The 144179-nt window shown below is 42.2% G+C and overlaps 3 protein-coding genes and 1 pseudogene across 13 annotated transcripts; 2 read left to right on the top strand and 2 right to left on the bottom strand.

Moving 5' to 3' along the window:
• Positions 1-2164: 2164 nt before the first annotated feature.
• Positions 2165-48518, bottom strand: SQOR (sulfide quinone oxidoreductase). Of its 2 annotated transcripts, none has more exons than XM_036300444.1 (10): positions 48382-48518; positions 29505-29751; positions 27024-27194; positions 23244-23297; positions 20617-20811; positions 18404-18613; positions 11648-11831; positions 4326-4393; positions 3871-4049; positions 2165-2466 (listed from the first exon to the last, which is right to left on the bottom strand). In XM_036300444.1, the coding sequence occupies exons 2-10, from the start codon at positions 29742-29744 to the stop codon at positions 2409-2411; spliced, it is 1359 nt and encodes a 452-aa protein (XP_036156337.1). In that variant the 5' UTR covers positions 29745-29751; positions 48382-48518; the 3' UTR covers positions 2165-2408. The 2 variants fall into 2 exon arrangements, with proteins under 2 accessions (XP_036156337.1, XP_036156327.1); XM_036300434.1 differs by lacking the exon at positions 48382-48518 and adding an exon at positions 43023-43155.
• Positions 48519-58870: 10352 nt separating this feature from the next.
• Positions 58871-71039, bottom strand: BLOC1S6 (biogenesis of lysosomal organelles complex 1 subunit 6). Its single transcript, XM_036300459.1, has 5 exons — positions 70870-71039; positions 66077-66218; positions 61627-61714; positions 59635-59721; positions 58871-59218 (listed from the first exon to the last, which is right to left on the bottom strand). Exons 1-5 carry the CDS (start codon positions 70949-70951, stop codon positions 59099-59101), a joined length of 519 nt encoding a protein of 172 aa, XP_036156352.1. The 5' UTR covers positions 70952-71039; the 3' UTR covers positions 58871-59098.
• On the top strand, positions 70985-75611 carry LOC118675962 (annotated as a pseudogene).
• Positions 75612-102377: 26766 nt separating this feature from the next.
• Positions 102378-132336, top strand: SLC30A4 (solute carrier family 30 member 4). Of its 10 annotated transcripts, XM_036300360.1 has the most exons (7): positions 102387-103206; positions 109799-109945; positions 121722-121875; positions 123303-123504; positions 124387-124492; positions 125685-125819; positions 126665-132336. In XM_036300360.1, exons 1-7 carry the CDS (start codon positions 102816-102818, stop codon positions 126817-126819), a joined length of 1290 nt encoding a protein of 429 aa, XP_036156253.1. In that variant the 5' UTR covers positions 102387-102815; the 3' UTR covers positions 126820-132336. The 10 variants fall into 10 exon arrangements, 8 of the variants coding, with proteins under 8 accessions (XP_036156279.1, XP_036156294.1, XP_036156285.1 ...); XR_004966200.1 differs by lacking the exon at positions 124387-124492 and having other exon boundaries at positions 102384-103206; positions 126665-126796; XM_036300366.1 differs by lacking the exon at positions 109799-109945 and having other exon boundaries at positions 102386-103206.
• The last annotated feature ends 11843 nt before the right edge of the window (positions 132337-144179 follow it).

Here is a 144179-nt window from a genome sequence, read left to right as displayed (position 1 = left end):
CATGGTTAAGGGGTAAGATTTTAAAAGCCAAGATTTTTCTCATCTTCCCCAGCTCAGAGGAATGAAAGCTGGAGATCAATGCACTAGCCAATAGTGGTCACTGCTCCCTCCAGCTTGGGATGAACCCAAAAGCAATTCCCAGATGGCTGGAGATTTATTCAGACACATGGTCAGGAGGCTCCAGTTCACTCTGCAAGGGATTTCCAAGTGACCCAACCTAGAGCTCAGCCACTCCCAGAATCACAGCCCATCCCTTGAAATGCAGAAGCTGGCCTTGCCAGAACTGTTGTCCATAGCCAGGAGAGCTGCTGGCTGGTGATTCCTGGGATCTCTGGTCACTGGAGGCAACTGGTCCCAGCACTCCTAGCGAGCAGCCCGCCAGAAGCTCTGTAAAGGCACGGGGTTTCTTGGCCTAGATTCAGAGGACAGGGCAGAGCAGTCACAGCCCCACATGAAAGCACACAAGGCAACAAGCCCCTGGTTTGCAGCGCTGCTCTCCCACTTGGACTGGGTGGGGGTGGGAGGGGTGAGTGCGATCACTAGAGTGATCATATAATCCATTGTCCAAATGGGGCATTTTGGAGCATGAAAGGACATGCTATTAATAGCTATGCCAGGCCCTAACTGGTTTGGCTTAATGGATAGAACGTCGGGCTGCAGACTGAAGTGTCCCAGGTTCGATTCCCGTCAAGGGCATGTACCTTGGTTGCGGGCACATCCCTAGAAGGGGGTGTGCAGGAGGCAGCTGATCGATGTTTCTCTCTCATCGATGTTTGTAACTCTCTATCCCTCTCCCTTCGTCTCTGTAAAAAATCAATAAAAATATATTTTTAAAAAATAGCTATGCCAGGATAACATGTTAAACAGGAAAACCCCAGACAAACGAAGATGTGTGGTGACCCCAGAAAACATCTTCCACTCCTGGAGCCAGGGTGGGGGTCTGCGGCTGGAGTGGTGGCCTGTTCTTTTCCAGAACATGTGCCCCAAAGAAAGTCTACTTTCCAAATGGAACCAGGGCCTCGTTCAGCAAGCTCCCGGGCATCCCAGGAAAAGAAGAGGAACCACAGAAATGTGGGCAGGGCCCTTCTCTGTCTGGGTCACCACTGCACCTCCTGGGCCAAGAGTAGTGCTTGGCAGGTTGCAGGTGCTCAGTAAATATCTGAATGAATGAATGAATGAATGAATGCACAGTTTCTAAAGTCACCTGAACCCCAGGAAGCCAGAGAGACTTGGCCATCTTAGGAAATATACAAGGGTTTGAACTCTAAATTGCTGTAAAAATCTAGCACTGCATAGACTGCTATGCATTTCCCTTTGGCAGAGTTTATAAATATGCAATGCACAAGGCTTTCAAATACCAGATGAACCAGATAAGCTTCTACAAATAAACTCATTAGGAACAATTTTTTTTTAAGCCACTGCTGAACTAAACTGGAACTATCTCCTGCCATATTTCTCATGGGAACTTATTCCAAAATTTCAAGGCCCAAATTGGGACTGAATGAAGCAAATGCTTACCACACACATCAGAATTCCTCTAGCCCCCTCCTCACTGAGTGTGAGTTTTCTGGGAAGCCGGTGCCATGGCAGAATTACATTTGCAAGAGACTTCATGGGGCGAAGTGTCTGCGAGGCTAACGGAGGAGGCAGGGAGGGTTCTCACACCGTGAATCAGCTGGGACGCCTGGGAAAAGTGGAGGGACCGGGAGCATCGCAGACCTGATACAGCTCTAAGAAAGTTTCAGCCAAGTTGATGGGGAATCCTGGAGCCAAAGTTGCCCAGTAGAGAAGCCCCGCATCCTACAGCACTGGTATCCCACCATATCCGTGGGGGGGGGGGGGGGGGGGGGGAGCGTGGCCTCAACACAAACACGGTGGTGCCCAGAGGGGCGGTGGTGGCCGGGCGCTGGGCCCACCCCCTGTGCTCCCGCAGCCCGTGCTCAGGGCGGTCACACACACTGTTTAAACCTTCTCCCTGGAATGACCCTGGTTTCCTGTGAATCCAAACGGGCTCGGGTGAAATTACACGAGCTCTCCGCTCAATACTCAGAGTCCATGGCAGAAAAGCTATTCCACCACCACCATCTTTTCCTCCCAAGCGCTATGATTTTTCATTCCACTAATCCAGATTTAAAAAATTTTTCGTAGAATCTCAATGACAAGCTTTTAGTTAAAAAATAGAAGTCTATTCCTTTATTTTAATATTTCCAAGGAACCAAGCTCATCCCAAGCAGCCTGGACAGTGGCTGTTGAGAGGGACTTGAAAGGGAGGCCTTGAGTCCCCGTCACCCAGCATCCAGCACTAAACTCTACAGGGTTAGGTCTGGAGCTCTTCATGCTGCTCTTGGCCAGTCCGACTGTGACTTTGGTCCAGAAGACGCCCAGAGATAGCAAGGGTTGAGCCATCCTTAACTCATACCCAGGTGAAACAACTTCCGCAGGAAGGCTGGTCCTCCCCAGTAACCCCTGAAAGAAACCACATGGAAAAGATATTTGCATCAGAAAAGATGGGAGTGACCTCGGTCAGCAGGATGTTGAAAGGAAAGTCACACAGCTCACAGACATGCTTATCAGCACATAAAGCAAGATTTGTCTTGTGAGGTAGAAAGATCCTGTGACTAGGAGGGGACATGCTTCAAGTTCTGGTTTCGATACTGACTTGCTATGTGAGCCTGGACATGCTCACTCAGTTCAGCAAACTTGCATGCAATCTCTACTACAGGCAAACTGCAATCCTCTCTACTTTCATTTGCTTATAAATAAAGCATAGGTCCAGGTTTCTCAACCTCAGCCCTACTGACACTATGAAATAGCTATTTCTTCGTTGTGGAGACTGTCCTGTGCATTGTAGGATGTTTAGCAGCATCCCTGGCCTCTGCTCACGAGAAGCCAATAGCATCCCCTCCAGCTGTGACAATCAAATATGTCTCCAGATATTGCCAAATGTCCCCTGAGGGGCAAAATCACCCTGGTTGAAAACCACTAGTATAAAAAGAAGAAAGAAAACCACTAGTATAGATACCCTGACTTACCTATCTCATAGTGGTTTTACAAGTCAAATGAGATTCATTGTTTGGAACTAAGAAGAAGAATTACTCAATGTTCTTACTCTATTTATTCACTCCTATGCCTACTATGTGGCTGTCTTTTAATGCATTACCTCAGTAATCCCCATCCTCTGAGGTTACTTTCACTTGCAGATAAAAAAGTTAAACACAGACCAGCAATGGGTGGGGGGTTGTTGGGGGGGATAAGAGATCAACCCAAGGGCTTGTACGCATGCATACAAGCACAACCCATGGACACAGACAGTAGGGGTGTGCGGGCATGTGCTGGGGGGTGGGAACAGCTGGGCAGAGGTCAATGGGGGGAAAGGACACATATGTAATACTTTAAACAATAAAGAATTTTTTAAAAAAGTTAAACACAGAGAGTTTAAAGAACCTGCCCTAAGGCGCACAGCTAGTACGTGACCAACACAAAAACTACTTGACATGTGAAAGCGATTTACCAGGATTTGTTATTGTGAATCCAGCAGTGAGAAAAAGCCAGAGCATGAAAGAGAGAAGACCTGGCTGCTGCCAGTACTGAAGAGAAGAGGCTCTGAGCCCTGTGGGTGGCGGATGCACTACTCCCTTTCCCACCCAGGGCAGCCTCTCTCCCATCAAGTGCGGCTGAGGATCCAGCACCCTTCGCAGGCTGCCATCACCAGGCCATGAGAAACGGCACAGTAAGGGGGATCCCACTGGCTGGTCCTGGGCTCTGGGTCACGCTCTCTCCTGAAGCTGGAAGGCTTCCTTAAAACCATCACCCGGCGCAAGTGGGTGCGCTAGACTAAAATACGTGCCTCTCCCCCAGCAATGCACTTACTTTAGCATCATATTCCAGTACAGGAAGGGCATCATGTCGGCCTTCATGAGGTACATGGAAAGTCTCTGTTTGCTCTGGTCAAAGGGGAAGGTCTCCATTGGCTGCAAGTTGTAGTCAAACTCCGCAAGAATCACGCGGTTGTAGCTCGTCACCAGTGGACATGACGTGTAGCCATCATACTAAAATTGTACATGAAACTGAGTTGGAAAGTGGCTTTTTTATGATGCTATATAGATACTTCAGAATTTATTCTTTACTCTGAGCAGTTGCAAATTTTTTTCTTTTTCTTTTTTTGTACCGTGAGAAATGGAGACTATATAACAAAAAGTAGTCCTAAAGGCAACAATTGCAATGGCTATATTAGAGAAACTAATTAAGAGAGTGGCGACATTGTAGGAAAACATTGTTTTCACACAGAATGGAAGATGATAATTGAGACTCTGACTCTTACAAACCTTCTTCATTGGTGCTTCATTCTTCATGACGAGAGACATTGTTCTGTCAAGGATTCCTGACTGGGCAGCTGTAAGAGAAATGGAAAAGTCAGAAAAATATAAGCGTCTAGGTTTTTCACAAAACCTAATTTGCAGATAACTTTAACGTGAACCAGTTCAGAAGGCTCCATTCCCCATCCTTCTAAATTTTAACTAGAGCACGATTCTTACTTTTGGAAGTTCTGGATACCAGAAGGGGCTCTTCAGTTCATCAAAGGCCCACATAAGTGCCTCCACTAGTTTGACACTGACAAGCCAGCTCTCTCTAACAGGAGGACTGGCAATTTCAAACAAAAGGACTATAAGGGAGACAACACCCCAACCCCAACCCCCTCCTCCTAGGGTCGAGTGGGTGTCGCTTGATCTGTATGCCCCGTATCCCCCTAGTTATCTGGGAGGTCCCTGCGTCCCAACCTAGATTAATAGCCTAAGTATATCAATTAGGCAAAACAGTCCTCTGTACTGGACTGCCCTGAGGTTGGACCAGATTAGATAGAAGATGATAGATAGATAGATAGATAGATAGATAGATAGATAGATAGATAGATAATAGATAGATAGACATTTTTGTTTTATGGTGGCAAGAATGGGAGACTGCCTTTTTTATTATGAAAATTTTCCAACTCTGTCATTCTTGTTTCATCTATCCCATCACATGTGTCACTTTTCTTCCTGGAGCATTTTTAGAGCAAACATCATAGCAACTCACCCATAAATATTTCTGTGAATATCTTTGATAGATGAGGAGGTGTTTTGTTTTTTTTAACACAAACACAATAACATGCTTACACCCAAATTTCTAGCAATAATTCCTTAATATTATCTAATCCCAGAATAGTGTTCAGTTTTAAATTGGTGGTTGCCAGATGGGAGGGAGGTTGGGGGCTGGGCAAAAAAGGGATTAAGGAGCACAAAATGGCCCTAGCTGGTTTGGCTCAGTGGACAGGGTGTCAGCCTGTGGATCAAAGGATCCCAGGTTCTATTCTGGTCAAGGGCATGTACCTTAGTTGCAGGCTACTCACCAGCCTGGGCCCTGGTCGGGGCTTGTGCAGGAGGCAACCAATCGATGTGTTTCTCTCGCATCCATGTTTCTCTCTCTCTTTCCCTCTCTCTTCCACTCTCTCTAAAAATTAATGGAAAAATATCATCAGTTGAGGATTAACAAACAAAATATGCCAGTTATAAAAGTAGTCACAGGAATGTACACCATAGGGAATACAGTCAATAATATTGTAATGACTTTATAAGGTGTCAGATGGGGTGATCACTTCATAAGGTATATAAATGTATAATCACTATGTTTTACACCTGAAACTAACATAATATTGTATCTCAACTATAATTGAAAAATATATTTTTAAAAAAACTGCCCTTTTAAAAATACAAGCAGTTTGTGTCTCTAGAGATGGGAGACTGGATTGACTTTTGAGGAAAGATGGGTTACCTATCTATTGTAAAATGCTCATTAAAGTGATTATTCTGCAATTCCCAAAATCAGGGGTCAGCAAATTTTTCTGTAAAGCAAAATTTTTGACCTTGTGGGCCAAGAGGCAAAACCAAAGCTATTATATAACAAGAGAAAACAAAAATTTTTAACAAAATTCAAAATGTAAAAGAAGTATAATAATAACTTTTTGTTATTAATGAGAAGAATGGAATTCTTCTTTTCTTAAGAATAAGAAAGATTCAGTGCTCCCTATCATCAAATTGATTATAAATGTTCATCTGTAGAAAACATCTTAGCCAACTGTATGAAAACAAGCAGCAAGCTGCATTTGGCCAGCAGGCTGTAGTTTGCTGATGCCCAAAAGAGCAATGAATATTTTACTGGGATGAGAGGACCCAAAATATAAGAAATAAGTAACTCTGCTTTAAAAATACTATCTATAATAATAAAAGCATAATATGCTAATTAGACCGGACAGCGAAACGACCTTCCTGACGAAGCCGGGGCTGTGAGCGCCGAGGCCAGCCGCCGCAGCTGCAAGGGCCAAGCCCCTTGCATGAATTTCATGCATTGAGCCTCTAGTTCAGTGGTTCTCAACCTTCCTAATGCCGCGACCCTTTAATACAGTTCCTCATGTTGTGGTGACCCCCAACCATAAAATTATTTTCGTTGCTACTTCATAACTGTAATTTTGCTACTGTTATGAATCGTAATGTAAATATCTGATATGCAGGATGTATTTTCATTGTTTGTGACCCACAGGTTGAGAACCACTGCTCTAGTTATATATATAAATATATATAAATACTATTATATACACATATATACATATATATTTATATATAGATAGATACTAGTGTGTGTGTGTATATATGTGTGTATATATATACACACATATATACACACACACACTGAGTGGCCAGATTATTATGACCGGCCAGATTATTATGACCACCCCATCAGTACTTCGTTGGGCCACCTTTTGCCTTCAATACTGCGGCAATTCTTCTTGGCATTGACCCCACGAGATGATGAAAGGTGATGCGAGGAATCTGACACCATGCACTGTCCAGTTCTGTGAGATTTGATGGTTGTGGAACCAGCTGCCCGATGGCTCTTTTAACTTCATCCCACAAATGCTCAATTGGATTGAGATCTGGTGATTGTGGGGGCCACCTAAGCAAGGTAAAGTCTCCCTCATGTTCTTGAAACCAATCCTGCACAATATGAGCACCGTGGCATGGCGCATTGTCTTGTTGGAAGAAGCCATCTCCATTGGGATATGCCATCAACATGATAGGATGAACTTGATCAGCAATGATACTTAGGTATGTTGTGCTATTCAGACGTTTATAATGATCTGGCCCTCTAGCAACTTCAGCGGGAAATTATAGCTAATTTGCCTACAAACATCAGGTGGTCATAATAATCTGGCCACTCAGTGTATATAGATATATGTATACTAGAGGCCCGATGCACGAAATTCATGCAAGGCTTCCCCTGGCTGCTGGCACCAGCTTCCCTCCGGCTGCCAGCACCCAGGACCTGGGCTTCCCTCCAGCTGCCGGCAGCTGACCCCACCCCCCACCTGCACCCACCTTGGCCTGGCACTGCTCATGTCCACCGCCACCACCCCCCTTCCCCCTCGATTGATCGCACCACCGACCAGTGGCCTGGGCCTCCCTCTGGGGGGCAATCGTGGGGTGATGGTGGGCACCCCACCACCACCACCAATCGCATCGCACCTGCCTTGGCTGGCCTGGCAGCAGTGTGTATCATAGTGTGGTCATCCGGACAGTCATTCTGCTGTTCAGCTCTTTGGTCAATTTGCATATTATGCTTTTATTATAGATATATACCAGCTATCTTTGTTGTGGGCAAGGTAACATCTCTCAAGATCACATTTCCCTTTTGGAAAACTTTGTTCCTCTTTGAGGGCCATGAAGAGTTTAGAAAGACTATGGCCCGCGGGCCGGATCCGTTTGAAATGAATAAAGCTATTGAAAAAAAAGACCGTACCCTTTTATGTAATGATGTTTACTTTGAATTTATATTAGTTCACACAAACACTCCATCCATGCTTTTGTTCCGGCCCTCCGGTCCAGTTTAAGAACCCACTGTGGCCCTCGAGTCAAAAAGTTTGCCCACCCCTGGTTTAGAATCTGTACTGAGAAAACCCGAAAAGGCCCTGCAGCAGGACATCAAGGCCAACAGAAAAGGAGAGAAGAGGCCAGAGGGTGCCACCACGGAGAGGCTGGGCCCTTGGACTCAGGAAGCAGTCACACTGTCCAGGTTTAAGGTGCATGTGTGTGGAAGTGTATTGAGTTGGGGGGGGGGGGCGCTCCCCTGTATTATAATCCCTTTCTGTTATGCCCAAGCCTTCAGTTAACTTTTGTTAAATGCCACATGCTGGTCTTGGCTGTGCTGTATGTCATTCATGGAGAATCCTGGAGCAGAGAGAAGAGGAAGAGGAGGAGCTTCAGGAAAGCCAGACTCAGTGTAGCAAGACAGGGTCTGACTCGCAATAGTACGATGGCCTGGACGGAGGTAAAACACCTGGCTGGTGGCAGGGAACGCCAGGGACAGATTTGTGGGACAAGTGTAAACATTGCTAAGAATTTATGTATTTTCAACACATAAATTCAGCAGCCTTACATTAAGAGAAATGTAAATTCAGAGGACTTGCTGGGGAAAGTTAAGACTATTGTTAAGTGGACACCAAAGAGAAGAGCAAATAGACTTTCACACAAGTGAAATGACAGAAAGGAGAGCGTTCTCTGCAGCACACTTTAAGAATAATATGGGTTGGAAACAATGCAAATATAAGTTGTGCAAACTTGTTAAATAAACCCGGGAGCAACCCTACAATAGGATACAGATTGTAAAAAAGCATGTAAAAACAACGGATGCCGTCCACGCAAACAGGAACATCTGTAATACTTTTAACAATAAACATAAATAAATAAATACGAGGATGCTTTCTGCATGGTCAGGGGGGATGTAGAGGCTCAGAAAATGGGGTAGGACTGGGAGCAAGACTTCATTTAGAATTTTCATTTACTTGTATTTAATAGTATCTATTTGGAACGCGGAATCAGATATATGTTTTTTTGAAGAAAACCAAAAGTTGGGTAATCTGGATCTCATGTGCAGCACAGGTATTTAACACATCAACTCAGCAGCCTTCCATTAAGAGAAACGTAAATTCAAAGTATGGCCCTGAAGTCTACCTATAAGTCACAAAGACAAAGAACCCAGCACGAAACAAATGAACATCATGGACTCGAGGTAATGCAGTGGGAGGCACACAACCTCCTGTGTGGAGGGTCCTGCAAAATTATTGCCTGAATCTAAATATAAGAAAAAACTAGGCAATTCTAAATTATGACATACTCTATAGATTAACCAGCCTGGACGCTTAAAAAATTCCAATGTCATAAAAGCTAAAAAAAAAAAAAAATGTTAGAGGGTGTGTCTTCGATGAAAGGAAACCAGAGACATGACAATCAGTGTAGTGTGCGGTGCTGGGGAAATCAGGCTCTTCCACGGGATGGAGAGAAAAGCATTCCAAGGACCCATGCCTGGGAGATCATGGTGTGGCAAGATCTATTCAGGAAGGCTGCCCCTGGATTGCCCCTGAGTTCCCAATGTCCCATCTCCAACCATCTGGCCATGAAAAAAGTCCAATCTTGTCTTTATCAAGGTCCTGTCGAAGGCCAGTGTCCAGAGTTTCCATTTCGTATTAAAGCTTAGTCCTTTGCCGAAGCCAATTTGGCTCAGTGGATAGAGCGTCGGCCTGCGGACTGAAAGGTCCCGGGTTCAATTCTGGTCAAGGGCATGTACCTGGGTTGTGGGCACATCCCCAGTAGGAGGTGTGCAGGAGGCAGCTGATCGATGTTTCTCTCTCATCAATGTTTCTAACTCTCTATCTCTCTCCCTTCCTCTCTGTAAAAAATCAATAAAATATATTTTTTAAAAAAAGCTTAGTCCTTTGGAGCCCTGAGAGGTTTGCCTGGGACCCCAGTTAGCTACTAGACTTGTATGGTTACACAAGTACTTAGGAGAGAGGGAGAGAGAGATCTTTGTTCCCCTGGGGTTGAAAGACCAGGAGTTCTTCTAAATAACCAATCAACTTCCCAAGCTTTTTCAAGCTTTTGATGGGTCCATCCCCTGACCAATGCTCCCTTTCCCAGGCCTCTATGGTCAGGCACTTCCCTCTGCGCCATTTTGACTTCTACTGCACATGTGCTTACCTCCTGCCCCCAGTTCTGTAGGGGGGGGGGGGGGGGAGGGGGTACTTAATCCTTGGCCAGGTAATGCTGTGGACCCCTGCAGTGTGTGTGAAGTTGTAGCTTCCTGGGGTAGCAAACAGGCTCAGTGTCCAATTCCCTCTGCTTCCCTTCCTTTTATTAACCTCTGCTAACAGTCCTTGACTGGTTCATAGAAACATTATTAGGAAAACTGGAGAAATTCAAACTGGATTGTATATGAGATGATTTTCTAATACAACGTTCCATTTCTTGGATGTGATGATGGCCTTGGGGAGATAGAGGAGAAAGTCCTTTTTCTTAGGAGATGCAAGTTAAAGTATTTGAGGGTGAAGTATTATAAAGTCAAAAGTCACTTTCTAATAATTCAGCAAAAAAATGTACACAGATAAAGGAAATGCCACATAACATTAGTAGTCAGTTAATACCTGAAAAATATATGGGTACTCATTGTACTTTCAAATTTTTCATAGGTTTGGATTTTTTAAATAAAATGTTGGGTAGAAATGACTATTAATAGTGGAAAAGAGCCCTAGACAGTTTGGCTCCGTGGAGCTCAGCCTGCAGATCGAAGGGTCCCGGGTTCGATTCCGGTCAAGGGCACGGACCTCAGTTGCAGGCTCCTCCCCGGCCCGGACCCTGGTTGAGGCACATGCAAGAGGCAACCAGTCGATGTGTTTCTCTCACATTGATATTTCTCTCTGTCTTTCCCTCTCTCTTCCACTCTCTCTAAAAATCAATGGAAAAATATCTTTGGGTGAGAATTAACAAAACAAAACAAAACAAAAGTGGAAAAGATATGCAGTGGGTTTCCTTGAAAGTCTTCCTTAGGTTGAAGTAGTCAGCGAAAGTAATTCAACAGGAGCTGCAGGTGTACAATTCACACAAAACACTGCCGTTCCCGTCAGCAGGGAGGTCTGTGCTCTACAGCAGCCACAGAGGACAGCTCCTGTCTGCGGAGGACAGAATGTACAAGGCAATTCTCCCCATCGCTGCTAGTGCAGAACACCGGGGTGAAGAGTTTAGTTTTCCAGGCGGAGACCTTAATGGTGTACCAATCAGGTCACGCTCCACTGTGTTTGTCTTAACAGGACAATTTTCTGGTCTGCAAGCATTCATTGACTTGCATGTGTTTTCTGGGGAAACAAACGCCTCCCTAACTTTACGGTGCTTCCGGCAGAAGAAAAATAGCCAACCTGCCTGGTGTCACAGACTGGGAAGGTCAGGGATGAGCGTGTGGCACTAGGAGAAGTAACAGAATTCCCGAGAGCTCGGAAAGTGAGGCCCTCTCTCTAAGGCACTCTGCCCTGAAAACAACCTCTCTGACCTAGAAGAGGCAGAAGGGGTCATGCTACTCTGATACAAAGCCCTCAACACATTCTTTCTTCTTTACACAATACTAAGTTCATCAACATGATTCTGTGTCAGGGAAGTCAAAGTCATTTTTAACCCAGAAAAGTTTCCTCGTTATTCGTGGAATGATATTTGTGCCAAATTATTGTTTCAGTTACGATGGTGCCTTGGGGTGACATCATTTGAAGGGGGAGAAACGCTGCACGTTTTCTTACCTACGGCAGCGGCGGTCTTCGACGTAGGCAGGTTGGTGCAGTCCCCAATCCCAAACACATTTGAGTACTTCTTGTGCTGCAGAGTTTCTTTATCCACATCCACCCAGCCAGCGTCATCAACCACAGGGCTCTTCTTGAGGACATCAGGGGCACTCATTGGTGGTGTAACATGAAGCATTTCGTACTACAAAAAAGGAGAGCAACCAAATTTGTGTTTTTTCCATATATCTACAGCCCCGCAAGCTCTGCCCCCGCCTCCCTCACCCGTACACGGCTCTGGCTGCACCAAGCACTACATAATTGGTGCTTATACTAATCTACACCTTCTCCAGGATCCTACAGGCTCCTTTGGAGTCTGGTGATAAAATAACTAACTGCTCTCTTGGTTGACATTGTCTCCCCATAGAGTCCACATGATTCCTTTGGCCGAAGGCCTGGGAGACTCCAAGATACAGGAGGGAACCTCACTAACGTTCTGAAAGGACCCATTGATGTTTCTCCTGTCACCAACACGAAAACAAAGGGGCTGGCACATTTCAGTTGCTCTCTCCCTGACTGTCATCTACTGACTTGTAAAGTCTGGGACTGCAGAGAGGTACTCCAAGTCCCTGAAACTTGTCAAGGCTGTGTTAGGAGCTGAAAAGTGACTAGCATTCCCAAATATGGGTCAACCCTCAAAATAAAGGAAGCAGTCAAAACACCAATTTAAAATGAAATAAAGGTTGGTAAGAATATTGCCTAGCAACTTGGAGGAAAGAGGGGTCTGACTCCATATTGAGTTTACTGAACAGTGTAGAAGGCAGGGTGGATTCCCCCACTCGCCCCCAAAGACCTCCGTCAAGATTGCCCGTGGCAATGGTACACTGGCCCGTTTTTTGTTTCTTTCTGTACTATTCCTCTACTTTTTGTAGTTCATCCTTTTTATTCTTTTAATTTAATTTTAATAAATTCCATCTAGAAATTCCAAATTGATTCAAATGTTCACAAAACATTTTATTAAGGTGAACACTTTAGCATTTTAAGACAATTCCAACCTTGTGAGAGTCAATAGCCCCTAGTTCCCATAAGGAGGTTCATCAGGACTTGTCAGTCATGGATGACACTAGAAGCCTTGTATTTATTCCCAATTTCAGACAATTACAAGCTTCGTTAACACTAAGGAAGAAGGAGTGCTGCAAAACGCTCAGTGCTGCCCTGCCGGGTAACCTTGGGTGGCTCTTTAGGGACGTGGGTCCCTGAGGCTGGGTCTGTTCATGAATGTGGAGATGGAACACGTCTGTGGGATAATGGAGGGAATGGTCAACAACCATCATCCACCAAATCACTAAGGCCATGTCTGCACTGCCCTGCTTCAGTTAACGACAACCACTTTTTAAAGCTGGTTTAAATCTTATGAATTCCAGATATCTTTCTAGAAGTTCAATATTTTTACATAATCATTGTAAAGGCAAGACTATTTACTTGAACTAATTAATATCCTATACAAAAGAAATACTAAGCGAAATAATAAATATAGACCATCTTCTTACACCATACACAGGAATAAACTCAAAATGGATTAAAGACTTAAATGTTAGACTCAAAATTATAAAAATCCTAGAAGAAAATATAGATAGCAAAATATCAGATATTTCTCGTGGCAATATTTTTTTCTTATATTTCGTCAGACAAGGGAAACAAAGGAAAAAATAAACAACTGGGACTCTATCAAACTAAAAAGTTTTTGCACAGCAAAGGAAACTATCAGCAAATTGAAAATACAACCCACTTAATGAGAGAATATATTCATCCATGATATACCTAATAAGGGGTTAATATCCAAAATTTATAAAAAACTTATACAACTCAACACTAAAAAACAAACAATCCAATTAAAAAATAGGCAATGGACCTGAATAGAGACTTCTCCAAAGGGGACATGCAGATGGCCAATAGCCATATGAAGAGATGCTTAACCTCACTAATCATCAGAGAGATGCAAATTAAAACCACAATGAGATATCACCTCACAGTATCAGAATGGCTACTATCAATAAATTAACAAACAACAAGTGTTTGTTGAGGAAGTAGAGAAAAGGGAACACTCATGCACTGTTGATGAAAATGCAGATTAGTGTAGCCACTGTGAAAAACAGTATGTAGTTACCTCAAGAAATTAAAAATGGAATGCCTTATGACCCAGTAATTCCACTTCTGGGAATATATCCAAAGAAACCCAAAACACTAATTTGAAAGAATATATGCACCTCTATGTTCATTGCAGCATTATTTACAATAGCCAAGACATGGAAGCAATTTAAGTATCCATCAATTGACAAATGGAAAAAGAAGATGTGGTACATATATACAATGGAATATTACTCAGCCAGAAAAAAATGAAACCTTGCCATTTGCCACAACATAGATGGACCGTAAGGGTGTTATGTTAAGTGAAATAAAGCAGGCAGAGAAAGACAAACACCATATAATTTAACTTATATGTGGAACCTAAAAACTGAAATAAACAAACAAAACAGAAAGTCATAGATACAGAGAACTGATGGTTGCTAGACAGGAGGGTAAGGAGAATAGGTGAAAAAGGTGAAGAGATTAAGAGGTACAAACTGGAAGTTATAAAAAGTCATGTGGAGGAAGACAGGGCAGGGTGGGTAGGAAGAGATCAACCAATGAACTTGTATGGATATATGCATAGCCCATGGACACAGACAATGGGGTGGTGAGGGCCTGGGGGAGAAGGGAGGAGGGGAGCAGGCTGGAAGAGGTTAATGAGGGAAAAGAGAGGACCTATATAATACTTTCAACAATATAAATAAAAAGTCATGTGGATATAAAGTGTGGAATAGGGAATATAGTCAATAACCCTGTATAATAAAAGGGTAATATGCAAATTGACTAAACAGCAGAACAACCGGTCGCTATGACACACACTGACCACCAGGGGGCAGACGCCCAGCGCAGGAACTGTCCCCTGTTAGTGCACTGCCACAGGGGGAGCGCCGCTCAACCAGAAGCTGGGCTGACAGCTGGTGAGCCAGCGGCAGTGGCAGGAGCCTCTCCCGCCTCCATGGCAGCACTAAGGATGTCCAACTGATGGCTTAGGCTGTCAGTCAGACATCCCCCAAGGGCTCCTGGACTAGGAAAGGATGCAGGCCAGGCTGAGGGACCCCCGCGCCCCCTGCCCCGAGTGCACAAATGTCGTGCACCAGGCCTCTAGTATTGTGATAACTACCTATGGTGTCAGATGGATACTAGACTTATCAGGGAGACCACTTTGCAAATTATATAAAAGTCTAATCACTAGGATGTACACCTGAAACCAATATAATATTGTATGTCAACTGTAATTGAAGAAAAAATGATTAAGAAAATAATTTTTTTTTACCAAAAAAAGAAAAGAAAAGAGTAGTATTGGGTTTGAGAAGATAATCTGACCTGACATCCTATAATTCAAAAGGGACACAAATATCTTCTTTCTTTACAATCCCTTTAGAAGAACAATAACCATTTATTTATCCAAGTTCCTATCAGTAAGCTCAACTACCCAGAACACAGCTGAGAACCAAAGTGAAAAAGACCAAATAACGAAATTAAGTTCATGTACTCAAGCTCATACACTTTGCTCAAAACAGTATGCTTTGGGCCCTCACTCATGACCCATTCACTTTTACTTTACATAAAACTAAACATTTGGCTCTCTCATTTTCCATCCAGTAAAAAATTGGAAGCAGCAATTAAAAAGAGCTGAAGATAGAGAGACTTCCAAAGTCACAACTCCTTAAGAACTCCGAAAGAAGAAAAATACAAAAAGGACACACACAAAATCAAAGTAGCCTGAGACGCTTCTGTAAGGTGCTAACTAGCCCTGAAACACCCTAGGACCGTGGTCGGCAAACTGCGGCTCACGAGCCACATGCGGCTCACGAGCCACATGCGGTTCTTTGGCCCCTTGAGTGTGGCTCTTCCTAAGCCTTAGGAGTACCCTAATTAAGTTAATAACAATGTACCTACCTACATAGTTTAAGTTTAAAAAATTTGGCTCTCAAAAGAAATTTCAATCATCGTACTGTTGATATTTGGCTCTGTTGACTAATGAGTTTGCCGACCACTGGGCTAGGAGCGTAACTGTATGAATATGAACTACTCATAACTGACCTTGAGCTGAGGCAAATAGATGCTACTCAGCCTGGGAATCCTGTGACACCAGAAAGTAAGAAAGTGCTCAAAAATACGCTGGGGACATGTCACAAGGACATTGGAGCCATCTAAAAGGGCTCCTCAAATCTGGGGCAATTTGTGCACCAAAGTAATTAAAGATAATGATGAATTATAAACATTGGGAGGAAAGTAGGAATTTAGGAGTTCTTACTAATAATGAATTAATAAAGAGAGAAGGTGGGGCTTTTGCTGACAGAATGCCAAGAGCCTATTGCTAAAATTAGAGAAAAAGCTGGAAAATCATCATTTTGCAACCACTGCAGTAGAGATTGGATGAGGCAAAAAATCACCAATGGATGCTAGATCCAGGGGGAAACTTTAATGAGAAATAGGATGTTTACATGGTCTTAAAGTGTCTCCCTACAGACTTATCAGTAGCAAAGGAGAAAAATAATAATTATATAATGGAGAAATTGGTTCATATCTTGACTGGTCTAAATGAACATCATCAGTGAGGGGCAGTTGAACACAGTGTGCTTTCACCCTAGAAGGACACATCACATAAGCAGCATTTCTGTCTAAAACTCATAACCTGGCCCTGGCCAGTGTGTTCAGTGGTTAGAGCGTCAGCCTGAGTACCCAAGGGTCACAGGTTTGAATACCAATCAAAGGCACATACCTGGGTTGCAGTTTACTCCCCACTCCCAGTTGGGGTGTGTGTGTAAGGCAATCAGTCGATGTTCCTCCCTCTCTTCCTCCCTTCCTCCCTTCCTCCCTTCCTCCCTTCTTCCCTCCCACTCTCTCTGAAAAGCAATGGGAAAAAATACCCTCAAGTGATGATTAACAAATAATAATAATAATAATAATAAAGTAAAATAAAAAATCATAGCCTGAAACGAATCACAAGAAAACACAAACAAAACACAAACCAAAAATGAAGAACATTCTATTAAAAAAATTAAAGTGTGGGAAGGGGGCTGTATTATTCCAAAATGCCAGTGTCACAAGAAACATTGAGATTCAAGGAGACTAAAGAGATACCACAATTATATGAAATACCTGACTATAGACTGGATTCTGTCCTAGAGGGGAGAAGTACTATAAATGCTATTGAAAACAAAACTGGAGTACCAATGGTAGATTAAAATACTGTATCCATGCTAAATATGCTAAGTTGATAGCTGTGCTGTGGTTATGTACGAGAATACCCCTATGTCTTAGGGAATTTACAGTGAGTATTTAGGGGCAAAGGGCTATGATGTACAGAACTAACCTTTCAATGCTTCGGGGAGAGGGAGAGAAATGAAATGATAAAACAAATGGGATAAAACTCTCTATTAAGTTCATCTAGGTAAAGACTATATACAGGGTTATATTATTTACACATTTACTATTTTTATCATGGCAACTTTCCCTAAGTTGAGATTATTTCCAAAAAAGAAAGTATTTAAAAATTATGACCTTGTGTCATCAGTAAGATTTTAAATACACTCACGTACAAAAGACAAGATGTATGAAACTTATTTAGAAAGAACTTGACGTAAAAGCTTATAATGTAAAGTTTTGATGTTTAGAAGACTAATCTTTGATTTCCTTCAAAATTCATTTTCATGGAACCTCTTCTTACCTCTAAAAATGCTGAATAAATAAAATACGCCTGTGCACCGTTTTCTCGCTGCTAACAGTTCCTGCCAGAATGACAGAAACAAATGATTCCTCCACGCATGCTTCTCCAGCCGCCTTTTCATTTTGTTTGTTCTCCTCACCCTCCGCTACAAAGGTGCTGCTCTTCCCACTCACAGAAGAAAGTGAGACACAGAGAAGCCAAGGCCATGTACAAAGGCTAGCCTTCCCAAGCAGCGGGTGCCGCCACCAGGCCTTTCAAAGGGCTGTAAGTGCTTCCTTTCATGCGCAGGTGAAAGATGTTTAACAGACAGCCTCTTCAGCGTGAGAGACGTCCCTGTCGTTCTTGAACTAACCACAATCAGGGCTGTTTGTCCCATTCTATAAACTCCATCAATCACCAGATCCTGCATGTAAGGAAGCCCTTCCAGAACGCTCGGCTGTAACTGAAGTTGTGAAATATCTGACTGCTTCAAGTGGCTCAGTGCCAAGAAAAGCAGAGACATAAAACAGGATAAAGCCCTAACTGGTTTGGCTCAGTGGATAGAGCGTTGGCCTGCAGACTGAAAGGTCTCAGGTTCGATTCCGGTCAAAGGCATGTACCTTGGTTGCGGGCACATCCCCAGTAGGAGGTGTGCAGGAGGCAGCTGATCAATGTTTCTCTCTCATTGATGTTTCTAACTCTCTATCCCTCTCCCTTCCTCCCTGTAAAAAATCAATAAAATATATTTTTTTTAAAAAACAGGATAAAAATCTACTTGGTACCAGTAGATAAACCTTCCTCCCTCCCATGAACACAGCCCCCTACCTCTTTCTCTTCCCCACCCATGTTGGTCCACCCTCCTCCATCACCGTCCTAAGATGCTCATTGTAACCAGCCTCCCCCAGTGCACAATGGTGATGGACAGGGAAGTAGGAGCCACAATGACGCCTGCATCCACAACACTGTTCAGCTGACAGCTCAACCTCGCCACTCACAGAAATCACTTGGGTCTCTCCAGGCTTGTCCACGTTCTCAAACACAGCCTCTTGTTTATCGGCTCGGACTTCAATGAGATTTTGCTTGTAGTTCACAGTGAGGTTCCGTTCCTGGATGATCTCCATCAGGGCATCTGCATACTTCTTAACCCCAAAAATCGATCCAAGGGAAGTGTTGAAAATGATATTGGCCTTGGACCGCTTCCCTGTCTGAGGAAAAGGAAAGAATAGAAACAACCAACACCAAAGCATTACTCCAGCCGCCTTTTGTTTTGTTTTTCAACTGAGACAAGAATTAAACCCTTCAGAAGAGGCCTCGCCAGCTTTCTCTACCCCTTTGCCCTGGTGGGGTGAGGTGTGGACCAATCCACTACCTCCGTCTTATTTTCTGTCAGCAACACAGCAACTAAGTGCACACCTGAACCAAAGGGTTGAGGTGGGCACTGTTCAATTGAAGGCCAGAGGTGAGATTTCTTCTAGGAGAAAACAGAGCTGATTGTTTACTCATATGCTCATTTGCTCATTCACTCAGTAATGATGTAATGAGGTCCTAGAGCTGCCCAGTCTGTTCTCGTGCTGAGGGACAGGCGTGAACGACAAGAAGGCATGTCCCCTTGGCTCGCACACCCCAGTGCTGCTCAGGTCTCAGAGAGGCTGGTATTCTCCCCAACACCTAGATCTCAGGAAGGTCTCTCAGACCACCCAAGAGTTGGGAGGTGAGTTAAACAAAGAGAATTTCCAGGAGGAACAGGTAGTCTCTTTTCTTCCAGCTCCTTGTAGGATTTGCTCACCTGGATCTCACTATTTAGAAGAAGCTAGGTGAGTAAGAACCTCAAATTGCCAACCCGGAATTCTCTAACCCAGAAAGGCCTTTCTTACCCACAGAAATGATGACTTAATTCCCCACCCGTGGGATTGGTGCTGGTCTCCATGACTCAGGTGAAGCCTTCCCAGTGCTGGGTTCCCAGCGCGCATTCAACACCTCCTCCGTCCCATCGTCCCCTCCCCTTCTCCTCCCCTGTCCCTTTACAGAACCACAGGCTGCTCTGAACCTGCACCGTCTCGAGTAGGACCACGCTTTAGTAAACCTAGTGTGACAGCCTGCAGAGGGCAGGAGGGCCAGGGCAGCTCCCCCAGCTGCACACCACGTGTTCTTGGGCTGCAGACCCGACACAGAGGGTGTGTGAGCAACGTCTCTAAACAGCATCTTAGTGGAAAGAGACAAATCTTTCCACTGTTTGAAGTTCTACGCGAACATTATTTTTTTTCCCTTTAGAATTGGCATTTTTTCCTATTATACTTCCAAAAATGTATATAAGAGCCAGAAAATATTTATAACCTTAAACTTGAGCTGAGGATATTATTCTGTATAAAAATGATCAATGTGCAACTAATTGTCTAACTATATGAAAATATTTAAGCAGTCTTTAACATACCTCCCCAGGAGACTTTTATACACACCCTAAAAGGTATGTTACAGCCCAGCTGGCGTGGCTCAATGGTTGAGCATTGACATATGAACCAGGAGGTCATGGTTTGATTCCCAGGTTGCGGGCTCAATCCTGTGTGTGGTATGCAGGAAGCAGCCAATCAATAATTCTCTCTCATCATTAATGTTTCTATCTCTCTCCCTTCTCCTCTGAAATCAATAATAATATATTTTTTAAAAAGTATGTTACAAAGACTATTTAATAATCATACAAACTTAGTTTGTATGTACAGTATGATTGTAACCATGTTTTAAAAAACATGCATAAGAGCCCTAGCCGGTTTGGCTCAGTGGATAGAGATCAGCTTGTGGACTGAAGGGTCCCAGGTTCAATTCTGGTCAAGGACACATGCCCAGGTTGCGGGCTCGATCCCCGGTAGGAGACGTGCAGAAGGCAGCCAATCAATGATGCTCTCTCATCATTGATGTTTCTCTCTCTCTCTCCCTCTTCCTTCCTCTCCGAAATCAATAAAAATATATTTTAAAATAAAACAAAAACATGCATAAGAAAAAAATGGAAAGTCATGTCAAATTGATGATACCAGCTGGATTATGATTGTCTTTTTCCTTTTTTCTATTATGAACTTCTAATTATATAATTTTGTACATATGTAACAAGAAATAAGAAAAAGCATCTTGACATGGATAAAATGGAATTCTGGCACTCAGCAAATTAGCACCGTCTACTCCCCCACCCTGTCCTGTCCCTGGGAAGGAAGCATACCTTCCTGAAATAGTCTTCCGATAAGTACATGATCTTCTGCGGGGCCCCAGCACACTTTATGGGAGTGTTTGGAAAGGTAAAGATGGCATTGCCCTCCTTGAAGTCCTGCAGAGCTTTCCACGTCTTCTCTACCGTACCAACTGAATAGTTAGACCCTATTTTGGGTTGGGAAAAACCTTCAGGTAGGCCTTTAATCTGCAACAAAAGACACACACACAAAAAAAAACCCCACATTTTTTTACCATATTATTTTACTTATATGTTGAATCTAAAGAACAAAATAAACAAACAAAGTTAGAACAGACTCATAGATGCAGAGAGCTGACTGGTGGTTGCCCAAGGGGGTGGGGATTGGGGGACTGGGTGAAAGAGTTGAAGTGATTAAGAAGTACAAATTGGTAGTTACAAAGCTGTCATGGGGATGTAAGGCACAGCATAGGGAATATAGTCAATAATATTCTCATAATTATGAATGGTGCCAGGTGGGTATGTAAAGTATATGATTGTTTAACCACTAAGCTGTATGCCTAAAACCAATGAAAACAAAATTGAATGAAAACTGTAAAAATAAATGTTTGACAGAAGTGCAGTTGGCTTGCTTTGCCATTTCTACAGCCTCACAAGCATTTCAGTACAATTATTAGCCCCCAGTCCTCACACACAATGCAGCAGGCAGGTGGGTGTAGCACCCAAGCTGCAGACTGGACTCAGCCCCGAGAAGCCCCTCTGCCTCCCTGGCCTTGAGACCATAATTTGAAAACATCTCTTCCCACCATCGGAGTAAAGACAAGAATCCAGGCATACTTGTGTTTGGAGAGCCAGCTGCCTTACTGGGAAGAGGAAGGGTGACCCTTGGTAAATTAACTAATATCTCTAAGCCACTCAAAGTGTGGTCTCAGGACCAGCAGCACCAGCGCTCCCTGGGAACCTGCCTGAAAATGCACATTCTCAGCCCCCACCCCAGACCTACTGAATCAAGAACTCGTGGGCAAGCCCAGAAATCGGTTTTAACGGGTGATTCGGTGGGCACTGAGGCTTGAAAAGCTTACACTCACGACCTGTAAAGGGGGATAAAAGTAACAGCTCCGTAGGGCTCTTGGCAGGAGTAAGTGAGACCATGTGTGTCAAGTGCTGAGAAAAACTGAACCTCACAAGGTGATGCTCTGTAAGTGGTAGTGTATTCCTGCCAGTGAGATAACCGGGTACTTGTCTAAAATGCTGTAGGTTCACAACATGCAACGAAAATGGCACAGATTGAGGTAAGAGACTCAAGCAGCATTTCTTCCAGCAAGAGAAGGAAACTCTCAAAAACACAGTCATCAAGATGGGCTGGTCCTTCAGAACCTTCCCAGGCTGTTGGCCAGAATATAGGCCACTTCCAGGGTCACTGGACACCAACCCCTCTGGTCTCAAGGAAACAGGATCCTGTGATCTCCTCCATCTCACTCAATGACAAGGGCAACGATTCCTCTGATTACTGATCACAGCTCCTGCTACGGTTCAAGTAGCTGTAATATCAGCAGTTTAAATATTATTTCTTGGTTTGCTGCAAAAAGCTGCTAAGGACTCTCAGCACTGGTCTCTTGAGTCCTCTCAGGCGGCACAGGAGCTCCGGGGGGGGGGGGGGGGGGAAGGGGAGGGGAGGGGTTACCGTGGAGCTGTGCCATCTGTGCTGCATCACCACTTCTGGGGTCTGTGAGAGACAAGGACCTCCCAGAAGGTGTCACTGGCACCTTCTCCACAGTCTGCTCCACAGTTTGTCATTCTGTGAGACTCATGGCCAACCACCATGACCAAACTCATCACAACCTTCACACCGACACATGGCTTCTTCGAACCACCTCAGGACACGCCCCAGGACACTGTCACCACCCCCACCCTGGACACGTCATGGTTTGGGGGGTTTTTACGCAGAAACACACTTCAAAGATGAAGTCTTTCCTGGGCCGACTCAGACGAGGCCCTTGCCTGTGTCGCTCTGCTTTATGTTCTCCAACTATTTACCCAGCGTCCCCAACAAACTTGTGGAAATCACAATAATTACTGACTTCCTCCATGATGTTTTAGGAAACTGAGCGCGAATGTCACCATTGCCAGACAGCATCCAGACCCCTAGCTCATGGAAAAGGGAGAGGGAAGGAACTTCCAGGGTAGAAGTTATATTGCGTTGGTCACTTGGACCAAAAACACCCAGCCGCCACAGGGCAAAACCCAAACCTCTCTCCAGCTCCTGGTCAACTAACTGCTGGCATTCTATCCTTAAAGTCTGCTTAGAAATTCAAAATCTAAATCTTACTTTCAAAGGAAAGTTTAACCTGCAATACCGCCAACTCAGTCCCACACAGAAAGGTAGTTTTCTTGTAAGCGTGGAAAAGGCTGCTCTTTTGCATGAATTCCCATCAGAGCATGGACATGTTGACTTATGATTACAGCTTAGAGCTGGATCAAGTTATCATTAACAGAATCTCGGATAAGACGTTTTTAAAACCATAAAAAGACTGCTGAGAAATAAAACTAGAAGAGGATTTCTTAGTACTTTTTCTTGTCAGATGAATATAAAGACACTCAAGGCAGTGCTTGATCTTGGCAGAAGTAGGCCAGGGAACACAGAAGTCATTTAAACGTACCTTCCCATAGTCCAGCTGGATTCCGAGAGCAATAATGAGATATTTGTAGGAGATCTGCAACACAAAGCAATGCCATTTAGACCAGGACCCAAACAGTGGCAGTCCCAGGACTGACTCAGGCCCCAGGTGAGTGGGGCCATCACAGCATTTCCATTTTTTTTATGTGAATGACTTGGGGCTATGGGTGGTAGGGCAGGGTGTGTGTGTGTTGAGGGGGGAGGGTGGGGACCTGTACAGGCTCCAGTCTGCCATCACGCCCATCATTCTCACACCTTATTGCTTCACAAACATTGCATAACCTGCCTGGCTTCTGAGAGCTGAGCCTCCTATATTTTCACACAGTGGAGAATGACAGCAAAGAGGCCACAACTTTCTGTGCAGGGCCTGTGTTAACACTTTTTCATGTTGGGGAATGACTTTCTAATCTTAAAAATAATCCATTTTCTCTTAATAGGGTTAAGTGTGAATCCCTAGCAAATCTGGCCTGTCATATGGATGGATTGTTATCATAACTGAGAAACTGCTCTTTTGAAGGCCATTGAAAAGGAAGTGATACAGTGTATCTCATATTATTTAATGATCTGTTTGGAACTTAAAAGTCCCCTCCTTAAATATGGGTATTGTGATTATTCATGCTGGGAGCAAAAGTCTCCCTACTTATTATGATAGAAATGTGGGTTGCAAATGGGGAGGAAGAAAAGTTGAAGCAAAAAAAAAAAAAAAAAAAAGTCAGCAAGAAGAATGTAAAGTAAAAGGACTTCCTAGGAAGCTGAAGGTGAGATTGCAATGAAAGTCAGGGGCCCAGAAAGGACATCAGGTGATGAGGGTCTCTCTCCTTTACTAATTAGAGAAGCGCAGCACACGGCCGTGCAGATCACAGTTTAAGAGAGGGGATTCCAAGATGCAGGAGGCTTGACTCACGCTGGGGAGCAACAGGAGCAAGTCACTGAAGAGGTCCTGCCCTGGGACCCAGATCAGCTCCGTGGTCACGACCACAGTGAGGCCTTCCTATGACTCCATCTTAACCCAGTGCCCATGATGCTTTATAGCACCTGTCGAGCTATATAACAGTAATATCCTCCCCACCACATCAAACACTCCTAGAGGATAAAGGTTGTGTCTTACTCTTTATATTCCTAGAACCTAGCATAGTCACCAAGTTAAAGTGAGGAACTCAGTAACGTTTGTTGGATGAATGAATGGATGGGTGGTTGGTTCCAGCTGCATGTGAAAATACAATTTACCAAAGTGGATAATAATATATACATCACCATCCCTGTGATTTGCCTATCCATAGACAGCGGGTACCCTGAAATTCCTTGTTCTGTAGGAAAGTGTATTGGGCCCATTAAATGGCTGGGGGAACTGTGTTGAATCTTCAGGGTATATGAGGTCAGAGGTAGCATGAGGTCCAGGGGAGATGATCTACAGGTAAAACATACGCCCCTTGTCAGCAAGAAAAGCCTTTGGTTTGTGTGTGCCCTGATGTTTCTATTAGAGCACAATATCGATCATTTTTTAGGAGTAATAATAACAGATAAGCTTAAAATTATAAAAAATCAGTAAGGGAGAATAAACCCTAACATACCAAAGAATAAAAAGAAAGCCTCAAGTGTTTGGATAAGTTCAAGTTTCCAGGCCAGGTGACCTAAACCCTAAGGAATTGCAAAAACTCGTAGACAAGACTTTTGAGCAACTACAGAGAACAGTACAGACCTCTCCTGAAGGCTAAATATGGGTAAATGTTCTCATTTTACCCAGGGGGTGGGAAGGTAACTAACAACTTAGCAAACAGGATGTTCATCCAGGTCAACATTCCAGGCTCATCGACTGTAGTTTGGAAAAAGAAGAGCATTGGCCTGGATTCATTTTGCAACCCTGCTTTCACCAGTAACTATACTGGCACATAGTGGATACTCAATAAATATCTCCTTTTCCTTTTTTTCATGTATTCTCTTAAAAATAATAACAGCAACATTTCTTGAACATCCACTTTACGCAACTGACAAAGTATCTCCCATGAGATGCTATACGCAGATTTCAGATATGACTATGGAATACTTTTGCCTTAAAAATCCTGGAATGAAGTCTCACCATCTTGCACCAACTTCTTCCTCAGCCCTAAAACAAGACACTGCAAGTTCCCTAAGGTCTACATCTGAGAGGTCTACCCAGGGCTTAGAAGTGAGAACACCTACCAATGCCTTCCATTCTCCGAGATGAGACAAGATTAAGATCCTTAAATGAGCACAAACTCAACCATAAAGGGCTCTGAGTGTTTCCTATAATGTAAAGGGGTGTGATCAAGGGGGCAGACACTGCTCTACCAGAGGGCTGATGTGGGTTATAAGACACAGCTCTCCTGGCCCCATGAGCCGGCAGCAGATGGCAGGGAAATGAGCCTCAACGCTCAGTCTTGAGAACTGAGAACAACCTTGTGTTTCATTCAGTCCGCCCTCCTGGAGATGCAGGGGAAATAAGGAAGTTCATCAACAGGGGGGAAATAACATAAGAATTTTAACTTAAATAAATGTATATTGTATTAAATAAGATATTAAATATTATTTGTTTATTTTAGGATGGGAGACGCCTGACTTGTGGATCATATGGGGAAAAAAAAGACCCATAGGTTTGAACTGACCCCAAGCCCAGCATGAATCAGCCCATGGCAACTGTCGCTACAAAGGCAAATGCTAAATCAGGCAGCATCTGACTGTGGGAGGGAGTGGGGCCACGCTATTCTGGGCTGTTTTGCAGAGTGGCTTCCTCTTCCGGGAGCCTTTTCATGGAGGGGACAAGTCCGATGATGTCTAAAGTAGAAGAAAGAGGGTCATAAGGGGACTGAAGGCCATGGAAGATGATGAAAAGTGGGGACAAGGGGACAAATCCATCTGAACAGAATACTGACATAGACTATAAGAACCATCTTTGAATAGTTGAAGGGTTTCTCCTCACAAGAGAGAGAAGACATTCTCTCCCACACTACAGAAAGAACAAGGAATAAGGAAGGTATTAAATCCCATAGCACCCTGGGGGCCCAAGAACCATGGGAGCCTGGAGCAGGCAAGGTCAGCATGATGGCTGCACTGCCTGCCATGGTCCTGGGCTCAGCAGCAGATGAGGGGACATGACATTGCAGATGGCTTCTGAGCCTGTGGTCTCACCATCTGCTCTCATCACCATAATAAAATGCAGGGACAGCACTTTCTGAAAAGCTTTGACCCCTGGGTGGTGGGGGGTGGAAGGAGACTTGTAAATGATGCTGATCAATTTTGAGCCTCATGCTCCAGCAGCTGCAATTCTCCTGAGCCCTGGTACAAAGCTCAGTCACACGGGTATTTACTACACTGGCAGAGCACCCCCTAGTGTGACTGGGATGATATTTTCCAACATCTCCTTCCTCTGGGAGGCCAGCTGTCAGGGAGAGAAGCTGGCTGCTCCAAAGGGAAAAGGAGGAAGGTGCCTGCTATTTTAACACGTAGCAGTATTTGTTCAGTAAACATTCAGGTGCGAGACACTGTGCCAAGCAATATGGCAAAAAGTGGGTGTCCACAAATACTTGTCTTAGTTGTTTATTAATTCAACATCCTCAGTCCTTCCATCTGTCCCATCCTCCATTCACCACACACTCTACCCTCTCAAGCAGTATTTACCACACACACACATGCACACACACTTATATATACCACTGTCCCACCAGGAAGCTGACCAGTTTGATAATAGCTGTGCATGTCATACAAGCCTTCAGATGAACAAAACCCAAGGGATCCCAGCGGTTACCTCCTTGCCGGTATCTGTGCGGATGCAGTTCTTGTCTGGGTTCAGCTCAGCCACTCTGTCTTTGATCCACTCCACACCAGATGGAATCACACTCGCTGTGGGGCGGCCAGATGAGGACAGCTGTTTGGCACCAGCACCCACCAGTGTCCAGATTGGCTGGTAGAAATGTCTCTGAGAAACAAAGTTTTGGAGATTCATTTCCATTTGAGGCTGACCAAAGTGTCATAGCTAGAGGCGCCCGAGCTAATACTCCCTCCTGACTCTTGGAGCATCACACAGAAAGTCTCCGGGTTGTCCTCCCCACCACCCCTCCCACTGGTGTCTCCTATTATGTTAAACTCTGAAGAGTCGTCACCTATAAGAATTCTGCCAAGATCATTAATAAAAATAAAAAAAATAAAAAACCATAAACTACCCTGGCTGATGTGGCTCAGTTGGTTGGAACATCATCCGTACACCAAAAGGTTGTGGGTTCAATTCCCAGTCAGGGTACCTAGGTTGTGGGTTCAACCCCGTTGGAGCATGTATGGGAGGCAACTGATTGATGTTTCTCTCACACATCTCTCTCTCTCTTTCTCTCCCCCACCCCACTTTCTGTCTCTCTAAAAAAAAAAAAAATTAATAAAAACATATCCTCAGGTGAGGATTTTTTAAAAAGCCATAACCTATCATTAGTGACCACTGTATTATTTATTGCTGACAGATGACAGTTGATTTGTGTTTAACATGTACATGTTACATATACATGTATAATGTAGACATTATGGATACATTTACTATGTGCACAGATATAAAGAAAAATTAAGTCCAGTAGCATAATATGGTCCCTCAGATGTTTGTGGGGACTGCGGTAAGTCTGCAGCTTACAGCGACTCTGGGGATCCTCAAACTCTATTAACTTCCAACTGTGTTTGCCAAGCCCGCGGAAGGCGCAGACATTGCCTGTCAACCCTATTAGTGCCTCCTCCTTTCTCAGAGGATTTACACCCAAAGCCAGGAGACACCAAATGCTACCGCATAATGCCACGTATACCCAAACACCTTCTCAACATCGCCCAAACACCTCAGACTGGCTGGAGAGAATTGTCAGCAGCCACAGAGAGGTGACAAGAACTGAGGAAGGGCCTTGCAATCTCCCTACAGCCAATAACGGCTGCGATCCCGAGGACAAGGGGCAGAGGACTCCAGCTGCAAGAGCTGAACAGTTCCAAGTCCATCTTGAGCAGATAGAGGAATAAGAACAAGCTCGGATGTTTTATTGACTACAAACAACCATCAGCTCCAGCAATCACTAAACCAGATACAGGAGGGAAAGTGCCAACCACCTGAGCCACTGGCGGCTCCTTCGAGAGACTCCTGTCCTGCACGTCCTCACAGACATGATTCTGGCCTCCTGAACTGTGTCTAGCGCTTCCGTGTCATTACAAAGAGTAGCCCCTGTGCAAGGGTTAGCTACAATAGGCCACCTGACACGGCTCTCAGGCCATTCTCATTTATAATGCTGTCCTGAATGAGTCACTTTAAAAAGGAGAGTAACAGAGAGCACCTCCCAGTCTCCCCTCCCATCACAGCACACCAGGCTGAGAATGCAGGGAGCCTGGGCAGCCTCCCGGGTACTGCGGAGAGGACTTGGAAAGCAGGGTGCCTTTCTCACCCTCCCCTCCCCACCAAACAGGCACCAGATCCATTCTGCTCCCCGCCCCCAAGGACACAGTTCCCAACTGGTACATGCCTGGTTCCTTAGGAAACCTTAGACAAAACACCAGAAATCTCAAAGACTTATCTGTAGCTTTTGGACAATTTTTAAATGTTTTTTCATGAAATAGTGCCTTACACATAAACACTTCCCAACTTCCGTCCTGGTAACACTTCCCAACTTCCCTCCCGGTGTTTACTACCTTTTTCTGACTTATAATCTATTTCTAATTCCTTGCACTTAAATTTCTGAAACCCACTGACACCTTCCCAGAGGCCTCCCTGGGCTATCACTCATCACCTCTCTCCAGACTGGACCACAGACAGGAAAGAGCAATGACCACTGACTTTCCTCTGGACATGATGTTGGAGAGAGAGGGCTTCCAGGGTTGAGATATACTAAAGTCCTGACCCGGGTCCCTAGAAAGTGACCTTATTTGGAAATAGGGTCTTTGCAGATATAATCAAGTTAATACTTATGAGAGAATAAGTATCTATTGTTTTAAGACACTCAATCTGTGGTAATGTGTTAGCACAAGAAACTCATACAGAAGAGAACATAAAAAGCCAAGGGATCTCTTCTCTCTCTCCCTCCCTCCCTCCACCCTCTCCCATCTTTTTGGACTGCCTGATTGTTGTGCCCAGAGGAGAAGCACTAACCCAGGGACATGACATCCCGCGCCTGACAGTCATCCCCACCCCCTATCGCACACACGCACATGCGTGCGCACACACACACACACACACACACACACACACACACGCACCCAGGAGGGGGAGACTTACCTCACTGGGCTCAACGATGGCCACATTCTCTGCACCCACTCTCTTCTTCATACGGGAGGCCATGGTGATCCCACCGCTGCCCCCACCCAGAACCAGCACCTCATGGTAGTTCTTGGCCGCCAGGCTGGTCCCTGTGTGCAGCTGAAGTGGGCTGGCCTGCTGGGCACCAAGTCTGAAGAAGCAGGTAAAGAGCCGGGCATGGGGGCTAGACACCACGGCCACCAGCGGGGTCATCTTCATACTGGATCTGGATAGAAAGGAATAGATGAGGCTATGAGTAAGGAAGGGACCAGTGTGCGACCAAAGCATTTTCCTTCCAGAGGAAGGTAGGCGGGCATCTGGCCAGCTCCAGCGGGTGCCCACCACCTCCCACACAGCTACCTCCCCAGCTGGCTGTGGTCCCAAAGTCTCCTGACAGCACAAGATTGTAACTAACAACTGGCTGAGTTCCCTTTTCTCCCCTTCCTCCTCCTGTCAGGACATCTAGGACTTTGTCCATCCAAAAACTCCAGGGCCTCCTGAGTGCATCCGGCAGTCCCCCGTTCTCCTCTCAGGCACACGCCTCAACGCTTTCTTTGGTTTTTCAGTCCATCAAAAATGGACAAGTCCACAGCTAGACAGACACCTGTACAAGTCCTTGCCATAGGGCCCCTAAGGCCTGCTGAAGCAGAAGTAGTCCAGCAAGAAACCCACCTTCTGCAACTCGGTGTTCACACCAGGGAAATCAGGGACTCGGCCGCACTCAGAGAGCCTTCTGGGTCTGCCTCCCAGAGACACACAATTCAATCAAAACATGGGCAACAGACACGCAGGCAAAGGCCCTCCACACCTTTGGCAATTTCAACCAGTTGATAAGGGAGCCATAAAAAAGATCCCTGCCTGGTATCATAAAGTTATGTTTTATGTAAAGAATCTGCATATGCTACTGACCAGTCAGTCTTTTATTGTATGCAATCAGTAAGCAATCTCCCCTTCATAGTTCCTCCGAGAGATGGGCGTTTCTGCTCTGAGCATTTAGTGCTTTGGCAGTGAGGAAATGAAGGCTTCTCAGACATGGGCCTTGGCTTCCCCCACCCACAGAACTGGCCTGATGTCTTGGACACCACCTACTTGTATAACTGCAATGCTGCTCTGGGTATTACTGTGCCCCAATTCCGCCATCAAGTTCAGTCCTTTGGGTTCAACACTGCCCCAGGAACCCTTTACTCAAATGCAAGGACCCAGCGGGGGGTAACCCTTCTAGCTGCTTAGATCACTAACTTCTTAATGGGACCAATTTCATTATATTGTTTTTTCCCAAAAAACTGAAGAAGGGGACAGCTACATGAGGGGATTAGAAAATGCTGAGAGGGAAAAGGGGCTCTGAAAGGAAGGGGAAAGGCCCTGGCGGAGGGAGAAATGACAGGAAGTGGAAAGGAGGTTGAGTGCTGCCTTTAATTAGGATGAACTTTATTCGGAGGTTTTGGCACTCTGACAACTTCTTCAACAGTTCAGAACTGAAGTGACACAGCGATTTGGGACCCACAGGAAGTGAGGCAGGTTCATACATTGTTGCTGCAAGTTTGAAATCTGTAAGACCCTTCTAGAAAACAACATTTATCATCCTTTGACCCAGTATGTCCATTTCTGGGACTCCAGTCTAAGGAAGTAGCCTCTAATACGAAAGAAGACAAACCTTTACAAAGATGCAGCTCAATGTTCGTTCACAATATAGGGTCAACCCTCAGTTAACTGGTTTGTGGATTGATCTGATTACATCCAGGTCACAGAAAAAACTTCGCACTGGCCAGGGAAAGCGCAGGTCCCAGACCGTTTCTACCAAGGTTAACTTATGACCACTTCCATTTAACATAGGGGGTTGGGGGAGCTAGGGATAGCAGTCTGAATGTCAAAACTTTGGGGAAAGGTTAAGTAAAATACGGTTGCACAAGATGATTATATGAAGACTATATAAGTCCTTCCAAATTATGTTTACAAAGAGCATATAAAATGCTTATGTTATGATCAGTACTGTATACAAACTGGAAATACAATATGAACAATAGGAGCTCAACTATGTAAGAAAAAATGCACTAAAAAAAGCAAAATGTTGCCCTAACTGGTTTGACTCAGTGGAGAGAGCTGCAGACTGAAGGGTTCCAGGTTCGATTCCAGTCAAGGGCATGTACCTTGGTTGCAGGCACATCCCCAGTAGAGGGTGTGCAGGAGGCAGCTGATCGATGTTTCTCTCTCATCGATGTTTCTAACTCTATCTCTCTGCCTTCCTCTCTGTAAAAATATTATTAAAACATATATTTTTTTAAAAAATGTTTTTAAAAAAGCAAAATGTTAACACTGGGTGAGCGGTTTTCTCTGGGTTTTAGGATAATGGGTGATTTTCATTCTTCTGCTTTTTGTATTTTATGAAATTTCTACTATATACATATGTTAATGTTGTAATGATAAGCATTTTTTCCTTTTTTATTAGATTTATTGGGGTGACACTGGTTAATAAGATTATATAAATCTCATGTGTAATTTCTATGATACATCATCTGTATTTTGCACTGTGTGCCAAACACTCAAAATCAGATCTTCTTTTGTCACCATATATTTGGCCCCTTTACCCTTTACTAACCCCCCAACCTCCCTTTCCTCTGGTAACCACCATACAGTTGTCTGTGTCTATGAATTTCAGTTTTATATCCCACATATGAGTGAAATCATATGTTCTTAGCTTTTTCTGGCTGACTTATTTCTCTTAGCATGATATTCTCAAAATAAACTATTTTTATGATAATAACATAAGCCCTTAACTTGTGAGTTGGATACCATTATCATCCTCATTTTACAGATGACAAAACTGAGGCAGGGAGCAACTAAATGACTCCCTCAAGGTCATACAACCCATAAATGGTAGACAATGATTTGAACCCAAGCATTCTGGTGCCAGTCCCTTTCTTAAATCACTACACTTTACTATGTCTGTAATCTTTATCAACAATGATAAAACAGTGCTAATGTGACAATGTTAAATGGAAAAATATATGTGTGTGAGATATATATATATATATATATATACACATACACACACACACACACACACACACACACACACACATACTAGAGGCCCAGTGCACAAAAATTTGTGCACTCGGGGGGTCCCTCAGCCCAGCCTGTGCCCTCTCGCAGTCTGGGACCCCTCAGGGGATGTCCACCGGCTGGCTTAGGCCCACTTCCCGGGGGATTGGGCCTAAGATGGCAGTCAGACATCCCTCTGGGAGCCCAGGAGCCCTTGGGGGATGTCCACTTGCCAGCAGGGAGCAGGCCTAAACTGTAGTCGGACATCCTTAGCGCTGCTGAGGAGGTGGGAGAGGCTCCCGCCACCACCGCTGTGCTGGCAGCTGTCAGCCTGGCTTGTGGCTGAGCAGAGCTCTCCCTGTGGGAGCGCACTGACCACCAGAGGGCAGCTCCTGCATTGAGCGTCTGCCCCCTGGTGGTCAGTGTGTGTCATAGTGACCAGTCATTCCTAGTCATTCTGCTGTTATGGTCAATTTGCATATTACCCTTTTATTATATAGGAAAGAGGCTTGGTGCACGGGTGGGGGCCAGCTGGTTTGCCCTGAAGGGTGTCCCGGATCAGGGTGGCGGTCCCGCTGGGGTGCCTGCCCAGCCTGGGTGAGGGGCTAAGGGCCATTTTCAGGCTGGCCATGCCCCCAGGCAACCCAAGCTCCCAGCCTCTCTCTTTTTTTTTTTTCAGCACTTCCTTGAGCGGAGGCCAGGGCGGGCTGGAAGCAGTATCTGGGATTTATTTATCTTCTATAATTGAAACTTTGTAGCCTTGAGTGGAGCCCAGGTCCGGCCAGGGCAGGTGGGAAGCTTAGCTTCCTCCATCGCCAGGGGCAACCCAAGCCTCCTGCTCGCTCCAGCTCAGTGGCCACCGCCACCTTAGTTGAGTTAATTTGCATACTCGCTCCTGATTGGCTGGTGGGCATGGCTTGTGGGTGTAGCGGAGTGGCAGAGTGATGGTTAATTTGCATCTTTCTCTTTTATTAGTGTAGATATATATATATACTGAGTGGCCAGATTATTATGACCACCTGATGTTTGTAGGCTAATTAGCTATGATTTCGCACTGAAGTTGCTAGAGGGCCAGATCATTATAAATGTCTGAATAGCACAACATACCTAAGTATCATTGCTGATCAAGTTCATCCTATCATGTTGATGGCGTATCCCAATGGAGATGGCTTCTTCCAACAAGACAATGCGCCATGCCATGGTGCTCATATTGTGCAGGAGCGGTTTCAAGAACATGAGGGAGACTTTACCTTGCTTAGGTGGCCCCAGATCTCAATCCAATTGAAATTTGTGGGACAAAGTTAAAAGAGCCATCAGGCAGCTGGTTCCACAACCATCAAATCTCATAGAACTGGACAGTGCTATTCATCAGGCATGGTGTCAGATTCCTCGCATCACCTTTCAACATCTCATGGAGTCAATGCCAAGAAGAATTGCCGCAGTATTGAAGGCAAAAGGTGGCCCAACCTGGCCGGGCATAATAATCTGGCCACTCAGTGCATGTGTGTGTGTGTGTGTGTGTGTGTGTGTGTGTGTGTGTATAATATATATATATTTACATATAATACACACACACACACACACACACACACACACATACTAGAGGCCCAATGCACAAAATTCGTGCATGGGGGGGGGGGGAGTTGTCCCTCAGCCTAGCCTGCACCCTCTCCAATCCAGGGCCCCTCGGGGGATGTCCGACTGCCAGTTTAGACCCAATCCCGCAGAGATCTGGCCTAAACCAGCAGTCGGACATCCCTCTCACAATCCAGGACCGCTGGCTCCTAATTGCTCACCTGCCTGCCTGCCTGATTGCCCCTAACTGCCACTCCTGCCGGCCTGGTCACCCCCAACTGCCTCTCCCATCCTCCCCGCCAGCTTGGTCACCCCCCAACTGCCCTCCTTGGCCTGGTTGCCCCTTACTGCCCCTCCTGCCAGCCTGGTGGCCCCCAACTGCTCCCTGCTCCCCTTTGCCAGCCTGGTCACCCCTAACTGCCCGCCCCCCGCCACTGGCCTGGTCGCCCCTCACTGCCTCCCCCGCCTCCCCCCCCGGCCAGCCTGGTTGCCCCATGCAGCCTGCTGTTCAGTCATTTGACTGTTCCTCACTAACCCCCCTGCCGGCCCGGTCACACAGCTTGCTGTTCAGTCGTCTGTCCAGTTGTTTTGATCGTGACAGCCCTGGCTTTTTATATATTAGAATATATATATTTCCATACTTCCCAGAAAAGAGACACTACTTTTCTATAGTAAGGTGGGGCACGATACTATATCAAAGACTACACACAACCCAGGGCAATAATGCATAATCATAATTATTTAATATCCCACATTGGAAATGTGGTGTAATAAAAATATATATGTACTTTTTTTGGTGTTTGTCCCCGGTCCTGGCACAAACCTCCTAAAACCCTTGGAATTTTCTGAGTGAATAGAGTTGTTAGTCAATAACCAAAAAGAATAATAAGGAGCCCCTTTTGACCATAATTGAGTTTATGCTAATGAGGTGACTCAACGTGAGATCCCTAGATAGCTTCAAGATGTGGGCTGATCACCAGGAAGACCAAACTTGTGATTATAAAGTTGGAACTTTCAGCCCCCTCCCAGCTTCTGTGAGAGAGATAGGCTGGAGATTTAATTCTATGAAAACTCCTGCACAACCAGATTCTGGAAGTTTCCATGTTGGTGAGCACAATGATGTGCAGACAGGGCGGGTGGCATCAAACACCTCTGGAGCTATCTATACCGGCCCAGTCCATGCCCAAAACCTTGCTCTATGCATGTCTTCCATTTGACCATTCCAGAGTTGCATTCTTTATAATAAACTGGTTCATTAGTAAAGTGTTTCCCTGAGTTCCATGTGTCATTCTAGCAACTTAGCCAACCTGAGGGGAGATCCTGGAAACCTCCAGGCAGAAGTGTGGGTTGCCTGGGACCCCATTTGCAGCTGGCATCTATAATGGGGGTAGTCTTGTGGGACTGAGCCCTTAACCTGTGAGGTCTCAGATAATTCTAGACTCTGATCCCGTCTACCCCCACTGACACACTTAGGAGTATCTGGGCCCTTCTTGTCATCCCCTGGGGTAGTCTAGACAGAAAATTGCTGCAGTCTGCCAAGAATGTAGCATGGATCTCTCTGGCCACCTGCTCAGGAACAGTTGCAAAAAATGGGATACCATTATTTTCCAACACCTGTATCATCTCTGGACTAGTGGAAGCAAAGTTAGGTTTGGCTTCCAAAAAATCTGGACTGATATTCCATCTTAGATTTAACTAGCAGAAGGTAAGTTGTGCTTTGTTTTAGCAGTTACCCATGGCCCCTTTCTAGAATCAGTATTTACAAACACAAAGTCCTTCTGACCCGGCTGTATCAACTTCATTAATAACAGCCATCAAGCAGAATGCCTGGGCAATGCAATCAGTATGAGCTAAGCACCTAAGCTGTTTTGACAAGAGAAGGAAACAGACGGAGTCTGAGTAGGAGGTAAAGGACTGGCAGCACTGGGGCAGTGGAAATGCTATGGGCAGGAACACCAAGAGGAGGGAGCAACGTAAGTAAATGAACCAAAGAGATGGCGACTGCCCTCCAGACCTCTCCCCAGCCTTCTCCGCCCTCTCTGGGCCCTGACAGCTGACCTGTAAACAGGGTGGGTATCATCTGGCTTCCCTTGTCCTCTGGTTTCCAGTTAGGTTCAACCAGTGGGAGGCACCAGTAGATTTGAAGATGGAAAAAGAGTAAGATTAGGATATTTATTCCTCAGACCCCTCCCTGCTGAACCTCTAGTAATCACTCCCTCTACTTGCTTCTTCAGGCCTCAAAACAATACAATTCCTTCACCACTCTTGGTTCCCCTGAAACTTGCCCACACTTTTGTAAATAGTTATTTTGTTAAACCTCTCTTAATACCATGTCTGAGAGTGCCAACTGTTTCCCAGAGAGCCTTGCTGATGAGGAGGGAAGGCCCAGAGTAGGTTTGGGCAATGAAGTCCAACCAGATTTGACCGATGTGAGGAGCAGACAAGAAAGAAATATCACAGCCCCATTAGAAAGGGTCATGTTCTGGAACTGAAGCTTTATATTGAAAAATCAAAGTTTCGAAAAGTGACAGAACAGAGGGGCAGCTCTGAGAAAATGAATCTAGTGTGAGGGAGCCAATTAAATTGGAGGAAAGACAAAATTAGTTCTGGGAGTCAGGTAGGAGGCTGGTACAGGGACACAGGTATGAGTGATAAGGGCCTGATTAGGTGCTGGCATTAGAAATACAAATAAAGATTCAGATAAGACAGAGGTGGGAAAAAAAAGAATGATTGGATCAGATATGGGAAGAGGAAAAAAGTCAAAGTTGACATCCAGGCAACTGAAGAGAGAGAAATTATGTGGGCAGAAACAGGAGAGCGAAGGCAAGGACCTGTCTGGGTTAGTTTGGGACAGTTAGGTTTGAGGTTTGGGAAGTGGAATCACCTAGAATGAGGATCACATAACTGTGGTCAACGAGGAAGGCAGATGTCCACTGGGAATCGGAAGAAATCTGGTTTCAGGGCTTAATCTTAGACAATCGTAATCCCAACTAAGGGCCACAAAGTAGCCACCTGCAGGCCCAATGCAGACCAGAGCTGTGTTCTGTCTGGCTCACAGTGTTCTCTTAAATTTTAAATTAGTGCCAACATTAAAAAATTTGGATATCTCACAGAAAAAAATCCAGATTTGGGCACCTCAGACAACAATGGGCCCACATTCTCACATGTAGACACCTGGCCAGAATGAGTAGTCATTGCTCATCTGAACCTGGTGCGAGGATCCTGTTCACCCCACCCCACATGGCCTATGTCATTTATGTAACCTGCTGGGTCCTGGCACCCATTTGAGCATGTGGTCCCTGCTAATGGCAGTGAGAGTCCTTGGAAGTTCTTAACAAAACAGATGTCTTTGGAGACACCCTGGGAAAGTTGAGAGGATGAACTAGAGCAATTCAATTGAGTTCAGCATTTTTGAGTTTTTACTACGTGCCTGGCATTGTGCTAGGTACCCCAGGGCCTGTGATGAATAAGAAGAGTCTATTATGTAACAGTAACAGGAAGGTCTGTTAAGTAGCTGTTTCAGAAATTCAGTCATGAGTAAGGGCTTAGAATAGATAATGAGAACAGAGATGAAGGTGTGAATGCACAACAAATGTTGAAGGAATTTCAGTGACAGATTAGCTACAAGGGATAAAGAGGGAAGAATGTGAACTATGACTTTGTTCCGTTTGATAAATGAAGAGAGGGTGTAAGCAACAGCATTGGATTACTCAAAGTGTAGTAAAGGTTACACAGGCTGCACCCTTCCTCTTGCACGCCTCCTCTTAAGTAATGACAGCGCTACTATCACCTGTGTGTTCAGGAACTGGATTGCTATTTTGTTATCAAATAAAGAAAATGGTCCTGGCCAGTGCTCAGTGGTCAGAGCATCAGCCTGTGGACCAAAGGGTCGCAGGTTTGATTCCCGGTCAAAAGAGCACATATCTGGGTTACAGGTTCAATCCCTGGTCTACCAATCGGGGGGTGTGTGGGAGGCAATCAATCGATGTGTCTCTCTCATGTTGTTTTTCTCTGCCTCCTCACCTATCCTCCCTCCCCTTCATTCTATCTGAAAAATCAATGGAAAACATATCCTTGGGTGAGGATTAAAAGAAAGAAAAGAAGGAAAGAAGAAAGAAAGAAAGAAAGAAAGAAAGAAAGAAAGAAAGAAAGAAAGAAAGAAAGAAAGAAAGAAAGGGAGGGGAGGAGGGAGGGAGGGAGGGAGGGAGAGAGAGAGAGAGAGAGAGAGAGGGAGAGAGAGAGGGAAAGAAAGAAAGAAAGAAAGAAAGAAAGAAAGAAAGAAAGAAAGAAAGAAAGAAAGAAAATGAAGCTTTGGCTGGGTGGCTCAGTAGGTTGAGCATCGTCCTGTACACCAAAATGCTGCAGGTTCGATTCCCAGTCAGGGCTGTTACCTAGGTTGCAGGTTTGATCTCCAGTTGGGGCACATAGGGGAGGCAAAAGATCTCTCTCACATTGACATTTCTCTCTCCCTTCCTCTCTCTGAAATCAACAAACATATCCTCAGATGAGAAAGAAAGAGAGAGGGAGGGAGGGAAGGAACAAAGAGAGAAGCAACCTTCATTTAGTCTTGTAGGGCCAAGTTGGAACTCTACCTCCGAAGCTGTTTAAATACTATTAAGTATTTGTTTAAATATTAAGCTGTGAAGCAAGGCTTTGGTAGTGGACCAGGAGCAAATCATCCAGGGAACAGAAACAATCATAGTTCCCTGATGATTCAGGGTTTTAGTGCCACACTGAGTTTCTTTAGTTCCCTAAGGGAAAAATGTAGGAATTTTCTTTAAAGAGTCACTGATTAAGGGTTACGAATGAGGACTTGGCAATGCAACAGTGGATCCCTTTGCTGCTGAGAAACGTGCTACAAATGTCCCTAACCTATACTCATTTTACAATCAGAAAGCCTTATAATATAGGGAGGCATTGACAATTTCACTAAGCCATACATTTGCTAAGGAGAAAATACAAATTATATTTACAGAAAGAAAATTCTTATATTATGGACCCAGAAGCAGAAAAAAAAATAAGTCAATTGGATTATTTCAACTGAAAGTTAGAAGTTTTGACTGAATTATATGCCCTGTTTTTCTGCTTGCTTTAGCCAGTGGGAGCTTGGCCACTCATGTTCTAGTGTATAAATCAACACAGTTTAGTTCCTTTTCAAATCCATCATTCGTAGTTGGCCTCTAGTCAAGTATACTGGAGGTTTCCTTTCAAGGTCTGCATATGCTTGTGGGTGCACATCCCTAGAGCATACACCACCACACACTGGAGAAGGGGGCCTGACCTGGAATTACTCAAGTCCTGTCACAAAGCAGGGATAAGCTTGGGCCTTGTCTCCTAAATCTGCTCAATGGTCACAATGAGATGCCTCATCAGCCGCCGGAGGGCTGGGTGGGATTCCCACTCAGAGCCTCACACACAAGAATCCTCTAAAGCAGTGGTTCTCAACCTTGGCTGCACATTAGCATCACCGGGGGTAAACAGGACTAGCCAATCAGTCAGGCATATTATTCACACCTGAAATTCAATGTGTGCGGTCTTAACACAATGAGAAAACACTCTCTCATTACAAGTTATACACCTGTTTCGAAAACGATTGAAGAGATGCCAAACTCCTTGAAAGGTTAGGACAGAATGAGGTGAGGGCTAGGTACCAGGTGTGCCAGGTTCCCTACGTGCACGTCTTCCCTTTGTCTAACCGTGATTGGCAAGCTGCGGCTCGCGAGCCACATGCAACTCTTTGGCCCCTTGAGTGTAGCTCTTCCACAAAATGCCACTGTGGGCTCGCATACAGTGCGATTGAAATTTCGTGGCCCATGCGCAGAAGTCAGTTTCCGGCCTGGGCGAATCTATTTTGAAGAAGTAATATTGATATTTGGCTCTGTTGACTAATGAGTTTGCCGACCACTGGAACTAAATGGCACAGTTCCCCATCCCAGTAAAGCTTTGTCTGAAGGTGTGTCAGGAGTCAGGAGACCCAGGATCACACCCCAGGTAGTAGCAGGTAGGGCTGGTCCTTAACCATTCTGGGGCATTTGCACTGGGTGGTTTCAAAGGTCCCTTACTTTTCTAAAATTCTGTGATCCTCTAAATGAGCAGAAAAGGGAAACAGGTTCACAAGCAGGTATTCAAACGGGAATACTTGTTCTACTAACAAACTGCTAGAGCTGTGAAGCATTGCAGCAAGAATGACAAGGGTTTAGAACCAGGCCTGTCCCCTAGGCTCTCTTCATCTTCTTATAAAGACACCAGCCATATTGGATTAGGGCCCCACCCTTATAATCTCATTTAACATTAACTACAGTTTTAGGCCCTATCTCCAAATAGCCACCTTTGGAGGTACTGGATTTCGATGGGACACAATTTAGTCCAGTATTTGCCCTCCAAAAGTTATAGGCATAGTTAGCCCCAGTGTGTTCTAAATGTCCTGCTCTTTACAAAGCTCTCTCCCCATTTTCCTGCCCCAATGTGCACTTTTACAATATAAATCACAGGGATGGCTGGTTGGACCGACTTTCCTTCTTCCTATTACCATCCACATTTGGTTGGATTACACAGACTTTTAAGGCTGGGAATTAAAAAGCAACTAATTGGCTTCAGGCCAAGTCTGGGCTGCTTCTAGCAATTTACCCTCACCTCTCCCATTTGCCAAGTCTTCAGGATCACCGAGGAATTATGCATTACGTGGCAGGGCAGGGCAGGGAAAGTGAAAAGAGAAATGTGCATCTCTGCCCAGAAATGCTTCATCACGTGTCTGTCTCCATTCGCTATACGACACTTCCTGTGTTACAACATCTGGTATTAACAAGCCTGGACACAAGCAAGATGGAGACACTGTTCTGAAAGGACTCCTCGTTTTCATTTTCTCTGGCAGGACACCAGCCACAAACTCTTACACAGACCCGTGAGCCCTGGTTGATGTTTCAGGCACTTCAGCTCCAGATGTGTTGTTTACATATTTGTTCAGCCAGTTAACAATTTTAAAAAGCCCAAATTTTAAAGTTACTCCTCAAACCACCATCTCGTTCCTAGATGAATTTTGTTTTTTCAGATGCATCCACAAGCAACCCTCTCCAATCCACTTAATTCATTCAAAAAATATCTATCAAGTGCATTCCCTGTACCAGGATTGGAAATGTAATGGTGATGGCTATATGCTTGCAGTCCAGTGAAGCAGACAAACAAGTTCTAATAAATGGTATTTATTTCACCCCTCTGTGACAGGTGCAGTGCTGGGCAACTTAAAGGCATGGTACAGCATGATCATCTCCACTGTACAATGAAGAGGCAAAGGCACAAAGAAGTTCAAGAAGCCAAGGTCAGACCCTAGCCGGTTTGGCTCAGTGGATAGAGCGATGGCCTTCGGACTGAAAGGTCCCAGGTTCGATTCCAGTCAAGGGCATGTACCTTGGTTGCAGGCACATCCCCAGTGGCGGGGGAGGGGAGGGGGGGGGAGGGGAGGGGAGGGGAGGGGGGGAGGACGCAGCTGATTGATGTTTCTCTCTCATTGATTTTCTAACTCTCTATCCCTCTCCCTTCCTCTCTGTAAAAAATCAATAAAATATATTTTTTTAAAAAGCCAAGGTCAGACTGCTAGTCAATGGAAGTGTCGAGACCAGAACCCATGTCACCTAACTCCTGGGCAGTGCCCTTTCCCCTGTCAGGGAATCTTTATTTTTCACTAATCTCCAACTGAAAGTTAACACTTCCTTCAATATATACAGTGTCATATATATGTGAACTTTAACATCTGGTAGCTCAATTTTGAAAATGAAATGCCTTTATAATTATTCAAAGTATATATATATATATATATATATATATATATATATATATATATATATATATATATATATATATTTTGGGGGACACCCATCTAGACAACAAACCACAGCAATTATTAGCTGTACCTATGACTGTCTCCAATAGAAATCATAGATATTTTATTTTATTAAAGGTGTTGTCTATATCTTGAAATATTGTTTATGCTCATTACTACTTCAAAATTATGGTAGCTATTACATCCACTGATAGATCTTATTTAATGAATTATTTGTAAAGGCATATATATTACTACACAATAAATTATTATAATATTTGACAAATGTTTTGAAACTGGTTTCCTTTACAACAGTGTGCCTTTTACTTTATACCTTTAAAAGTATTGTTCTGAGAAGGGGTCCTTAGTCTTCCCACACCTGCCAAAGGGGTACATGGCACAAAAATGGGTCAGAACCCTACATGATAGCAATGGGCAGCCCACACCAATCCAGAGGCTCTGCTCACTGTGTCTTTGAGCAAGAAGCTAGGTTGGGATTTTTAGAATTAAACGAGAAACGTAAACTAGAGAGAAAGAACCCGAAATTCCTTTCTGCCTCCTTTCCGCCCACTCAGTTCCGCACGTGCCCTACACGCTCTGCTCTCTGCCAGCCGCAGGGCAGCCGACTGGAGCGCCCACCTGTCCCACGCGCTGCGTCGGTGGCTAAATGTGTCCCGGCTGTGGGCAGGCGGGCTGACGTCAGCCTCTGACCCGGAGGCCGTGCACCCCCCGTGCCCGGCCGGTGCTGAGTGACGCAGTCAACAAGCCGGGGTGCCAGCACTTCCCACACACGCAGGGGGGATCCTGCGGTTTGTACCCGCCCCGAGCAGCTCAACCCTCCGCGCCCCCCAGGCTCCGCAGTCCTAGAAGGAAGCTCAGTCCCAGGACCTGGGTTCCCCACGGGGCAGCAAAGAGCTGCTGGTGTGGGGCGGGGAATACAAGTGTGAGCGAAGCCCCAGCCGCAAGAGCAGAGCTGGGCCTGCAACCAGCCTCGGGGGTGCTTTCTGTCCCGCCGGGCCCCCCGCCCCTGGCCCGGGGCCGGAGATCGGCCGCCGGATGCCTCTTACCCAGCGGCGAGCGGAGCCTCGGGCCACAGTGTACGGTGTTGGCGCAGCAATAGCCGCGGCTCCCAGCCCGGGCTCGTGGCAACGGCTGGGGCCCCGCCCGACCCCGGGGCGGAGGCTGAAGGCGGGGAGAACGAGGCTCCCCCCAGGAAAGGTCCCGCCGCTGCCCCGCCCGGGGCGGCGCCCGGGCACCGAGGCCAAGTGCAGCCGGCACGGGGCTTTGTGAGCGCACAGAGGACGGAGCCGAGACTCCCGGGTCCAGGGGCTCGGGGACCGCCCTCGGGGCAAACTCACCTCCACTCCCCGCACGCCCTGGAGGGCGGCCCGGCACCCCAAGCGCGACAGCGGAGGGCAAGGAGGCCACCTGTTGCTAACCCCCACCCCCACCTCGCCCGCCTGCCGGTGCCCGGGTGCTGCTACCGAGAGGGCAAAGATGGAGGTGGGGCTGTGGTAGAGGCCCTGCTGGTTTGTGTCGGGTCCTCAGGTGCGTCTGGCTTCCCACCTGGTTCCCGCGTCTGCTCAGGGCGACCGCAGTTCCCCTAATTTTACGCTTTGGATGATGGAGGCTCTGCGCAGCCCCGTGGCGCATTTGACTTGGTAAACGCAGGGGTCAGCGGGCTTTCCGCCACCGCCCTCCGCACCGCGTTGCGCCCTACTTTCATGCTGGGCTTGCAAACGCCCTTTCCAGGTGGGTGCAGTGTAAGTGGTTCTCACAATATCAGACCTAACAGCCCCCCCCTTTTTTTCCCCTAAGATATATTTTTACTTATTTTTTTAGAGTGAGGAAGGGAGAGGGATAGAGAGAATAGAAACATCAGGAGAATCATACACTGGCTGCCTCCTGCACGCCCCCTACTGGGGATGGAGCCAGCAACCCGGTCATGTGCCCTGACCAAGAATTGAACCTGACCTCCTGGTTCATAGGCTCACATTCAACCACTGAGCCAAACTGGCCAAGCAGCCCCTTTTAATAATAAATACAGGGTGCCCCACAAGTTTACTGCAACTTCGAATGTTAAAAACTTTCCCCTTGAAAAGCCCCTAAAAGTATTATTTGTTCTTTTACATTTTGTTTTGTGACTTTTGAATAATTACTTTTTTAAAAATTTTGTTACAATCAACGTGTTCTATCTTCAATCAATGGGACGAACTGCATCTATGATAAAAGCACTATGAACACTATAGCTACAAGTGCAGACTGTAGACTTTTATTGGCAACTCAGTTCCACCTGCAGGACTGCTTCTATTACATGATTTTCTGAAATGGGGAACAACTCTGGTAAAGAAGCTCTGAAAAGAAAAGGGAACCCTCCTTCACTGCTGGTGGGAATGTAGGCTGGTACAGCCACTATGGAAAACAGTGTGCAGGCTCCTAAAAAAATTAAGAATAGAGTTACCATACGACCTAGCAACCCCTCTGCTGGGTATCTACTTGAAAAATTTGAAAACATTTATTCACAAAGATATATGGCCAAGACATGGAAACAACCAGAGTGTCCTTCGATAGATGACTGGATAAAGATATGGTACGTTTATACTATTCAACCATAAGAAAAGATGAAACACTGCCATTTGCGATAACATGGATGGATCTTGAGAATATCGTGCTAAGCAAAATAAGTCAGAAAGAAAAAGTCAAGAATCATATGATTTCACTCATATGTGGGATATAAAACTGAAAGCAACAAATGAACCAACAAAATAAGAAGACTCATAGACAAAGACAACAGTATAGTGGTTACCAGAGGAAAAGGGGGTAGGGAATAGAAAAGGATAAAGGGGATCAAATACATGGTGACAGGAGATTTGACTTTGGGTGGTAAACACTGAATGCAATATACAGATGATGCAGCATAGAACTGCACACTCGAAACCTACATAATTTTATTAACCAGTGTCACCATAATAAATTTAAAAGATATTTTAGTAAAATAGCAATATATATATATATATATTAAAAATAACTATGAAAGGAAAAAAAGAAGCTCTGAACAAAATGAATACAATCTTCTTTCAGTTTTTCCAATAGATGAATTCCTAGAAATTTCACCCTATGCATATTTGTAATTATCTCAGCTAGAATCCAATTTATTTTACAAAAATTATATATTTTTTCAGACTTGAATGTTATGGCAAAAGGTGGGGACACCAGGAATCATGCAGGACTCATGACGACTGTTGTATGACACTGTCCACACAGGTCAGAATGTGGCCTGACTCCTACCCTCTAAAGGCCAATAGATTGTTTCAATCATCTTGACAAACAGAAATGCCCCACTTCACATCCCAGGCATACAACCCTCCCCATCCCAGTTAAGAAGCCCTGGTTTACATGGGAAGACTGCAGGCAGCAGAGAATCGGAGGAGACATGCTGCTTGCCGGATGGTTTGAGGTTGGTGGGTGTGGAATCAGATTCAGTTAAGGAAAGTGTCCTGAGCAGATCTTATATGCGGGGGCCTCTACATGTATTCATTCTAATACCTCACCGAAGACCCCTTCTTCTCCCCCCGCAAGGACGGCTACATCAGGCAGGCAGGCAGGCAGGAGGCTGAGAGTTTACTCACTCACTCATGCAGTGTTCTTTCATCTAATCCCACCTGCTACGTACCAAGCAAGCCCTGTGCCTGCTGCCTGGTCATATACTGCTAACAAACTCAGACTTAGTCCCTACCCATGCGGGGCTTGCAAAGTTGCAAACATGTGCTTGGGGAGATGGGAAACTAGGAGAAGCATCATTAAGAGTGGGAAGAGGAAGTGATAGGAGGAGCTGGCGCTAAGAGCAACACACCCCATTTTAACAACATCCTAACGAAGGAAGAGCAAACCACCCGGGCTTTGGAAAGACAGGCGGGCTAGTGAGCAGGAAGGACTGGCAACAGGAGCTGGGCGAGAACGGAATGGAACAGAGAAAGGAACCCTTTGAAGGCAGGAAGGGCAGGCCGGAGGAAGAGCGTGATAAAGAGGCTGTTCTTGTAGGCATGCAACTTTATTTTTTTAAGATTTTTTTAAAATATGTGTTTATTGATTTCGGAGGGGAAGGGAGAGGGCAAGAGAGTTACAAACATCAACGATGAGAAAGAATCACTGATTAGCTGCCTCCTGCACTCCCCCTACTGGGGATGGAGCCCACAACCCGGGCATGTGCTGTTGACAGAATCGAACCCAGGACCCTTCAGTCTGCAGGTCAACAACACTCTATCCATGGAGCCAAACCAGCTAGGGCTTTTAAAACTTTTTTAATATTGATTTTAGAGAGAGAGGAAGGAAAAGGGAGAGAGAGAGAGACACCAATGTGAGAGAGAAACATCAATCAGCTGCCTCCTGGGGATCAAGCCGGGAACTGAATGGGCAACCCTTCAGTACACAGGACAATGCCCAACCAACTGAGCCACACCAGCCAGGGCGGGCACACAACTTTGAATAGTACCCTCTGTTTTGCCGAATCAGCAAGCCCCAACCTCATTCCTTCCCTGCAGTAAATCTTCCCTGGGTGAGTAAGTAGGTAAAGAAGTAGCTCACCCCTCCTTCCCGCTCCCCCCATCCCCGCCCATCAAATCCCTCCCTAGCTCAGAAAGCAGCCCAGCCAAGGTGACACCAGCTTCCACATAGTGTTCATCCTGCCAGACCATGCAGCTGTCTCAGAACCTCAGAAGGGGTGGGCAGAGAGAGTACAGTGATCGTGTATTATGTCAGGTTTCTTCAAGGCAGTCCCCATACCTCCCAAATGTGCCATTTTCCTCACAGCCATCCTACACATCAAATAACAAAAGTTGCGGTCAGGCTATACAGAGCAGCTAGAGTTTCCTCGTTTGTTACATAGAAGATCAAGTGGTTTTTAAGACCAGGAGCAGTTATGTATAGAGAGGTGCATCACAAACTATAAAGACTCTATCTCAATCAGGATTCCTGGTTGCAAGAAATAAACCAGCTCTGGAGAACTTACATAGGAGAGAGATATTAAAGGATCTCAGGGGTTCATAGACTATCATAATGATGGAGTAATGATGGCAGGAAAAGTGGAAAGAACTCAGGACAGCTCTGCAGAATCAAAAAGCAGAAATCACACACCATCTTTTAGTATTCTGGCCTCCCTCAGAATACTCCCATTGCCTTCACAAATGACTCTAGGAGGAGTGACACAAACATAAACGGACCGAGAATCAGGTCCTCGGCGGGAGTGTCCATTGACCAAATCTATGCCAAAGACCAGCATCACAGCTGTCAGAACAGGGAGAGGGCATACTTGGTCCCTCTGACTTCCACCAGGACGCTTGTGATGGGTATTCCCCCCAAATGGGGAAAAGGGTTGAATATTAGGCAGGCAAAACAAAAAGATGTCTACTACAGGCCACATAAATATAAGAACTTACTACATATACTGTTTTTTACATACATAAGCAAGGTAGCACAATAGTGAAATTCCTCAGCCCGAGAGTAACAAAGAGCTCTGCTAAATATAGTATATTAGTATATATATATTAAAGAGTGCTGAAAAGCGAGGGTATGGCAGGCAGACTCTCTATCCAGAGGGGGCTTCTCAGAAGAAGGAAAAATACTGAATCTGGAATCATCTTTTTCAGAAACTTAGTCTCAAACACGGTTTTGGGAAATTCTTTTTGCCTAAATTTCCTCGGCTATAAAAGAGATAAAATTTGTCCTCCTACCTCAAGGATATGCTGGAAGAATAAACACTGTATCTTTTGGGCTATAGTAGCTCAGAGTATATGTGGGACTATGAAGACCAAAGGTTATGTTTGTGTTGTACACCATCTCTCTCAGAGAGAAAGGCCTCAGTTAACTGCATCAGTAAAATGGGTATTTTTGTAAGTGCCTACCTCATAGGATCCTTATGAAAATTAAATGAGTTAACACAGCTAAAGTGATTGGTACTATACCTGGCATCGAATAAGTACTCAGGTAAATGGTAGGTAATAAATGGTAATTACTAAAGTACTGGTAACTACAGTACTATAGTTATTATTGTTATCTAATGTTCAGGCAACTGTTAACCTAGATACTGAAGAGAAAGACCTTCCATACGGACAGGACGAGCAAGAGCGGGCTAGTACGCTACAGGTCCCAGTAAGATGCATGCACTACAGTGGATGGAAAATAAACCCTATGAAAAGTCAGAAACAGGCCATTTCATTTACTATCAAGGACTCTGAAATGTTTCCATCTAGCCAGCTAACTCTACTTTAGCTTTTCCCTGGACTTTTCATTTTGCAATTGGTCAAAGGATTGAGCCTGATGAGGTTAAGTAGGCAGAAAACATCTAGACTTGAGAATCATCTGGCCTATCTGAGACATGTAGAAGAACGGCTGATTTTGTGACTTGTGAGAGCACAGAAACCACCTCACCTCTAGGTACCCAAGATGATGTCCAGGTCGAAGTGGAAGGTTAAGTGGTCAGGAGGCTCATGAGGAAGTATCCAAGCATGTTCTGAGTATCAGTAGACAGTGCCAGGAAGTGAACAGGTCCAAGAGGACCTTCTGATGTGTCCAGTCTTTCTCTGTAGGTATAATGTCTTCTGTTTTTCATGATTCTATAATAAAGTCAGTTCAAGCATATAAAATAAATAAAAATTTCTATTTAGCCCTTTACCTAAAAAGTTTGCTCATCCATTTTGGATGCTAGCATACCCGTCAACAGCTGTCTACCTATTTTGACCCTAGGTGCAAAACTGACACCATTAACCATCATCCACAACTTATTGGTCAAGTCCTGCCCTCTATCATCCCCACAAATGCTAACAAGTTCAATTTGTAAACGCCTCTCCTTCTGTCATCCCTGTCCCTAGTGACGCTGGTGCCCCTCTCACCGGCATGTTTGGATGGCCTGGTGAGTGGCGTGTCCTGTGTGCCCTCATGGCACACATCCTGTGGTGGGCTTTTGGCCCTACGTACTAGTAATAGAGCCTTCCCAGCATGCCCACGTCCCTCAGTCTCTGTATTCCTTCCTGTATTGTCACTGGAGTGAAGAGGAGAAAGAAGGTTGGAGGGAAGCATCCTAAACTGCAGAGCAGAGCTTCCGTGAAGACAATGGGCAGTCCTTGAGCTAAAGTGGCCCATCGGGGAAGTCCCATGTCTCCCAGGAGTGGGCCCCTGGCTAGGAGCAGCGTGTAGAAAGCGTGTCTCAGTGCAAATGCACAGACCTCAGAGCATCCCAGCTGAACCCCTCGTCGGTTCCAGTCCTGTAGTTAGAGGTGTGTGAGACACATTCTCACGGCTATGACTGGAGCCCAGAACAAAGATGAGGGTGGGGTGACCCAGCCTGCTTTAGATCCCAGTCTGCATCTTTAATAACCAGTCTGACCTGCCAGGTGGCACAAGCTGCCTCTCAGGACACCACCACTCCTGGCTGGAAGCGGGTGAGTCAGAATAAGGGGGCTTCAGGGTGGCCTGCAGAGGGGCAAGGTGACTCACGTGGGCCTCGCCTCCTCTCTCCTTGCCATTACACTTTCAATCCAGACAGGAAAGGAGCATCTGCCTCCTTCAGAAGCAACCTCTTCCCTGCTCCCCCATTCGGAGGGTAAACCCATCTGAGGCCCAGGTTATGAGGTAGTTACGGTCAGAAACATCTCATCTGAGATGAGTACACTGCCTGGATGCTGTCAGTGCACCGAGCAGATGGACCGGAGCCATTATGAGTGAAACCAGCAGTCCAGGAGCCAACACTCCTGGAGACCCGTGGGATAGGTGTCTCAGAATGTTGGTGCTGGAAGAGCCTTAGGGATCACCTCCTGCCAGCATGTCTACCCGGAGGGAAACTGAACTGCTTAGAGCCCTCCAGGGAGAACTGAGTAGAAGCCCTCCTGGCTTTTAATCCTACTGTGCATTTCCCCACAAAGCCATACAGGTGTGAGAGAGACAGAGCTGAGTGATAAACTGAAGACCCAAAAATGCAGGCCCAGCATGGCACTATCGAAGGTCGCTCTCTCCAGGTGCTTCCGGTGGTGGTGAAATGTCTCAGAGCAGCCATAATAGGAATGTCCCGGCCATTCTGCAGTTGCTCATTCTCCCAGCAGCTTGGCCTCTCTCCTGTCTACTCCAGCATCAGCATCATGTCAAGGGAAGAATCCCGAGCCGATCTCACTCAGTCCAGCCTCACTGTGGCTTCCTTCTACCAGAGAGGCATGGAACTTCCCTGTCAGTGCAGGAAAGTCAAGAGTTCTGGGCATTCTTCCCATTAGGCTCTCTCCTAACAGGACACTCATGTCTTCTTCCACTTCTGTTCTTCCAATATTATCAGCTTAGAAATGAAGTGGTCTATCCATATAGCTCCCTATCATTGGTATAGTTTTATCAAAATATTCAAAGTAAAGCTCCTGAGGTCTATTTCTATCTCTGTTCCTAGTATCTCCAGCCTAAGAAAATTCTCTAGAAAGGTGGTACTTTGGGTTTTTCCCACAGTAAAATCCTAGCTCCGCCACTTGAACTGTATGATCTGGGAAGTTACTCAGACTTAACATGTCCTCAGCTGTAAATGCACTCACCTGTAAAATGGTGATGAGACTATGGTGTTATGGTGATAACCTCCCACGGCTGCTGTTACAGGATAACCTATTTACAGCAGCTAGCATGAAACAGATGCTCAACACAGCTGGGGTTCTGAATCTTAGGCTTGGGGATGAGCTAGAAGTAGATCTGAGATTAGAAATCCAGCCAGAGATGAAAATACCCTAAGCAATTAGATAAAACAAGGGGGGAAACCCAGCAACCAATGAGAAGAGGTATGTGGTTGACAGGAGGACTGCACCTGGGTGCTGGTCACTGCTATTTCCTCCTTTGAGTTCCTGGATTAGCAGGCATAGAAATGAACTCCTAAGTAGCATCCTTATTATTAATTTAGGTAACGCATATTAAAACACTTTGAGCCTGGCCAGTGTGGCTCAGTGGCTGAGCATCAACCTATGAACCAGGAGGTCATGGTTTGATTCCCAGTCAGGGCACATGCCCTGGTTGGAGGCTGGATCCCCAGTAGGGGGCATGCAGGAGGCAGCCACTCAGTGATTCTCTCTCATCATTGATGTTTCTCTTTCTCTCACCCTCTCCCTTCCTCTCTGAAATCAATAAAAATATATTTTTAAAAATTTTAAATACCTTATTTTAAAAAACTTTGAAAAACAGAACAGCCCTAGCTGGTTTGGCTCAGGGGATAGAGCGTCAGCCTGCAGACCAAAGAGTCCTGCGTTTGATTGGGTAGAGGGCATGTACCTCGATTTCAGGCTCCTTTCCAGCCTGGGCCCTGGTCAGGGCATGTGCAGGAGGCAACCAATCGATGTGTTTCTCTCACATCGATATTTCTCTCTGTCTTTCCCTCTCTCTTCCACTCTCCTCTAAAAAGCAATGGGAAAATATCCTCAAATGAAGATTTTTAAAAAAGAAAAACATAACATGCTAGAGGAGCCTAGAAAACAATAATAATGTTATATGCTTATATTTACAATAAATAGAGATTTGTTAAGGTTATCTCATAAATGGGGGAAGGGAGATGGAAGGGTAGTGTGTCTTCTCACATCTCCTTTATTTATTTTATTGATTTCAGAGAGGAAGAGAGAGGGGAGAGAGACAGAAACATCAATGATGAGAGAGAATCATTGATCGCCTGCTTCCTGCACACCCCACACTAGGGATCAAGCCCACAACCTGGGCATGTGCCCAGACAGGGAATCGAACTGTGACCTTCCGTTCATAGGTCAATGCTCAACCACTGAGCCATGCCGGCCGAGCTGACTGAGTATTCTAATACATATTCCCAAGACAGTAGGTAACTAAGCCAATGAGATTCCCTATAGTCTTCATCTAGGCAGTTTTACTGCCAGGCTAATTTTTCACCAATTAGACCAGGTGTTGGCTTCTCTTGGGCCCGGTGCCCAACCTACACCCTATCAGCTAAGACCTAATGTGGAGGGTCAGGTGAACAAAATCACACAACACCTCGGACCTTTGACCCAGCAAAATCTCTGGCCTGTAACATTTTTCTTAGAACATGGTTGATGGTGATATATTACATGACTGGAGAAGAAAAAATAGGTAAAAATTAAAAACCTCAAGCCCAACTAAAAGACTCAAAAAGTTAGGAAAATGTCATTTGAAACCTATCAAACGTTCCCCATAAATCACTTTCAAACATCTCACTGTTTAAACAAAAGTTCAGACCATACAGAAAATCCTGACTTACCTAAAAACTATATATAGTAGTTGAAAACGCTTAGGCCAAACTACATCAAGCTAATTAAGTCAGTATCAGCGTCTGTAGACCTGGGGGAGCAGAGAGTACCACAAGATGGCAGCATTGTCCCATCTATGCTTTCTCGGGTTGCGTGTTCATCCGTTGCACTTGCTCTAAAACGGCCCAATTCTTTTTTGAAGCTACAGTATTTTTAAGAGGCCTGAATAGCCCCTAGCTCAGGGGTCCTCAAACTACGGCCCGCGGGCCACATGCAAATACAAATATTGTATTTGTTCCCGTTTTGTTTTTTTACTTCAAAATAAGGTATGTGCAGTGTGCATAGGAATTTGTTCATAGTTTTTTTTTAAACTATAGTCCTGGCCCCCTGTTTAAAAAGTTTGAGGACCCCTGCCCTAGCTGAAAGAGAAGGTGTAAATCTTAACAGTAGATGTGGTGTCTATTTTTTTTTTAAGTCCAGTATGCTCATTATCTCTAAGCTCACTTCATTCCCAAGATCCTGGGACTGGCTATCATTATTTTTTTAGTCTATCTGAATATGTAATTAGGCAAGGAAGCAATGGTTTAGATTATCCAAGAATTACAAGCTCCCAAGCCATTTTTTAATTGTAGGAATTTGATCTTTTTATTGTAATATTCCTTATTTATGTAATCTAGTTTTTTTATTTTAACTATTTTTAATATCTGTATATCTCTCCTACTAGATTCAATTTGATCTCAACTGTGATGGTTAATTTTATGTGACAACCTGGCTAGACCATGGTACCTATATATTTGGTCAAATACCACTCTAGACATTTTTTTTAAATGAGACTAACATTTAAACCAGTAGACTTTCAGTAAAGATTACCCTCCATATGAATGGACTTTGACCAATCAAATGAAAGCCTTAAAAGAAAAAGACAAATGAAAGCCTTAAAAGAAAAAGATGGAGGTCCCCTGAGGAAGAGGGAATTCTGCCCCCAGACTGCCTTTGAACTCTTCCCTGGGGATCCAGGCTGTCCTGATGATTTTGGAATTGTCAGCCCCCACAATCATGTGAGCCAACTGCTTGATCAATCTCTCTCTCTCTCTCTCTCTCTCTCTCTCTCTCTCTCTCTCTCACACACACACACACACACACACACACACACACACACACACTGTTAGTTCTGTTTCTCTGGAGAACCTTGATTAATACACCAACAATAGGCTGGGTGGGCACTACTGCATTATGGAACCATAAGATGATTAATAAATACCCTTGATCTTAAATGCTAAGGCAAATGTAATATTAAGTACCATGAGGACACAAGAAAAAAGAACTTTGGGAGGTGGTTTGGAAAACTATAAAGAAGTGACAACTGAGTTGCAAAAAATGAATAGGTGTCCAACAGGCAGACATTACAGGATGACGGGTCCTGAGCAGTGGAAGCCCTGGGAGAAAAAATACACATGCACAAAGGGGCACAGTAAGTACCTCCCCGCCATGTGGATGTGACTCCAAGATACTGTGATATAACATCCAACATTTTTTAAGCTTTTACTATTTTGTTAAGGGCTTTTATATGGATAGCAAAACAGCTCAAAACTCTATGAAGCCAGAAACACTTATCCCCAACTTTACAGTTCAGGAAACTTAAGTACACAGGGTTTAACCAAGTCCAAGGCCCCAAATCAAACAGGAATATAAACCAGCAGTCTGACTTCAGAGTCCACAATCCTAACCACAGTATTACTAAGACTGAATATACTATAAAATTTTAAATTTTATGATCAAAGCAGAGGCCAGGAACCTTCAAGTCTATATACATGTTTTTGTTGCTTAGTATTCCCTGACAAAGTATTCACTATCCTTTATCATCTTTTCCAAAGTCCTAATGAAAGTCAAGCTGACCCAGGAGTGAGCAGCACCCATACATGCTCAGTGATGTTCAGCCCCGTTCTTATCCAGATTTGAGCACTGCAGGCCTCCTGAAGCGCATTAGGAATGTATTAATCAGAATAAAGAGTCAGTAGGGGGGCGATCTTACCCTAAAAACAGATGAATTTCATTAATGTATCATTATTTTACAGGCCTTTAAATCTCCTTTATTCAGGGTACACAGTAGATACATTACTTTCCCTCTACCTGTCTTGGCCCTTCCTTTTCTCTTCCTCGGTTACCACCCCCGTTCCACCCCAAATTTTATCTATCTTCTCTCTGATGGCCCTGCCTTCACATTGTGTTTCTTTGGAAATTTCACTTTTTGTGTTTTTTGGGGGTTTTTTAAATCCTCAACTGAGGATATTTTTCCATTGATTTTTAGAGAGAGTGGAAGAGAGAAAGAAAGACAGAGAGAAATATCAATGTGAGAGAAACACATCGATTGGTTACCTCCTGCACGCGCCCCAACCAGGGTCTGGGCCAGGGAGGAGCCTGCAACTGAGGTATGTGCCCTTAACTGGAATCGAACCCGGGACCCTTCGGTCCGCAAGCCAACAATCTAGCCACTGAGCCAAACTGGCTAGGGCTGCTTTTCCTGTTTTTTAAACTAGTCATTCATAACTGTCTCCCTTGACGACTTCCCTCACTCTCTTAATGGCTTTGAAAATAAACCTAGTCTCACCCTAATGGCCTTATACATGCAAAAAAACTAAAACAGTATGAATAAAAGCTAAGCAATAGAACAAATCTTAAATATCTGAATAATCAGAACAAAAATATTTGAACAAATATACAATAGAGAAACTATCTTATCCAAATGGAAAACCTAGAAACTAAGTAACTTTTTAAAAAATATATTTTCAGCCCTGGCAGGTTTGGCTGATCGGATAGAGCGTTGGCCTGCAGACTGAAGGGTCCCAGGTTCAATTCCAGTCAAGGGCACATGCCCGGGTTGCAGGCTTGATCATCTGTAGGAGGCGTGTAGGAGGTAGATCAATGATTCTCTGTCATCATGGATGTTTCTATCTCTTTCTTCCTCTCCCTTCCTCTCTGAAATCAATAAAAATATATTTTAAAATATATATATTTTTTTTTTTTTCATTGATTTCAGGGAGGAAGAGGAAGGGAGAGATAGAAACATCCATGATGACAGAGAATCATTGATTGGCTGCATCCTGCGTGCCCCACTCTGGGGATTGAGCCCACAACCCAAGCATGTGCCCTGACCAGAAACTGAACCGTGACCTCCTGGTTCATAGGTCGACAACCAACCACTGACCTACACTGGCTGGGTAAATAACTTTTTAAAATGTGTGCACAGTGAGGTTTGAAGATTTAATCACTGAATCCTTGTTTTGGAGGAAATCATATACAGGGTGTCCAAAAAAAATGTATATACAGTTTAATAACTGATAGTTCAATTTTGAAAATGAAATGTATTTTAATAAACACTGCCTTTATAAATATTCAAAGTGCATGTATACATTTTGGGTGGCTATATATATATATATATATATATATGAATCTATCTCCTCCAAAGGTCATCCACAGAAGTCCCTCCAAGGGGTCCAAGAACTCCCAAGTTAAAAATATATATATATAAAACATGACCTAAAATATTCTATTAGTTGGAATTTTCTGTAATTTATAGGCTATAGATCCTTACGAAGCACTTTCTACCAAACTACTAAAAGCAGTAGCTATTATTTTTATTCTCAAATTAAAACTTTATAAAGTTGGGTTATTTCAACTAGAATCTTTACACACTTTCTATCACTTTTCTGAAAAGGACTACATAAGTGGACTAGTCATTCTGTGACACAAATTTCAGAGAACATTAAGAGAAAGGTGACAGGAGAGGAAAGCAAAGGAGTGGAATGGTTGAAATAATGTCCATAAAGGGAAGTATACAGTGCTATGTACACAATAAATAGTGCTTGGTCAATGACTTTGGATAATTCATAGGCCTTTTTAAAATTAAACGTGTAAAAAGTAGTCTTCATTTTACAAGTCAAAATCAGACAAATCATGAGAGTAAGTGATATATTTATAAACTGTATCAACTCAAAAACTCACAAGGGATACAATCCTTGTTACATTCTGCATCTGCACATCTACATGACACCTCCCACATAGTAAATGCACAATCAACCCCTGTCATTTTAGTTCAGGGCATGGGAAATAGTACCACAACAAAGGCAATTATTTTTCAATCCAAGTACCAATTCATTATTTTGTGCAAAAATACAGTATAAGGGTTCTGTCCAAGATTAGTAAGATATGTTTCTATATTACTGAAATACAGCGAAAGTTTTCAATTTTAATTACCAAGGTAATTAAATTTAATTAGTTTAATTACCAAGGGAATTACTTTAGATTTACAATTGACCTACATATAGTGGATGCTATTTTTTTTAAAAAAGTAGCATTTTTAAAAATATATAAGCTTTTATTGATTTTTTTTTTTTAAGAGGAAGGGAGAGAGAGAGAGAAACATCGATCGGCTGCCTCCTGCATGCTCCCTACTGTAGATCAAGACCAAAACCCAGGCATCTACCCTGACCAGAATGGGAACCAGTGACCTCTCTGTGCATGGGACGTGCCAGGGCTAAAAACAGCATTTTAAAAATCTCTAAAGTTAAATAATACAATTCTAAAAGCATATGTGCCCTGCCATTCATTCAATAAACATGATTTATTTTAATACAGGTCACAAACATTCAACTGATTTACCAGAGTTCTTTATTTCCTGCCTGCTATCAATTTCAGTCTTAAACCTGACTTTATAGCAAAAGCAGCAGTTCAGAATTTATTTCATAAGATTAATCCCAAAAGTTACTGGGTGGCTTTTTAAACTATTTCACTCTTCATAAATATAAATCACTAAAATAGTCTAGAACAATATGGAGAGCTCTTTAAAATTTGCAAGGGCCCCACCTCAGAACTTGAGTAAGAATCTTCCTGAATGTTGGGTGTGTTGCTTTTTAAGTTCCCAGGTGATAATAATATGCAGCCTAGTGTGGGAACCTCTGACCTAGACCACTAGACCAGTGGTTCTCCACTTTTAAGATGCATGAATCACTTGAGGAAACTCTTTTTAAAAAGCAACATAAACAAAGAGATGTGCTTCAGCAGGCTAGGAGTGGTGTGCAGGAACCAGCATTTAAATAATCATTGCAGCTGGTCCACAAACCACTCTGAGAAACAATGCACAGCCTTTGTCAGGTTATAAATGAGTACATTCAGCGTGCAGGTGACATTGTACTGCAAGCACTATTGAATCCTGCCCTAGGCAGTTTTAGCCAGTATTTGAGGGCAACATGTAGTCCTTTAAAATAAAATGTATTCTTAAATATAAGGTCAAAGTCAAGTGAACTGTGAGATCATAATTCATTCATTAAAGAAGGAAAAGGCTTTCAAACTATTTAAACCTTTAAACAGACCAGTTTTTTGCACACAACTTAAATCTAATGCCTTTCTCCATCATTAAGTATCCTGATATGTGATCAGAGAAACTGACTCCAGCTTACCAAAAATGTAATGTAGACTATAAAAAAAATATACATTCTAATCACACACCTTTACAGATTCTGTACAGTCTCTATTTACAAAACGGGAGACCAGCTGGACATTAAAGAATACTAAAGCCGTAAATAATAAACTCTCAATTTTAAAAACAATGAAACTTCATATTTCCCTCACATAAGTTTCTACTTATAATATTGGGGGGATGATATCTAGAAAATGCTAATGGTATCATGCTGCCTCTTTTGTGAAGAAGCTATTTTCCACAATTCTTGTCATTATCTACAAAACTAGATAGTTGGTATCTATCAATCTACTTTAAGCATTTTTTTTTTTAAAGTAACCACATGTAGCCCTAACGGGTTTGACTCAGTGGATAGGCCTTCGGACTCAAGGGTCCCAGGTTCGATTCCAGTCAAGGGCATGTACCTTGGTTGCGGGTACATCCCCAGTAGGGAGTGTGCAGGAGGCCGCTGATAGGTGTTTCTAACTCTCTATTCCTCTCCCTTCCTCTCTGTAAAAAATCAATAAAATATATTAAAAAAAAAAAATAACCACATGTAAAGCCACACAGCAAATCAGAAGATAGAACTAGTGATTAGACCTTCCATTTGGAAAGTTGAGCTCACTATCGTATCAGCTTGACAACCATCTCAGTGTGTGGCAACTCTTACTAAGTATAATAAATATTTAAGCATATCTGAGTGTGTGACAGCTCTACCACCACCCCTGCCAAACTTTAGGGGCAGATACAATCTACTCTGAACCAGAAGCTACCTAAGAACTAAGTGGCAACAATGCTAGGAAGCAGATAGAGCCGATGGTTAGTGGAATCCATCTGGCATTGTGCTCCCCTCGCCTATGTCTAAGATGCTATTGTTTACTGTGTATACACTTTTCTATCATGTTCTTCACAAAGATTTATACCATCACCTCTTTTCCAGTAGCATATGTGATTAAACAGCTGGCATTTCTTTGTAACCAAGCAATGAAAAGGCAACTGCCAAAAACCAGCATTGTATTCCAAGAGACAAGCCATTTCATAAAATAAGAAACTGAAACTTAATTCCACAGTTATTAAGAAGCTAAAACACTCATACTCATTTTTAACCACTTAAAATCTATTAAAAAAACAATCAAACCATTTTCCAGTTCATAAATGATTCAAGGCCAAAATAATGAATTTTAAAATTAAGTAAAACAGAAATTAAAAAATTACCCATAAATATCCAACCAAGTGACATTGTCTTTTACTTGGGGGAGGGGGGATGTGAGGGGGGGGGCCACTTAAATGGCTAAAATGAACATATAGAGACAGCACTCCTGAGGAAAGGATTTCAAAACAGGACACAATGGTATAAGGCACTACCTTAACTTCAGTCTGCACTTAAGTCTTCTTAAATGCAAAGCACGTGGGACAGGGAAGGGAAGAACACACAAACACATTCAACTTTTCATGTCCTTTTCGCTGGTTTGGCAGTTAACTGCTTTTCTCTTTCAAATTCCTTCTCTCGTTGCTGCTCCCTTTCCAACTCTTCTTTCTGCCTCTTCTGCTGCAGTTTAAGTGCTCTTTTCTATATCAAAAATTCAAAAAACAAGAGAACAATCAAGGTTTATGGATTATGACCTAGTTTAAAAGTAAAAGTGCTTTCGTTTGAGGTAATCAATACATATTAATAAATTTCATATTTAACATAAATTCATTGTGGGTAATTTAAGTTCTCTTTGGAACAAAAAATAATAATTGTTATTCCGTTAAATGAGAATTGCAGTGGCATATTCAGAGAATAGGAGCCTACAAGCCCGGCTATAAGTAAAAAAGCCCAGAGTGGGGTTCAAATGAATGTTTTAAAATAAAAAAAGAAAACAATGTACCAGGAATTAAGTATATTATTGTATATGGGTATATGAGAAGTCAGAAATGAATACTGAAGAACAGACAATTACACCTCTACTTTTATAAAGAATATAAAAGAACCTGCCAACTCACTTTTAACTTCGATGTCTTTTCGTGAAGCATCAGCATTTCTTTCCTTATATTCACCAACTTGGCATGATAGTGTTTGGCTTCAGTGAACTGAACATGGAAAAGTAAACGAAAAGTCAAATTAGACTGAAATATCAAAAGGTTAAATAAATCAATGTCTGCATTACACTTCATTCTTCCTAAATTGGTCAAATTTTTTAAAGCCTTAATTATTTCCACAATTTGAGTGCAAATTTAAATTTTATTAAGCCATTAGGAGGATTTTGAAAACACTTGATTCAGTTCAGATTGATAAAAAGTTACTGACCATAAAATAGGCATTTATTTTGTATACAGATACATTTTTGCCTTAAAAACATGCAATATAATCCTAAAATTTCGGTAAGACTCCCCAATAATGCTATCAGTTTCATCTGAGAAAAGTAAAACTCTCTACTGCCTTTACAAGAGGGAGACCAAGCCAGGATAAAGGACCATTTAAGTGTCTGCCCATCAGGAAAAGGCAAACTGTGTCGGGAGAGCCCCAGGGGCTTCCGAAGCCAGACCCAGCAGAACCACCTCTGTAAGGACACTTTTCCTCCCACGGAGTCACAGGTGTAGATTTGCCATCTCACCCAAGATGCCAGAAAAGCAAAATAGCACCTCACTCTCAGGCAAGGTAAGAGAGAAAACCAGGTAACAAGATTGAGAGAAGTGTCGGTAGAGATACTAGCAACCTTCATGCAGCTATACGTAAAGTCATAGTCTGGTGAGCTCTAGAGCTTACAGTGTCTGTCTGTCTCTCTCTCTCTCTCTCTCTCTCTCTCTCTCTCTCTCTCTCTCTCTCTCTACCTTCCAGTTTTCAGTTCCTAAATGATAATCAGAACCAAAAAGAGGAAGACTTAGTTTCTGCCCCTTGCCTGCCTCCTTCACAAGATATCAGGAACTACAGGCAGAAAACTTTGTATTTACTACCACAGGCCTCTGCCTAACGCTAGAGGAGATGGACTTCCTTTTTGATTGTTATAAAAGGAAAACATTAATAAGCAATATTTGTCCAGTGAAAAATCCATTTACTGAGGTATGCGTGAAAGTTCATAAAAATCATGCAAAACAAGCTATTTGTAATGTTTATGCCTAAGAGAAAGGTAGTCCTAAGTTCCTTATTTTTGTTAATTCTTGTTTCTTAAAATACTAGTAGAGTATCAGTTCCTTTCATCTAAAAGCTATAGAGCTTCTGATGAATTCAACTACTGTCATTTATACTGAAAGCTTTAAAGGGTCCATAAAGGAACTTCAGGATGTGAGGGCGATCTGGCTGCGACATCTGTCACCCCATTGATCGCCAGGGTTGATTCGGCTGATCTGGCTGGCTAGGCGGGTGTCCCCCTCCTCCCTCACCGATCCATGTGCGTCCCTCCCGAAGCTGCGCGCTCGGTTGAAGAGGACGACCTTCCCCCCCCCCCCCCCCCCCCAGGAGAGGACCGGTCTTCGGTCAAGGGTATACGAGTAGCTGCGCTCCCCTGCTAGAACCTCCAAACAAGCTCTCATAAAGGAACTTCAAAGGGTCCGTTTTAGCGTTAATTTGTCATAACATTATGAAAATGCCATACAATTAAATAAAATATGAATTTTTAAAACCATTTTAATTGATAAAAAGGGATGCACAAATTTTAAAAACCAGGTCATTGATAAAAAGAGGTGCACTTTCCCTAAGGGGAAAAAATAGTATCCCAAAAGTTTCTTATTTTTAGTTCTCTTTTATAGAAATAAAGATCTATTCCAGACTTTGTAAGTTCTATTTCCTATCACAAATTCAACGTTTGAAAGATAACTGTTCAAGACAACAGAAGTTCCATAAAGTAAATCAAAGTTTCCTATTAAAAGACAAATTCTACCCTTTTAAAAAAGTAGATGAAAAGATCCCAAACATACATATGTACAAAGTTGGGAGGACAAGCCTATTTCTAAAACAAGAAAGATGTCATTAAGCTATGTCAAGTAAATCATACTTACCAAAGCATTAATATCCAACATAGAATGACATTCTTTAAATTTTGAAATCTCTTGTTCCAGTGTGTCCAATAATACAACTTGGTTCTGTCTGAAATACACGGCCAAAATAAACATTACAAACTGTAAGTGCTGGTTCATTAAAATGAATCACATTCATCTTGTTTAATGTTGAAGGCAGAAATTAAGTTGGAAATTTATTGATTTTCCAAGGCTTATTAGGTTCAGCATAATCTTTTTCAAAATAATATTCCAAAGCCACATTCTGATAACCAAAAGTATCTTTTATTCTTGCCTCAATTCGATTCTAGTAACTAAAATGACCAAGTCATTTAAAATTATTACTTGTTATTTTTGGCAATTCTCTGTATTCTCCCAAAAAAGTTTTTTATGCTATCTTGCCAAAGAAACTCGATATTTTATTTATATTAAAACTGGAAGAAAACCACAAATAAAATAAGGAGCAGTGACTTTTTAGAGTTGGGGAAAAAAATGCAGGGATATCAAGGGATAATAAGTCTAAAGGGATAAACAGGCAGCAAGGTGAAAAAAAGACTAAGGGTCACAAGATTCCCCTACCAATAATCAGTTGTGTGATCTCAGTTTATTTCTCTGGGTCTAAATTTCTTCATTTATAAAGTGAGGTCAAACCACATAATTTCAAAGGTTACTCATAAAAATTCTGACTCAAAACCTTTTACTGAGAAAGAGAAACCAACTTTACTAATATACTAGTAAAGTGGTTCTCAACCTTGGCTGCACATTGGAATCACCTGGGAATCTTTTTAAAATCCTGATTTCTGGGCCTCATCCTCCAGAAATTCTGTTTCTTTGTTATAGTGTGGGGCCACTATAAAGTCACAGAGGTAGAAGTGAGATGTGGGAGAGGGAGCCACACCCTTAAATAGGGTGGTGACCTTCTGTACCTGGCCTACTGTTCCTACTCTGCTCATGTCTGTCTAACTGCCAACAATATATTTACTAGAAAGGTTAAATTAATAAGTAATAATCTCCCAGAATGAAAGCACCAGGACCAGACAGTTTCACTGGTGACTTCCTACAAACATTTAAGGAGGAAATTATGCCCATTTTCTACAACCTCTTCCAGAACAAAGAAGTAAAAAGAGCATTTCCTATGAGGCCAACATTACCCTAAAATCAAAACCCAGACAAAGGAAAAGAAAATCTACAGACCAATGTATTTCATCAGCATAGATGCAAAAATTCTCAATAAGATATTGGCAATCAAATTTGACAATGTATAAAAAGAATTATACACCAGTCCTGGCCAGTATGGCTCAGTTGGTTGAGCGACCATCCCATGTAGCAAAGGGTTGCTAGTTCTGTTAGGGGCAAAAACAGAATACTGGGCACTAGCTATAGTTATAAGAAATATTAAACATGCTCTGTTTAACCATGATTGCCTTGTTCTTATTAAAAGGACATCCTAACCTGGCTAGGAGTTGTACATGCCTGGGACCTGAGAGTCAACCTTGGAATGTCCATTCTCATTCAAGAACTATTTAATATGGAAAGATTAACAATCTTGTTAGCCAAATGGAGCCCCACCCCAGCCTGCATTGCCTACTTCCCCAGCCCTGTAATCCCTACTTCCCCATGTCACATTTGTCCAACCCAATAAAAGCAGCTGGTTTATGGGGGATTGGAGATCAGATTTTTGTGGCTGACCTGCTGCTCTCCCATACTGCCGGCAGTATTAGAATAAAGGCTCATATGTGATTCAACCCTGTCTCTGCTGAATTGGCTACAGTAGTGACAGGCAGCCCAGACTCATTGGTTGTCCAGTTTTACTTCAATTTTAGGTCAGGGCACATATCCAAGTTGTGGGTTTGATCCCTGGTCAGGGTGTATATGGGAGGCAACCAATCAATGATTCTCTCTCACACTGATGTTTCTTCCTCTCTCTCTAAATCAATAAAAATATATTTTTTAAAAAGTATTATACACCACAACCAAGTACAATTTATTCTAAGTATGCAAAGCTGGTTCAATATTTGAAAAGAAGAAAGCTAAAGAAAAAAATCATATGGTCCTATCAGTTGATGCAGAAAAAGTATTTAAGTCCAACACCAGACATGATTAAAAACACTCTCAACAAACTAGGGAGAGGAACTGCCTCAACTTGTTAAAGAATGTCTAAAAAACCTATAACCAACATCACACTTGTGGTGAGAAACTAGGTGTTTTCCCCCTAAGATCAGGAGCAAAGAAAAGTGTCCATTCTCACTACTAGTCTATGTGACACTGGAAGTCCTAGCTAAGGCAATACAAAAAGGAAAGAAAATAAAAGATACACAGATGAGAAAGAAAGAAATATACAAATTACTAACATAATTAAGAAAGAAATTTTCAAAAAGATATAAACAATGGAGAAATATTCCAAGTACATGGAATAAAAGCCTCAATATTAAGGTCCTGACCAGGTAGCTCAGTTGGAGCACTGTCCCGATGCGCCAAGACTGCAGGATCAATCCCCAGTCAGGGCACACACAAGCACCAACCAATGAATGCATAAATAAGTGGAACAACAAATCAATGTTTGTCTCTCTCTCAAATCAAATTGTTTTTAAAAGTCTCAATATTAAGTATCAATTCCTCCCAACTTGATCTATAGATTCAATGCAATCCAAATTTAAATCCCAGCAAGAAGAAAAAGATGAAGAGGAGGAGGAGGAGGAAGAAAAGAGAAGGAAGATGAGGAAGGGGGAAGAAGCGGAGGAGGAGGAAGAGGGGAAAGAGAAGGAAGAGGAGGAAAAGGAAGAATTAGAAAAGAAATATGAACAATAAAATGGCAATAAATACATATCTATCAACAATTTAATCTAAAAATCAAAATAAATGAACAAGGAAGCTAATGAACAAAATAAACTGATGAATAAAACAGAACCATAGGCATGGAAACATGGAACAGACTGATAAATCTCAGAGGGAAGGGGAGGGGGTAGGGGTGGGAAGAGATTAACCAAAGAACTTATATACATACTAGAGGCCCGGTACACAAAATTCATGCACAGGGGGTGGGTCCCCTGAGCCCAGCCTGCACCCTCTCCAATCTGGGACCCCTAGAAGGACATCCCTCTCACAATCCGGGACCGCTGGCTCCTAACTGCTCACCTGCCTGCCTGCCTGCCTGATCGCCCCTAACTGCCCCCCCACCACCAGTCTGGTCACCCCTAACTGCCCCCCACTGCCAGCCTGATCACCCCACACAGCCACTGTTCAGTCGTTTGGTCATCCCTCACTAACCCCACTGCCGGCCTGGTCACCCCATGCAACCTGCTGTTCAGTTGTGTGGTCGTCCCTCACTAACCACTCCTGCCGGCCTGGTCACCCCATGCAGCCTGCTGTTTGGTCGTTACTTTTACTGTGATGGTGTCCTGGACAATTTGCATATTCCTCTATTATTAGTATAGATATGCATTACCCAAGAATACAGACAATAGGGTGGTGAAGGCCTGGGGTGGGGCAGGAACCAGGTGAAGGGGGACAATGGGGACGTCTGTAATACTTTCAACAATAAATATTTTTTAAGTAAATAAAAAGAATATAAAAAATTAAAAAAAGATACTTTAGGCCCTAGCTGCTTTGGCTCAGTGGACAGAGCATCGGCCTGCAGACTGAAGGGTCCCAGGTTTGATTCAGTCAAGGGCACATGACCGGGTTGCAGGCTCCATTCCCAAGTAGGGGGCATGCAGGAGGCAGACAATCAATGATTCTCTCTCATCATTGATGTTTCTAGCTCTCTCTCTCCCTCTCCCATCCTCTCTGAAATCAATTAAATATATATTCTTTTTAAAAGATACCTAAGGATTTCTGGCAACTCGTGAGCCAGCAATTGAATACAAATGTGACTCTTATGGAAGCAATTTTGTAATTCTACTCAGAAACAGGTATATGCCCATCCTGCAACATTCCCAATAGGCAAGGCTTTCATAAAATACTGGTAAAACACCAAAAGCTAATCAAAGTCTAGATAAAATTTAGGGGTACTTCTTAGGAGCCAAACACCCTAGAACAGTGATGGCGAACCTTTTGAGCTCAGTGTGTCAGCATTTTGGAAAACCCTAACTTAACTCTGGTGCCGTGTCACATATAGAAATTTTTTGATATTTGCAACCATAGTAAAACAAAGACTTATATTTTTGATATTTATTTTATATATTTAAATGCCATTAACAAAGAAAAATCAACCAAAAAAATGAGTTCACGTGTCACCTCTGACACGCGTGTCATAGGTTCGCCATCACTGCCCTAGAAGTATTCATTTCACTTTTTATATTTAGATTACTATGAACTCCTCTACTCCCATCTGTTATCACTAAAGATATAGAAATGCCCAACTGAATAACACGTTACAAAATAATACCCCTGAATACAGTAAATGACTCTACCAGAGGGGAAATGAGTGCACCTCTGGCTTTTGTTAGCTCACGTGAGTTCCTGCAGGGCTTGTTTTGATCTCTGCAGATCTGGCAGGTAGTGAGAAAGCAATCCTTCTGCCAGTTGCTCCACAGCTTTGTCTTCCACAGTCAAGTCCTCTATTAACCCTTCATCTGGAGAAGTGTCACTTAAACCTGTCCCCAAGCAAAAATCACATTTAGGAAGCTTTTAAGTTGACACAGAAATGAGAGAGTAGCAGGTAGGCAGGGAAGGAGGCTGGCGGTGGGGTTCAGCACACATATATGAGGTAGTACAGGTATCCCTTTCTCTTATTTTAACTTTTACCTTCTGAGTGTCCTCTAAAAAAAGGATTATGAACACTCAAAACATGTTTTTAAGCTACTAGTATAATGTAAAATCTAGATTAAAAGAATATTAATATGTGCAAAATTCTGTATGTTTACGTATTTTTCATAACAGAGGATTTATAGTTTTCAATGGATTGTGAAAGGAATCTGAGGCCTAAAAGTGGGAAACAATCACTGAATGAAAGCAAGAAATTCTTCTTTTCTAAAGCAGGCAGAAATTATATATATTTTTAAACTCAATTCCTAAAAAACATTTTTTCATTTTTATGGAAGTGAAAATATGGTTCAACATTTATTTTGTATATAGTTGAGATATTATTTACATGCAAAAGGGGGGCTGTTTTGTCATCTGTTAGGAGGAGAGAAATTTTCTAAGAATTTCTCCTCTCTTGAGATCAACATCTTAATTTACTGTAGAAAATAATGTATAATGTCTTTTGTGTAAATCTAGACGTGATACCTCATACTTTTCCTTTGAACGAAAGGGGTGCAAGCATTGTACCAGGCATTCGAAAATGTCTAAAATGAATACCCATCAATCACTACTACTACCAGGAAAATTACAAGACAATTTCTAAAGTGTTTGATGATTGGTTCGTAAGATTTTAGAATCACTGATTTAGAAGGAGAAAAAAATGAGATGATCACATTATTAAAATTGTACTCTACAAGCATTTTTAAACTAATATTAAACTCTAAAACATCTCTCTTTAATCATAACCTGGTAATAATCAGAAACTTCAAATTAGATCATTATATAGAATACATTTATTATAATACATTGCTTATAACCAATTTCCAAGAATAATTTTTATCACAGACTTAAATTTGGGCAAGATTGAGGAATACAACATGCTCTCATATTCAAAATAAGCTTTTAGAGATCAAAATAAAATAGTATGGTTTTTATTCTGATCCTGAAAAACACATGAACAAAGTTTGGAATTCTCAAAGTTGAAAAGCAATATTCAAACAGGTAAGATCTAATTAAAAACTGAAGTACTCCACAAATGAAATAAAAATATAACGGGGAGCCCTGGCCAGTGTTGTTCAATAGTTAGAGTGTCAGTCCATGCAGTCCGAACACCAAAAGGATCGCAGGTTCGATTCCTGGTCAAGGGCACACATCTGGTTGCAGGTTTGATCTCCACCCTAGTGGGGGGTGCAGGAGGCAACCAATCGATGTGTCTCTCTCACATCAATGTCTGTCTGTCTCTCTCGCTCTCTCTCTTCCCCTCCCTCCCTTCCACTCTCTAAAAATCAATGGCAAAAATACCCTCGAGTGAGGATTTACATACTATATATATGATGGGGAAAGTGGAGCACTTACAGATATTGTCACTGATGTACCATCAAATGGGAAGTGAATAAGTATATATAAGTATATCTGAGAATCAATGTCATTGCTTGAGGCTTGATTTCAATTATAGTGCAAACAAGAGCAACTCTAAGAAAATATAGCCCTGGCCAGGTAGCTCAGTTGGTTAAAGTGTCATCCTGATATGACAACGTTGTGGGTCTGATCCCTATTAAAGGCACATACAAGAATCCACCAATGAACGCATAAATAAGTGGAACAATAAATCAATGTTTCACCCTTTTCTTCCTGTCTCTAAAAATCAATCAGTAGGTAAAAGAAAATATAGAAAATGTAAGTATTATAGATAAACAAAAACACCCAAATAAGGACATTTCAACTTTAAGGAATGATAACTAACACATCTGCCTTACAATATACAGGGTGGGACAAAAGCAAGTTTATAGGTGTGAGTAAATGAAACACAGTTTATTCTTGTATTATTATTTATTAATTATTGTATTATTTTCCATCCGAACAATTGTAAACCTACTTTTGCCCCACCTGTCTATAGTATACATTTTAATTCATAGAGCCTTCTTACCCTGCCCTAATCTTCTAGTTAATTATTGGAAATGTCCAAGTTTTCATGTCTTTACATACATTTAGTTACTAAGTTCGAGGTGTTTTATTGTGGGAAATTAAAGAAAAAGAAAGGGTTCTTATTCTATGCACATAAGAAACATTTGCTGCATGTCTATATCATGTACTAGTTTCTGAATATAACAATAAATTAGGAAAGCCTCCTTCTGTGAAAGGGTTCAAAACAGGGAACCATAGAATGTGAGAAGTGCCATTAGAGAAACAGAAACTCAGAGGGGAATTCAGTTTCACCGAGAAGTCTGGGAACAATTCCTAAAGGGGGTATGGGCATTTGTGCTGAAGCTTGAAGAACGGATGAAATTTTCATTTATTTTCCTTTTTTTAAAATGTTACTTATAAAAATTTAAAACACAAAGATGAAAAGTAAAAATACTCTTTCTCATGCCTTTAGAATCATTCTGGAGTTCTTACACAGCCTTCAAGAAACTGTCTTTGCATACCCATGCAAAAATCCTGTTTTTATCACAAATGAAATATTAGTTGTATTTTTTACAACTATTCTCTTAAATATATATGTTACATATCTTTCTAAATTAACATATACAGATCTACTACATTCTTTTTATGTTAATAGAATTCTAACATAGTTTAACCATCTCCCTATTGTTTTGGACTGAATGTGTGTGTCCCTGCCAAAAATTCATGTTGAAGCCCTAACCTCCATGCAATGGTATTTGGTGATGGGACCTTTCGGAAGTTTAAATGAGGTCATGAAGGTGGGGCCCCCATGATGAGGTTCTTGTCCTTAAAAGAAAAGAGAACCAGAATTCTCTCCCTCGACCATGTGAAGATCAGAAGATGGTCCTCATCAGGAACCTAATCTGCCAGCACCTGGATCTTGGACTTCCCAGCCTCCCTATCTGTGAAGAATGTCTGTCGTTTAAGCCACCCAGCCCATGGTACTTGTTATGGCGGCCCGAGCAAACTAAGACACCTCTGGATGAGTACTTAGGTTATTTTCATTTTTTGCTATTTCAAACGATGTTGCAGTAAGCTTTCTCCCTTGTCTTTCCATATCCTTGTCACTGTTTTTGTAGAATAAATTCTTAGAAATAGACTGTTGGGACCAAAGGTTTATGCATTTTTTAATAGGCATTGCAAAATTGCCTCCTAAGAGATGGTAACAATTTACACTCCTGCCAACTATCTGAGAGCTATTATTTCCAAATGGGTAAGAAGGTATGAAGACAGGATTGAAAGGAATACAATATGGGGGGGGGGGGGGGAAGCAGCATGAGGAAAAGTAGGAATACAGAATTGTTCTGAATAGAGAAGGTAGTTGGAGCATGGGACATAATAGTAGTGAGCTATATGAACCACATGGCCAGTCTAGGAGGACCCTTGAGTTCCAGGCTAATGGGTTTGGCTCTTTATTTTAATAAGTAGGAGCCACTTAAGGCTTCCAAGCAAGGAAATGTCATGCTTGGAGCTTTATCTTGGAGCACTGATGTGAAAGCAGTGGGAGAGAGAGGGTGGAAGAGTAAGAGACTGGGAGCAGAGCCCTTCCGGTGTAGAGGGAGATTGGCATTACAACCTGTAAGGGCGAAAAGACAAAGAGGAATTGGAAAGTGTATAGTAGAACCCCCTAGATTAAACAGAAGTTGGAGGCAAGTGAGAGGAAAGAGCCCAGGGTAATATCAAAGCTTCAAGTGAGAGTGACTTGGCACCATTAATAGGACCAGAGATCTCCTTTTATTTATGGACATGCAGTGAGATTAGTGCAAAAGAACCATGTCGAAGTACCCATCAAGCAGATGAAAAAGCGAGCTGAGAGGGACCCACACTGCACACAGACAGGGAAGTCAAACTTATAGAAGCAACTTGTGAAGGTGGGGAGAGAGGGAGATCACTCAGGAAAAGCATGCCGGAGAAAGGACTGAGCCCTATTTTGGGGTAACCCCTATATTTCTGGAACAAGAGATAAAGGAGAAGGTACATCCCAAATCGTGCAGCCTTTCTCCTTCAGGGCCCCTTATCTGAACCACAGAACACGACACGGCTTTGAGTGACCACTTTCTCAATCCTCCCAAGGACGGCACAGAAATAGTACCATTCTGGATGCACAGCAAGTCAACCCATTACAGTCAGTGGATGCCTTAGGACAGTGGGGCTTAAATCGCTCTGGGAACCGCTGGAGGAATAGGGAAGCAGCAATGTCAACAAGCAAGGCAGAGCTCTGGGTAACTCAGGTTTCTACATTACAAAGCGATCATCTTGACAAGCTCATTCTCAGCCACTAGCGCGTAACAAAGAGCTAACAATGAGCTGGAGTCACAGAAACGCAGAATGACTTCACTATCCACCCCTTCCAACTCCACCCCAAAAACCCCGCTTACCCCTGCGGGTCCCGCGGGTCCCGCCCCCCCCCGCCCCCCCCCCCCATTCCGCAGGGCGCGGGCCAGTGCGGTGCCCACTTCCGCGCCGCAAGGGCCGCAGCCGCCAAAAGCCGCTCCCTCCCGGAGCGACCCGGAGACCCAGGCACTCGGCCCCGCCGCCCGCCCCGCCTGCAGCACCTACCCGGCGTCCGCTCCCCGGCTCCCAGGCCGGCGGGCGGCCCAGGCAGGACCCCGGCCGACAGCGGCGGCTCAGGGACACTCATGTCCCTCCCGCTGGGAACAGGGCAGGGGCGGTAATGCAGACGGACCGATACAGAGAGAGGGACCAAGCGCGTCCCGCACCCAGCCGGACGGATCCAGCGGTCGCCCCCGGAAGTACCGGAAGCGGAAGACGGCGGGCTCCGGGCACGTAACCGGGGTTCCGCCCCCCAGGACGTTCCGCCTCCATCACCCCCCACCCTCGTCGCTCCGGGGACTCCGCTCTGACGTCGCAGGCGGGTCGAGGGCGCGGTGTCAAAAAAAGTCTGCGTCGCGGGCTTGCCGTCCGTGCGACCAATGGGGGCGGGGACGGCGGGGGGGGGGGGGGGGAGGGGGGCGGGGATGGCGAGGGGGCGGGGGGGGGGGGGAATGAGAAGAGGGCTGCTCCCAGGGGCTCGCGGATGGGTTCTGTAGAACTGGGCGGACAGTCGGGCTTGCTTCGCTGAGACCCTGCACAGTTGTTCAATTTTGTGTCTGTTAAGGTAATATCTTAAGTACAAGGACTGCGTGCCTTCCCCGCGATTTGAACCATAGCTTCAGCCTTGCTGATTGGGGCATTGGCCAGGATTCCCGTCTCCCCCTGCGGATTGTAGGTGAATGATTAGCGGTTCTCAACCTGTGGGTCGCGACCCCTTTGGTGGTCGAACGACCCTTTCACAGGGGTCGCCTAAGACCATCCTGCATATCAGATATTTACATTACGATTCATAACAGTAGCAACATTACAGTTATGAAGTAGCAACGAAAATAATTTTATGGTTGGGTCACAACATGGGGAACTGTATTTAAAGGGCCAGAAGGTTGAGAACCACTGATTTAAGGCCTGGGTTGCAGCATCTACTGAACAAATTAAGTCATATGACTAAAAACGGCACTCACTGAGATGGAGAGAGAGAAGGGGACATGCAGGGGGCAGCCAATCAATGATTCACTCTCATCATTGCTGTTTCTATCTCTCCCTCTCCCTTCCTCTCATATATGTAATGTCAAACCTCAGAAACTTGCACCTGCAACCCCACTGCCCTTATCAGCGCATTCACACCCCTTCTTTTGGCCTCCCTCTCAAGGGTAGCTATTCCTTACCTGTAATAAGCAGAATAATGACCTCACCCCAAGATGTCCCCATTCTTAATCCCCAGAACCTGTTACTATGTTAAATTTCACCAAAACGGGTAATTAAGGTTGCTAGTCACTTGATCATACATAAAGTAGGTTATCCTGGATTATTGAGTGGCCCAGTATAATCAATCACAAGGGTCTTCAACACTGGAAATGGGAGGCAGAAGAGGAGAGGCAGAAGGGAGCTACAACTTTGAAAGATAGAGAGTTGCAACATTGGTGGCTTTGAAGAGATGAAGGGGGCCACCTGCCAGGATTGTGGAGATCTCTAGAAGCTGGAAAATACAAGGAAATGGGTTTACCCCTAGAACCTCTAGAACCCTGCTGACACTTTAATTTTATCCCAATGTAACCTGTATTGAACTTCAAACCTACAGAACTATCTATATAATAAAAGCCTAAGCGACTGTTATGGCGGAACGACCAGAACGACTGGTCGCTATGATGCGCACTGACCACCAGGGGGCAGATGCTCAATGCAGGAGCTGCCCCTGGTGGTCAGTGTGCTCCCACAGAGGAAGCACTGCTCAACCAGAAGTTGGGCTCACAGCTGGTGAGTGCCTCCTGCCTCCGCGGCAGCGCTAAGGAGCAGTGAGCTGAGTGGTAAGGAACAGTTAGCAGGCAGGCAGTAAGGAGCAATGGGTACTGGACTGCGAGAGGGGTGTCCACCTGCCAGCTTAGGCCCGATCCCTGGGGGTCTCGGACTGCAAGCGGGCACAGGTTGGGCTGAGGGATCACCCCCCCCCCCCAGTGCATGAATATCGTGCACCAAGCTTCTAGTCCTATGTAATAAAAGTGTAATATGCAAATTGATCAAACGGCAGATGACCATTCGGCAGGGGCCAGGGCCAGTGAGCAGGCAGCACCAGGCCAGCCAAGGCTCGTGCCAGCGGGCAGAGGGAGGGGATGGCAATGGGGGCAGAGGGGTGATGGGGGAAGGAAGAGGGGGACTCCCCAGAGGGAGACCACCGGTGATGGCGGCGGGGGGCAGGGCTAGCCGCTCACCAGCTGGCACCATCCTCTGATCGGCCTCCCCGTGGAGAGCGGGCCTAAACCATCAGTCAGACATCCCCTGAGGGCACCAGGACTGCGAGAGGGCACAGGCCAGGCTGAGGGACCCCTCCAGTGCACAAATTTTCATGTACCGAGCCTCTAGTAAGATAATAAATTTGTATTGCTTTAAGTTTGTAGTAATTTTTTATCATGACAATAGGAAAGTAATGCACTACCCCCTTCAACCATCCTTTGTTCCCTTCAAGCATGGAATGTCTGCAATGCTCTTGCTCATGCTTATGCCTAGGACAGTGATGGCGAACCTTTTGAGCTCAGTGTGTCAGCATTTTGAAAAACCCTAACTTAACTCTGGTGCCGTGTCACATATAGAAATTTTTTGATATTTGCAACCATAGTAAAACAAAGATTTATATTTTTGATATTTATTTTATATATTTAAATGCCATTTAACAAATAAAAATCAACCAAAAAAAATGAGTTCACGTGTCACCTCTGACACGTGTGTCATAGGTTCGCCACCACTGGCCTAGGATGTTCTATCCACTGACCTACTCATCTTTCAAGCCTCAGCCTAAATAATACCTTGAATTTAAAATCATTCACAATTCTACCTCCCATTCAACTTTCAGAAGTTACAGTAATAACCTTTTCTCAATACAAAGCACCCTCCTGCTATTTAGGACTTAATCCATTCTTGTATTAGTCAGTTATTTCCCTTGACTTTATTATATTGCAAACTCCAAACAGAAACTTATTTACAGAAAACCCATAATAGGTTCCCAATAAATATTTTCAATTAATGAGATTTCCTGTTGCTCCAAACATTTGTTGGTGTCAATATTCTGGATTTTGGCCTTCTAATAGGGATGTAGTGGTAACTCATTGTTTCTTTAATCTATATTTCCTAGTGACATATAGAATATCTTTTTATATGCTTATTTGTCATCCATACATCTTCTTTGGTGAAGTGTCTGTTCAGATCCTTTGTCCATTTTTTAATCAAGCTGTTTGTTTTATTCTTGACCTTTAAAGTGTTTTTTGCATATTTTGGATAACAGCCCTTTATCAGGTATGTCTTTTGAAAATATTTTCTTCAAGTCTGTAGCTTGTCTTCTCATTCTCTTGACAGAATTTTTAAAGTGAAAACTTGAAGGGAACCTACAATAGTGTGTGTTAATGGAAAGAGGGAAGGTTCTCTAATCTCCCACAAAGTTTTGACATTTATATGTACGGGCATCTTTCTGAAGGTTGCAGCAGTGGAAATAGCCAAGTATTTGATGTCAAAAGACATGTTTCAATAATAACTAAGACATTTACTAGTTAGGAATGTTTTGGTTACAAGTAAAGAAGTCCAAACCTACTTAAACAAAACAAGGAATTTACTGACTCACTGAACTTGAAAATTCAAGAGTTGATCTGGCCGACTTCAGGCATAGCTATATCTGTTTCCTCAAATAAAATCAGAATGTCTTGCCCTGGCCAGCGTTGCTCAGTGGTTAGAGCACCGGCCCACCACTTTCTCCACCTCTCTCCCTTCTCTCTTCTCTTCTCTTCTCTTCTCTTCTCTTCTCTTCTCTTCTCTTCTCTTCTCTTCTCTCTCTCTCGTGCTCCCCCCACTAGGAATTCCCCTTTATTAGCTTTACTGTAGCAGTTCTCTCTGGAAAATATCTCCAAGGTTTCATGTTCCTTACATCTCTCAAGTGAAGCCAACTCACTCCTAGAATTTATCTCTCTTTAAAAATAAAAACTCACTTTTGCATCTTGGCCACCAACATGCATCCAGACTGAGGAAGACTCAGAAACTTCGGGCCACGTGAGCCATGGCCACGGTCCCATTGACAAGCACAGGAAGCACCCGGAAGGTCACGGTAATGCTGGTGGCCTGCATCATCACAGAATCAACTTCGACAAATATCACCCAGGTTACTTTGGGAAGGTTGGGATGAGACATTACCACTTAAAGAGGAACCAGAGCTTTTGCCCAACTGTCAACCTTGATAAACTGCGGACCTTGGTCAGTGAACAGACACAGGTAAATGCTGCCAAAACAAGACTGGAGCTGCTCCTATCATTGATGTGGTGCAATCAGGCTACTACGAAGTTCTGGGGAAGGGAAGGCTCCCAAAGCAGCCAGACATCGAGAAGGCCAAGTTCTTCAGCAGAAGAGCTGAGGAGAGGATTAAGGGTGTTGGGAGGGCCTGTGTCCTGGTAGCTTGAAGCCACATGGAGGGAAGTTCATAAAATGTCCACAAGTGAAAAATCAATCAATAAAAATAACTCAAAATATTTGGATCACATAGCCACCGGTATACCAGTCTCTGCATCCAGGGGCTGTAGAGAGTTCTCATGAGCCAGAGTGGGTCACATGTTAACACAGGGAGGCAGGGTCTCTTGACTGACAGTCCTGCTAGGAGTTCTATAAAACCACAGGGCAGTTTCTTAAAGGAAAATCAGAGTCCTGTTACCAAAAGGAGGAAGGAAATTGTCCCAACCAAAGCAACAGATGTCAACTGTATCAGTTACGAGATTTTAGTTGAGCCCCTTACTCTCTCTGAGCCGCTGTTTTTTCCATTGGTAAAAAAAGACATAAAACCAGACCCATCACTTGACATAGTTCTTGTGAGAATCAAACACTCGATAGAACATTTGAAGAAGATTTGTAAGCTGTGAGGAACCATTGCAAACAATAACAGTCCCCAAGTCCTTACTATGTACCAGAAGAAACATTATTTCTGTTATTAGTGCCTTGATTTCATGTATTCACCAACCTCACTGATGTTTGAAGGGGTTCAGAACAGGCACTTTGGTATGTGAATTATTTTTGAGCTGAAAGCAATTGAGATGAGGGTTCATGAGAAACTTTTACTTCTCCTTAAAGAATTTAAATGAGATGTGTTGCCCACAATAAGAGTTATCACCAGAAATAGCTTTTTATGACTACTCTATAGGACAGAGCAAACTTCTAATTACCAATCATTAGCTCTTCCTGTCATCCTGAAAATGACTCTTCCTCCCTTCTGAAGACTCCCAGGTGCCTTATTGCACCCTTAGCTTGAAAATGCCTCATTTCCCTTTCGGTCCCTGAACCTCTCATGTATATGGCATCCCCATATGTATACAAGTCATTAAAGTTGGTTATTTTTTTCCTGTTAATCTGTCTCGTGCCAATTATTACAACAGCCAACAGAATCTTAAAAGGTAGAGGAAAGTATATTCCTATCCTACAGTTTTTGTTTTTTATTATTTTTAGAGAGAGAGGAAGGAAGAAGAAAGAGAGAGAAACATTGTTGTGAGAGAGAAACATTGATCGGTTGCCTCTCATATGCACCCAGACGAGGGATCAAACCTGCAACCTGGGCATGTACCTTGGCTGGGAATTGAACCGGTGACCTTTCAGTGCACAGGACAAAACCAATGAACATAGGGGTGTATATATTCTTTTAAATCAGTGTTTCTGGTTTCTTTGGATATATTCCCATAAGTGGAATCTCTGGGTCATAAGACAGTTCCATTTTTAATTTGTAGAGGAAACTCCATACTGCTTCCCACAGTGGCTGCACCAATCTGAATTCCCATCAGCAGTGCACGAGGGTTCCCTTTTCTCCACATCCTTGTCAATACTTGATGTTTGTTAATATATTGATGGTAGCCATTCTGACAAGTATGAGGTGATAATCTCATTGTGGTTTTAATTTGCATGTCTCCCAATGATTAGTGACATTGAGCATCTTTTCATATGTCTATTGGCCATCTGTGTGTTCTTTTTGGAGAAGTATCTATTCAGGTCCTCAGCCCATTTTTAAATTCAATTATTGTGTTTTTTGGTGTCGAGTTGCTTGAAGGATTTTACATTTTAAAATTCTTTTTTTCATATGTTTATGGTGGTTCTAAAAGCCTTAAACCATAACTTCAGGGTTTTTACAAAATTAATTTGTTTACATTACTGTGTAGATATCAAAAAGGGCACCATTATTGCTTTATTCACTTTCTATGTGATGCAGAAAGTGGGATTTATTTGACTAAAAGGCTCAGTGCATGAAATTTGTGCACTGGGGGGGGGGCGTGTCCCTCAGTCCAGCCTGCACCCTCTCACAGTCCGGGAGCCCTCAGGGGATGTCTGACTGATGGCTTAGGCCTGCTCCGTGAAACATCCTTAGTGCTGCTATGGAGGTGGGAGAGGCTCCTGCCACCGCCGCTGTGCTCACCAGCCATGAGCCTGGCTTCTGGCTAAATGGCACTCTCCCTGTGGAAGCACACTGACTACCAGGGGGCAGCTACTGCATTGAGCATCTGCCCCCTGGTGGTCAGTGCATGTCATAGTGACCAGTCATTCCACTGTTCGGTCGATTTGCATATTAGCCTTTTATTATATAGGATATGCAGCATAAATTATTCCAGTCTTCAGCTTCCCTTTTAGGATGAATTTATTTAAACTACTTAGTTATTTTAATGATGTTTCACTCAGAATTGCTAAAAGTAGTACATGAATTAGCTTTCTAAAAAGTCCTTATTTTAAGATGGCGGCATAGGTAAACACCGGGAAATTGCCACCTCCCACAACAATTGAAAATTACCGCAAAGGACAGAGCAGACATCCTCCAGAACAACAGGAAGGCTGGCCGAGTGTAAATTCTACAACTAGAAGGAAAGAAAAGCACGCTGAGAGCCAGAGGAGCTGCGGAGGTGAAGTGCAGAGGTACAAGTGCAGAGGTACGGCGGCTCGCGCGCGCAAGGAAAGGGGGTGGCACCTGAGGACGCGGCTGTCTTTTTGAATCACAAGCTCCCGACTGCTCTGAACTCCGGTTCCGGGAAGTCTCTGGGGACCCAGGACTCATACGGGGAGAAGCTGGTCTGTCTGGCAGCGGGCGAACTTGAATGCGGCTTTCCCTCAGAGGTGCTTGCAGCAATTAGCGGGTCACTGAGACCCGCGACTCCTGGCGGAGAATCAGCCATAGCTCCTTGATCCGCCCTTTGATTCCCTGAGTCCCCGCCCCACCCAGGCTGCGGCAGAGGCTTTTGCATGTGAATGTACCTAACTGCAGCCGAGCCAGGCAGACCCGGAACTTCCAAGAGAAGGCCCAAGGCCCCGCAACGGCTTGCATTGCTTCACAGCTGAGCCTCTTCGTGGCTCCTGCTGTGTGGCCTCAGGCAGAGGCTGAATTAGCACCTCCTTAGATCCAGGAGCCACTGTACCCAGTGGTCAGAGGGGACCATCCAGATTGCAACTCCTCAGATCCATAAGGGACACACTCAGGGAGCAGACTCAGTGAGCACCAAAGCCCCACTGAAGCAAGTCTTGCCCCAGAAGGGTGTCTTCAGCACAGAAGTTCTCCCACTTCAGACACAGCTGATTCTCACAGCCAATTGGCCTGGAGTTCAATTCCTCCCAGTGATCCTACAACAACCAAGGCACCAAGAGTGCACCAAGAGTGTCCACCCCAGGTAACTGGGGAGGCTGAGCCACTGGGCCCTACAGGACACCTGGCGCGCAGGACCACTCTATCAACACAGGGAAGCAGCCAAAATGTGGAGACAAAGAAACAGGTCACAAATGGCAGAAATGGGGGAAAGCAAACGACTGGATATAGAGTTCAAGGCCACGTTTATAAGGTTTTTCAAGAATTTTATGGAAACCGCCGATAAATTTAATGAATCCCTCAATAAGTATAGTGAGACCATGGAGGACATGAAAAAGGACCAACTAGAAATTAAGCATACACTGACTGAAATAAAGAATAATTTACAGAGATCCAACAGCAGACAAGAGGATCCCAAGAATCAAGTCAAAGATTTGAAATACAAAGAAACAAAAAATACCCAACCGAAAAAGAAAAAAGAAAAGAGATTCCAAAAATATGAAGATAGTGTAAGGAACCTCTGGGACAACTTCAAGCGTACCAGCATCAGAATTATAGGGGTACCAGAAGGAGAGAGAGGGCAAGATATTGAAAACCTTTTTGAAGAAATAATGACAGAAAACTTCCCCTACCTGGTGAAAGAAATGGACTTACAAGTCCAGGAAGCGCAGAGAACCCCAAACAAAAGGAATCCAAAGAGGACCACACCAAGACACATCATAATTAAAATGCCAAGAGCAAAAGATAAAGAGAGAATCTTAAAAGCATCAAGAGAAAGACAGTCAGTTACCTACAAGGGAGTACCCATACGACTGTCAGCTGATTTCTCAACAGAAACCATGCAGGCCAGAAGAGAGTGGCAAGAAATATTCAAAGTGATGAATAGCAAGAACCTGCAACCAAGATTACTTTATCCAGCAAAGCTATCATTCAGAATAGAAGGTCAGATAAAGAGCTTCACGGATAAGAAAAAGCTAAAGGAGTTCATCACCACCAAACCAGCATTATATGAAATGCTGAAAGGTATCCTTTAAGAAGAGGAAGAAGAAAAAGGAACTCTTACCATTTGCCACAGCATGGATGGAACTGGAGAGCGGATAAATACCACAGGATCTCAATCATTTGTGGAATATAATGAACAACATAAACTGATGAACAAGGACTGATCCAGAGACGGAGAGGCATTGATTGGACTGTCAGGCCTTGGAGGGAAGGTAGGGGAGGGTGGGGGTAAGGGGGAAAGATCAACCAAAGGACTTATATGCAAGCATATAGGCCTAATCAATGGACATGGACAAGGGGGGGGTGAGGGCATGAGCGGGGGGTGGGGGGGGGTAGAGGGTAACGTGGGGACAAGGACACATATGTAATATCTTAATCAATAAAAAATATATTTAAAAAAAAGTCCTTATTTTTTACTTAAACTATTCTCTTTGAAGTGTTTCTGTTGCTAAATATGAATAATTTTCAAAGATTCTCCAAGCCAGCTGATAAGAGAGAAATACAAAAATTCAGTTTCTTTGTTACATGATGAGGCCAATAGTTACAGAGCTCAGAGTCTCTAATTTCTTTTTTCAATTTAAAAATTCCAGTGGATCAAATCATTTTAAAATTATTACCCTAGTCTTTGGCCTTCCTATAAATTTCTTGTCAACATCTTTTCAATTATTTAATCAAAGTGCTCTGTCTTTAAAATTAATAATTACCTTACCTTCATCTTAAAGTATTTTTTCTAAACTGTTCATTTAATTTACTAGATGAATTAGCATATTTAAAAGCATTAATTTTTATTAATAGCTGTTAAAAACAAGACAACAATCCCAGGAATATGACACAGCCATTTAAAAAAGAAGAAAATCTTACCATCTGCAAAAACATGGATATGCTGAGTAATTTAAGTCAAAGAAAAACAAATGCCATATGATTTCCCTTATATATGGAATCTAAAAATAATAATTAAAAAATTCATAGAGAACATTTTGACAGTTGCCAGATAGGCAGGGGGTAAGTGAATGGAAGAAAAATGGGAAGGAATAAGGGGAATGGGTTAAGGAGTACAAACTGGTAGTTTTAAAACAGTCACAGGGATATAAAGTACAGGAATATAAAGTACAAGGAATATATCAATAATATTGTAATAACAATGTCTGGTGTCAGATGGGTACTAGATTTATTGGGGTGATCACTTTTTAAGTTATATAAATGTCTATTATTATGTTATACACCTGAAACTAATATAATATTGTATGTCAGCTGTACTATATATACACATATATATATTAAAAGGCTAAAATGCAAATTGACTGAACAGTGGAATGACTGGTTGCTGTGATGCTCACTGACCACCAGAGGGCAGAAGCTCAATGCAGGAGCTACCCTTGGTGGTCAGTGCGCTCCCACAGGGAGAGCACCACTCAGCCAGAAGCCCTGAGCCTCTGTGGCAGTGGCAGCACTAAGGATGCCTGACTGCCAGCTTAGGCCCACTTCCAAGGAGCCTTCCAAGGAGCGGGCCTAAGCCATCAGTTAGACATCCCCCAAGGGCTCCTGGACTGCAATAGGGCTCAGGCTGGGATGAGGGACCCACCTGCGTGCACGAATTTTGTGCACTGGGCCTCTAGTATTTATATAAAAGCCTAAGCGACCAGCTGACCGTTCGACCAGCCCACCGGTAGCTATGATATGCACTGACCACCAGGGGGCAGACACTCAACACAAGAGCAGAAACCACAGTCATGGAAACATGGAACAAACTGATGAATCTCAGAGGGAACAAGGGAGAGGAGAGGGCAGGAAGAAATTAACCAAAGATCTTATATGCATACTAGAGGCCGGGTCATGGATTCGTGCACCGGTGGGGTACCTCGGCCTGGCCTGTGCCCTCTCACAATCAGGGACCCTTGAGGGGATGTCAGAGAGCCAGTTTTGGCCCAATCCCCTCAGCCCAGGCCATGGACCCCACCAGTGCACGAATCCATTCACTGGGCCTCTAGTTGAAAAATAAAAAATTACTCAAAATTAAAAAAAAAAAACAGGCCCAAAATGGAATCAGTTGTGTTAAATTCCATGTCACCAAACAGAGACTGAATTACAGTTCAGCTCTCCCAGAAATGGAATTTTAAATCAGTCAACCAGGAATCACTTGATCAGCACGAGTTATGTAATCTGCCTGACAGACTTCTCCCATCCCCTAAGGAAAGTAACTTTGCAATAATCAACTCACTTCTTTGCCAGTATAAATTCCTTTTTCCTGCTTTCTTCTGCGTATAAAAGTCTTTCACTTCTGCGTATAAAAGTCTTTCACTCAGAGTTCCTTTCTATCTGCCAGATTAGATGCTGCCCAATTCGAACTGATTTTTGCTCAGATAAACTCTTAAAAATCTTATGCCGCTGGGGGAAAGCAAAGTGTGCCAAACCCAAAATGTGGCTTTTTGGGGATGTTAATTATTTTAAGCTGGTTATTGGTACAAACTTAAAAGCGCAGGAAACACCTTTGCCCTTCCCCTTAAAAGACCTAAAGAATTGGTAGAGAGCCTGCACCAGGAAGAGAGCTATCATCACAGATAACCACAGTTTAATATGAACTCAGTGTGATAGACAGGGAGGAAGCTAGCAAGGCCCATTTGATCAAAGTCCTCTCTGTGGCCCTTTGTTGAAGATACTCCAGCAAACATTTATTTATCAAACATTTGCTTTTTCATCTCCATGTGAATTGCCTTCCAAACCACACCACTCCCTTTTCTCCTTAGTTCAAGGTATCATATAAGCCTCAACTGCCAGATCTGTCCTGGGATCTCATATTCTTATGAAATCCTCATATGTACATACTTAATAAAGCTGTTTATTTTCTCCTGTTAAATGTCTCCTATCAATCTGATTGTTAGACTAGCCAGAAGAATTTAGGATAGAAGGAAAATTATTTTTCCTGCCCCATACCTCAGTTTATCTTTTGACACAGGTAAACATTTCAGAAGGCATTTTTCCTTTTAAGGTTTTGGGAAAGTCTCTATTATGTCTTCCTGGGGGAGGGGGAATAGACACTAGTGTAATTTACTTGAAGAGATAAATATAATCTTTCTATATTTCATCATAAACCTAGTGGAACTGATTCTTTACCATCAGTGACTACTGCAGGATTTTGCCAGTCCTGCTTGCCCTCACACCATTCTTCGACTTTCCCTGATAAGCTCTCTCATTGGGACTGTGTTCCGTGGTCCCTGTGTCAGCAGGCTTCCAGCTGGGTTTGACCAGTGGTGAGACTGGAGGCTAGAAGAGTGGAAGGGGGATAGTAAAGAAGAAGGAAGCCTTCCATTTTACTCAGTAAATGGGGTGGAATTCTAAACGTGCTGCCTCCAGAACCAAAGAAATCTATGAGGTGTTGTGTGCCTTCTTAGTGGTGGGAGGAATAACTGCAATAATTTGTCCCTTGCTTTAGAGGGAATGTCCCAGTATATCCAGACTACTGGACTTCTAAAACTTTGAAAAGCCTCTATTATGTATTCCTAGGGGGTGTGTGGGGAAGGGGCGGAAATAGACACTAATTTAATTTATTTGAAGAGATAATGAGCAGTGGTATCTCCCATCCTCTGGAGCATAGGTATCTTTCCAAAATCACCAACATGCTTGTTACTCCTTGCCCATCAAGTCTAAAGAAGCCATAAGTATAATGAACCAACATTATATTCTGCATCTCCAGGTGGTCCAGATCCCTTTAAACTATATTATGCCAGAGGATGGAAAGTTAACATAGCCCTAGAACAACATAAAGGTATTCTGGTGTGTCCATCCCACGGAACGCAAACTGCTTTGTATTCTCAGTTCTTATCAGGATGAAAAAGAATGCATTCATCATGCCAACAGACTGTTCCAGAGACCATGATAATCTCTGGCAAGGATACGTCTGACACAGCAGATTCACCTATTGATCTCTGAATCTGAAAACTGACTCCAATACAGAAACTGGCATCACAGCTTCTTTGGAGAGCTGCCTTCCACCTCCTGATCATCCATTCTTGATTTTTTATTTTATAGATTGAGCAACACTCAAAATGCTTATTGGCTGTCCATTCATATTGCCCCGAGACACACAATCTCTCAGCCATCTTCATAGCTCCCTCTGTCAGACTCCCCTGAGGGATCATTCTGCCTTTCTGCCTAGGATAATTGCACCTACTTTGCTTTTGATGGTTTTAGTCCTACCACTGGTCTCTGTTACTTTTTTTTAATAATAAATTTTTATTGATTTCAGAGAGGAAGGGAGAGGGATAGATAGACAGAGACATCAATGATGAGAGAGAACCACTGATGGCTGCACCCTACACCGGGGTTGCAGGCATGCGCCCTGACCGGGAATTGAACTGTGGCCTCCTGGTTCATAGGTCAGTGCTCAACTATTGAGCCACACCAGCTGGGCCCATTTAACCCATTCTTAAATGTATAGTTCCGTGGCAGTAAATACATTCACATTGTTGTGCAACCATCATATCTTCCATCTCAACAACACTTTCATCTTCTCCAACTGAAACTCTATACCCAATAAACTCTAACTTCCCACCCTCCCTCTCCCTAGCCCTTGATAATTACATTCTACTTTCTATCGCTATGAATTTGACTACTCCAGCTACCTCATATAAGTGGAATCATACAATATTTGTCCATTTGTGATTGGATTATTTCACTTAGTATATCTTCAAAGACCATGCTATGTTGTAGCATGAATTTCCTTTCTTTTTGAGGCTGAATAGTATTCCATTGCATACATATCCCACATTTTGTTTATTCACTCATTCATCAATGGACTTTTGGGTTGCTTCTACTTTTAAGCTATTGTGAATAATGCTACTATGAATATGAGTGTACAAATGTTTAAGTTCCTGCTTTCACTTCCTTTTGATTATATATTTGGAAGTGGAATGGCTGGGTCTTATAGTAACTTTATGTTTAATTTTTTGAGAAATTGCTACATCGTTTTCCACAGTAGCTGCACCATTTCACATTCCCACCAGCAATACACAAGAGTTCTAATTTCTCTACATCCTTGTCAACACTAATTTTCTCTTTTTTTCTAGTAATACAGTCATCCTAATGAATGTGAAGTGGTATCTCATTGTGTTTTTAATATGCATTTCTCTGATGATTAATGATGTTGAATATGTTTCATTTGCTTATTGGTTATTTGTTTATCTGCTATGGAGAATGTCTATTCAATTCTTTTGTTCATTTTTAAATTAATTTTTTTTGTTAAGCTGTAGGAGTTCTTTATATATTCCAATTATCAATTCCTTATCAGATATATGATTTGCAAATATTTTCTCCCATTCCATGGGCTGCTTTTTGACTATTGGTAAATATCTTTTGATGCACAAAAGTTTTACATTTTGATGGAGTGGAACTTACTTATTTTTTCTTGCCTAAATTTTAGTTTCATATCCAATAAATCACTGCCAAATCCAATTATCATGAAGATCTTCCCCTACATTTTTTCTATGAGTTTTATAGCTTTAGCTCTTATGTTTAGGTCTTTCATCCACGTTGATTTGATTTTTGTATATGGTGTAAAGTAAGGGTCCAAATTCAGGGTTTTTTTGCATGTTTATATCCAGTTTTCCCAACATCATTTATTAAAAAGACCACCCATTTCCCATTTAAGTCTTGACACCCTTGTTGAAAATCATTTGACCATATATGTGAGAGTTTATGTCTGGGCTCTATTCTATCTATCCCATTGGTCTATATGTCTTATCTTTATTCCAGAACCACACTGTTTTGATAACTGTAGTTTGTAATAAGTTTTGAAATTGTGAATTGTGAGACCTCCAATTTTGTTCTTCTTTTTCAAGATTGTTTTGCCCATTCAGGGCCCCTCTATATAAATTTTAGAATGGATTTTTCTATATCTGCAAAAGCTGTTAAGGTTTTGATAGAGATCACATTGAATCTGTAGATCACTTTGAGGATTGTTAACATCTTTTTTATATATAGTTTATTGACTTTTTACAGAGAAGAAGGGAGAGGGATAGAGAGTTAGAAACATCGATGAGAGAGAAACATCGATCAGCTGCCTCCTGCACACCCCCTACTGGGGATGGATGTGCCTGCAACCAAGGTACATGTCCTTGACCGGAATTGAACCTGGGACCTTGCAGTCCCCAGGCTGATGCTCTATCCAGTGAGCCAAACCAGCTAGGGCGATTGTTAACATCTTAAATAAGGAAACTTTTTAATGACAAGTTTTATATCTTGATTGTGATAATACACAAGTGGTATACTTTTCAAAATTCATAGAACTATATACTTAAAATGAGTATATTTTATTATATGTCAATTATATCTCAATAAATTGATTAAAAGCTTTTAAAAGATACCACAGATCAGGTGCTGGAGAAGCCTGTGTCAATGGAGACCAAAGGAAAAATAGGGCCCCAAGAAAAGCCTGTTCTGTTTAGACAAAGAGTCTAGAAAGGAGCAGCCTAAGGAGACAGGATGCTGGACACAGTTACAGGCCAGTAGGCCTCTCCCTATGGAACCAATGTAACATATTTTTTCTTGATCTTTTTGGATATTTTATTCTCTGAATTTCTTCTAGATTTTCAGCTACCTCTTCTAAGTCTGTCCTAAGCCTTGGTGTCTTCTCCTAATTATCAGTAGGCTTCGGCCTCATTTAAATGAAAGTAATTTATTTCATTTGGTCCCCACTATCCACAAATCCAAACTCACAAGCAGGCTCTAAATTACTCTTGCATCTCCAGGCCTCCTTACATTTGCTCATGTAGTTCACTCAACCTGAAATACATTTCTCCATCTGCCAAAATCCTTGTTAACCTTCAAGTCCTAACTGAAGAGCTCTGTTGAGCTTTCTCAAATCTCCCAATTAGAATAAATGCCCCTTCCTCTTTTGTGGGCTTGCTTCATTATGCCCCCTCCAGTAAAAGCCAAGGTCCTTTGTATATATAAAAGCCTAAGCAACCAGTCGACATTGACCTGTCAACCAATCGCTATGATGCACACTGACCACCAGGGGACAGATGCTCAATGCAGGAGCTGCCCCACGGTGGTCAGTGCACTCCCACAGCGAGAGTGCTGGTCAGCTGACAGAAGGGCACCAGACGCAGGGCTCATGGCTGGCTGCCCACAGCCCAGAGACCGCAGCTGAGCAGCAGTGAGCCTCCTGGGCGGCAGGCCCAGTGGGGCCGGGATGAGCATGAGCGGCAAGCAGCATTGGACTGCCAGTTTTGGTCGATCCCTGCAAGTCAGGCCGAGGGACCCCACCAGTGCACAAAAGCACCAGGCCTCTAGTACTCAAATAAAATCAGAAATGGAAGAAGAGATTTTATAATTAATGCCACAGAAATTTTTAAAAAGATCATAAAAGGCTTCCATGAACACTTACACATCAACAAACTTGCATAAACTAGAATGGATAAATTCCTAGCAACATGCAAACCTACCAAGACTAAATCATAAAGAAATAAAAAGTCTGAACAGATCTATAACTAGTATGGATATTGAGTCAGTGCTCAAAACTCTCCCAAGAAAGAAAACCCCAGGGTCAGATGGCTACACTGGCAAATTCTACCAAACAGTTAAAGAAGAATTAATGTTGCCCTGACCAGTGTTGCTCAGTTGGTTGAGCATCATCCTGTGCACTGGAAGGTCGCTGGTTTGATTCCCAGTCGGAGCACATGATCAGTTGGGGTTTGATCCAGGTGAGGGGGTGTGTGGGAGTCAACTGCTGGATGTTTCTGGCACATCAATATTTCTCTCTCTCCCTCTCCCCTCTGCTCTCTTTAAAATCAATAAACACATTTAAAAAAAGAAGAATTAATATCAGTCTTTTTCAAATTCTTCCAAAAAATTAGAGGGGACACTTCCAAACTCATTTTATGAGGCCAGCATTACCCTGAAAACAAAGACACCACACGAAAACAAAATTACAGGCCAATGTCCCTGATGAATAGAGGTGCAAAATCCTCAACAAAATACTAGCAAACTGAATCCAGCAGTACATTAAAAGCATCACATTTAAAAGATCAAGTGGGATTGATCCTTGTGATGCAAGGATGGTTCAGCATATGAAAGTCAATTAATGTGATACACCTCATTAACAGAATAAAAATCACATGATCATCTCAATGGATACAGAAAAATCATTAGACAAAATTTAACACCCTTTCATGATAAAATAAAAAAACTCTCAACAAAGTAGGGATAAAAAGGAAATTGCCTCAACATAATAAAGCCCAACAAGTGTTTTTGCAAGATTGTGAAGAAATTGAAACTTTTGCACAGTGTTGGTGGAAATGCAAAATGGTACACTGCTATGGAAAACAATATGGAGATTCCTCAAAAAATTAAAAATAGAACTACCATATGATCCAGCAATCCCACTTAATGTTGGAATTTTATCTGCCTCCAAAACAGAAAGTTAAAATCTTTCATGTAACAGATAACGCTGCAGTAAAGCCAGGATTCCTCTTTACGCTGCTCACTGTCACCCAGGGCAGTACATGAATGTCACAGCAAAAAACTATTGGGAAAGGTTTACAAGGAATGGCCAACCTGCTACTTACAGTCAAATGAAAACCCACAGGAGACCTGGAGCTATTTCAACTAGTGATGTTGACAGAGTCTGGCCTGGAACTAAAATGCCTGGGAAAATGAGCAGCATAGATACGCCAGCATACAGACTGGAAGTATGGACACAAGGACAATAAAATGGACGCAAAAAAATGTTCAGTAACGATCGGAGATTCTAAACCGCCTGCATATAAGGATTTCTGTGAAAATTTACTCTTCCCTATGTGTTTTTCCTGATGAAGATGAAGAGGACCAACCAGAAAACTTTTATGATGAAAATATGTGTCAACCCAGTGTTCCTTCTATTACATCTGCCTAATCTCACTGGACATGGCAGAACCTCCTATATTCTGTGAACTTTGTTAAGCCAGAACAGTAAGATAATCAGGAACTATATCCTACTTTCTTAATCAAAGTAACACCACACTTGTCATCTTTGTCCAGGCCATAACTATATCACTTGTCCTCTAACTGAATTTTGTTAGAAAAATTACCACTTAAATCAATTAATTAAATTGAATACACTAAACTAATTTTTAAAATATTTTTTTATTGATTTCAGAGAGGAAAGAAGAGGGAGAGAGAGATAGATACATCAATGATGAGAGAGAATCATTGATTGGCTGCCTCCTGCACGCCCCACACTGGGGATTGAGCCCACAAGCCCAGCATGTGTCCTGACCGGAAATAGAACTGTGACCTTTTGGTTCATAGGTAGACGCTCAACCACTGAGCCAACCAGCCAGGGCCTCCCTCTGCTGGGTGATCGTGGGGCAATGGTTGGGGGGGGGTCCCCTGAGGGGTCCCGGGTTGGAGAGGGTGCAGGCCGGGCTGAGGAACCTCCCCCCACCATGCATGAATTTTGTGCACCGGGCCTCTGGTGTGTGTGTGTGTGTGTGTGTGTGTGTGTGTGTGTCCAGCGACCAGAACAGTGGAACGACTAGAACAGCCTTGGGCAAACTACGGCCCGTGGGCTGGATCCGGCCTGTCTGAAATGAATAAAACTAAAAAAAAAAAAAGACCGTACCCTTTTATGTAATGATGTTTACTCTGAATTTATATTAGTTCACACAAACACTCCATCCATGCTTTTGTTCCGGCCCTCTGGTCCAGTTTAAGAACCCATTGTGGCCCTCGAGTCAAAAAGTTTGCCCACCCCTGGACTAGAATGACCGGAACAACTGATGGCTATAACACACACTGCAACAGCCAACCAGCCTGATCTGGGCCCTGATCGGGCCCCCCACCCTGGCTGGCCCAACCCCCGATCGGCCCCAACACTCCGATTGGGGACAGAGCAGCTGGCCAACTGCCCATGGCCCCTCCCCACCTCCAGCCTGGCCCCATGGGCCCCCATCAGAGTGGGCTGGCTGGACCCCACCCATGCACTAATTCATGCACCGGGCCTCTAGTAAAAAAAAAAAAGTCTGTCTCCTCTCCACTTTGATATTACTTTGATATGTATCCTCCCAATGTGGTGTACACATATACTGACCTACCTACCTACCTACCTACCTACACACACACACACACACACACACACACACACACACTTGAAATAAATGGTATTATCCTAACTATATCATATCATTCTGCAATTTGTTTTTATTACTTAAAATTTGTATAGATGTACCTACTTTTTCTATTGCCTGCATAGTATTACATATGACTAAGCAATTACTCATGAATGAATATTTTTGTATTTATTTTTTATATTTTAAAACTTCTTTAATTTGTAGAATACTTGCACATGTTTTAAAAATTTAGAGTGCACAGAAGTATCTAAAATGAAAAACAAAAATCTTCCACCACCCATTCCCACCAACCCCACCACTCCCACACACATTGATGTTTCTTTCTCTCCGTCCCCCCTTCCTCTCTCTCTCTCAAATCAATAAACATATCCTCAGGTGAGGATAAAAACATCTTTAAAGAAATATAGTTTAGTAAATTCTTGGATTTAGATATAGATAAACTCCTCTAGGAAACAGAATACCTTCAGTTGTTATCATGGTCCTACTGCCAATTAACTTTGTGACTATAAACACATTACTTAACCTCACAGTGCCCTAGTTTCTTATCTCTTCAAATAGGAATAATAACTATCTCACAGATCTGAAAGAGGATCCAATTAAATTATGCCTTTGAGCACAATTAGTTAACCACAGAGGGATCATTAGCGCCTTTCCCTTTAGCAGTCTCTGTCATTCCTGGAGCTGCTGCTGGCCAGAGTTGAACAGACAGGTCAAACCTCAAAGTCAGGAATTCTCAGGGTACCCTGCTGCTTCTCAGGTTTCAACCCCTAAGAGATCTGATAGAAAGCGGTGCCAGTAGGAGTGTTAGCTGAATCAACAGTTCAGAGGTCCTAAAGCAAAACCAGACTAGAAGCGGGAGAAACAGATGCCTGTTGCCATTGTTGGCAGCCATAGCGACAACTGTCACACCCCTCTCACTGTCACCCACTGCCCCTGCTTGGAGAAGGATTTAAGTGCCTGACTTGGGGGACAGAGAGTACAATGGGAGAAGCCCATGAGCGTAGGCACCAGATGGCTAAGTCTTTGAGACAGTCCCTGGAACTGGTCCTGGGACAGAAGAGCAGAAGGGGAGAGAGGAGTTCCGGGCGACAGCCAGGACTGTGTTGTTGCCCTAGGGAACTACTACTAGAGTCCAGGAGTATGTGAGTCACATGGAGAGCTCAGACCCAGAAGCCTCCGGAGCCCGCCCTCTGCTCTCTTGAAGCAAGCTTTCATTCTCTAAAAATGATCCCTTTTGCACTAACTCATCAGTAGACATATGAGGACAGTTTGTTCTGTAATCAATCTAAGCATGTCCATAACAATACAGCTGCTAACGTCTCCTGTAAGGACGGCACTTCACAGTTCTGGAGTGCACCCTCTCGCTGTGAGTCAGTAAGTAGTAAGTAGTCTGATTTTGTCAGATGACAGGCTTGTTCTGGAGGTCTTGGGCTGATTGGACCTTAACTGTGCTATGTGCTGGATAATGGACAGTTCCATCTGCGACATGGCTGGGTGGCGAGGGAACAAGTGTTTTGTTTTGTTTTTCTGGGGGGTTTTTCCCCTCTTTTTTTCTTCTTTTTCCCCTTGAGATTTTTAATGAGAGAATAAGCCATCCTCTGAGAGTGATGCCAACAAAAGTTAGATGCAAAGGAAGGAATCAGTTATCTGTTGGAGTAAAAGCAAGAAGCTGTGAGTAAATGAAGAGTTTTGGGGGTGCTCAAAGATATTCTGGGAGTATTCTTATGAAGGTGGGACATTATTGGAGTTGTAATTTAGTAAGCTGAAATCAAATCAATTGTTTGGAGAAAGATGTAGAAACAGAAATGGATGGTTCAGTCATTTTGTATTGTTAGTAGAACAGTAATCTTTTGTGTAACATATCAGTATGTCACAAAAATATTAGTAATCACAGTAATATAGCAGTGAGATGATGCTCTGGATTTAAACACAGATAAAGTCCTACAAGAGCACTGGACCAACAGGCAGAATATTGAGCTTCTATCCAGACTAGGGCAGCTCAGAAAAAGCCAATGTCTTTCCAAACACGTCTGAGGAATGGGAGCCCTGCCAAGTCCCACAGAAGTGGATCTCCTTGGTGGAAATGACCCCAGAGCTTGGGGCCATTAAGCCTGGAGCCTATAGCTAACTCCCTTGCTAGGATTCCCAGCAGTCTTAAATCAAATTAGCTTTCCATGTTGAATTCCTGGTTAAGGTAACTTGAATATCCAGGCTATTTATTTTATTTCTCTCTACAAATCATTGTCATTTTCTTTATATTAAAATTTTTATATTACAAAACATTTCAAACACATAGATATAGAGAAAATAGTATCTATATATATAAAAGCCTAAGCGACCATCCAACCGTCTGACCATCTGACCGGTAGCTATGACACGCAATGACCACCAGGGGGGCAGATGCTCTGACTGGTAGCTATGATGCTCACTGACCACCCGGAGGCAGGCGCTCAATGCAGGAGCTGCCGAGCTGCGGTGACTTGGCAGCTGCGGTTTTCGGGTGACGCACCAGAACCAGAGAGGAGGGAGCCTGATTCCAGGGTGCATCACCCAAGAAACGCCCTCTTGAAATCCGGGACCCCTCGGGGATGTCAAAGAGCTGGTTTCAGCCCGATCCCCACAGGTCAGGCCAAGGGACCCCACTGGTGCACAAATCTGTGCCCCGGGCCTCCAGTATGTGTGTGTGTGTGTGTGTGTGTGTGTGTGTGTATATATATATATATATATATATATATATATATACACATATATATACACACACACACATATATATATAATGTATAATTAATAGTATAGGATACCCATTAACCAGATTCAATCATTATCAAGATTTCCCCACACTAAAGATTTTGCCTCACTAAAAACTAAGATATTTTAAAGTAAGTGCTAATCCCAAGTCAATTCATCCCCACTTACTTCATTCAGTGTGGATCTCCAAAACATGTCAACATTTTCTTACATACCCACAATATTCTGCTCTGTATTTATTAGTTTCTGTGAGCCAGGTTACCAGGAGATGGAATTGATGTCATTGAGAAGAAGGGGAAAGGGGAATTAACATTAATCTAACAGTAACTGGGGTAAGCCATGTGCCAGGCACATTATCTCATTTAAGTCACCATGGCCCAATTATGGTAGTTATTACCCCCATTCTACAGAGAAGGAAACTGAGGATCAAAGAGATCATCAAGTAATTCATCCAAGCTGGCTCTGCTAGTAAGGGAAGGGGGCTATCATAGACAGTAATGCCCCAGCCAATAGGCTGAGGTCTAGTGGCTCCCATTTCTCCATTCAACAAATGCCTATTGAGCATCTATTATGTACCAGGCACAGGGCCAGGTGCAGGAGACACAGTGGTCAACAAAGATAGAGTCCTCTACTCTCATGGAACGTAGAATCTAACAAGGGAGTTAGAAGCAGCCATTAGTCTAATAATGCCACCAATGAAGATAAAATTACAAGTGAGACATCAGTGCATGCAACAAAGAGACTCCTATAGACGTGGGGCATGATGGGTGCCATGGGGGAGTGGCTCTAGAATTTACCTAGAATTAACTAGGTAAAGGAATGGTGAAGAAAAGCATTTCAAATGAGACAATTGCATGTACAATGGTTGTGGTCCCCAAACAATGCAAGTTCAGAGTGGCTACAGCTCAGGTGTAGGGAAGGGTGAAGACACAGTCAGATTTCCATTCTGAAAACTCCAAGGTATTTTAACAGGAGCCACTGGGAGATCTGGAGAGTCACAAGCAGAGCCCTCTGGTGGATTATGGGACACCTTTATGAGAGCAGTTGGTCTAACTGTAGCTGCTTTAATAGTGTTGGGAAGCAGGGATCCATGGAACCCAGTCAAGAGCCTCAAGCATCTATGTGGGAGGAGACTCAGTAAGACCTGGGCTCATGATCTGGAGGAGAGAGAATGTAGTAAAATCTGAACAACACATCCAACTAACGATGGGCCTAGATCGGGGTCAGCAAACTATAGGCCTCAGGCCAAATCCAGCCTGTGCCTGTTTCTGGGCAGCCCACAAGTTAAGAGTGGTTTTTACATTTTTTTAATGGTTGGGGGGAAAAAAATCTAAAGGACTCTAATATTTGTGACACGTGAAACTTATATGAAATCCACATTTCAGGGTCCATAAATAAAGTTTTATGCAATACAGCCATACTCATTATTTACCATCACCTATGGCTGCTTTCACAACACAACAGCAGAGCTGAAAAGCTGACTGACGCCAGGGTATTGCTGTAAAAAGGATATTATTACTGGCCCTTTATAGAAAAAGTTTGCTGGGCTAGTCCAAAGAGCCGATAAATCTGACCATGTGGTCAGACAACTGGCAAATAAGCTTTAGTGGGAATAAATACTAAGTAATATACTTTGGGATAAAAATATCCAAACTATTTATAAAATGAGCTGTGAGATCACAACTCAGAACTCAGCACAACTAAAAGCAGCTAGAGTAATATTAAGTGAACTTCCTGCCCTAGACTATAAAATCACTACACAATGGTTGAAGTTGGTTTTCTGTAGACTCCACCTAATGGGGCCTAAGAGAATGATTTCAGGAAGACTAGACTAAAATATAACTAAGAAAAAAGGCTATATTATTTTTCACTTTCACTTAAAAACTACATATAGGTATAGATATCAACAGTCTGCACATAATTCAGGGAAAATTAGTAATAATGATTTAGGATTGGGATGTGTACACAGGACTACTGAGGATATAATTTAGACCGAGCATGTCAAACTCTCGGCCTGCAGGTTTGCCTTGTTTATTTGGCCAGTGTTAGCTTTTGAGTTTGACATACTTGATCTAAACTGTGTCTTATTCAGCACTATAGTTCCAGTGTCTATGACTGAATATGAAAACATTCAAATAATATTTGTTGAAGAGACAAGGAGTCAGGGGAGGGAAAGAATAGAGGAAGAGAGGGAAGAAAAAGGGAAGGAGGGAGAAGGAGGAGGAAGCAGAAAGGAGGGTGAAAGTTGGGCAGAATCCACAAGGTTTGAAGGCTGGATGGGAGTGAGCCAGACGCTGAGGATGAAGAGCAGCTCAGCAGATAAATAGAAGCACAAAAGGCCAGGAGGCCTGGAACAATGTCATTTAAAATTCTCGGTCTTCTTTGCTCTGGTTCTAAAGTAACTTGGTTTCTCATGTCACTGGTCCTGTCAAGAGGGCATCCAGGGCAACAGGAAAGGTATATCCCGCAGGATTACTAACATATCAGCCACAAAGTAATTTACTCAGTCTCTGGGGCAATTAGGCATACACTGATTTCCCCAGCCTGATCCTCGGGTGTAGTTTCTGTACCTGCAAAGCTACAGAACTCACCTGGGACCTTGGTGACTCTAACATGGTTGTGGCCTGCAGGGCGCTGCCTGGGTGTGACTGGCTTTCCTTTCTGACTGCTCTGACCGCTTTCATTCCAATGTAATAGGAGCCACGTCCAGAGAGCTCCCTGAGGTCACCCAGCCCAGCTTGCTGCAGGACCCAATCCGAACAAGGTATCTTTCCCAGGAAAGATTCTCTCCCAGCTCAGCAAAGATTCAGCCCTTAGCAGGATTCTGGAGTCTCTTCTTCCTGAGAAGTAAACTCATCCTAGTAAACTGAAAGTCCCATGGCCTGGACACCCCTCTGTCCCAAGTAAACCAGGGCAGTTGATAACCTGCCAGGCAGGCTCCTCACTTACAATGGGCCTCTTATCCTGCTGTTCCCCAGGCTTCACCTGGGTCTGCTCCAGAGTTTCTGCTGCCTCATGGCCATCACTCAGAATATTGAGAGCAGTTCCTTCTGGGTCAGGGAGGGGGACAGCATGGCCTCGGTGGGCCACTGGGCTCAGGGTTAGGATCAGAAGAGAGACTGAGGAGGAGGAGTTTCTAAGGAAACTCAGCTGGTAAAGAGTTGGATCAAGCCCTAACCGGTTTGGCTCAGTGGATAGAGCATCGGCCTGCGGACTGAAGGGTCCCAGGTTCGATTCTGGTCAAGGGCATGTACCTTGGTTGCGGGCACATCCCCAGTAGGAGGTGTGCAGGAGGCAACTGATCAATGTTTCTCTCTCATTGATGTTTCTAACTCTCTATTCCTCTCCCTTCCTCTCTGTAAAAAATCAATAAAATATATTTTAAAAAAAAGAGTTGGATCAAAGTCTCCCCTTGTTTTTCTGGTGATGTTTCTGTGCATACAGTGAGGATTAAACGGTAGCTGGTATCAGGTAAAACTTTCAACATTTACCATATTTGGAGACAATGAAGAACTACTAAAGGGAAAGCTTCCTTAAACCCTTGCAGTGAGCAGACTATGAATTATTACAATATAAATAACAAAGAAGAGAGTAAAACATTGTTGGTCAGTAAAAAAAACTGTAGTAATTACAGTAATTTATATTTAACTACCATGGGGCACAGTGATTATGGGGCATTATTGTGTCATGTAAATCATACACCAAGATCTTTGTGATTAGGGCACTAAACATTAGTCAGGCATGTGTGCTCTGGTAGTAGATTTAAAACTGTTAAAGGTAATTTAGGTTGGCCTAGTCTTGGGATTTTTCTTCAGGGAAAATAGGGAGTTAAATAGCAGGTGAACTTGTTGCATTTGGTTCTGGAAAGACCAATATAATGACACTTTTTAAAAAAATTATTGCCATCTTTATTTATGAAAGAATTCTGAGAAAAACTCAAAACACTGCAGATTTTAATGAAATTAATCCCCACAATAACCCCGGGAGGGAATTCTGAAACAATGGCCTTCATTGTTTAAAGCCACAAGTTGTTAGACCCACAAAAAGAGTCACTTTGTTTGCAGTTGCTTCTCTGTCCGGCTTAATTCATCAATGTTACAATGTTCTTTGAAATAAGTCTAGTATAAATATAAACTGACTATTAGTGTATTAATAATCTCCAAACATGAGACAGAATGATCTAATCACTAAGAATTTCTTAGAAATGACCTTACATACCAGCTTAAAGAAACAGAAATGTTAGAGGGAAATTTAAAATTATGGATTAACTCTATGATTAAAATATTTCCATATATGAATTCATAAAATTATGGATTAACTCTCTATGATTACAATATTTCCATATATTAATTCATGTGTATTTACAGGGCTCCTACTATAAGTATAATGCTAGGTGCTATGGACACAAAAAAACAGCGTAGGATAGAAATGAAGTAATCGCAACAGTAATGTGTATAGTGGTGATCTAGAAATCTAAATAAGTCAGAGCATGTCCTTAATAAACCAAGGACTGGAGTTCAGCAATCCTGAGAAGGGACAGATACAAGTGGAGGATTCTTGAAGACCAGCCTTTGCTCATACTCTAGCTTTGCAGTTTGGTTCAGATGGCATGGTCTTTAAGAACGCTCTCTAGTAAAGTAAGTAAGGGAATGCTTTCACATACAAAATCTCATTCGTCTAGTGTCCCTATGAAATAGGGAGGGCAAATATTATTTCTACTTTTTACAGATAAGAAAATGAGCTCAGCAATAGTATACTGCTGGGAGTCACAGTGACTGGATGGCAAAACTAGCAGCTGAAACCAGTTCTCCACATTCTCATGTGGTATTCTTGTCTATGATGAAGCATTCCCAAGCACTTCCAAAGTCGGCCTTCTGCCTTCATCTTCAAGTTCCCCTAGCCCAGCCACCATCTCCAGACTCCAGGGCTACTGTGCTCAGTCCTTAAATCCGTCCCACCTGGGACCTCCTATTCCCTCTCTTTTTAGATAGACATGGCTAGAGAAATCCATAGAAACATTTACTTTGTGTGTGTGGGGCCGGGGGGGAGGTTCACCTATACTTTTCAATATTTTGTATTACTCTCAGGTGGACAACATAGTGGTTAGGCAATTATATACTTTACAAAGTGTTCCCCCTGGGTATTTCAAATGGGCTCCTCTAGATGTGGGGCATGATGGGTGCCATAGGGGAGTGGCTCTAGAATTAACCCTTCTCCCCTCTGGCAACCATTCGTCTGTTCTCTGTATCTATGAGTTTGTTTCAATCTTGTTCGTTTATTTTTTTCTTTAGGTTCCACATATAAGTGAAATCATATAGTATTTGTCTTTCTCTGACTGACTTATTTCACTTGGCATAATACTCTCTAGGACCACCCATGCTGTTGCAAGTGGTAAGATTTCACTCTTTTTTATGACAGAGTAGTATTCCATTATATATATATATCTCACAGCTTTTTTTTAATCCACTCATCTATTGATGGGCACTTGAATTGCTTCCAGATATTAGCTGTTGTAAATACACTGCAATGAACATAAGGATGCACATATTATTTCAAATTAGTGTTTTGGGTTTCTTCTAATATACACCCAGAAATGGAATCGCTGAAGGCAAAGAACATACAATGGGGTAAAGACAGTCTAGTTAATAAATGGCGTTGAGAAAATTGGACAGATAAATGTGAAAAAATGAAACTAGACCACTTTCTTACACCATATACAAGAATAAACTCAAAATGGATTAAAGATTTCATTGTAAAGCTCAAAACCATAAAACTTCTAGAAGAAAGCATAGACAGTAAAACCTCTGACATCTCTCTTAGCAATATTTTTTTCTGATATATCTTCTTGGGCAAGGGAAACAAAAGAAAAAATAAACAAATGGAACTACATCAAACTAAAAAGTTTTTACACATCAACGGAAACCATCAACACAATGAAAAGACAACCTACTGAATGGAAGAAGATATTAGCCAATAATACTTCCTATAAGAGGTTCATATCCAAAATTTATAAAGAACTCATACAATTCAACACAAAAAAGCCAACAATGCAATTTAAAAAATGGGCAGTCTTGGCCCATGTGGCTCAGTTAATTAAGTGAAAGGTTGCTGGTTCAATGGTCAAGGCGCATGGCTAGATTTCAGCTCAATCCCCAGTAGGGGGCATGCAGGAGGCAGCTGATCAATGTTAGGCTTTCACATCCATGTTTCTCTTTCCCTCTTCCTTCCTGTCTCTCTAAACACCAATAAAAATTATTAAAACCAACCAACAAACAAAAAAACACCTTAAGATTCTTCATTATCAAATCAAAGTTTTAAAAAAACGGGCAAAGGACCTGAATAGACACTTCTCCAAAGAGGACACACAGATGGCTAATAGACATGAAAAGATGTTCAACATCACTAAACAACAAAGAAGTGCAAATTAAAACCACAATAAGATATCACCTCACACCTGTCAGAATGGCTATCATCAATAAATCAACATACAACAAATGTTGGTAAGGATGTGGGGAAAAGGGAACCTTTGTGCACTGTTGGTGGGAATGCACACTGGTGCAGCCACTGTGGAAATCAGTATGGAGGTTATGGAGTAATGGTTAATTTAAGAGCCGGTGTTCTGAAGCCAAACTGATCTGGAATTGAGTTTCTGCTGTTTGCTAGCTGCACAACACTGGCCAAGTTCCTTAACCTCCCTAGGACACTGTGTCTTCATCTACTTAAAAAATAGTAATAGCTGGCATTGACTGAGCCCAGACTACTTACATGCTAAGTTTTACATGCTTTACATACATTATTTTATTTAATCCTAACCATGGCCCTGTGAAGTAGGTGCTATTATTATCAGTTAATAGCTAAGAAAATTGAAGCACAAAGAGGTTAAACAGTCTGCCAGAGATTGTATGACTGTAAATGATGGAGCTAGGATTCAAACACAAGCAGTCTGTTTCCAAGACCCATGCTTTGAATCACTTCCTTCTTCATATTGAGGTTGTAAGGATTAAATGAGCTAATATAAGTCAGGGCACCTGCATAATTCCTGGCACATAAACAAGCCTTAAGTAAATGCTAACTATAGTATAATTCTTAGCATTGTCATTTGTTCCAAAAGATATCTGGACCAGAAAACAGGTTTTGACATAGGACAGTTTGTATTCATTGCAGTTAATTGCCCCGAGGTATGTGTCTTGCAATTTAACTGACAAGCCCCTGTTATTACCTAAATAATCTCTGTATTATGGGTTACCTGATTAAGAGATGGGCTAAGTGGCTGGCAACTTTTTTCATTTTCCCATGGGAAAAATCCTTCATACTAGAAAGGAATATGAAGTCACTGATGAAAACAATGGTGTCCTGAGCAATAGCTGGCAGAACTGCAGGCAGTCCCCAGATTATGAACAGTTATATTTCAAAATAGTACATTTGCCTATTGTCATAAGCTCTGAATACATAGAAATAAGATTGGAAATAGTGGTTACATTCTAAAACTATTCACAGAAGTCTATTTATTTAGCCCATTTTAAAGTTCAATGATAAAAAAAATCATTCCCCTAACCCAAAGGTAGGCCTAGGGACAAGAGTCCATGTGATTAAAGAATAAGAAAAGTATCTTTTCTGGTACAAAGGGAAGTTGACATGGAGTCTATTAGTTATCTACTTCTCTGTAACCAATTACCCCAAAGCTCACCATTTTAAAACAATACATATCTGTTATCTCAAAGACTCTGTGGGTCATCGTGGAGTGGCTTACCTGGGTAGTTCTGCTCAGGCTCTGCTCAGGGTGAGGTTTCAGTCAACATCACCCAGACTGCAGTCATCTGAAGGCTTCACTAGGGAGATCTGCTCCCAACATTGCTCACTCACATGGCTGTTGGCAGGAAGCCCGAGTCTTCATGACATGGTAGCTCTAGCTTCCCGCAGTACAAGTGATCTTAGAGTGAGAACAAGAAGGCAGTTGCAATGCCTTTTGTGACCTATTCTTATAAGTCACACACTGTCACTCCTGCCAGAGTCTGCTCATTATGACCCATAAGCTATTCATTGAGAGCAATCCACACTCAATGGGAGGGGGAAGTAAGCTTCACCTCTTGAGGGGGAGCGTATCACAGAATTTTTGAACCTATCCTAAAGTCACCATGGAGATTTGGGCTGCCCTCCCATCTCTCTCTTTAGGTACCCAGTTATGCAAAATAGTTAAAATAAATTGGAATGCAGAAACTTCCCAACAAAGTTTACTATAAATACTAAAAAATAAAAAATAAAAGGACACATGTGTAATACCCTTTGTAATACTTTAAGCAATAAAAAACACTAGCAAAAATAAAAATAAAAATAAAAATGTTCTCGCCTCAACTTTTCTAGAAAACATCTCTCCCCCTTTCTTTATAAGGAATCTCATTTGAAGAATTTATACTGAAGAGAGCGCTATCGCACTCCTGGAATATTTGCTTCTTTGTTTGTATCATTAGAATTTCAGGCCGTGCAATAAACAAATTAAAAATAACCAATAACCTACTCCCAAATGGGTGGATTAAGAGATTTGGGGTTAGGAAAGCAACCTTCAGTAAGCTCTCTGCCTTCTGCTGATAATGACCTAAGTGCCACGAGTACTGAATATTCTGGGTCTCGGGAACCATGGGCTCTCTGACCCAGGTTTCCTAACCTGACTCCCATTGCTACAGCTCTAGAAGAAGACTGTGGGCCTGCAAAAGTGAGGGACTCTTCTGGAATCCAAAAGTTTGCACCTGAGACGCAAAATTCTAACGTGTCATCTGAATCTTCAGAGGAAAATGATATTTCATATGACTTTTTGTTGTATTTTTTGTAACTTTAAATTTGGTGATCCATGTAGACTATTGTTAAAATACAACATTTATAGCCTTGCCGGTTCGACTCAGTGGATATAGCATTGGCCTGTAGAGTGAAGGATCCTGGGTTCGATTCCCATCAAGGGCACATGATGTGTCTCCCTCATATTGATGTTTCTCTCTCTCCCCCTCCCTTCCACTCTCTCTAAAAATCCATGGGGGGGGGGGGAATAAACAAACAAAAATACAACATTTATAAACACTGGATAAATAGGAGTTTGTACTATAATTCAACTCCAAGTAGAAGCTAGAGGCTTGAGCTAAGATTTCTCCTGACAGTGTTTTTGTTTTTTTATTGCTGTATTAAATCTTATTTGAGATTTAACCCCATTTGAGAATATGATGAAGCCTAAGGGACTTACTCAGGAAAATACATATGTCACAAAATTTTGCTCCTATGTTTAAGACCTCCCAAATTCCTAAAATCCATCCAGGGATTCGCCGTGATGGTGGTGGAGGGATTCCCGTTGCACTAAAATTTAGATCTAAATTTGAAGCTTCTTCTCAGAACTTAATGAATTTTAACTTCTTGTTAAGCAGAACCAAGGACCAGAACAGATGTTTCTACTAGATTTTCTGTGCTTGGGTTTAGTCCATATTATGACTACTTGGAGGCAAAAGGAAGGTGGAGTGAGCACAAAGAGAACAACGCATATTTGATTAAAAAAAAAATAGTAACTATGTATTAGGCACAGAGCAGCTGACGATCATAGATATAAACCTTGCCCTCTCCGAGTTGACCTGACTGTGCAGCAAATGTTGCCAACTTGCCAGAGAGGCAGCAACTCGGGAGAGAAAAGCTGCTTGACTTCCCACTTAGAAAAAGGGCGAAACTGGTTTCCTGCCGAGCACCCCCAGCCGAGACCCGACCCTGGGTTTTTCCGCGGCCCTCCGTGCGCGGAGCGAATTCCCAGCCCCAGCGGGGCCGTTCGGCCCGACCCACTGGGTCGCGGACCCGGGTTCCGCCGTCTGTCTCACAACGAGGGGAAGCGGGAGGGCCGCGCGGGACCGGGGCTTCGCCCGTGCGCATCCCCCGCGCAGAGGCGGGCGCGCGGGGTCGGACAGCCAGGACCCGGCGAGGACCCCGGGGACGCGGCGCGCGCCCCTGCCCGCCCCCAGCGGGCGCCGCAGCCCTGCGCGCCGGCCCGCGTGTCCCCGCGCCGACCCCTCCCTCGCACGCCTCGCCCGCGGCCGCTCCGGCGCACGCGCGCGGGCCCGTGAAGGGCGGGGAGAGGCGGTGGCCGCGGGCGCCGGGCCGCGGACCTGTCAGACCCGCGGAGCCGGCCTGGAGCTGCGGGCGCTGCAGGCGAGATCGGCCCCGCTCCCCCGCGGCTCCGGGCCGAGCCGCGCGAGCCGGGCGCCCCCGAGCCGAGCGGGGGCGGGGAGATGAGCGGCGGCCCCGCGGCGGCGCCCCACACCGACGCGCCGCCCCCTCGCGGAGCCGCGGCGCCTCCGCGCTGGCCCTGCGCCCCCCGCCGCCCGGGCTTCGGAACTTGTGGGCTGTGATGGGGCGCCTTTAATCGCTACCGTGTTTCGTTTCCCACAGGATGGGGAGGGACGCGCGGCGGCGCCATCGGGAGCGGGCGCACCGGTGAAGTCGGGGCCGCCGGCCGTGCCAGCCGCGAGCCGTTCCGCGCGCGGCGCGCCGCCTCTGCCATGGCCGGATCCGGCGCGTGGAAGCGCCTCAAATCTCTGCTGAGGAAGGACGACGCGCCGCTGTTTCTAAATGACAACAGCGCCTTTGACTTCTCGGACGAGGCGGGGGACGAGGGGCTTCCTCGGTTTAACAAACTTCGAGTGGTGGTGGCGGACGATGGTTCCGAAACCCCGGAGAGGCCTGTTAATGGAGCGCACCCGGCGCTCCAGGCCGACGACGATTCCCTGCTGGACCAGGACCTGCCTTTGACCAACAGCCAGCTGAGCCTGAAGGTGGACCCGTGCGACACCTGCAGCAGGCGCAGGGAGCTGCTGAAGCAGAGAAAGGTGAAGACCAGGTTGGCCATTGCCGCCGTTCTCTACTTGCTCTTCATGGTTGGAGAGCTCGTAGGTGAGTTGTGTGGCCAACTCACTCGCCGTTTCCGTTGTGTCCAGCTCTAGGGGCGCGGGATTGGAGGTTTAAACTTTCTTGCCCTTTCTCAAGATACTGATCTCTTGGGGTGCAAGAAGTCCACACAGTTCCAAAGTGCAGGTCAGTCTAAGTACAAACATAGATTTATTGTTTACCTCCATGGTACGCCATGCAACTTCCTCTTTTCTTCCAAAAGAATTGTGAGCGAACACCAGGTTAGTTCTTGCAACGTTTAAAATAGTAAAAAAAAAAAATTCTAAAGTTACTTAGAACCCCGTGACATTTTACAGTATGAAGGGACCTTCCCGAACACCTGCAGCCTCCACCCCCTTTTTCAAAGGGAATCGGAGGGCCAGAGAGGTTCAAGAAGTTGGGAGGAAATGGGGTGGTTAATGGAAGAGTCAGACCTACAGTCCCAGGCTCTTGACGTTTTTTTCTCTACCTTTGACTTAGGTGGTCTCTGTGCTACTTCCTATTAGATTTATAGCCAAGAGATTTGCAAAATTAAATACCACCAACTAACCTGAAAGTTTTTCATTGTAAGGAAAATCTGAAAGGCACCAGAAAATGGCTCCCCCAGGGTGTATGAACTTGGTTGATTTTTCAGTTTTTAGTTAAGTAATACACTCTCACAATGAAATACATTCTTTGCTTAGAGAATTCAGTGTCACATTAGTGTAACTGCTGACTTGTCCTAGTGACCGTGTACACAGTGACACTAACGCAGAGAGACCATCCTGCCACAGTGTCTCTTGCTGATGAACCATGATGAGACTAGAGGTGGCAGTCCAGATTTGAGGTGCTGGTTGGAGGTTAAATGTAGGAAAGTTACATGCACTTCCTACCTCATTTCATACCATCCTCAGTGCTCAGCCATGCTGGCCACCTTTCCCCTATAACTCACAAAGCTCTTTCCCGCCCTTAGGGCCTTCACAGATTTTTTTGAGGTCACTAGAGTAAGAAATACAGTTAACACTGTGACTCGTGTAGGTAGGTGTGCATCATACCTATGTATGTATGCACCGATACACATATGTATAAACACATGTATAACTGAAACAAAAGTTTTATTTCATGTGATGTCTTCTAATATATTTTTCTCAATTGTGGTTCCACCCCACCTAATTGATTTCATGGGTCCACAAGTAGAGCAGGGTCTGCAGTTTGAAAAATACTGCTTTTTGTGGATGGACTTTTCCCAGATCTTCTCTTGGCAGGTTTCTTGTTATTCACGTCTCATCTCAAAAGGTACTTCTGAGAGACCTTTCTGACTGACTAAACCTTCCTTCTTCCCTGTTCCCTCCCCAACTATAAAAGCCCTCAACAGCTGAGATGATCTCTTTTGTATATTTTCTTGTTTTATATTTCCTTGTTTAACATCTTGTCTTTCTCCACTGAAATATAAGCTGAATTCCCAGCACCTAGAACAATGATTGGCACAGAGTAGACACTCATTAAATTTTTGTTGAGCTCGTTTTTATTGTGTTAGAGAATAAACAGTTTGACTGCCGTGTAGTAAACAAGAGGGGAAGAGGCCTGGGAACCAGATCAGGTAGGTCCTGTATTAAATGGACCGTATTAAATGAGTGTAGTTTTTAATTCTAAATACAATGGGAAGCCAGTGAAGGCTTTTAAAAGCAGAGTGTGACATGTTTAGGATTTACCTTTTTAAAAGATTACTCCAGCTCTTACTTGGAGAATGGATTGGAGGGTGCAAAAATGGAAACAACTAAACTGTTGCAGAGATCCAGACAAGAAATTATTATGGCTTGGACTAAAGTGGCTGGAGAAAAATGTACTTCCTGATTGAGAAACATTCTAGAGGTGACATGGACAAACTTAGCTAGTCGTTTGGATATGGTGGTTGATGGGAGAGCAGTGTCAGGAATGATTCTGAAGTTTTTCACCTAAGCAGCTAAGTGTATGGAAATGTATGTCATTTATGAAGCAGAGAGAATATATAGAGCAGGATCTAGCCATGGTTGTTTCAAACATGTTATCATATGTATGTGAAATAGCCAGGTAAATATGTCTAGTGAGCATATGAGTCTACAGTTCAGAAAAGAGGTCAAGGTGGAGATATAGTACGTAATGCCATGGGGAATGGAAAAAGTCACCTAGAGAGCCCAAGTCTGGAGGAACTCCAACTTTAGAAATCAGGCAGAAAGCAAACAGGTATCTCAGAATCCAAGAAAAGAGAGCATTTCAAAGTGGCAATAAATAAGTTGAAGCTGCAAGAGGTCCAATAAGATGAGAACTAAAGTATCCTTGAGTTTAATAACAGTGTTATTGATTACTTTAACAACTGCATTTTTATTGAAAGTGAACAAGTTTAAAAAGTGAGTGCAAAGATGGTAAAGATGGCAAATGAACTCACTCATCTAATTGTACTCTCTCCGGAAGCCTCTCTTAAACTACAATAAAGGGATCTGTATATCCACACAGATGTGGAAAACTGGAGAGCAGGCAACAGCAACACAAACTTGGGAAACTAGAAAAGAAGCTGATAAAGGAGGTAACTGCCTTAATAGATCCAAGAAAGCCAACTCCTAAGCAAGCAGTAGGGAAAGTCAAGAACCAACCTAATAATATATCAGAAACACCTAGAGAACTTAAGCACAAACTCTGGGCCACAGTTTCTAATTGAGTAGTTCTGGGATCTGGCCTGTGAGTTTGCATTTCTAACAAGTTCCCAGGAGATGCTGATCTTGCTGCTTTATAAAATAAATTCAGGAGTAAAAAAAAAAAAAAGAGCTTTTAGCCCTGGCCGGTCGCTCAGTGGTTAGAACGTAGGACCAAAGGGTTGTGGTTTTGAATCCCGGTCAAGGGCACCTGCCTTAGTTGTGGGTTCCCAGCTCCTACCTCGGGTGGGAGGCAAACCATCGATGTGTCTCTCTCATGTCAATGTTTCTCTCTCTCTCCCTCCCCCCATCCTCCTTCCCTTCCACACTGTCTAAAAATCAATGGAGAAAATAGCTTCAGGTGAAGTTTGTCTTTTTTTTTTTTTTAAGCTTTTAAACAATAAAAACACAAAATATTTTTAACTCCACAGAAAAGTTGGAAGATGAACTAAGGTAATCTCTGACAAGAGTAGAGCAAAAAAGTAGAAATGGATAATAGGAGAAAAAAGGCAAGAAAATTAGTATATTAGTCCAAACGCCAAGTAATAAGAGTTTAAAGAAAAAAGAAAGCAGAAGGAAAGAAATCAGCAACATACAGTAGTCCCCCCCTTATCTGTGGTTTTACTTTCCACAGTTTCAGTTACCCATGGTCAACCATAGTCCAAAAATATTATATGGAAAAATCCAGAAATAAACAATTTATAAATTTTCAATTCTGCGATGGTTCTGATTAGCATGATGAAATCTCACACTGTCCTGCTCCATCCTGCCCAAGAGGTGAGTTAGCCCTTTGTCCAGTGCATCCACACTATCCATCCTGACAGTCACTTAGTAGCCTTTTTGATTGTCATGATACCCACAGTGCTTGTCTTCAGATACCCCTTACTTACTTAATAATGGTCCCAAAATGCAGGAGTTGTGGTGCTGACGATTTAAATACGCCATAGAGAAGCCATAAACTTTATCATAGGTATCTGTGTATAGGAATATAGTATATATAGGGTTCAATACTATCCAGTTTCCAGCATCCACTAGGGCAGTGGTAGGCAAACTGCGGCTCGCGAGCCACATGCGGCTCTTTGGCCCCTTGAGTGTGGCCACGAAGTTTGAATCGCACTGTACGTGTGCGCCCGCACGTGGTATTTTGTGGAAGAGCCACACTCAAGGGGCCGCAGTTTGCCGACCACTGCGCTAGGGGTCTTAGAATACATCCCCTTCAGATGAGGGGGTATTACGGTAGTTAAAAAAAAGTCCCCAGAACTGAAAGGTATACATTTCCAGATTGAAAGAGTCAACAAAAGCCCAGCAGATTGGGTACATTATTTTGAAGTTTCAGAACACGGGGAACACATTGTTATCTATTGCCTCTGATTGTTTTTGCACAGGGCAGAACTCCAAGTCAAGTCAAATAAAAACAGCCTGGCCAGTATGGTCTTCCAGGGAACCGTGAGACAAGGTCACATAAAGAGAGTGCTCTGGGAATGGGGCTCTTAAGGAGCTCCAACCCTATTCTACCCCTTGCAGTGGCTGCCATGCTGAGGTTTTCACTGTGATTGCCACTTATTGGTGTTCAAGGTTACCAAATGGGGAAATGCCACGGAGCCCACTATTCTTACCAAGATTCAGCTATTTCCCTAGAATAATAGCTACCTATAACAGCTTTCAGGTAATTTCCAGAGTTTTAAATAAGCTGATTTGTCCATGTTCTTATTGCTTTTATGAAGATGATTTTCAGAGGTCCCTACTCTGCTATTTTTGCTGATGATCACCAACATATTTTAATATCACTATTCGCTTTTTCTCTATAATAGAATGTCAACCAAATTCACGATTGACAATGACAGATGGAAACACATGCATGCGATTGGCGCCAGCAAGAGCTTTATATGTATCAATGTTTAAATTGCCAGTGTGCATCATATGTACTGGCCGGTCGGTTGGTTGGATGGTTGAACGGATGGTCGGTGGGTCACTTAGCCTTTTACATGTGGCTCTGTAAATTTAGGTTAATTAAAATTAAATTAAATTAACTCAGTTCCTCAGTTGCACTAGCCATATTTTAAATGTTCAAAAGCCACATATGACTAGTGACTACTGTATTGGACAGTATAGACGGACATTTCCATCACTCAGAAAGTCCTATTGGACAATGTGGCTTTAACATAACCTCCTTTTATAGATAATGAGGTTCAAAAATGTTAAGTAACTACCTTAGAATCTCTGAGATTCCAAAGCCCCATGTTACTAACTACCAACGAGTATTTTCTCACAGTGATTTCCAGCATTTTCATGTCAGGGAATACAGGCAGTCCTCAGGTTACGTCAGACTCGACGTACATCATTTTGTGGTTACGTCGCCATCTCCCACCTACAGTATTTATAAAATAAAAAAAAAGTTCTGTCATTTCAACATATGTACATATGTGCTTTATGTTTTTTATTATTTATTTACCACAAGTAAAGGTCAGGAATTGTTATCTTTCTTTTAAATTTTTTTTACTGTTTCACTTCATTACTGCTGTGTATGTGCTCCATGTGAGTGACGTAGGTGCTTATGTAGATGGGTTCTGACTTACAGCGAATCACATTACATCGTGCTGTAGGAACGGATCTCTGACATAACCCGAGGACCTACTGTACATAAAAAATGATATTTGTGTAGAACACACTGTAGTATGTGGATGTGACTACAAAATCACTGCCTCCAGTTCTGCTGCTCTTGGCTCTGCACAGTCATCCTAGAAATAGGGGGATCAGCAACCCAGCACACTAGTATGTCAAGACACCCTGACCATGAAGTTCCACTATCTATATATATAAAAGGCTAAGTGACCGACCGACCGTCCATTCAACCATCCAACCAACCGACCGGCCAGTACATATGATGCACACTGGCAATGTAAACGTTGATACATATAAAGCTCTTGCTGGCACCAATCGCATGCATGTGTTTCCATCTGTCATTGTCAATCGTGAATTTGGTTGACATTCTATTATAGAGAAAAAGTGAATAGTGATATTAAAATATTTCTTAGTTTCCTTTCAATGTGCACAAACCACTAGTACAGTGTAACAGTGATTCTCAAAGTGTGGTTCTGAGCCCAGAAGCATCAGCATCACCTGGGAACATGTTGGAACTGTAAATTCTCAGGTCCCATCCAGACCTACTTAATTAGAGATTCTGAGAGTCGGGTCAAGCAATCTGCAGTTTTACAAAACTTCCAAATGATTCTGGTACCCATAAAAGTTTGAATACTCTGTATTATATTATAAAAGCTTACACAATGAATGGTAATAGGAAAATTATATAACCATAATGGAACAACATATTTTTACACACAGAGATATATATGTGAAATTATGTGTGTGTATATAAAATGTCTAGAAAAATCAATATAAAATTTTAAATTGTGTATTTTAAATACCACCTTTTATTCCTCTATTAGAAGACATTGTTGTCATGTATGCAAATGAATCTGTTATTTGTATCTTTTGTTTTGAACTATTATACATTTGATGAGTTTCTTCAGTTTAATTTTATGTTCAAACTCTCCCAAACAAGTGAGTACCTACCTCTTCTTCAGCTTTATTGTAATATGTAGATATTGTGGTTATTAATTTCACTAAGAGTAGGATAGTTAGTTGAGTAAAAGCTGCAGTGCTAAAACACAAAATTCCTATTTATGTGTTAGCTCCAGTTTAGTGATTCTTAATTTCTTTAAGGTTGTTGACTCCTCAGAGAATCTATTCATAGAAATGGACATTGTCACTAGAAAAATATATGCATATTTAATGTTTTGCATCAAATTTCAGTTACCTTGATTTCATTGTAATAGGATAAAGATTTAGTTAGAAGTTCATGTTTTGTAGGATCTTACATATTTTTGGCTTTATTACTTACATTTATTTTAGTTAACATATTCCTTCTTCCCTCTTATCCTTACTCTAAGGTGGATACATTGCAAATAGCCTAGCAGTCATGACAGATGCACTTCATATGTTAACTGACTTAAGTGCTATCATACTGACCCTGCTTGCTTTGTGGCTGTCTTCAAAATCACCAACCAAAAGATTCACCTTTGGATTTCATCGCTTAGGTAGGTAATTGGGAGGTGTTTTTTAGATTATAACATCTTATGGTAAACCAACAACGGACTATAACCTTTGATTAGCTGAAATCTTTCTGGTGATAAGCCTGTTGAAATAGATGAACAAAGCATATGAAAATGGGTGAACAGCATTTATTCAGATACATATCTTCCCATGTACTGAACTTCAGCCCAGCCAGCTGAACAGTTTACACATATAAAATTATATGGTAATCATTAATTTGTAAATGGTTTCCCTATGTCCTAATGATGTTATCAGAAAAAAAGTTTACCTTCAGTTTATTGAATCAAGCAAAATTATGTGAGTTTAATTCATTAATGAGCATTAGCTTCTTTCTTTTACTTCAGGTTATTTCAACCAAGGCTACTGTGGCCAAGATTTTAAGTATTATTATAATACGTATAACATTTACTGTGTGGCTGACCTTCATTGAGGCCATTGTATCAACACAATTCTGAAAATGCTGACAAAGATTCTTTGCTTAATCACACTTCAGTCAGTCTCCTGAACCTTCTCCCAAGCCTCCCACTCTCAGTATCTTGCCAGTTATCCTTCAGGTGATGTCTCACCACCCCGGCCTGTCTTCACAAGAATTCTGTTTGGTCAGTTTTACCAGAATCCCCCTTCCTCCTGATGTTTCCTCAGTAGTTTTCCACCCACAGACTCCCAACCTGCTTCTTGGCTATAAATTCCCACTTGTCCTTACAGTATTCAGAGTTGAGCCCAAACTCTCTCCCCCACTGCAAAATACCATTGCAGTGGTCCCTATGCCTATCTCAATAGCTTCCCCTCGTGAATAAAGTGTTTTTTACCATGTTGTAACAAGTGTCATTGATTTTTTTTTCTTTTTAATAATGAACACATTTTATTTTTCTATTTTTAACAGATACTAATATTTAGTTGAGGTTAAAATCATATATAATCATACACAACTGCTTCTTGCTGTGTTACTATTTTTAATTTTTTTGCTTATTTTAAAAATACATATAAAATAATTGCCTTTACTATTATGTGAAGTGCCATATGACCACATGTCATTTGCTCAGAACCCAAAAGGTGACATTTAGGTAGCTTCAGCAAAACCTGTCTTAAAGAACCAGAATTAATATATTGTTTTTTATTGTTTTTTAAATTAAATCTTTATTGTTCAGATTATTACATTTGTTCCTCTTTTTTCCCCCCATAACTCCCCTCCTCCCAGTTCCCACCCCACCCTCCGCCCTCACTCCCCACCCACTGTCCTCATCCATAGGTGCACGATTTTTGTCCAGTCTCTTCCCCCATCCCCCACACCCCTTTCCCCCCCAAGAATAGTCAGTCCACTCCCTTTCTATGGCCCTGATTCTATTATAGTCACCAGTTCATTCTGTTCATCAGATGATTTATTCACTTGATTCTTAGATTCACTTATTGATAGATGCGTATTTGTTGTTCATAATTTGTATCTTTACCTTTTTCTTCTTCTTCCTCTTCTTAAAGGATACCTTTCAGCATTTCATATAATACTTGTTTGGTGGTGATGAACTCCTTTAGCTTTTCCTTATCTGTGAAGCTCTTTATCTGACCTTCAATTCTGAATGATAGCTTTGCTGGATAAAGTAATTTTGGTTGTAGGTTCTTTGTATTCTTCACTTTGAATATTTCTTGCCACTCCCTTCTGGCCTGCAAAGTTTCTGTTGAGAAATCAGCTGACAGTCGTATGGGTATTCCCTTTATTGTTTTTTATTTTGTGTAGACACTGACACTCTTGGCTAATATATCAATCAGTTCCTCCCCTTCTGTGTTACTTTTTGACCTAATATTAACTCAGCATCTAGGTCTTCTAAAATGTAATCACTGGGTCTTCTGGTATATAACTTGACATTTTAGCTGAATAGCTATATTCCAAATAGCTATCCAGGCCATCAGGCTGGGAAACTATCTGGCATCTCCACCCCTTAGTTCTCAACTGCTATACAAGAGAACTGAAGCCCTGAGTGAGGTGTTTCTGTTATAAGCCACTATATAATGCATTTGGATGTGTTCCTAAAAGAAGCCTCACTATTTTCCAACATATACATTCATTTGTTAATTGATTAACTTGAGGGTTTTTAACAACTTTAAAATTGCCCTGACCTGATGGCTTGGTTGGAGTGTGGTCTCATACACCGAAAGGCTGTGGGTTCGATTCCCAGTCAGGGCACATACCTACAGTACAGGTTTGATCTCTGGTTGGGCATGCATGTATGAGAGGCAGCGAATTAATGTTTATCTCTCTCTCTCTCTCTCCCCCCATCCTCTAAAAAAATTTTTTTTATTTTCCAATTTTATTGTGATTTAAACACCTGCAATTTAAGATCTAAAACATAGCATCCTGGAATGGGGATTTTTACCCTCTAGCACTATTTGAGAGAGTACATTTCATTTAATGAAGTCAGTGGCACTCTATCCCAGAGAGATATGCAGTAATACAACATAGGAAGTCCTACATATAATAAATTAAAAACCAATAATCATGAAAGTTCTATTAAATATCAAAGAAGTACTTAGCATTTACCTCGATGGTCACTTTGTTTCTTCATAGACTATAAGCACTATGAAAAGATGAGAGAAAATAGGACTGACTGGTCCTGTTGTGTCTCTGAAAATTCCTGCAGACTGTCAGATACTTCCCTTTCCTTACAAATACTAAGTTCAGGATGGTGGACTAGATATCAGCATTTGACTCCAGTCTCTCCTGAGAATCCATTGAAATAAAAAGCATCAAAACAACATAGAGAAGTCAATGCTGGGTCACCAATAAACAAATTTCCAGAAATTTCTGAAAGTTAGAAAGTAGATGGGAGTGAGTTGAAGGAGAAAACAAGCCAAGAAGCCGCAGCCTAGAGTACACCAAGCTAGGAACTGGGTCAGCCCAACAGATCGCTAAAGAAAGCTCAGAACAAAGAGCATCAGGAGTGAGAATTGGGGCTGAAAACAAGGAAAATTAATTGAATGACTGTATGACCTTTTGGAGAACGATTTAATTTCTCTATGAGTTTCTTCTATAAAATATGGATGATAATACTTGTATTGCAGAATTGTGAAAAATACATAAGGTAAAGTGTTAAGGCATAAGTACCTAAGGGTACCTGGCACAGAGTAAATTTTCAGTAAATGTTCGTTTCAGTCATATTTTCCTTCCTTCTTGGACTAGACTTTATAGCTCTCAAAATGACCCATGCTTCTAGATTGCTTGCCTTCCCTTCTTTCCGTATCAGAACTCTTATTCTCTCAGCATAACTGTCTCAGATAGGTAGTAGGAGAAAAGTAAGATGATTCAACCTGATGAGTAACAATTTTAAAAGATGTGCTTTTTGATGTGGGTCTTTGGGAGCATTTTTGGCAATACAACAAAAATCAGCAAAAATCATTCCATCCTGGTGAAAGAAAGGTCGTTGGATTTGAAGGGTAAACCCAAGGGGCTGTCCTAGGAATCAGTACCAGTCTGTTGGTATTTTCCTTTCCTTTGTGTGAACTCAAGATTGTGTAAAATTACTCAGGAGTTTCTTTTTCTTTTCCTTTTCCTTTCAGTGAGCTATAGTGGCAGCTCTTTTGTGGGAAGAGGGAGAGGAGGGTAGAAACCACATGTGAGTTATTTTTAAGTGCCTGCATTTATTTGGCTGTGGGTAGTTTGCCCTCTCATCCTGGAAGTTAATAAAACTTAGAACTTAATGAAACCACACCGTGGGGAGAAATTCCACAAACCCTTAGGCAGAATGGCACTATCTCCCAGACCAAGGGGACATGCTGTTCTAAAGAGAACATCCCTTGCTTGCTTGCTTGCTTTATTCCTTCTCTGAGGATTTTGAGTGTAGTTGACTTTATTTATATGGTTTTTCTTTTATTTCTGGGGCTGAAGAGGCTGGATGGATTAGATAAAGATAGCGATCATGTGAAAGGACTGTAATAGGCAGATTTGTCTGCATTTGAAATAAAAAGCAAGATACACATTATGGTAATTCAGCTCATCAGCCTAGGTTAGTGGCAAAGTGACAGTGTGGGAGTCTTTCGTAATATGTAGTTCTACTAAGCAAAGGCCTTGGCAGATCTGGCTAGATGATTGTTGTTCTGGGATATGTATATGATAATAATGTTAATTCTACCTAGTTTGTTATTTATTCCCTGATGCTAAAGCATTTAGCAGAAAGTATTCAGCTAAAAATTCTCTTCCCCCAAACATGCAGCCAAAAAAAAAAAAAATCTCTTCTCTCTAGTTAGTGATTCATTTTAACAACTTCTTTCCCCTCTGATAAGAGTTATGCCTACTCATTGTTCACATCTTAGTGAGAATTAATTCATATCACATATACATCTCTAGGAAAAGAATAGGGACTTCCAAGAATTCAGAGTTTTTATTGAGGCAGAAGAAGACATGAGTGAGGTAGTCAATGTTGACTAGCCAAAAGTCAACTTGGAGTACTGGGGGCACATTGAGTATGGATAGAGGGAGTAGTAAGAAGATAGAAAATTGGAGATTACTTAGAATAGGAGGTGAGAGGATCCAAAGACAAACTTTGTAATTTAGCTTGACATTCTGGTAGCAAAAGTGGGCCACTGAAAATCCTATATGATGTCTTTAGCCTGAGTGTTGTTGGGTTATCTGTGGCTGCGTTGAAATACAAATATTAGTTTAAAAGTCCTAGGCAGATCCAATACAGCTCACTGATTTTTCCTCTGTTTCCTTCCTATCTTCTATTGGATGAAGGTAGAAAAGAGAAAGAGCATAAAAGGAAGTAGGGGAGAGAATATATCTCCACTTTCCTTCCCTATTGATTTTTATTGACCTCTGAAATCTGTCTTTAGATGTGCTATGTATAGTTCCTTGAGGCAATAGAAAGACAACATTATATAATTTAAGGGAAATGTATTCATTATTGTCATTGCAGTGTTGGCAAAGTTAACAGTTAAATGTAGGCCAGTACACCTAGGCAGCACTCACACAAAAGTGAATCTGCTGACTGAGTGTGGTTTTACATGTTGAAACAGATTGTTACTCATTCACTGAATAGGCACTCAATAGTTACTTGTTCAGTGAATGAATAATAGTATAGTGTGGGGAGACAGGCAGTAAATACGTACCACAAACACAACATAATCATAAATTGTATTAAATGCTACAAAGAAAAGAATAAGGTACTATGATGGAGAATAACAAAGGATGGCGAAGAACTCAATATTTTTAATATGAACATTGAAAACCTCTAGTTTTGACAATTTATAGATGTGTTAAAATGTATGTAAACATTTATTGTATTTTATGGTATGAGCAAAACTTAATAATCATCTATGTTTTCTCCCAATTAATTTTTTCTTTTACCAATTTATTGGCCATTCAAACCAAAACTGTTTATTCACACTACTCCAATATTAGTTCAGCTGAGTGCAGTGATTTAATTATCTGTGCATAAAGTAGCAAAATATATTAGAACTACTATAACAATAGGTTTTTCAAGAATTTCTATAAAAATCCCTTTTAAGAGTTTTTCATTTTTGCTAAATTTCCATTTAGTCAAGTTTTCCGAAGCTAATGGGGTGGTAACTTTCACAGAAATCTAGGGTTTTAGTTGGGAAAGTTCCTGGATCTCCTTTAGAAAATGAAAATCTGTATATGTTATATATTCCTTTTGTCTTGAAAATCTTTATTGTACATTATGTCACCAGAGACCAACCCAGAGCAACAATGAAAAGATTGGAACAAGTCATAATTTCATTGTTGAATGAAAATTTCCCTCCCTGTTAAACATTGTTGGAGGAAAAAAGAATCTTGCCTATGTTTATCTGCATTCCATCATGTTAAAAATACTAGGCAAAAATGTTAAACACTCATTAGTCCTATTCATATTTCACCAAAGTTTCATTTATTCACAATGAAAGAACTTGTTGTTCCTTTTATCAGAATAAAATGGTCATATTACTATTATTAGGATTTTTAGCTATGTAGTATTATATATGCCTTATACTTCTCAATTATAAATCTCAATCCCAAAAATCTACTTAAAATTCTGTGTGTGTTTTTCTTTTGCACTTATCAGTTTTCTAGCTAGAAGACATTTTAACAGTCAATTAGAATAAAAACTAACAAATGAATGTCTTTGCTTTTCACCAAGGCAACTTCCTTCTGAATTGCTGGAAAAGGGATATAATTGATGGCAGCATCTTAATATGTCATTTGGGAATTTCTAGGAATCAGCGGAATTCCATTACTCTTAACTGTGGGAAGTCATTGGGATCCCTTTTATGCTACTCTCCTGGATGAAAACTATATTGTGAAAAACTGCATTTTCAGCTCCTAGTGGACTGGGAATCCTCCTTGCCAAAAACTCTGTTTATGCTGTAGTTTGACTTTCATTTTACTTTATTCTGAAGGTGATTTTGCCATATCTGAGAATTTACAAAAAGGTAATTTTAAGTGTTAATGTAAATTATTACTGGGGTGTGGGCTTACCAGATTTAGCTCATGCATGCCACACGTTCCCACTTTCTCTGAAATATATGATATCCAGTGTGTCTGAAATATTGCCTGGGACATAGTTGTACTAAAATAGTATTTGTTTTTTTATCTGAAATGCATATTGAACTGGGCATCCAGTATTTTACCTGGCAGACCTACTAGAGCAGCCGTGGGCAAACTACGGCCCGCGGGCCGGATCCGGCCCGTTTGAAATGAATAAAACTAAAAAAAAAAAAAAAAAAGACCGTACCCTTTTATGTAATGATGTTTACTTTGAATTTATATTAGTTCACACAAACACTCCATCCATGCTTTTATTCCGGCCCTCCGGTCCAGTTTAAGAACCCATTGTGGCCCTCGAGTCAAAAAGTTTGCCCACCCCTGTACTAGAGTAACTATAGAACTTATCATTCAAGTCAGGACACTTTTGAGAGTGAAATGGGACACTTTTAATAATTATGCCAGGACAAAGGCATAAATTGGAACTATCCTGGGAAAACTGGAAAGTATGGTCAACTGAATAGTAGGGGGGTTTGAAAGTATTTTAAATTATTGATTATAGATTTTTATAAGTAGTCACATCTCTGAGTCATTAATATAAATATAAATTTATTGCTTTATAATTTCATATTTAAAAATTTTATTGAGGCACCTTTAAAGTTATGGTGGCCTAATTGCTAGTACAACCTTGACATTGTCTTTTTATGGAAGAATTGTTTTAGGATTAATATTTTTTAAATACCAATTTTAAAGATAAAGTTCTTTTTTGGTGAGTAAAATGAGGCTATCACCAGTACATAAAATTTTACAGTTTAAAATATTTTAATTATTTTTTCTTTATATTATTTATGTGTGTATTTTACCATCAGCAACTATAACTTAAGACAAGAAATTCATGTGTTTTATGTCTTGTATTTGGCTTAATTTTTTTAACCTACTTACTTTTTCTTTGGGATTAATAAATAACCCTTATCCATAGAGGATATATTCCAAGACCCCAGTGGATGCCTAAAACTGTGGATAGTATATAACCCTATATATACTGTACTATTTTCTATACCTACATACCTATGGTAAAGTTTAATTTATAAATTAGGCACAGATAAAGATTAACAACACTAATATTAAGTGGAAAAATTATAACAATATACTATAATACAAGTTATATGAATGTGGTTGCTCTCTCTCTCATAACCGATATGATAACTGAGAGGGCTATTGAGTGACTAATGGTGTACCATGGTTTTGAGTAGTAATTGTGTTTATTTGTCTTATTCCAATATTAGTTCTGTTCGTGCACAAAATTTTATTGGAGTTTCACCTAAATTAATGAAATGTCAGGAAATAGTTTCTAACTTCTAGATAATTTTTCTGTATTGTAAGTTATAGGTTGGAATAAAAAGGTATCAAAGTCCAGTATGCTTGAACTACCTGGAACCTTTGAGGAATGAATCAACCCAGACAACAGTTTTCCAGATTCTTTTACCTTTCAACACTTAACAGGATTAATGTCCGGTGTCTCTAAAGGAAAAATTTTCTTTAAAAGTATTTTCTTGTTTTGAGTGTCAACATTTGTTTTATGTAACAATGTTAGTTAATTATTTTAATATATATTTTACATTGCCTATCTGTACTTTATACTCATATGGTAGAAAATTTTTCTGGTATGAAAGCAAATATAGTACAAAGCCATCCCTGTCTCCTTGCCCATTCTCCTCATAACCAGTTTTTTATCAGTATTTTGTACATCCTTCCGGATCTGCATTTGCAGATCATTATTTATATACTAGAGACCTGATGCACAAAATTCATGCAAGAGTAGGCCTTCGCAGCCCCGCCTGCCTTGCGGCCCTGCCCCCCACCCACTGGTCATTCTGGAAGGTCTTCTGCCATCCGGTCTAGTTAGCATATTAGCTCTTTATTATATAGGATATTCTTTTTTCTTTTCACACAATGGTAACACCATACACAATTGTGTTCTTTGCTTTTTCACTTTGTATTTTGGAACTTATTCCTTGTCAGTACATAAAGAGCCTTACTCACTTTTTACAACTGCACAGCATTCTATGTTATAAGGCTTCTACTAATAACATTTTTATTGTTTAGAATTATTTGCTGTTCATACAGTGCTTGATGAATAGCTTCATAACATACCACATTTTGCACATGTGCAACTCAATTGGCATGAGTGTGTATGTCCTTCCTAGAAGAGGAATTCCTGGATCAGAGTACATCATGAATACTTGAATGCATAAAAATGTGTTTGTTTTTATTTAGTCTAAAGGTAATACATCTTTTTTTTCTGATTTTATTTATTTTATTTATTTTTTAATTAAATCTTTATTGTTCAGATCATTACATTTGTTCCTCTTTTTTCCCCCCATAACTCCCCTCCTCCCAGTTCCTGCCCCACCCTCCGCCCTCACTCCCCACCCACTGTCCTCATCCATAGGTGCACGATTTTCGTCCAGTCTCTTCCCGCATCTCCCACACCCCTTTCCCCCCCAAGAATAGTCAGTCCATTCCCTTTCTATGTCCCTGATTCTATTATAATCACCAGTTCATTCTGTTCATCAGATTATTTATTCACTTGATTCTTAGATTCACTTGTTGATAGATGCATATTTGTTGTTCATAATTTGTATCTTTACCTTTTTCTTCTTCTTCCTCTTCTTAAAGGATACCTTTCAGCATTTCATATAATACTTGTTTGGTGGTGATGAACTCCTTTAGCTTTTCCTTATCTGTGAAGCTCTTTATCTGACCTTCAATTCTGAATGATAGCTTTGCTGGATAAAGTAATCTTGGTTGTAGGTTCTTGGTATTCATCACTTTGAATATTTCTTGCCACTCCCTTCTGGCCTGCATAGTTTCTGTTGAGAAATCAGCTGACAGTCGTATGGGTATTCCCTTGTAGGTAACTGAGTTTCTTTCTCTTGCTGCTTTTAAGATTCTCTCTTTGTCTTCTGCTCTTGGCATTTTAATTATGATGTGTCTTGGTGTGGTCCTCTTTGGATTCCTTTTGTTTGGGGTTCTCCGCGCTTCTTGGACCTGTAAGTCCATTTCTTTCACCAGGTGGGGGAAGTTTTCTGTCATTATTTCTTCAAATAGGTTTTCAATATCTTGCTCTCTCTCATCTTCTGGCACCCCTATAATTCTAATGTTGGTACACTTGAAGCTGTCCCAGAGGCTCCTTACACTATCCTCGCATTTTTGGATTCTTTTTTCATTTTGCTTTTCCGGTTGGGTGTTTTTTGCTTCCTCGCATTTCAAATCATTGACTTGATTCTTGCGCTCCTCTGGTCTGCTGTCGGGAGTCTGTATAATATTCGTTATTTCAGTCCATGTATGCTTAATTTCTAGTTGGTTCCCCATCATAACATCAAGGGTCTCATTAGTTTTCTTGTAGATCTCATTAAGTTTATCGGTGGCTTCTAAACAGTTCTTGAGAGACCTTAAAAGTGTGGTTCTGAACTCTATATCTTCCATTGACAATTTTGTCCTGTTTCTTTGTCTCCGCATTTTGTTATGCTTTCTTAGTGCACCCCCTAGTGGTCTTTGTGCGCAGTCTTGTAGTTAAGCCTTGATTGTTGTAGCTAATACCAGGGAGGGTTTGACCTCCAGGCCAAGTGGCTGTGAGAATCAGCTGTGTCTGCAGTGAGAGAACTTCTGTCCTCTAGGGAGGTGCTAATCTAGCCTTTGCCTGAGGCTATCCGGCAAATGCCTCTGTGCAGGGCTTGGGCGGGGCGGGTCGCACAGGATCAACAGGGTGGGCCGGAGAGAGCAGTTATGGCGGCTCTCAGTCCTGTCCCCAGGGGCTCTGCCTCTCTGAGTCCCAGCAACCGCTGCAAACCTCGGAGAGAAAGCTGCACTCGCTCTGACCGAAGCCAGACAGTCCCGCTTCTCCTGTTTGAGTCTGGGTCCCTAAAGACTCGCCCGTATCTGGAGCTCAGAGTCTGCGACTCCCTCCCGATTGAAAACGCCAACCGCGCCCTCCGCCGCCAGCCCGCTCCGTGCAGTCCGCACCTCAGAATTTGACTTCAGCACTGCGCCTCCTCTGAGTGTCTGTATGCGTTTCTCTTTCCTCCTAGTTGTAGGACTTCCACTCAGCCAGCGTTCCTGTGGTTCTGGGTGATGTCCATTCCGTCTTTTAGTTTCACTTTTGAAGTAGTTATTCAAGGCAGCAAACTCCGGCGTTAACCTATGCCGCCATCTTGGTTCTCCATAAAGTCTTTAAAGGTAATACATCTTTGTGGTTAAAAACTTAAAGACATTTCAAAAATTACTGAAAAAATAAAATTAAATTCTCCAAGCTCCTCCTCCCACTTCCCAGATGTAACATTTTCTTGTCTATCTTTCCTATAGTTGCCAATGTGCCTATTTTTTTCTTTTTTATACATAAATGGTTGTATGGTATCCCATTATATGTATATGCCACCATTTATCCATTACATTACTCATTGGGGAACATTTAGGATGTCTCTGGATCTTTTGTGATACTACCAACAAAGCCGCAGTGAAAAACCTTGTAGATATCTTTGCATGCATGTGGATGTGATTCTAGATTCCTAGAATCAAGGAATACATGCCTTTTAAATTTTGATTAGTTTTGGTAAGTGCTCTCCAAAAAGATAGTTTTATTTGATCCTTCCATCAGTATATCCTTGCTGACACTATTATCAAACTATTTAATTGTTGCCATTTTAGTAAGGGCCAAAAAGGGATCCTACTGAATTTACTGTATTATGATTGATTTTGATAAGTTGGCCATTTCTGTTTATTTTCTGTATATTACTATTTATTCTCTTCACCCATTTTTCTGATGAGTTGTTCACTTTGTTATGATTTGTAAGTGTACTTGCCTACTAGGAAATTAGTCTGCGGTCATGTATGTTACAAATATTTTTTCTCAGGTTTTCATCTTTTGCCATGTGTTTGGTCTATAAATACACATAATTTGACCCTAAAGAGATGAGGGGAAGGTAGCAAGTGGTAGGAGTGAGTTAGTGGGGGATTCAGATCAAACTACTAAACCTTTTAAATAAAAATATATATAGTATACCTGAAACTAATATACTGTTATATGTCTGCTGTACCTCAATTTTTAACAAATGTTCCATATCAAACTATTTAAAATAGTTTTTAAGAAAAACATGACAGATGATATAGTGCTTTTATCTTCTTAGAGGAAAGGAGATCTAAATAAATAAAAGATTGTACAATATTTAATTTGTATGAGGTCTACTAACCATGCTGCAAATACATTTGTTTTTTTATATTTTTCCCTCCAGAGGTTTTGTCAGCTATGATTAGTGTGCTGTTGGTGTATATACTTATGGCATTTCTCCTATATGAAGCTGTCCAAAGAACTATCCATATGAACTATGAAATAAATGGAGATATAATGCTCATTACCGCAGCTGTTGGAGTTGCAGTCAATGTAATGTAAGCTCGATGTTTTTTTAAAAAATTTAACTGGCTTTATTCTGTAGAGCAGTTTTAGGTTCACAGCAAATTGAGGGGACTGTACAAAGATTTCCCACATACCCTCTGCACCCACACATGCATAGCTTCCCCCATTACCAGCATCCCTCACTAGAGTGGTACGTTGTTATAGCTGATGAACCTGCACTGACACATCAGAATCACCCAAAGTCCATAGTTTATATGGTTCACTCTTGGTGTTGTACATTAATGGGTTTGGACCAATGTATAATGACATGTATCCAACATTTAGTAGCATACACTCTACGTTGTTTTCACATGAATAGTCTCAAATACTGTGAACTTAGAGGCTATACATGCATTCAATAATATGCAGTGATATTTTAATATATTTATAAATTATATAGTACATCAGTTTTTCTTATAAGTATTAATAAAACACTGTTGGAATTATAAATTCCTCATTGGTTTGTTCAGGTATACTGAAGTTTGACTAACAATCAGAAATTTAAGTAGGACAAAATTTTTTAATTTCATTTTTATAGTACTTTCATTTTGAGATTTTTTTTAACAACCAACTTTTTTTCCTAAAAACATGAAGTTTTTAAGTTAAATACTCAATCATTTGAATCAGGGGTCAGTAAACATTTTCTGTAAAGGGCTAGATAGTAAATATTTAGAATTTTAGAGCCATACAGTCTCTTTCTCAGCTACTCTGCTATTTAAGAACAAAAACAGTCCTATTCAGTATGTAAACAAAAGAGCATGGCTGTGTTCCAATAAAACTTTATTTACAAAAAAAGGCTATGGGCCAGATATGGTTTGTAGACCATGGTTTGCCAGTCCCCATCTAGTGGCTTCTATTCTATACTTAGAATAAAATCAAAAGTCCTTACCATGGCCTTTTAATATTATCCTGTGTACCACTCCAACTCATGTCCTAGCACTCTTGCTGACTTTATTCTAGCCACAGTGGCTGTCTTGCCTTTTTTAAAACACATAGAGCACCTTTGCATCCAGGCCCTTTACCCTGGTATTCCTTCTGCTAGAACACTCTTCCACCATAACTTGCTTCCTGGCTTCATTCAAGTCTCTGCTCTGATGGAATCTAAGGGAGGCCACTCTCCCCATCACTCTCCATCACTAGCAACGCTTTACTTTTCTTCAACGCCTCCCCATCGTCTAGCAGTACATTAGGGATTTATTTGCTAACTGCTCTGCCTTCCGTACTAGAACATAAGCTCTAAGGGGATAGGGATCTGTCTCAGTCACTCTTTTGACCCCAGCACCTAAAATAGTACCTGATACAGAATAGGTGCTCAAATATTTAGTAAATATTGCCTCTATCATATCTGATTAGTCATAGATAGTTTATCAATAGAATAGGATGAATAATAATGTTTTGTTTTGTTTTGTTTTTTTAACAGAATGGGGTTTCTGTTGAACCAATCTGGTCACCATCATGCCCATTCCCACTCCCTGCCTTCAAATTCTCCTACCACAGGTCCTGGGTATGGGCACAACCATGGGCAGGATAGCTTGGCAGTGAGAGCTGCATTTGTACATGCTTTGGGGGATTTGGTACAAAGTGTCGGTGTGCTAATAGCTGCCTACATCATACGATTCAAGGTACTATGATTGCTAATTTTTTTATTTTAAAATATATTTAATTTCAACATTAAAACTAAAACTGATTGGCCCTGGCCAGTGTGCCAAGTGGTTAGAGCATTGGATAGAGCACCAAAGGGTGGCAGGTTTGATACCCTGCCCGGTGGGAGCATGTGGAGGAGGTAACCAATTAATGTGTCTCTCTCATATCAATGTTTCTCTCTCTCCCTCCCTCCCTGTAGTCTTCCCTCCCTCCTATCTAAAAGTTGATGGAAAAAATATCCTCGGGTATGGATTAATTTAAACAAGAAAAAACGAACTGATTGTCTTTCATCAGTATACTGGACACCAGTGCCGCTCCTATTCATTTTGCACTTATGCAAACCTAATTGAGCCACCAGGCTATATAGCTCTTTTGCTAGCACTGAACACCATAGTATCACATCACGAGGTAACTTACCTGTAACTGACAGGTACTAGAATGTGGATGTAGTGAAGTCCAGAGATCTGGGTTCTAGTATTGGCTCTGCCACTAATGCTTTGACCTTGAGCAAGTCCCTCAACTCAAAATTTGAGTTCCCTCCTCTTTAATATGAGGGGCTTAAATCCAATTGATGACTGCTAAGACTCCTCCTAGCTCTGATGTTCTATGGTTCTGGGCAGACGATTTAGAGAAGGCACAGAGGAAAAGAACAGAACAAACCATTAAACTGCTGAAAATGGTCCCACGAGGAAAGGCATTTAAACAACCCAGGAAAGAATTCTCAGATGCAGTGTCCTGGTCCCAGAGGTATTCTGCAGTCCTGCTAGAGGACAGGGGGCAGAGTATTCCTTAGTTTGCCTTACAGTCTGTTATATGTCTGTCAATATTTAACCACACAATTTTGATCTGTCACTTCACAGCCAGAATACAAGATTGCTGATCCCATCTGTACATATGTATTTTCATTACTTGTGGCTTTTACAACATTTCGCATTATATGGGACACAGTAGTTATAATACTAGAAGGTAAGATCTCCTTAATATCCCCATTGTGGATGTATTCCTAAGTCAGATTGCGGGTCAGGGAAGACTCTGGGGTAGGAGCCATGTCTTTTCTTGTTTTTATTGATGCTTACTAGGCTACAGTTACACCACCTTACATGTATAGGACGTATAAGAATCCATGCACTCTCCCATATGTTACCTATTTGATCCTTATAATAGCTAAGAAAAGTAGGTAAGGCAAACGTTATTATCCCCATTTACCAATAAGAAAATTGAGGTTCAGAGGGGTAGTATAACTTGATTAAGGCCATGCTGTTACTCAATTACAGAACTAGGACAAGAATGCAGCTTTTTGATTCTTAATGCAAGTATGTGTAGCAGTTTATTAATTTACTAGAGGCCCGGTGCACGAAATTCGTGCATTCAGAGGAGGAGGTCCCTCAACCCGTCCTGTGCCCTCTCACAGTCCAGGAGCCCTGAGATCGGTTGCCCCAAAGAGGTAGGCCGCGCCCACCACCGCAGCCCACCAATCGTGGCCTGGGTCTCTCTCGGGGCGATCATGGAGCCTCCCGATTGATCACCCCGCTGGCCGGTGGCCTGGGCCTCCCTCTGCAAGGTGATCATGGGGTGATAGCCGGGCCCCTGACCAATCGCATCGCACCTGCCTTGGCTGGCCTGGCGCCAGCGGGTGTCATAATGTGGTAGTGCGGATGGTCCTTCTGCTGTTTGGCTGTTTGGTTGATTTGCATATTACACTTTTATTACTATAGATTAATTTCAATTTAACTTGCTGCTTTGTTATATTTTCAGCATTCCTGCCTTACCAATATTACATATAAGCATGGAAATATAAGTTCTCAACACTAGTTTAGCCATCATTGGATGTTCCTTTCTTTTTATTTTTTATTATCCTAGCTTATTTGTTAAATGAAGTAGCCTGGGCTGGTTAACCTACCTTTTTAGTGAGAATGAACATTTTTAAGGTATTTATTAACCTTTTGTGTATATCCTACTATATGTGTGCATGGTTTATCTTAAAATATTAATATATTTTATTAGAAAGTATTCATTTTAAAATGAATTTAACAAAGCTAGTTGTCTGTTTGTTTGTTTGTTTGTTTGTTTGTTTTCGGGGGGGAAGACCCACCAGTAATTTATAACTTTTTCCCCTAAGATAAATTTTACTTATAAATGATATATTCTGAACTAATAGGTGTACCAAGGCATTTGCACGTTGACTATATCAAAGAAGCCTTGATGAAAATAGAAGATGTCCATTCCGTGGAAGATTTAAATGTCTGGTCTCTCACTTCAGGAAAGCCCATGGCCATTGCACACATACAGCTAAGTATGTTGCTGTTGGTAAATACTGGGGTTGGTGGACTTCTGTCTTTGGGATTAAACATCTATGCTTATAATTAAGTAGGAAGACTTCTGGAAAGATTTGTTTTAAGGGAGGGTGTGGGCTCTTCAAAAGATGAGTTGCAGGTTGATGTTTATAGCAGAGCAGTAATTTTTATCCCTTTGGGATGAGATGAAACACAGATTTTTGCCTTCAGATTAAATGTACTGCGTGTATTTACCATGCTTTTTCTACATAAGGAAAGCTAGAGCCTGTGTTTTTTCTTTAAATCATTTCACAGATCGATGCTTTTATTTGATTTTTTGATCAAAATAGTAAATGCATGAGTTTTATTTTTTAAAGTACAAAAGATGAGCCCTGACCTGCTTGGCTCAGTGGATAGAGTATCGGCCTGTGGACTGAAGGGTCCCAGGTTCGATTCCAGTCAAGGGCATGTACCTGGGTTGTGGGCACATCCCCATTGGGGAGTATGCAGGAGGCAGCTGAATCGATGTTTCTCTCTCATTGATGTTTCTAACTCTCTATTCCTCTCCCTTCCTCTCTGTAAAAATCAATAAAATATATATTTTTTAAAAAGTACAAAAGATGAAAGACTTGTAATTGATGTTTAGATTTCTTTCTCTACCCAAAAGTGGACTGGAGAGAGAGGGATAACGAGAAGCTGATCTGGCTTGGCAAACGGACACACTGCTCTCACAATAGCTTCAGGAGGGTAGAAATCAAACTAGTAAAAATATGTTCAGAGCATACTAAGGTTGTTTTCTCCCTGGGTCATATTCACTAATGTGTAATGTACAATGAATAGTAACGATATTTTCTTGATACTGCAGTTCCTGGAAGTTCATCTAAATGGGAGGAGGTACAGTCCAAAGCCAGGCATTTGTTGTTGAACACATTTGGCATGTATAAATGTACTATTCAGCTTCAGAGTTACCGGCAAGACGTGGACAGAACTTGTGCAAACTGCCAGAATGCCAGCTCCTAACTGAAGATGTCTGGGGGACTACTGCCTTATTTACCCTGCAGTCACAGACGAGAGCAATAAATGCACTTGAACGGGAGAATGGAATTCCTGAGAGCCGTGCCCAGGCACTGGCCTCGCAGTCAGCCTGAGAGCGCTAGTTTCTGTCCAATGGTAAAGTGAGACTTCACCATGATTTTCAGATGAAGATGTTTCCAAAACAGTTTACAGAATGAGACGTGACTCTACAGATACCTCAGAGAAGACAATCGAAGACCGTACTTCACAATCAGCAGAGCATGTGTCATGAAGGAAGCATCAAGAGTTCTGTATTTGCATTTAAAAATCCTTTTTAAAGCCCATTTCTATCAAGCCAGTGCTGGAAAACTGATTTTTTAATGTAATCTTGATACCCAGCTTCTGGAATTTGACACCCAGCTCTCTCTTTTTACAGAAATTATTTCTCAGCAGATTTCAGAAAGTACTAGTAATTATCCAGAGTGGAATAAGCATGTATTCCTAAATGTTTCAGAAATGTTTTATTTCACAAGTAAGTCTTATTGGTATTATTATACTTTATAAACAAAATTTTCCAGATATTACAGGGTTTTGAATCTCAATTTTTGGTTATTTGTAATCTTATCAGAACCCCATCTTTATGTATTGTGGTCACTGTCATTAAATTGCTTAGGAAATATTTTCAGTTTATTCTGAATGGCAGAAGTTAATCTTAAACTGGAATTACTATATGATAATTTGAACAAATATAGGAGCAGGGATGGGGTATGGAGTTTCAGATTTAAGTCTTTCTGAAATCACTTTTATTGTCCATGGAATTTATCTTTGCTTATGAACAGCAAGCGACGCAAAATGCAAACAGTGATGCTCTGTCCTTTTAGAAATTGCCTTATGTTTTGTACAGAAAGTTTGCTTGGTACCTTGCTTCCTGCCTCCATACCAGGTCATCTGCTTGTGCCTTTCAGGGTAGAGCTCTAGAGGGCCATGGTTCAGTTTAATACCCGTCTCTCCCATGCAGATTAACTACATTTCTCCAGAGAGAATTTCTGTGTGATGACATGGATTAGGAATCCTCCACGGGCTCCAGAAACCCTAAGATATAATTTTGAGGTTTTCCAATAATACCATAGCAGAAATGCTGAAAGGGATTGGGGGAAGACATGATTTTCAGAAGACAAAAATTTTAAGGGTTTTGGAGTGTGTGTGTGTGTGTGTGTGTGTGTGTGTTAAAGCACTGGAATAGGATGGATGGACATTAAATCTGTGTGGTAGGGAAGTTAAGCATAAAAGTTTCCAAACAGAAGGCAACCTAACGTAACAGTTGTATTAAAGAGGCAACTGTGAATATTCCTGTCAACTGTTGGTTTTGGGATTATATTTAGTGCACGTTAGGGAGTCCATTTTCAGCAGAGAATCAGGATAAAGTAACATGTACCAGACAGGCTGTGAGATGAAATCCTAGATAGGCAGGCCAATGACTTAAAATGTAAGTGAAGAATATGAAACAGATTTCATCTTTCTGCCAAGGACCTCACTATAAGTAAACCTAAGGTAAAACCTGGATTCACCTAAAAGATTGTTAAGCGTCAATGGTGTCCAACAAAAGTTTTAGTGAGTGTTAATAGTACCTAGTAAAGCCCAGCATTTGTTGAATTGAATTGAAAATTTTATAGGATTCTTACTGTAAATCCATTTAAAATAATGATTTTAATTTTTCAAAAATTTTAGGAACATATAATAAAAAATACTCCTTTATTATATAATGTCCTGTATTTCAAAAAATACTTGTAAATGTAGAAGGCAAGTGAGAATAAACAAGAAGCATGTCAGTGCCCATCTGGGCATTTATGACTTTGGGCGCCTAGCAGAGGAAGGAAGAGAATGTGCCTGTGCTAATAGGTTTCTCCACATTTGCAGCTGTTCCCATATCTACTGAGCTCGTTTCTTGTAAACTTTCTTTTATCTTAAATAGGTTTATCTAACTTTTCACATCGACCTGTTCCTTGAAAAGTTATTGAGTAAAACAGTCTGAAATCTACTTGAGGATTGAAAAGGATCCTTTTGGATAATGGAGAAACACTGACAACTTTTGTAAATCTTAATTATTTTCTGTTTAAAATTAGGTACACATGAAGTTTTCTGTGCTTTGTTGTTTTGTGGGGGTTTTTTTGCAGCAACTACAGATTTTATGCTTGTATTTTACTGGATCTGTGAGATTTGATAATTGATAGATTTAACTCTTTGTAACTTGACAAAACCCATAGAGAAGGATGTGAACTTAGCAGATGGGAGCAGGGGCTGCACAGCGTCTGACAGAGACACAGAGAAAGAGCCATCCCTTGTCCTGTGAAAAGCACAGCTGAGCCTGGATTAACACCTACCATTGTTCACTTTGCACTGGGAAAACATCATAACAAAAACTGGGCAGTCTTCAGTGCGATGTGTTTTTATTAACATTTGCAAATAATCAAAGTTGTGTACATAAACCTGTGTTTCACAAGTCTGGCCAGACTAGCCTTTTGATTTATCTTAGGAAAAGGCCTATTGTTTCGTTGATGACTGTACTGCCTTAGAAATACACCGTGGGGAATGCAGTTGAATAAGCATATTTCAGAGAGCTTTGAAATGCAGAACCAAAATTACGTCATTCCCACATGCATTTTCCATTAGCTCTGCCTGTGGAGCATGAGCCCAGATTTTCACACCTGCGGCTCCCGTCAGTATTATTTGCCAGCTCACTGGGTTTCTTATCTTTCTGTTTCTTTTTCAACTCTGGATGCCATATTTCCATTTCTGAACCGAAGTTTCCTGCTCTTAGGAGTCTCAGTGTTCTAGTTCTGTCTCTTGAACCCAGAGGTCCTCACTGACAGTGTTAATCTTTGGTAGAATTTTCCCAGAATAAACAGACATCAGCTTCCCTTTCTTTTTAATGTGAGAAAAAAACATCTTTCAGAAACACAGCACCATTTTAAAGATGCTTCAGGGTGGGAAAAACCATTTTTCCAACAGCTGATTGTTCTGATTCAGAATCTCTGCACACAATGCGGGCGGGAGAAACAGCACACTGCAGACATGAGTGAAGGTCATCGCTAATGAGGTGCCGGCCTGTGCTGCTTGAACTCCCACGCCCACTCCTGTGGAAGGGAGACTCGCTCACTTCTGAAACAAGCACAGTCAGCTAAATTTATTTTCTTTTTATGCATTTATGTTCATTGTTTCGTCATAAGGAATGAGGTGTTCTTAGAGAAACTGAGCCCCTTTAGTACAAGGTTTTAGGCAATTTTTCTGCTTACTGTACTTTTCATACAGTAATTTAAAGGTACAGACTATCTTCCTAAGTATAAGATCAGTTCATTTGGTTCAGTTTGTCTTTGAACCACGCTTCGCTCATGAGCCATCTGGGTAATAGTCACAAATGAAGTGACATTTCGCTATGCTGTGTTGAGGGGAGGCAAGTGTGATCTCCAAGTAACTGATTAAGCTTAATATCTTTCTAACCAAAATGCCTAACCGCAGATCTGTTATGTGAATCGCCAGGCAGGGCTTGAGACTTGTTTCACAGATTACCAGGCAGGGACATCATTTGTGGTGGTGGTGGGAGCACAGAAGTTGGAGGGGATAACTTGTGGGAGCTCCTCAGCATTGAATTGTGTGTATGCGTTCGGCCAGCCTGTCATCGAGTTCTGGCTGCAAAGGGGTTAACCTATTCTTCTAGTTATACTGTGAGGACCAACAAACAGTTTCTGATATCCAGTAAGATTGGAAAACATTTATGGGGACTTTCTCTGACAGTGTCAGTTTAAGTACTGCAATTACTTGTTTTCTGAAATAATTACAACAGAAAACTGGGATGTGCCAGTATGTCTGCTTTGCACCTGGAAGTTACTGTACATCTGGAAGGTGTGTGCTTCTCTAAATAGATGTTGCTGAGTAAGCCATATCACAGTGGAACAAGGCGTAGATACTCTTCCACATACCCCTTCAGAAACCAGTATTTTGCATATGATTGATTTTAGAACGATTTGGAAGCTGGTGTTTGTCCATGTAATTTAAAATCAAAGTATAGTATATGTACTGTATTTACAATTTTTAAATTGTAATTTCCTATGCCTTTATTAAATAAAGTATTGTTTTGCCATGTGGTTTATTAAAAATGAAAATGTACAGTTCCTTAAATTAATTCTGGGTTTCTATTGAGTAAGTCATAGTAGTAGGCCTCAAAACGTATCTTCTTAAAAAGCAATGGAAAATAGATGATAACCCATCCAGTTTTATAATCTCAGATTGTAATGCCCTCTTAGATGTTTAAGAAACAAGCCTGAAAAAAATCTCCCAAATAGGATAAAAAGATACTAAAGAACCTTCATCTTTTTGTTTTATATCAGTCACTTTTAATGTCCCACCAGCCCAGCAACAGCGACAGAAAGGAAAGAAAGAAGCCCCCAGAAAGTAAGATTGGTGAAGACACGGCCAAGTCCGAGAGCAAAGATCTAGTGTCTCTCCAAGAACGTAGATGGGGGGTCAGCAAACCTTACCTCACGGGCCAGGGCCAAAGCACTGAGAATGGATTTTACATTTTAAAATGGTTTTTAAAAATCAGAATAATAATATATTATGATGTGAAAATTCTATGAACTTTAAATTTCAATGCTGAAATCCCAGTTTGTCTGTGACCACTCAATTATGCCTGTTGTCCTGGCATAATTAACAACAGCATCTCCTTTTATTCTCAAAGTGGCCAGTTTATGATAATAAATGATGAGGTCACCCTAAAAAAAGAAGTCAGTGTCTGTCAATAAAATGTTAAACACAACCACTCATTCAGTTACGTGCTGTCTGGCCGCTTGCATGCCGCAGTAGCAAAGTTAAGTAGTTACAACAATATAAAGCGTGTACCATCTGTCCCGTCGGAGGAGAAGTTTGCCAACCCCTGGCGGAAGTCCCCTGTTGTACCCTTTGAGGCCTGGCAGCATATGCGGATGCAGCAAGCCCTTCGAGAGCCCACTTAGAAGCTGCTGAGACTGGTCCCTCAGAGGCTAGCTGAGTCACCGAAGGCTCTCTTCTTCCCTTTGATCCATTTTCTTGTCTTTATCCCCCTTGGAGTTTGGGCAGAAATACAGGAAAAGAGTAGCAAGTTTCAGATGTTACCTATGCACCATAAGCTGTATCTAATGTTCACTAGCAAAGCAGTTTTCTACCCAGAACAACATGATCAGAATCGTTTAACAATACTTTTCATCATAAAGTTTTATTCACTTGATTTTTAATTTTTTTACTAAAGTTATGACAAAAAGGAAATAAAAATGTATGTATGTTGAGTACCTTATGCAGTTTGTGCCAAGTGAAAGCTCACAAATGCAAACACTTTCTCTGCTAAGATGTTTGTGAAGTTTTTAAAAGAATGTTCTTAAAAGTTTTCCAGTTACCTAGGAAAAGACTCAACTATTTTTGAAAATAGTAATAAAATAAAGTTTTAAATAAGTTATTCTAGCAAATAAAGAGATGTTGCATATTGTTTATCTACTTATCTGCTTAGCTATATTTGTTTTGACGTGTCATTTTTTTGTGTCCATGTCAGATGCTAAAATAAATTCTAATTTGGGGCCACAGCCTTGCAAGCTCTTGTTTATGCTAAGCTTTCAGCTTTATTTAATGTTTTAGTAGGCTTACGTTTTTTATTATAATTCAGTTCCAACTATGATCTATTGTAATAGCTATACACTATAAAATAGACTAGACAAAGTATAAATAGGAAGTATGAAGCCTTATGACTAAATATCACCTCTAATCATGTGTTTAAGATTAGAAGGCTTAAAAATCCAGCCTCAATGAAATATCACCAAAAGATCTCATCATTTTAAAGCAGCATTCTGGTCAAGGCCCTCATGTGACTTTGAAAAAACATAAACTGTAAAATTTAGCCTATGAGTATTACCCAAAATACCTGAAGATTATACTCTGTAAGTTACCAGAGAGCTCTCATGTCTCCTGTCCTCGACTTTTCAAAAACTTGTTCTGATTAGACTTTCAAATTCCTGTTGTCTGTGTTTCACTTGCCAATTTCCACATATTGGTTTATGGGTTGTTGTTTTTTTAACATTTTTGGTCACTTTACCAAAATGCTGACACCATGGGAAAAAATTGTGGTTTTTTCCCCCAAAATATATAGAGCTACTTCTTGCTAAGAGAGTGTTTTTTGTTTGTTTTTTAAGTAGGAAATTTGTAGAGACCTCATGAAAGCAAGGCCAGTCCTAGACAAGCTGACACCTCTGTTCCCTCGACTGGCCTGGGACTGAACATCTGACCCCACCCTCCTCTCTCATCTTTGCCTCACTTCCTTTCCAGAGGAAAGACAGGTAAATGGTTATAGGGATGTTTGCCTCTGAACAGTGATTACAGTGAATGTGTGACCTCAGCCAAGGCTTGAAGATGTGAAGAGTTTCCTGCCCCTCCATTCATTAACCTATCACATTCACCTGTGAATGCTACAGGGCAAAGCCTAGTTCTAAAAGGCTCTTAATCAATTAAGCTTGACTGGAGTTTCAGAATAAACAGAATATAAGCCTATTCCATCCTCTCTGCTTCTTTTTTTTATGGCAAAGGTGGGAATTTATTGAGAAACAAGCACAGACTCCCGTGTGGGGAGGGGAAAGAGTCCCACAGTACAGACTCCCACTTGCTTTTTTTATGTAAGAATGTTTTCCAAAGCCCAGGATTGTTTTGAGCCCCTGTGAATAAACTATTACAGAATTTACAATGTTAACCATTGAATATATATATATGTTTATATATATAATATATATGGTATATATATATATATGTCATTCTTATCTTTAAAATACCATGATATTGAAATTGGGGACATCTCAGAAAGTTGGTTCAATGATTGAAAGTGGTTTTCTCTAAAGTGGACTGAGACTACTTCCAAATGCCATTCATTTTATCCAACCACTGAACATGTTATGGAATAAAACGCAAAATTCCTATGTATTTTTAAAATTAAATGGGAAATGAAATAATATTATGTTTTGGGGGGACATCTTGGTCTACCCCTCACCCCTACAGATAGATCACGCTCCCATTAGGGGTGGCTTGAGAAACAGTGGCCTGTCGGATAAAATCCATCATCTTGGTAATGACATACAAAACCCTCTGATCTGGTGACTGCTTACTTCTTTCTCCACCCACAGTCCATCCTCTCCACCACCACTATCCTGCCTCCCATGTATCAGCCACACCAGACAACAGTCAACTTTTGGTTTACAGGGGAAATGTTAATTTTAATATTTATTGAGCCCTTACTGCATTCCAGACACTGTTGTGCACTTTATATGTATTATTTAATCTTGTGATGGTACTTTGAAGAACATTATAATCTTCATTTTGCAAATGAAGAAACAGACCAGGAGAAGTTAAGTGACTTGCCCAAAGTCAGACAGGTAGCGTTGTACTGGGAATAGGTCACAGAAAACTCTTAAATATAGTAAAACTAGTAAACATGTTAATACAAAAGGGATCCAATGTAGACTAATATAGTTAAAAACACAACCAGCCTTTAGCCCAGCCAGCATGGCTCAGTGGTTGAAGGTTAACCTATGAACCCGGGGGTCACAGTTTGATTCCCAGTCAGGGCCCATGCCCTGGTTGTGGGCTCGATCCCTAGTGCAGGGAGGTGTGCAGGAGGCAGCCCATCAATGATTCTCTCTCATCATTGATATTTCTCTCTCTCTCTTCTTGAGATCAATAAAAATATTTTTAAATAAATAAAAATCACAACCAAGTTTTAGATAATAGATATATAAAAGCAATGGAAGTGTAAAAGTTTAGGAGCACTTGACTTTATACAATTACATTTCACTGCCTCCACTTGTCCAAACTACCTTTCCTAAGGACACTGGTGCTCTTGTAAAAGCCCCTGAACATGTTTTAGCCCTTTAAGCGGTTATTCCCTATGAAGGCAATTCAAGGGCAGGGGGAGGGCGGGGGGGGCGGGGGGGAAAGTCGAAACAAACTTGTTTGTATGGGGGCAAGAATTCTCAGGGCGAAGGAGAGGCAGACCCGAGATATTTTGCAGCCCATACCTGCTTTTCTCTTTTCCTGAGTTTCTATCTTCTTTCCATACTTTTGCCTATATTCTCCTGGTTAGGAATCCCATTTTACCTTTCCACCTTTAACCCTTTTTTATTTTTTACTTTACAACTGAAGTGTTATGTGGATTTTAAGTGCTTAAATTAAAGATAAGTTATCAAAAGTAAACATTAAGCACCCCGGGTCAAGAAATATAACATTTCCAGCCCCAGAAGGCCTTCTCATGGCAGGTCTCATCTCTGCCTACAGATAATGCTGAACAATTTTTCAGTATTGTATCAACTTGTGCTCTCACCAGAAGTTTATGAGAGTACCCATTGCCCCACATTTTTGCCATCTTGGCATTGTCAGTCTTTTAATTTTAACCATTCTGGAGAGTAGTATATAAACCAGGAGGTTTTACCTCCTGGTTTGAATCTGCATTTCCCTGATGCAAATTAAAGTGAAGTGAAAGACCTCCCCCTAGTGGTAAGATCTGAATTACCTGAGAGATTTTTTTTTTTCACAGCATATAGTCTCCCACTGTACCTCGGCCGCCTCCACCTCTTTTCCTCCCCCGAGTCTCCAAGAATAAAAATTTGACCATCTTTCATAAACTTATTGTCCATTGAATATCCTCTGTTATGCAGTGTCCTTTAACTCCTTGCTCATGTTTCTATTGAGTTTTTATATTAACTTGTAAAACTTCTTTAAATCTTGACACAAACTCTCTGCTAGTTACACGTGTTGTTGCACATACCTTTTCCACCTTTAACTTTAAAATCAACTCATTTTCTAAAATACCAACGGCATATTTCACAGACCTAGAATGAACTTTCCAAAAATTCATCTGGAATAAAAAAAAAAAAAAGACCCCCGAATAGCTACAGCAACCCTGAGAAAGAAGAACAAAGTAGGTGGGATCTCAATACCAGATATGAAGCTGTATTACAAAGCCACTGTTCTCAAAACAGCCTGGTACTGGCACAAGAACAGATATATAGTCAATGGAATAGAATAGAGAACCCAGAAATCGACCCAAACCACTATGCTCAATTAATATTCGACAAAGAAGGCATGAACGTACAATGGAGTCAAGACAGTCCCTTCAATAAATGGTGCTGGGAAAATTGGACAGATACATGCAAAAAAATGAAACTAGACCACCAACTTACACCATACACAAAAATAAACTCAAAATGGATAAAGGACTTAAACATAAGATGAGAAACCATAAAAATACTAGAGAAATCCACAGGCAGCAAAATCTCAGACATATGCCAAAGCAATTTCTTCACTGATATTGCTCCTAGAGCAATGGAAACTAAAGAGAAAATAAACAAATGGGACTACATCAAAATAAAAAGCTTTTGCACAGCAAAAGAAACCATCAACAAAACAACAAGAGAGCCCACTGCATGGGAGAACATATTTGCTAATGTTATCACTGATAAGGGTTTAATCTCCAACATTTTACAGGGAACTCATACAACTTAACAAAAGGAGGATAAACAACCCAATCAAAAAATGGGCCACGGACCTAAATATATACTTTTTGAAAGAAGACAGAAGGAAGGCCAAGAGACATATGAAAACATGCTCAAAGTCACTAATCATCCAAGAGATACTGCCGTAGACCAATTCCAACATGTCATAATTTAAAGAGTTTCATCAAAAGGTTGATGAGACTTGGGGACTCAACAGGACTGAGTCACACATGTAGTCACCTGTTGGGAATGGCTAAAGGCATTTCCCCAAACCTGAATAGGAAACTGATTGTGGCTGCCAGACAGTTAAAGGGCATCTTAATCTACATGTTATTGCCTCCTACTGGCCAAACACCTGAACAGCTGTAGGCTATTCCCCAAACTGACAATGCTTCTGTACCCTTTGAAACCTTAACCTTTGAAGTGTATTATCTCCACCTTGCCTTAGGACAAATTGTGTTAATAAAAGCAAGGGTCCTAGACAAGGAGGGAGTCTTCAGTTCCTTTAGCTGAAGGTCCTCTGACCCCCAATGCCTTTCAAAATTATATCTCATCTCCGGATTCTTTATTAGTCTCTGGATTCCTATGTCATCTACACTCAGCCCCTTTTCCAGATTCCTGAACCCTTCTTGATGCTGGGACATGAACCCCGGCAAGATACAAATCAAAATAACAATGCGATACCATCTCACACCTGTCAGAATGGCTATCATCAACAAATCAACAAACGACAGGTGCTGGCAAGGATGCGGAGAAAAAGGAACCCTCTTGCGCTGCTGGCGGGAATGCAGACTGGTGCAGCCACTGTGGAGAACAGTATGTAGCTTCCTCAAAAAACTAAAAATGGAACTCCCCCCCAGTGGTCCCACTTCTAGGAATATATCCCAAGAAACTAGAAACACCAATCAGAAAGGATATATGCACCCCTATGTTCATAGAAGCACAATTTACAATAGCTAAGATTTGGAAACAGCCTAAGTGCCCATCAGCAGATGAGTGGATTAGAAAACTGTGGTACATCTACACAATGGAATACTATGCTGCTGTAAAAAAGAAAGAATTCTTACCTTTTGCAACAGCATGGATGGACTTGGAGAGCATTATGGCTAAGTGAAATAAGCCAGTTAGAGAAAGATAAATATCACATGATCTCACTCATTTGTAGAATATAATGAACAACATAAACTGATAAACAAAAACAGATCCAGAAACAGAGAAGCATCGATCAGACCGTCAAACCTCAGAGGGAAGGTAGGGGAGGGTGGGGGTAAGGGGAAGAGATCAACCAAAGAACTTGTATGCATGCATATAGGCCTAACCAATGGACACAGACAACAGGGGGATGAGGGCATGAGTGGGGGGATGGGGGTAATGGGGGTAAGGACACATATGTAATACCTTAATCAATAAAGAAATTTAAAAAATAATAATAAAATCAATTCATTTTCACAAACAGGAAGCTCAATGCAAGTTCAGTTTTGTCATAATCCGAAGTGACCAGCAGATGGCGCCCTAGCCTTGCTCCTGAGCTGTAACACGGTGTTTTTTTTCTTTTCTTGAATTTCCCCTAAATCTCCCCAAATAGTTTGCAAATGAGCAATGCTAAAGAATGGGAAAACAAATTTTAAACCATTAGATATACATGGAATACAAATAGGCCGGGGTTCTTGGTAGGAACAACACATTAATCTTTTTAGCTCAGAATAAAGGAATCAAAGGTCTTTACCTCAAGGCAGGAAAGCCAGGTGAGGCTGTGGGAAGGTGGGCGGGGCACCAAGCAGAATCCATGGCAATCCCCTCTGAGAGTAACTTGCAGGCTGATGGAAGAGTAACTACCATACATTTGGACCAAAGCACAGGGTCTGCAAGGAGAGCAGAACGGGTTTGGTTAGGGGGTGCAAGTATTTTTCCACCTCCTTCCCCTTATTCCTCCTTTTTATTTTGTTTTCATTAATTATATTTTGTGATTGCTTAAAACTGACTTGGTGAGCCCCAGAATCCCAGTGGGAAACCAGCCCCGCTTGCTGGGATGGGAAGGTGGTGTTTGTAGGTGGACAAGTTTGAATCCTGAGGCCGGGTAGGTGGCCAGCAGCCTGGCTCTCTCTGCCTCGCCTTTTGCCCGCGCTCGACCTGAGTTATGTGTCAGTTCCTGCGCCCTAAGGTGGAACTGCCCTTTGGCTCCTTTTCCAGGAGGCCAGACAGAGGAACACCAAACACACCGCAGAGCTGTCCTCAAGGCCCAAAGAAGTGACTCATTACCGTTGCCTCACCTCCACCAATCAGCTCCCAGCACCGCCCCTACCCCTAACCCATGGTGTCTGGTGATTTCCCCGGATAACTGGTAACCTACACACCACCGAGGGGAGGGGTGTTGAGCATCAGCTTCCCATTCTCCTGATGGTGCCGTTTGTAAAATAACCAATGTTCTCTCCACTGAACTCTGCGCTCGGCTCTGCTAGCGCGGGTGGACAAACTCTTAGTTCTGTAACAAAAATAGCAGCTACAAAGGGACTCAGCCCTGGGTGGGCTTTCCAGCCCGCTCAGCAACCCCTGGCCGGTGAGCCTCTCCAGGTCTGTCCGAGCAGCGGCCTGGACTGGCTGGTCCGGGACCAGACCGGCAGGGCTCACGGCTGACAGCGTGGCTGATCACCGTGCTCTCGTTTTTCCGTGAGAGCGATGGGGTCCTTGGTTTCAGGGGAGTAGCCTGGCGGGTGATAACCCCAGGGACACCCCGGGATTACTTATGGTTGGGTCCTCCAGAAACTCATTGGACTTTGTTTGGGGCTCCCCCTGTTGGCTGGATTAGGGCAAGGACCTGAGAGGTTACAATTAGCTATGAGCATTGATCACCAGAACTGTATCTGTTATTTGTGGAGTCTGAGTCTCCAGCAGTGGAATTTTGTTTTTAACTTGAAGTCAGTTTTGAATTTGGTCTAGATCTGGCAAATTAAATTTGAAAGTATTATGTTTGGGACGGAGCGTAGGAATGTGACTGAGTGAGATGCTGCTTGTCACTGTTATTTGTTTTTCAGCATGCAAAGCTTTAGTCATCTTGGCAAAATCCTAAATTAGTCCATCAGCCAGAGACATAAGCTGGATCCAGTTTTTCCTCTGGGTTTTGAATTGTACCTGGGACACAAAAGCTAGCGATTTAAAATGAAGGCTATGAGATCTCTGTTTATGTTTATCTCTATGTCTATGTATATATGTTCCAGATATAGCATATTTCTACCTCTGAATGGTATAGCTAATTTGTGATACTGAATTGGCTTAAACAAACAAGCGCTTATATGAAAATTCTCAAAAATAGAACAGACTAAACCATTTGTTTTTCAGAATCACATGGTTCAGGAAAATATTTGATATTAAAGCTGGTTCTGAGTTTGGTTTGGTTAAATGGGCATATCTTTGAAATCATCAGCACTAAATAATACTTTTATTTTACCTGTGTTTATTAGTCAAATAAGTTCACGTTATCTCTGTTGCAAAATTTGTCAGCAAGAAAGATACCTTGGTATCGTAACAGTTTCACAAGTAATCTAAACTTAATTGTTAGGAGCAAGTAAACTAACTAAATGGGATTATAAAGTTTTTTAGGTTAACTCTTTAGCAATAATTATACTGTATGTGTACTTAAATGATTTTCTAACTCTCTTTGGTAACTTGAAACTTTAGAATTTTTTTTTCAGCTTTTCTTTTTTTTTTCTTTTAATTAAATCTTTATTGTTCAGATTATTACATTTGTTCCTCTTTTTTCCCCCCCATAACTTCCCTCCTCCCAGTTACCACCCCACCCTCCGCCCTCACTCCCCACCCACTGTCCTCATCCATAGGTGCACGATTTTTGTCCAGTCTCTTCCCGCATCTCCCACACCCCTTTCCCCCCCAAGAATAGTCAGTCCATTCCCTTTCTATGTCCCTGATTCTATTATAATCACCAGTTCATTCTGTTCATCAGATTATTTATTTACTTAATTCTTAGATTCACTTGTTGATAGATGCATATTTGTTGTTCATAATTTGTATCTTTACCTTTTTCTTCCTCTTCCTCTTCTTAAAGGATACCTTTCAGCATTTCATATAATCCTGGTTTGGTGGTGATGAACTCCTTTAGCTTTTCCTTATCTGTGAAGCTCTTTATCTGACCTTCAATTCTGAATGATAGCTTTGCTGGATAAAGTAATCTTGGTTGTAGGTTCTTGGTATTCATCACTTTGACTATTTCTTGCCACTCCCTTCTGGCCTGCAAAGTTTCTGTTGAGAAATCAGCTGACAGTCGTATGGGTATTCCCTTGTAGGTAACTGAGTTTCTTTCTCTTGCTGTTTTTAAGAGTCTCTCTTTATCTTTTGCTCTTGGCATTTTAATGATGATGTGTCTTGGTGTGGTCCTCTTTGGATTCCTTTTGTTTGGGGTTCTCCGCGCTTCTTGGACCTGTAAGTCCATTTCTTTCACCAGGTGGGGGAAGTTTTCTGTCATTATTTCTTCAAATAGGTTTTCAATATCTTGCTCTCTCTCATCTTCTGGCACCCCTATAATTCTGATGTTGGTACGCTTGAAGCTGTCCCAGAGGCTCCTTACACTATCCTCGCATTTTTGGATTCTTTTTTCATTTTGCTTTTCTGGTTGGGTGTTTTTTGCTTCCTCGCATTTCAAATCATTGACTTGATTCTTGCGCTCCTCTGGTCTGCTATCGGGAGTCTGTATAATATTCTTTTTTTTTTTTAATATATTTTTTATTGATTAAGATATTACATATGTGTCCCTGTCCCCACGTTACCCTCTACCCCCCCCCCTCATGCCCTCACACCCCCGTTGTCCGTGTCCATTGGTTAGACCTATATGCTTGCATATAAGTCCTTTGGTTGATCTTTCCCCCTTACCCCTACCCTCCCCTACCTTCCCTCCAAGGCCCGACAGTCCAATCAATGCCTCTCCATCTCTGGATCAGTCCTTGTTCATCAGTTTATGTTGTTCATTATATTCCACAAATGAGTGAGATCCTGTGGTATTTATCCGCTCTCCAGTTCCATCCATGCTGTGGCAAATGGTAAGAGTTCCTTTTTCTTCTTCCTCTTCTTAAAGAATACCTTTCAGCATTTCATATAATGCTGGTTTGGTGGTGATGAACTCCTTTAGCTTTTTCTTATCCGTGAAGCTCTTTATCTGACCTTCTATTCTGAATGATAGCTTTGCTGGATAAAGTAATCTTGGTTGCAGGTTCTTGCTATTCATCACTTTGAATATTTCTTGCCAGTCTCTTCTGGCCTGCATGGTTTCTGTTGAGAAATCAGCTGACAGTCGTATGGGTACTCCCTTGTAGGTAACTGACTGTCTTTCTCTTGCTGCTTTTAAGATTCTCTCTTTATCTTTTGCTCTTGGCATTTTAATTATGATGTGTCTTGGTGTGGTCCTCTTTGGGTTCCTTTTGTTTGAGGTTCTCTGCGCTTCCTGGACTTGTAAGTCCATTTCTTTCACCAGGTAGGGGAAGTTTTCTGTCATTATTTCTTCAAAAAGGTTTTCAATATCTTGCCCTCTCTCTCCTTCTGGTACCCCTATAATTCTGATGTTGGTACGCTTGAAGTTGTCCCAGAGGTTCCTTACACTATCTTCATATTTTTGGAATCTCTTTTCTTTTTTCTTTTTCGGTTGGGTATTTTTTGTTTCTTTGTATTTCAAATCTTTGACTTGATTCTTGGGATCCTCTTGTCTGCTGTTGGATCTCTGTAAATTATTCTTTATTTCAGTCAGTGTATGCTTAATTTCTAGTTGGTCCTTTTTCATGTCCTCCATGGTCTCACTATACTTATTAAGGGATTCATTAAATTTATCGGCGGTTTCCATAAAATTCTTGAAAAACCTTATAAACGTGGCCTTGAACTCTATATCTAGTCATTTGCTTTCCTCCATTTCTGCCATTTGTGACCTGTTTCTTTGTCTCCGCATTTTGGCTGCTTCCCTGTGTTGATAGAGTGGCCCTGCACGCCAGGTGTCCTGTAGGGCCCAGTGGCTCAGCCTCCCCAGTTACCTGGGGTGGACACTCTTGGTGCACTCTTGGTGCCTTGGTTGTTGTAGGATCACTGGGAGGAATTGACCTCCAGGCCAATTGGCTGTGAGAATCAGCTGTGTCTGGAGTGGGAGAACTTCTGTGCTGAAGACACCCTTCTGGGGCAAGACTTGCTTCAGTGGGGCTTTGGTGCTCACTGAGTCTGCTCCCTGAGTGTGTCCCTTATGGATCTGAGGAATTGCAATCTGGATGGTCCCCCTCTGACCACTGGGTACAGTGGCTCCTGGATCTAAGGAGGTGCTAATTCAGCCTCTGCCTGAGGCCACACAGCAGGAGCCACGAAGAGGCTCAGCTGTGAAGCAATGCAAGCGCTGCAGGGCCTTGGGCCTTCTCTTGGAAGTTCTGGGTCTGCCTGGTTCGGCTGCAGTTAGGTACATTCACATGCAAAAGCCTCTGCTGCAGCCTGGGTGGGGCGGGGTCTCAGGGAGTCAAAGGGCAGAGAAAGCAGCTATGGCCGATTCTCCGCCCGCCCGGAGTCGCGCGTCTCGGAGTCACGCGTCTCAGTGTCCCAGTAGTGGCTGCAAGCACCTCTGAGGGAAAGCCGCACTCAAGTTCGCCCGCTGCCCGAGAGTCCGCTCCTCCCCGTATGAGTCCTGAGTCCCCAGAGACTTCCCAGAACCGGAGTTCAGAGCAGTCCGGAGCTTGTGATTAAAAAAAAAAAAATAGCCGCGTCCTCAGGTGCCACCCCCTTTCCGCCCGCGCGCGTGAGCCGCAGTACCTCTGCACTTCACCTCCGCAGCTCCTCTCAGCGTGCTTTTCTTTCCTTCTAGTTGTAGAATTTACACTCAGCCAGCTTTCCTGTTGTTCTGGGTGATGTCCACTCTGTCCTTTAGGGTATTTTTCAATTGTTGTGGGAGCGGCAATTTCCCGGTGTTTATCTATGCCGCCATCTTAGTTTCTCCTGTATAATATTCTTTATTTCAGTCAGTGTATGCTTAATTTCTAGTTGGTTCCCCAATATAACATCGAGGGTCTCATTAGTTTTCTTGTAGATCTCATTAAGTTTATCGGCGGCTTCTAAACAGTTCTTGAGAGACCTTAAAAGTGTGGTGCTGAACTCTATATCTTCCATTGACAATTTTGTCCTGTTTCTTTGTCTCCGCATTTTGTTATGCTTCCTTGGTGCACCTCCTCGTGGTCTTTGTTCACAGTCTTATAGTTAAACCTTGTTGTAGCTAATACCAGGGAGGGTTTGACCTCCAGGCCAAGTGGCTGTGAGAATCAGCTGTGTCTGCAGTGAGAGAACTTCTGTCCTCTAGGGAGGTGCTAATCTAGCCTTTGCCTGAGGCTATCCGGCAAATGCCTCTGTGCAGGGCTTGGGCGGGGCAGGTCGCACAGGATCAACAGGGTGGGCCGGAGAGAGCAGTTATGGCGGCTCTCAGTCCTGTCCCCAGGGGCTCTGCCTCTCTGAGTCCCAGCAACCGCTGCAAACCTCGGAGAGAAAGCTGCACTCGCTCTGACCGAAGCCAGACAGTCCCGCTTCTCCTGTTTGAGTCTGGGTCCCTAAAGACTCGCCCGGATCTGGAGCTCAGAGTCTGCGGCTCCCTCCCGATTGAAAACGCCAACCGCGCCCTCCGCCGCCAGCCTGCGCCGTGCACTCCGCACCTCAGAATTTGACTTCAGCGCTGCGCCTCCTCTGAGTGTCCGTATGCGTTTCTCTTTCCTCCTAGTTGTAGGACTTCCACTCAGCCAGCGTTCCTGTGGTTCTGGGTGATGTCCCTTCTGTCTTTTAGTTTCACTTTTGAAG

Source organism: Myotis myotis, unplaced genomic scaffold, assembly GCF_014108235.1.
Source record: "Myotis myotis isolate mMyoMyo1 unplaced genomic scaffold, mMyoMyo1.p scaffold_m19_p_1, whole genome shotgun sequence".
NCBI classification, from domain to species: Eukaryota; Metazoa; Chordata; class Mammalia; order Chiroptera; family Vespertilionidae; genus Myotis; species Myotis myotis.
The sequence above is the reverse complement of the archived record's forward strand: the minus strand, read 5'-3'. Positions and strand labels throughout refer to the sequence as shown.

Bases quoted from the DNA above. Each gene is read 5' to 3' on its own strand.
- SQOR (XM_036300444.1), bottom strand. From the start codon at position 29,744: ATGAAGATGACCCCGCTGGTGGCCGTGGTGTCTAGCCCCCATGCCCGG. The intron at 20,812-23,243 runs GTACGTTTAAAT...CTTTTGTTGCAG, and splicing joins TCCAGCTGGACTATGGGAAG to ATTAAAGGCCTACCTGAAGG. The intron at 18,614-20,616 runs GTATGCTTCCTT...CCTTTTCCTCAG, and splicing joins CGGAAGACTATTTCAGGAAG to ACAGGGAAGCGGTCCAAGGC.
- BLOC1S6 (XM_036300459.1), bottom strand. From the start codon at position 70,951: ATGAGTGTCCCTGAGCCGCCGCTGTCGGCCGGGGTCCTGCCTGGGCCG. The intron at 66,219-70,869 runs GTAGGTGCTGCA...GCTTGGGGACAG, and splicing joins AGCCGGGGAGCGGACGCCGG to GTTTAAGTGACACTTCTCCA. The intron at 59,722-61,626 runs GTAAGTATGATT...TTCCATGTTCAG, and splicing joins TGTTGGATATTAATGCTTTG to TTCACTGAAGCCAAACACTA.
- SLC30A4 (XM_036300360.1), top strand. From the start codon at position 102,816: ATGGCCGGATCCGGCGCGTGGAAGCGCCTCAAATCTCTGCTGAGGAAG. The intron at 103,207-109,798 runs GTGAGTTGTGTG...CCTTACTCTAAG, and splicing joins CATGGTTGGAGAGCTCGTAG to GTGGATACATTGCAAATAGC. The intron at 109,946-121,721 runs GTAGGTAATTGG...TTTTCCCTCCAG, and splicing joins CTTTGGATTTCATCGCTTAG to AGGTTTTGTCAGCTATGATT.